The following is a 130,529-nucleotide window of genomic DNA, read 5'->3' on the forward strand; positions in this document are numbered from 1 at the left end:
TCTTTTAATTCCCTGAAATGTCCATAAGTTTGGTAGGTTAATAGAAGATTTGGTGTTCAAATAGCAGCGGAAGAGCTGTTTGTTTTCGGATGAAGTGTTCTTAATGAGAGATTTTCGGAGCTAGGTCTTCTTGGTGTTTCCTGTCTCTTCATGACCTACCACTTCCCTTTTCCTCATGATTAGTTTAATCTGAACATCAAGGTTTGGACCTTAACCTCCCATTCTGTAGGGACTGGGGAGAAGACATGCATCTGAATAAAATGCCAGCAGTGGCTAATGCCATAAATCAGAGGGATTTTAGAATCTGATGACAAACTGAATTCCTGTCAGAAAAGAGCAGAGCTGACCCCTCCCAAACTGTCATCGAAGCCGGGTCATAAAAATCACAGCTGTCACCAAAGCATGCCAGGCCTCTGGGGGACATGCCATCCTGGGGACTCATCTGCTGCTTCCACGGCCAAATTCCAAGCCCTCAGGCACATTCCACTTGACATTTTGTCACATCTCTTGCTGGTGCATCTGTTCAGGGGCATTAGCTCTTCCTAAATCACTTTATCCCTTTTTTTCCTCAGGAAAAACAAGGTTATGGGAGATGAAGAGGTCTGAGCAGTGGTCTGTGTCACAAAACAGGTCCAAATGTTTAAAAATTGGCAGCATCTGGAGTAACTAATCCAGTAGGCAATGTTATTACAGCAATAGCATCAGAAATATAACTGGTGTTCACATAAACTTCAAAAAATTATTTTAGCTGACATTTGTACATACAAAATGATAGGAAATCTTCCAAGTTGTGCTCCTTTGAGCTTTGGCCACAGACAGATATCTGTCTCAAAAGGAGATGGATGAGCATGAAGTCAGACCAGGATGACAGTGGTTGACCTGAGATGACTGTACACTCAGCAGTGGCATGTAAAAGTAAAGATGTTGAGGTACCTTTCCCAAACCAGTTGATGGAATCCAAGTTCTAAGATGCCTCTGTGTGCATGAATGAAAGTTTCTATATTCCACTTGTATATGAGATAATAACCAAACAAAGGCTTTAAAATTCACAGCTACAACTTGTCCCACAGGGATAGCAGTAGAGAGGCTGTGTCTACAGACATCAGAGAGGCTGTAAAGTACTGAAGAGTCACTGTTGTTTCAGAATCACAAAATTTGAATTCATGTGGGCTAAAGGTCTAACTGATTTCACTAAGGATGGGAAATGACAGCCATCTGGCCTAGAATAACTTGGGGAGTATTTGCTGGACTTCTCATGTTACTAGTGACAAAACTTCTAAGAGTTTCTAAAAATAATAGGTGCTAATTTCTTTACATGCAGTGTCCTGCATCCGGGATGAGATAGTTCAGTATCAACTTTTATGCTGGACAAGGAGTTAATAAATAACCTAAAGGTCAGTGGTAGCCTCAATCACCAGTGGTGGCAAAAGTGTATTTGTCACATGCAAACAGCATTGCATGAAATAGTAACTTAATTTAAATTAAAACTCTAAAGGCCATTTTCCATGCTCATAAGTATTTCAGAATGGAAAACTTTTAAAAGCCCAGTGAAGCCTGGGAGCCCTTTGTGGAACCCCTACCAGATGAACGCTCACAAGAAATCACCACGAGCATGTGTAAAATGCTATTTTGTTGGATATGGATGGAAATATAGATGAATGGAAATCACCCTGGTTAAAAGGCTACCTGAAAGTAGTGTTTAAATGACAATCTGTCAGATAACACAATAGAGAAAGAGAAAGCAGCAGGTAGTTAATATAATTTATAAATTAAAAATACATGTATGAGAAGTCAAAATAATGCTGTTTTTAAAATAAAAGTGACCAATGTGGTTTTAAAGAGAACATTGAAAAATATATTAGGAATAAAAAACCAAACCACCACTACCACAACAATGACAACAACAACAAAACCAACACCAAAAAAACCAACACCCAAGAAACCTCCTAAAACCTTGCTTGAATACAGGCCTCTTTAAGAGCAAAACTTTAAAGTCACAAGTGTTCAGTTCACATTATATTCCAGTTATACAGACAAAATAAAGCAGTGTGGTGTGGTTTATTATGTATGATATTAAATAAAAATTTTGCAATCTGTAGCAACGTAAGGTGTGAGACAGAAGCTATTTAAATTAAAGAATGGTTTTTTGAAGTAGTGAAGGGAATGTCCTGAATCATAGTCTTTTCACAAATCTTATGAATCTCAAAAATTTTGAACTTTTGAAGGATTCTTTTGTTCTGGGGTTTAACAAAGGATAGAGGCCTGAGAAAATTTTGGTTTGCAGATGCCCATTTAGTTTCCAACATGAGAGCCCACAGTTTGTAAATCAGCTGCTCAGACAAAGTCACACACATTGAAGTTCTCAGTAAAAAAAATTATCTCCCTGTGCCCTCAGAATGCTGAAACCCCCTTTGGTTCCGTATAACTCTCTAAACAAGCAACAGCTAAAAGCAAATACAGCTTGTCCGGTTTTCCTCTAGTTCCTTGCAGGTACCAGGAGGGTGTTTCTCTTTGATGTTCCACTGACCAGACATATTCTGGTGTGCTTTCAGGCTCTTGGGGAAAGAAGTAACGTTTGTTTTCTTGCTTTGCTTTTTCCTGAGGGCTGAGAAATTGCTGAAAATTGAAGATAGCTCTGTGATTGGGAGCTGGTTGTGCTCCAAAGCACTTCTACTGTAGATGCCTGAGGATGAGACCCTGTGCCACTTTGTTCAGGGACATAATCTCTGATTTACTTGAGGTGAATATGAGGCTTCCTCAAGGTCATACTGGCATAGTCTTGAAGATGGTTTCACCTTCTTCTGCAGTACAAAGTGCACTTTGTTTACAGGGCTGTCAGCTGTGTTCGTGGAGGGTTTCCCTGCTCCTGGTGGGATGTGGGCACAGAGCTTGTCAGAGGCTTTTGCCTTGCCTTCTCCTTGGCTTTGATCAGGCTTTAGTCTTAGTCTTAGAATTCAATGTGAAATTATCTGGGCAACATGCGTATCACAAGTCGGTGATACAAGTCAGTCATCCCTGTGAATCTCTGAAAATACTTCCAAGAATAATTCGAGAAGGTTCTGAACAATTGCTATAATTAAACATTTTAAGGTCCACAGACCAGGTACATTTTACCAAAGACCTTAAAAGAGACTTGTTGAAGAGCACTCTGAGGTATTCCTGTTGGTATTTCACGGGTCCTGGAAGAGTGAGACACTTCCAGATGCAACTGGAAAAAAAGCTAGCTGTTGTTCCTGTTTTCAAGAGGATAAATTTGGTTGCTCAAGCAAACATAGGTACATGGGAAAATTATAGAAAGACACATAGGAGACATGACTGGTAAAGAATTAAAGGATACCGATGCAATTAAATACCATTGGTGTAATAATATGGAGAGCAGATCCTGTTGGAAAAACAATAAGATCTCTTTTTAGGCAGTGATAACAATGTGACTGATAAAAGTATGTTTGCTGGGCAAAGCACTTGATTTTGTACAATGACTTTCTGATGTAAGTTTCAGCTTTTACAGATGTCTGTACTGTCCATCTGATAAAGAATCTTCCTCTGAAACTATGGATTTTTTAAAAAATTTCTTTTCTTTCCTTTTTTCTTTTTAATGGGTGTTTGTTTTATACAGGATTTTTCCCGTTTGGAGAATCAAAACCATATGTTTCAGTTTGGGTGTATCTTGAAATATTTCAGTTTGCTAAACGAAGGCAAAGCCTGATCACAGGTCTTGTCTGAATCCCATTCTTTGTGAGGAAAACATGAGGACTCTCAGCGCTTAGCTGGACAATTTCAAATTTATCAATTTGCAACCACATCATGCAGATGGTGTATTTATTTAGCAGGTCTCTAGAGTCAGAACAGCAAATCTAAAGAGGGAATCAACAACTTTGAAAGATCCAGACCTCTGAAGCTGGAGCTAGACCAATCTATATCAAATGGAAAGAGGAAAGACAGGGCTTACCAGACATTTTCCACAGTAGCACCTTATCTGCTAAACCTGATGTTGCAAAAGTCTCCTTTGAAAACAGCTAGTTCAGGCAATCAGTGCAAAGTGAGACTAGGTGCAGTACTGCTATGAGTTCTGACAGCAGAGTGCAGTGCTTCTGAGGATTTGTAACATCCTCTTTGCTTGCACCACAGCTTGGTACTGTCTCAGGCAGTCTCCACCCTGCATTGTTCTGGAGGTCTCACTCCTGGCAGCACATGCTGTGTGGTGGATGGGTTAGAGCGCTACAGTCCAACATAGCACAGTGGAAGGAGATCAGTTCTGTTACCCCTCTACATTAGCTTGAAGTTTGGGCTTTAATTCCTTATGTTTTCTTACTTTCAAAGGGAAACAGAGAGCATAAAGATCCTTGTTTCTCTTCCTCCCCATTACTCTTCTTGTTGCCTCTGTGGCTTTCTCAGTCATCTCACTATCCTCAGCAACCCTCAGCGGTTGTTCCTCCCCCATTCCATAGAGTTCCTTCTTCCCAGACTGTCCTTCCTCTTTTTTTCTCTTCCTTTTGTCCCTTTCATTTTCCTTCCTAGTCACCCACCCCTTGTCTCCAGCCTTTCTACCTGAGACTCCCCGATGGCAGGTTTTCACATTCCTCGTCCTTGCTCCTGCTAGCTGCTGAGTTTCAACCTCTCGAAAACAGTCTCTTCTCTCCCATATCCTTTAACCTGTTGCATCTGGAAGCTGGTGGTGATACAGCTGCAGTGGCAGAAGGGATGGCTAGTGAACTAGCCCACTCCCATGGCTGCCACTGCAGCCTCACAAACTCTTACTCTGCTCCCCAGCTTCCAGGTTAAAGTGTGTTTTTTTTCTTTTTTGGGGACAGTTGTAGGGGTATTTTGAATTTTGCATAACTTGCAATTCATTGGTTATTCCTGAACTGCTCCAATCTAAAAGGAAAGGAGATCAAATGCAAATGTGTTGATCCTGGATTTACTGCTTTTATCCTTCAAAAGAAATTTAAGAAGTCACATGCATATGGCAGTGAAGAACCATCACAGAAAAGGATAGCATGTTACATAGTAAATATTGACAGATATGCAGCAGATATCTGTCCCACTCCTTTCTTTTGCTCTCTCTCTTCCTCTCTTCATTCTTCTATCTCAGCAGCCAGCCCTGCTTTTGCTTTCTTCCATCTGGCAGCTCTCAGAATAATCTCACCCACCTGTTAAATGAGAGAACGTCAAGTTAAATTTACAGCAGGGCCTGGAAACAGGATGCTACAGAAAAGTATTTTAATTAAAATCCTTTAATTGAATGCATGCTTCCTTGTGAAAAGGGAGCTGCCAAGAAGGGCCTGATGTCACCACCTCTACCCCCATTTGCCACGAAAGGAGAGCAATTGAAACCAGCTCTAAAGGTGGAAAGAGGAAAGGGCATTTCCAGGGAATTTTCCAGGGTCACCGTTGCAAAACTCTTAGATGGTTCATGGGAGGTTTGCCCCCTTACCAGGATCAGAGCTGAAGGTGCTGCAACAGCTGTGCTGCTTCTGTGAGGCACTTTGCAGAGTAACAGGCTGCCATGTGTGTATAAGGATGAACCAATATCTATGTGAAGCCTGAACTCTGGACAGAAACATGACAAATGTAAGGCCTGTCACTGACGTAGAGATCACCGTCGCACAAACTCTCCTGGGAAGACTTCACGCTCTGCTTTGCTAGGCAGTCAAGTGGGATTTTAAGACCTGTTTTATTGCAGTTGCTGGAATAGATACATGAATGGAGAGCAACAGATTGATATGAAAAGGAAAATGGAAAGACACGTCAAGAGGCAAATGTCTGGGTTCCCATTCTGAGGGTCTGGATGACCATACCTGGTGCAACTGTTTGGTAACTCTGGACACAGCCTGTGGAGACAGGAATAAAAGACTGGGAATGTCCACAAAACCAAAGGTAGGAGGCAAAAGGAAGTATTTGGGGAGAAGGGGGAATTAGCAAGTGCTGTAGAACTGCGTCACTGCAATGTAACTCTAGCTCTTCTAAATACTATGCAAATCCATCGACACTATATACTTCCTGTGAGCATGAAACCTCTGACTTTTCTTTCCTTGTTGGACAGTGGTTAACTGTTATGAAAAGAGAGTTACAGAGAATAAAATGCACAGTACCTGCCTCTATCTAAAGGCATAGTAATACTACTAACAATTCATGACATTTTGCAATATTTACAGGATTTTCCATTAGGTTGCCCGCAACATGTGGAGGGGAAGTTTGGCACCACTGCATTCCTGCGCCTCCAGGCTGGTGAAGGTCACTTCCTGTGAGCCTCAGGTCACAGAGCAGAAAAGTTCCCTGCACCCTCAGGTGTTAGCCAGCCCTCCTTTCTTGACAACAGAGAATCCTTTCATAAAACACATTTATTTTACATTTTGATATTTTAATGCTTCATTGGCCTATTTAGAAATTGGAAAATCTTACATCCCCTCTCGAGAAATCTGGCAGGCATGTTTGGCTCATACTGGGAAAGCAAAACCACTGGCAAATCCTCTAGCCTTTGCTAAAATTCAAAAAGGACAGTCCAAGTGTTAAAGGCATTTTGAACACCCTTTGGGAATGCTGGGGACTCAAGCATGAAAGAATGAAGACTTAAGGAAGGGTAACTTTTTTTTACACAGCAAATTCTGGGGTGTAAGGATGACTTTCAGACAAACAGTACAGCTCCCCGAAACAGTATATAGGTCAGGGTTTTAGGGTAATGGAGAAGAGAGAAGCCAAGCCTCTTGTCCAAAGCTTTTTGAGTCTCACATACTTACTTAGCAGTAACTCTGAGAAAGTGCTGTTGAGTGCAGTAACAGTTTGCACATCAGGAGCCATATTAGTCTGTTCTACTTGACCATCGCTTTGGAGATGAGGAGCAGAGCTGATGGACCAGGAGTGCAGGGCCAATGCCGCAGATGTGGGTAGGCTGAGAGTAGGGACAGCGGTTGGTGAGAAGCTCTTAAGATGACTTGTAAAAGAACTACTGACAGTAGAGATTACTCTACCAGGCAGAGCTCAAAATGGATATTTGTACACACATAACATCTTATGCAACGCAAGATAATGGCAATGTCCCATAGATGCTTACCATGCATTTTAAAGAAATGCCTAGTGAAAATGTTCCACTGTTGAAGAACAATTCTAGTCTTGAAATAGCACAGAAAAATGGAGAAATGTCCTTGAGAAACTGAAAGTTTCCATGACAACATTATTTTATAGCTGTATTAACCACAGTGTGCTACAGAAGTTATTAAATGAGCTTGGAATTAGGGTTCAGATTCTCAGCTGATGAGACATTTCTGTAGTTTGCAAAATCTGCATTTTGTTTTCTGCTAAAAAATCTCAGGAGTTTGCAGACATACAATGAAATATTAAGATTCTGCCTAAAATCCTTTAAGGAATCTACAGCATCACGAATCTTCAGCCATTCACTTAATTTGGACCATATGAACCTCATGAGTCATTTTCAATCAATCAGAAGGTAACTGCTCAAGAGCAAGAGACAGCAAAATATAGCTGGTGCCATACTACAAGCCTCGCACAGTATACACACAGAGTGCCAGGAATATCCTGTGCTGCCCAGTTGTTATCAGGCTGTTAAGCTGATATATAAAAGAGTGAGAAGTGTTGTCACTTGCAGCTAGGATCAACAAGGCTGACTGAGCTCCAGAGCAGTGACTGTAGGTAGGAGAGTCAGCGTCATTTTAAAGGAAGTTTTAAAAATGGAATAGAAGACGGGAAAGAAAGGAAAAATCAGAGGTTCAGAGAGAGCAAGGCTGAAGGGAATGTCCCTGCAACCATTCAGTCTTTCCCTGATGTTCATAGTGGGGAAAGGCTAAATGTGACCAGTCACAGAGACTGTATTAGACTATGTACAGTTTCAATGAAGCAAGCACTGTTTAAGGAACTGTCTGCAAGGGAAGGTGAGTTAAGTCAATGCATGCTTGTTTTGGGTCTCCTGCTAAAGCTCAACCCAGTGCTGCAGTTGACCCAGAAAAGTGGGGGAATGGCAATGAATGGGCTTCCAGTCGGTAGAGGCTTGCAAGAGACAAGCCCTGACAGCATGTGGTGATGCCATCTGGCTGCCTTTCTGTGGCTTTTGGCAGACTCAGTAATTGCAGGCAGCATCTGAGGAAGTTGTGGCGACTGAGCTTGCCATTCACTTCTCAAAGCTGTCACTCCAAGTTGGGTGTGAGGCCAAGTAGTGTGGCCAGAGCCCTGTGTGGGTGTGAGAAGCTGGTCCTGTCTTTTGTCAGCCTACATGTGCTCTCTGGGGACACAGCTCCAGTTTCTAATGCTGCCAGGTTAGTATGCCTCACTGCTCCACTGACTGGTTTTAAGGAAAATGTTAATCACATTTAGTTTGTATTAGTTGCAAAGAAAAGACTGTGAAGTCCAAACTACTCAGGTCAGTAGCATTGTTACTAGCATATTCCCGAGCTTAAAGCATGTCTAAGTCACCACCCTCAGATAAATGAGTGTAATATTTCTATTGAGGGAGCTTTGCATTTCGAAAATATTAAGATTTTAATGGAAGAACCCATCTAGTGTGAGTGCATCTCTGTGGATACCACATTGTCAAACACGGACTGAAAACCAGAGATCTGGATACTCCAGAAGACCCTGGAGAGGCCCTGGGACTCACCCATATTGTGACACCATTGGAGGGCTCATTTGAAGATGAAAGTCTCCAGGTTGCACACAGCCACAGCCGGATCTGTGCTCACTGCTGGAAGATATCAAAATGCCAAACACTTTGGGATGCTTGAGGTCTGGAGAGTGCATGAGTACTTTCCATTGCTTAGCTGTTGCTTATCCTTCTCCCAAAACTGGATGCAAACTCCAGAGAAGTGTGCTGGACCCAACAGCGCACTGCAGCAGTAACCACCCATCATTCTGCCTGTCCAGGATCATGTCCTGGAGGGACTAATTTTAGAAACCTAATAATGTAAGAGAGAATCCCAGGTGTTGTTCACATGAAAGGCTTTACTCTTTCCCTTGCAAAAGAGACACAGAATGTAATGGAATTTTGGTCACATACTGTAAGTTACCAGGTTACTTTGGAAACCAGCTGTCTACACCTGAACTGTGTCACTTGGGTCCTGGGAACATCTTCAGTTTTTCTTGTGCTTTTGACAGGCTATGGAGAGCTGGGTGCTTCCAATCCTATCAATGCCCTCAGCAACTCTTTTTCCAAGTTGACTGTGTGCTCTGCCAAGTTACTCACTCCTTCACAATGGTGGTCAATAGTAGGGAAGCAGCACGAGCCAGGGTGGGTTAAGCCTACAACTGAGCCTGAAAAATCCCAAGTCCTAGTCTTATGCCATTCTCAACCAGTTCATTCCACCTCTGTGCTTCTCTTAGCTGAGCCTTACACCAACAGCCCCAAAGAAAGGCAAGAACAGTGATTCAGAAGTGCTGAATAACTCCAAGGGACTGCAATGCATCCTCCACCACCAATGCTCCCATTTGTTGCAATTTGTCACAGTCAGCTGGTGAGTAAGCCCAACCCTATGACAAGCAGTCAAGTGGGAAGGGCAGCAAAAAAGTCCTCCCCACTTGTAGTAGAGTGTTCCTCCATTAAGGCTTGGTGTGCTCCAGAAAATGCACTCAAACTGGTATTTCTGGGAACAGATCCTCACCCTTCCTGAGAAGCCCATTATGTGCACCCTACCCCAAAACACTGCTAAAAATTTTCTGCCTTGAGCTATGCAGTGAGCTGGTTGAGCCCACAGCTAGCCAAAGGAAGGGAAGATGTCCCACCCCAGGCACTACTAGTCCAAGAACCAATATCACCCCTTCTCCAAATCCCTTTTGCACTGGCATTGGTTTAAGCATTGTGTAGCTGAACATGACTTTCAATGCTTTCACTTATTTCTTTCTTCTTCTTTTTAGTGGCTAAAGGGACATTTTCCCAACTCCTGATTTACACATTGTTGTTTCAAGTTCAAAATATAGCTGTCAGTCCTTCATAAAACATGTGCTCCACTTCCTGCTCTTCCCCTCCCTGGAGAGGGGAGAGTTGTTGTTTGTCTCTCTGCTTTCCCCCTCTCTCCCACTACATCCCTACCAACCCCTCCAAGGCTTTTCCCTCACCTTTCTCACAATTTCCCTTAATGCTGTGCACCCCTCTGCTCCTCTGCAGTCCTTTGCCATTCACATCCTCACTCTGGAACACTCTCTTCTTGCTGTGCCTCGCACTTCTCTGTGCTCCATCAAACTCACCCATGTCACTGCATTGGTTTTGGCCTCTTCCCTCCTGCACCCTGGACCCTCCTTTGTGTCCCCAAGCTGTGATCTTAGCTAAATACAGGTCCCCATGTTGCCCTCACTCCCTGCTCCTTGGCTCCCCCTAATTCCCTGCCTGGAATTCTAAGAAGCTGCCCCTTCCCTCTGTCTTTCAAGGCTCTTTCTCCTCTAGTTAGAAGTGACCTGCCTGCCTCTTAGATGCTTTCAATTCTAGGAGCATCCAGCTGATGGATAATTCAAGACTCATTAGACATGGTCCTCTCTCTTGTTCTTTTCTTGGGCTCCCTGCTTTCCCAGGAAGGTTGTTCAGCCTTTCCTCCCCTTCTCAGTGACTTTTGTTTTTCTTTTTTCTTACCATTGTTTTCTCCTTGGTGTTCAAATAATCGTGAGGGTAAATTAATTAAATTGAAAACAGAAGAAAAATAATAAGTCTCAAAAAACATCCTCAAGACAATGTCCAATCACAATTATAGAAAAAGCTGATCATGATGTGACTGTACAAGTCTTGAAGAAAAACTCAAAAACAAACTGCATATGAAACTGCAAATAGAGTAGAGGGGGGAGCAAAAGGAAAATGCATGACAAATCCACATGAAGTGTCCCAGACAGCTTTTGTCTGCACAGAAATGTTTTTATGGGATTCTCTGCAGAAAAAGGAACAAAAAAATTAAGGAGTTGGGTTCAAAAGATCAAGTTGCATTTTCATTGATCTCAGACTTGTAAGAGCTGCCTCATCAATCACAGTTGCTCAAAAATTCCTATTAATGGCCTCAAGTGCTGGGGCAGCCCATATGGTTCATCTTTGTAGCATTTGGGCAACTCCCTGGGAGCAGTATGAGATCTGTCAGTGTCAGAGCCAGACATTCTGTGCTCATCCCTACATTCCTGCAAGCAGTGTAAGGGGAATAACATCACACCAAGACTGAGGAGCTCCATCTGATTCAGGATACAAGTAGCAGTAGAGAATGAGGAAAGAATAAAACCCAAATTATTTGGCTTTCAGAGACACTGTGGACAACTGCAAACCTGGGTAAAAGTCCCAGTGTGTAGTCTAGGAGATGTATGGGACAACTTCAAGCCAAGGTGCTTCATGTCACTGCACAGAAATAAACACCTGTTTGCTCTTACAGAGCTGAGAGCATGGTTGGTGGATGTTTTCAGACTGGAAAGGAAAATTAAGGAGAGTATCCCCTAATACTATGCTGGATGATGTGACTAACACCATGGTGGGCTGGAAGTCTTGTCAGGTACAGCTTGAGCTTGTCTTGTCCTGAGCAACAAAGTCAGCATGGTGTTAGAGCACTGAATGGTAACATTTAGACAGAGCTCTGTTGGTGTGCAGGCAGGAGCTGTGCTCCTCACTGCTGATTCATGCCCATAGGAGCCAGATGTGCTTCAACTGAGCTGAAGACTTTGGCTGCTGGCTTTGGCATTGGACATCCACATTAGTATGGACAGATGTTCTTGATGATGGCCTCTTCCCTCCTGCACCCTGGACTCCCTTGTGTGTCTCCAAGCTGTGACTTTAGCTAACTACAAGTCCCCAGGTCACCCTCACTCCTACCCCTGCTCCTTGGGCTCTCCCTATTTCCCTGCCTGGATTTTTAAGAAGCTGCATCTTGATGATGAGCATGTTTCCCATATTCCAGAGGATTATCCCATCTAGCCAAACTGACTCCATGTCCTTAATGCCATTCCTTGGAGATAATTCAGATCCAGAGCCAAAATTCAACAAATCTTCTCTCTAATGGGCACAATTTTTCCTTTGTAGTAATTTCTCTTTCTTTCTCGCATTGGGAAAATTGTCATGAAGACACATTTTTGAAATGGATCTTCAACTCAAGTTGACACTGGACTTAATTAGCAACAAAATAACTCAGAAATGTACGCTGAAAATAATTGTGCTGCAGTCTGACTTCAGTAAGAGTTAAAGCATTCACTTTACCACTGTTGTCCCAAAAGCTGAGCTGAGTTTTCAGAGACATGGAACACCTCTCCTGTGAGCAAACGTTGAGAGTTGAAGTTGTTGATCCTGGAGAAGAGAAGGCTCCAGGGAGACCTTGTAGCAGCCTTCCAGTACCTGAAGGGGGACAGACTTTTTCGTAGGATCTGTTGCGATACTACAAGAGGTAATGGTTTTGAATTAAAGGAAAGCAGATATAGACTAGATAAGGAAGAATTTTTTCACAGTGAGGGTGGTGAGATACTGAAAGAGGTTGCCCAGAGAGGTGGTGGATGCCCCTTCCATGTAAATATTTGAGGTCAGGTTGGACAGGGCTGAGCAACCTGATTTAGCGGAAGATGTCCCTGCTTATTGCAAGGGGCTTGACCACATGACCTTTAATTGTCCCTTCCAAGCCCAACCATTCTATCGTTCTATGGTAAGTATAGTTGGACAGTTTTGCGAGCCATGACTGTTAACATATTTGTGCACCACTCTGCTCTTATTGAAATGGAATGAAGCTGCATCAAGTGAAATTCAGATTGGACATTAGGAAAAGGTTCTTCACTGACAAGGTGGTCAGTCACTAGAAGAGGCTTCCCAGGAAAATGATCACAGCATCAAACCTCTAAAAGGGGCATCTGGATGATGCTCTTAGTCACATGGTTTAGTTTTAGATATTTCTGAGAAGAGCAGGGAATTGGAATCAATTATCTTTATCGGCTCCTTTTAAGTTGAAATATTCTATGGTTCTGAGCTGTGGTAGAGCAAGTAGGAGCCATCAATATGCCCAGGAGGTCCTTTGAATTTACAGGGTCTTACTGCAGAGAAATCTACTGGGAAGAAGAATATTCACAATCCCTACTCCCCTCATGCTCTTGATTTACCCCTGAAGGGGTTAAAATTTATTTAAAAAGGGAAATACCTGTAACTAAGCGAGGCCAATGCAGTGTTAGAGAGTGATCGTTTCTTCTTCAGGTAGGCTGAGAGTTACATGGTATGCAAAGCTTAGGGCCTTCTCACATGGTGTCAGGGCCTCTTCTAAGGTCTGAGCACAGACAGTATGAGTAAGGCCAGGAGAAAAATCATTTGTCCCAGAAGCAGTAGAGCTGACATGGCAACAGTGTCAGCCCTCCCTCTTTAGAGACCCAGCCTGCCACAGCGAAGTGCTTGCAAGCAGGATTAAAGTTAAACTTTATCGGACTGAGGTCTGCCATGTCTTGTGTGTGCAGGGACCTGCACACTCATCCTTTGTATGGACATGCACACATGCACACACACACAATCCCTCTACAATCAAACTATTTACAAGCAACAACGCTGAATGTCAATGCACATTCTCTATTTCACACATTTTCACCCAGCCTCCTTTTTCTCAAATTCTTATGCATCAAATTTTTGAAGGACCAAAAAGGTTGCCTGCATTTTCTGGATGTCTTTTTCTTGCTAATTCTACAAAGTTTCTCTCTTTCTAGCTTCAATAAACCACTCTGATTATTTTCTCTTGGCCAGTTTGATCCTGCTTTGTGCTCATAGGAGCAAGAAAACTTCTTCTGGTGGCTGCCTCAGTATCCCGGCAAGATGCCATAGTCTGCAAGTTGAGAAATGGTGACCTCATGAATAGGGGAAGGGAAAAGAGGAGGCGAGACTGAATTTTTGGTTTTCTACATTTAAATCCCATCAGGTTTTGTGTTTTCATTTCAAATTCTTTCCAAAATACTGTATCTATTTTCCTTCAAGATAGTATGACTGAAATGACTTTACGCTTTGCCTTTAATGATTATTTTTTTAAATCAAAAGAAATTATTTCTTTTCAAAAGGATTTAAAACTTATCCAATAAAAAGCACCCAGAAACAAAGAAAAAAAATGGGAAGATGCCAGTGCTGTGGAAACCAGCAAGTCACAAAAGAGTTAAAGTTCCTTACACCTGGCCAAGTTAAATAAGACCTAGAGGGACATGTGGTTCCCCCCCAGCACTCCCTGAACTCTGGGGTGTGGGCTTTTGAAATGCCTGGGAGGCTAAATTGGCCCCCATTGTGTCTTGTTTAATTTGGCTGCTTGAAGTACTCTTTTTTTTTTTTTTTTTTTTGTAATTTGGCTCTTCCTGCAGCTCTCACACCTTCCTTTAACGTAAATGTCCTTTACATTTACAACCTGCCTTTTCCCCAGCCCTCCATACCACATTGTTTGAGCAACTGCCTCTTTTTCTCTGTGCACCTACACACGGCTGCTGGCACAGCACTGTGTTTATCTGCACACAGAGGGAGAGTAAAACCAAACTGAAGAACACCGTCGGCACAAGCACTGCGTTCCCAGGGTGCACTTTTCAGCTCCGTGTGCTGGTAAGGAGCCAGCAATCCTGCCCCAGAGATTTCTGCTGGCCAGCAGCAGGACTGCTCTGGAGCAGCACGCAATGGTGAAGTTTTCCTGCCTATTCAACCCACAGCCTTTGCAGCCTCAGCTGGAAACTCTTTCACCACCACCTGGCCATGGGTCAGTGGTAAAATACTAAGCTTGGTCCCACTAAGCATTTCTGGGTGATGTTGCAACAGCGACGGGAGAAATTCAGCTCAGAGTACTTACGCTTGGTGGTGTCAGTTATCACATAGCATGCTCTTCTTCCCATTTGACTTAAGTTTTGAAAGTATAAATCGAGGAATATGACCTTAAATACAGTACTAAATTAGCAAAGATGGGGACTTCGTTATTGCTTCTACCAGTGTTTACACTTTTGCGATAAATGGAGGAGAGACTGGTATTGGGTACAGATGGCCAAGGGTAAGTCCTTTGTTCAATTTACTTTCTGTAAAATGGCGCTACACTGCCTTGACCAGCAAGGGAGGTACAGGGATTCCATAGTTACTCTCTGACTGCCTTGACCATGGAAAGCAGAGGATAAATTTTCAAGTACTGTCACAAAGAGGAGTTTATAGGAGGTTTGGGGTTTTTTTTATTGGATATATAAAGCAGCAAAAAGTCTTTAAAGATTAATCAACATAGCATAGAATTTAATAGAAATTTTGAAATTCTATTTTAGTGCTATATGCAAGTCTTTATTTAGACATAAATGCCCAAAAAGTTTGCTGAAAAGCAGTCAACTCATTCTCACATTGAAGGAGATTAGTTTTCACTTGCTGCATTAGAAATGTGCTCACCTAATAGTATGTACCCGTCTGAATTGTCAAAGCCCAAAGTGGGTGAAGAAAATGCAGCTGCTGAGACCAGACCAAAAGGATTTGGGAGCACATCCACCCATGTCACTACAGACTCTCTTTCAGGGGCTGCTGGGTCAAGGACAACTTGTGTCTGAGGACAACATTGAGGACAGAACTCCTATTCTTTCCTCTGTACACCACCAAAATAGACCCAGGAGAAAGACTCCATCTGCAGTGACTCTTCAGGGATTAGACACCAGCAGCCAATAACATTTTTCTTTCTATTATTGCTGTGAAAAAAAAACAAACCACCAAATCCTCCAAAAGGAAATCTGAAAAGGTGCAGTAAGAAGACAGTGAATCCAGGAAATGGAAATGGACACCTTGGGATTGCTACAAGCAGCTCTGGTTCAGTGAGATTTGCTGTGCTGCTGCTTTGTTGGCCTGGGAGATATACTAGAAGACGATATTTAGAAATCATAAATAATCTCATTATATTGCATCTGGTAGCATTCTGGAAAACATGGATAAAAGCAGTGGAGAACTGAGTTAAAGAAACCCCTAGTGGCACAATTGAGGCAACAAATAAAAGGAGAAAAAACCACAGATATTATAGATGGATGAACCCAGAGAATTTTTTAGGTTTGGATTCAAGCTCAACTGAAATTGAGATTGCCTGCTTGCCTTGTAGGGGCAACTCATAGATGCTGCATGTTGCTCCTTCTCTTGTAGAACTGAGGGTCTTAGAAATGGAAAATAGTATTAGCACTGGGCATCTAGTTCACAGCCCAGCCAGGACTGACCCTGCAGGACTTTCCTGATCTTTAGGGCTGCAACCCTGTTCTACAGCTAAATTCAAAGTTTTACTTGGTATTTCCCTTGAATTTCCCATTTCTTGTTCTATCTTCCATTCACAAATTGTAGATCACTGCCGAAAGTCAGTATCAAAGGGTGTCCAACTTTCCTGAACATAGGTCACATTGGTTTATATAAGGCTATGGCTGCATTTCTTATATATTGTTCCTTGATGCCAATACAACAAACATGGAATAGTCTGCCAGCTTAGAACTGAAAGCGGTGGACATCAAGAGATCCCTTCACATGATCATGGTAGGCTCATACACTCACAACGTGAATATGACCTGGATATTAGGAAGGAGAAGGCAAAGAACTAAGGCCATATGAGAGCTAAGCCTTGCTCCCCCTCTCTGCCTCTTTCACTTTGTACTATTTATAAGCCCGAGTTGACAGCTTGAACTATGGTTACATTGGGCAGATATTTCCAGCCTTACATTTCTCCTATGACATTACAGAACCTCCCCACCACGTCCTGCGTGGTGGAAAACACAGATTCCAGAATTATTTTGTTCCCCAGTTTGGATTTGTGCACGAGTAGACCTAAGACAGGAGCCAGGGTTTTCATTTTTTCAACAGAAACCAAGTATAATAAATCAAGAATTACTATTAAACAGGTTTTTAACTCCACAAGTTCTTTGGATCAGATTGTTTCCTTCCCAGATCATGGCAGTGATGGAAAAAACTTCCCAAGTTACGGGGGCAGACAGCTGAGATAACTCCTAATATTTCATGGTATTTGTGTCACCCTAAATAAAGAATGAACTACTAGGCATTGCATAAAACCATTTATGTTGGTGTATAGACAATGTAACCAGTTTCATGTGCTTTCAATTGTGAATGTTTAATGGTTAGTTGCTGGATATATTTAGGCGCTATAAACAGTGCATACAATACTGTATACAATGTAAACAACATATTTAATACAGCACATTTTACCTCGAAGAAGTGAACGTTTCCTTTCAGAGGTTCATGTTTTTGTCATTATGATTTTTATCTATGCGGTAAGAAGCTAGAACATCTCGGGCTCCTTCGAAGAAGTTCAAATTCTCCATTCAAGAAGAAGGGCAGCTTATTATTCGTTATCCAAAGTAACTGAGCTATTCACAGAACATCTTTACAGACTCTATGTTGTCTCTTTTGCTGTGTGTGCATGGCTGGTTCTTTTTTATTTTGGATGTGTTCACTTTATTTCTATTTTTTTGTGTAGTTTCCTTCAGGTTAGCTCAACCTCCTTTTACATTATCTTTAATTTTTTTTACTTTTTAACTTTCCTCAGTTCATCAATTTTTCGTGTTGATTTCTTCCGGTCTTCTGTAAAACTTGACTTTGTAATGTTCACAGAGTTAGGAGTTGGAGTATTTTATGGGTAATACTACACCTGTGGGAAGTCAGGTAAAAAAGTGCAATACTGTATAGAAGTGGAAGTGATTTATATTTAGTTTTCTAAGAAACATGACACTGTCAATGCACATATGGGACTCACAAATTCCAAAATTAACATCTCCAAGTATTCTGGAGTGTTTGCCATTGAACCTTTACTTCGTCTTCTGGCTTTCTTTTCACTGGTGATAATGTATTGGTGTTTGGATGGATCTTTTATATGTCTCAGGAGCCACAGGTATTGTACTTTAACCTTGGAATCTTTATTAATTATCCATTGTAAATCCTGGGTGAGATTGCTGCACTTGTCTTTTTCTTCTTCATTTTGGGTAGCTTACTAGTAAATCTAGATTTCTTGTTGGGGTTACATGATACACATGATACACACAGTGTGCTCTATTCTTGCTGCCATTCTCACATTCCTGTATTGCAGGTTTTCTGCTGTTGAGTCACCCAAGTTGTGATTTTGGTGAAAGCAACACGAAAAGTGTTTACCAGTTTCACTGCCACTGATCATGTCCCTGGCTACCAGTACAGGCCTTTCTTTGCATTCTTTCTCTCATGTTCCTCTAGTCCTTTTACACACACATCTGCACTCATACTTCATTCTAACTGTTCTTAATATTTCTGTATACAGACCCTTGCGTAGCAACATAATATAAACCACGTAGTACAGTGCTGGCCCTGGTTTGGATGGTTGGCAGGCTATAGTTAAGTTTATGCAGGGTTAATTGTACTGCAACTTATTCCAGCTTTACTGAGAAAGTCAGATGCAGATAATTACATCATGTCTCCAATCACTGGACCATATTATCTATTTAATGTAGCACACTGACAGCAGGCAGTTTTCCTTTGCACTGGTTCCTGGGCCAGTCACACCAACTTAATGCAAGTGTTCATGTGCAATTACCTGACTGCACATTGAGGGAAATGTTATAAACCAGCTCAGGTAGAACAGCAACTTGAGGCCATGTTACCACTCCTGCAACTACTCAGACACCCCTGCTTCTTACAAAGGAAACACTGGAAAGACTGTGGGTGCTGCAGAATGTCCACGGGGCAGTCTGGAGAGAAAAGTCCTTCCCAGCCACAGGCACCTTCACTGAGAATGACTATGGGAGTAAACCTCCAGTTCAACAGCTGAATCAGCTTATTGGCTGAAGCAGCACCGCCCTCCCCATCATCCTAAAAGAAGGGCTGATGTTCTCTACTCATAGTCCTACTCAGGGCGCTTTGTGTCTCAGCAGTACTGCTGCACCCAGTCTGCTGCCCTGAGGTGTGTACTTTGCTAGACGCTCAAGGGCAGACATGACCAAACAGAGCCTAGGACTGTTTCTGGAAGCATCCAAGGGTATCCCACAGAAGTCACCCAATCTCAGCAAAGAAGGACATTATCCAGCTGAATGTCAGAGCTTCCAAACTGCTCAACAAATTCAGAACATTACTGGAATAAGAACAGCATTTGTAGGAACTTCAACCAGTGTAAAATTACACGGTCCTAATCCTTCTCCCCCACAGCACGCAACAAGTTCCACATTGAGTCAGAAAAATAGACAAGCTCAGTGTTCCAGAGATAGACTATTGCACAACTATCCCTACTGTGGGGGTTTATTATTCCTCCCTGAATCAGCTAGTGCCAACCACTACCCAATACAGAAGCCATGCTCATCATTGTGCAGTCAGAACACAACAGCAAGCAGCCATGTGAACTGCTCTTTTCCTAGTAGAGGACAGATTAGTCCTCTATTCAGACAGGCTAGAATTTTTGGAGATTTTTATGGTAGAAAGGAGCTAATATTTGAAGAGATGTGCTCCATGCACTGTTCCTGTAATTTGTGACCATGTTGCTCTTCTGGGGTGATAAGAAACAGTTACTGACATGGATAACCTACCTTGGAAAAGAGTTCTAGGAATTTTAGCTGTATTCTATGCAGTTTCTTAGATAGTGATTACAGATAAATTAGAAGAAGCAGTCAGAAAACTGAGTCACTTTTCAAGCAGAAGATTAATGGATCAGCAGCAGTCTACAGAAACCCCTCCCAGCTGACCGACAGACAAGCTCTCAGAAATGGTCACTTCTGTGGACTCAAAGTGCTGGGCTACAGACCTGGCCAAAATGTCTGGCCCTGCAGGCTGCTTCTTTCCAGAAGAAAAAGCACTGAAGGAGTCAGATGTTTCCTCTAGAGGAACTGTCTTATTTTATAGCAAATTATCCCTTGGCCCCTCCAGCATCCTCTTCATGAAGTTCTGGCACTGCTTTTATAGCTGCATTTCTAGTACATCTGTAGCATGAAATGGGCATACTCAGGTGTTCCTCTGCCTGGTCCTTGGGAGCATTTTCATCTTGTTGATTTGTTCAGAATGATGTCCAAAAGCAGCATCCAGCAAAACTCATCTGCTACTGCTGATCTCACATGGGTCATGTGCTCTGGGTCAATGAACCTGGTTGAGTCGCGAGAAAAATAATCTGAACACTTTTTAAATTTTTGTAATGGCAAATGCTATCTGTCAGCCCTCACCTACCTCAGTAAAGCTTCTCCCAGTATGCAATAAATGCGCCACTCTAGCAGATCATCTACCGTAATTTTCACTGTAGTCTATTTCAGATAATGGCTATGCACCTTAATTCATATTTATGTTTGTGCCCTGAGCATTTTGCTTTAGCACACAGTGCTTACATTGGCTTCAAAAATACTGTGGTGCATTGGAATGCAATGTCTGGGTGTTGCTGAGCTGCACTGACTGTGGTCACGGTAATATTTATGTCCTGTTCGTGTCAGTGTGCTAAGGAATGAAGCTAAATAAATTTTGCAAAGTTGGCAAACCCACTCTGATTATTTTTGCACCATTCTTTTCATTTGTGTAAGAAGTTGCCAGGTTTGCACTTGGAACAGCCTGTGCTACAAGATGAGGGATCTCCTATCGTTGAGATTTCCACTACCCTTCCTATGATTTGGACTGGGCTTTTAGAAAAGAGTACTTCTCCAAAGAGGTACATGATTCATCTTTTAAATTTGCAGCATCAAACTGGGAGATGTAGAGCCTTCTCTTCTCCTGGACTGGAAGCCAGAAGCCTGCGTGGGCTAAGACCAAGTGGGTCAGCCCTGTGGTGGATTTGAGACCTCCTGGTTTCTGAAGCTCTGAATAGATCCTCTGGTGCCTAATAACATCCATATGCCAGATGAAGCTTGTGGTTGGGGGCTTGCATGCAGAACACCTGTTCCTTGTGCGGCTTCTTTGAATGAGATGTTACACAGTGGCCTTTCCTGCACTGGGAAAATTAAAAAGGTCCTTGTCCTCCTCCACTGTCTCTTCTGAAGAACTTACATCCCAAAGCTGGCCAAAGAGTTCAAATGTTCGTGGTGAAGTAGGGAAGGAAGGGGAGAGTAAACAGACCACTGCTGCCTTTGCCACCCACACACACATGCTTTGCAAATGAGCAATCAAAGGGCTCCTGGATGAGAGCATGACTGTGCCAGGAGGGCTCTCAAGTCCTGTGGTTAGGGCAGTCACCCAAGGAAAGGGAGCTTTCCAGGGGTGGCTGCTGTGTGTACTGCAACACGGGCCGCTCACCAGGCCAGCTGGTCCCAGGTAGAACTCCCAGACTGATCCCAGGGCACCTTTCCCATTGCCCATTGCCATCACCTCTCTCTGGGAAGCCTCAATAAAAAGCGGCAAACGGCTCAGGGCCTTATGTCCATACACGGGTGGCAGGGAGAGAAGAGCTGCTGCCATACATGAGATACCTGTCATGCCTGGGTCCGCTTCAAATTCAATGCTCACCTCATGTTTCTGGGCTGCTGTCAAGGCCTTAGGCAGGTTGTCTGCTGAGGGGGCTGTTCCCCTGTGAGGATTTCACCTGTGCATCTAAATGAACACTAAGTAAATAATTTTAACAAGCTTTGGCCTGTTATTTTTGATAACGCCCTCCAGAGCCAGGCTCTACTCTTGGTTTGCACAGTGACAACCATGGACAAAGTGTAATATTTTTTGCCCATTTCAGTGTTAGCTTGTTTTTAATCCTCATAGACTGTCAGTGTAACTTTCACGTTGAATACTATTTCTGTTCTTACACCTTTACATCTTGGGACAGGGAAACCTCTCTCAGGTTTTTTTCCTATTCTTTTTCAGTCTTGATGCTGAATATTCTGATCCTTCAGCAACAAAACACTAAGGAATAACTATCTATCTGACTAAGGTCTCTCATTTTATATGTGTGTCCCATAAGAGCTAAATAAATATGTCTATAAATATAGTCAATAAATGCTCACCCTGAGGTCAATAAGTTTCATACTGAAAGCAACTTCAATTCACACTGATGCAATAACATTTTCTCAGTTTGCTAAAGAACTTGCTTGATCACGGACCGGATGCTCAATAACCTGAAGAATCCCACTGCTGAAGAGTGTGGGTGAAAATTTCAAAGCTCTTACCCAAGGATTCCTACTAGAATGCATGGAAACTGGAATACCAGGTCTTCATACTAATATTGAAGATTGTGCCCTACATATGTCTTTTGCTTTTTTCAGCAAATGTTTTCAGTGATATTTTTGTTTAAATTTTTTTTTGTTTTATCAAGATTAGAAACGTATTGTGATACAGAGAATGATTTTGATTTTGTTGAGTCTCTTCTTAGATGAAATACAGACTCACTCACAAAGAACTAAATGGAATAAATAAGAAAGAATAATCTAATTTAAACAGCTAGCAGAAAGAAATACTGCTTCACACAAGATACTATTAACCTGCAGAAATTGTTTCCATAAGATGGAATTACACCCAAAAGCACAGCAAAGCACAGATCTGAAAGATTCTGAAAAGATTTTAGAAAGGCTCTAAAACTACCTGTTTCAAGATTAAACCAATAATTCATTATTAGGGATAAACAAAAGACAACAAGGTGAGGGACAGATTGTCTGCCATCCACAGCCCCCCTACACTTTTCAGCAGCATCCATGGCTAGACACAGTAAAAGCCACAATACAGATGGACAGAGTAGGCATAGAACTGGGAATGGCATTGGTATATTTATCTTCCCTTGTAAAAACAAAAATTAAGAAATGCTTGCAGAATTTATCTTTAAAGGTATTTCTACCTTCCTGGCACTTTTTCAATTCAGGAAAAGGAAAAAAGTTTATTGACACAGGAAAAGCTGTAAACTCTGCAGCCATAACTTCCAGCCAGTTTTGAGGGGGCTTCACCTTCTCCATGGCTTTCAGTGTTAATGTCTCAATCTCATATTAGAATTATAGTGCAAATGAAAAACTGACACACACCACAAAATTCCACTTAAAAATGAGAAATAAATTATACTGTTATTTTTAGGCATTATTGACTATATTGACTGCGAAAAATTACTCTGAAGAGCTTTTTATTAGCCTTCAATAATGAAAATAACATCTCCAGTTGTCTTTAAGACATACTTCCTGTGAAGAAGGCATCCTACAAATTCCAAGCACTCAATTTTTAAAATTCCTTGAGAAGACAGAATTTTTATTTTTATTGTAATATTGCCTGGACTTCACAATTTAGCACCATGTCTTGACTGTGCAAACACACATGACAGTATGTCAAAAATGTCTGTCTCTAGAAGACCCCTGAGAAGCCTCACAGACAGAGAAAAACACAGAGGGAATAATTGCAAAGATTTATTTAGCGCATTCTGTGCTTGGCACTTAGAAACAGAGTTCCGTGCGTAGGGCAAATCTTTATACACCTTTTTCTTCATACATATTTTACATACCATTTTTATTGCCCTCTTTTATACTCATAATAATGAATACCCCACTAGGCATATAAATACATTTATCTACAACACCTCACAACAAATCTCAATAATATCTGTATTCTGTTACTTGGTATTTGCATTTTCACACAACTTAAATGCATAGCTTGCACCAAGCTACAATTGTTTTCTTATTATTAAAGGATTTGAAGAGGGGAGAAAAAAAAAGAAAAAGGAAAAAAACAGAAAAGAAAGATGTCAAAAGGCAATGATCTATTTAGTTAAACAGAGATCATGTGGCAGTTGGGAGGTTGGCAAATACTCAACCTCACTGTTTCTGAAATGCTAATGGTTTTCTATGGCAACTCTTGCATGCAAGGACAGCTGTGCTCCTGTAGAGCAAAACTCTCTTTTTTCATTGCTCTTCCCCGTGAGCTCAGTCTGGACAGTTTCCTCCTGTTGGGATGAGTGCTGTGGGACACACGTTCCCCACAAAGGCTGTCTTCCATTCAGTTTGGCTGCATTATTTCCAGCCAAGTCAACAGGAGCTGAGCACTCCTCTTCCCTGTGCACCTTTCCAAAGTTCAGTCCCTCCTAATGTCTGAGGCTCCTTTGTGGGTTAAAACTTTTCTCTCTCCTTTTTCTTTCATCTCCATCTGCAGGCTGGGTACTGCTGAGCTCAATACTCATAAAGAAACTGCTGGGCAGAGCCATGGTGAAAACGCAGAAACCTCTCAGGAAGAAGCTCTAGCCCAGCAGTGCCATTCCTGTGATACAGTGGAAGAAGGTCCCACAGGCCACTGTTTGCTTCAGAAATGGGCTGAGCTGCTCCAGCAGTGAGGATCTATTTGGAAAGGGGGAGGTCTTTAAAGCCATGGGCAGTGCAGCTTCAGAGGACGAAGCCGTGGGAGACTGCCCTTCTTCAACACCCAGAGGAGACAGCACAGGGGTATGGGTCCCTCCACGCTGAAAGCTCACACCAGCTGAAAGTTAATGCATAGACGGTATATCTGGCTGCTTCTCTCCAGCTTCTTTTAAAGTCATGCCCTTCTCTCTCCAATGTCCAGAAAAAGCAGATGCTCCGTGGCAGGTCTGGAGGCCCTGGGCTACAACAAGCTGCGATGGCTGTCAGTCAAGGCTTTCCACAAGGTTCTTGTGGCACACACCAAGATGGCTTGTGTTCTTATTTATCATTACAATACTAGTTCCACTATAAGTTTGAATGCAAAAGGGTACTGGGATGGTTTCACCCCTGGAAACGATGAAGGTCTGGCTGCCTCCGATACCAAGGAGAGGCATGGCTTGTTAGACCATGTGCACTGACATCTGTGAGGAGGAGCCCTGAACTGCACCGTACTGTCTGTTGTCACAGGTGTTGGCTGTCTGCTGGTTGCTGGAGGGAGGGCTAATCATGTGCATCCCATGATCCATTCCTGTGGAAAGGTATTGCCTCTCTCCAAAGGCCCCACTGGATGGGGAAGAGCATAGTAAAGTGCTTTGGGAGGTGGTGAGTTTCTCTGGGCTTGCTGCCAGCCTGGGGGAAGCAGGGAAATTGTATCCATAGAGGTTGTAGGGATTGTGCAGGGAGAAGGCGTTGTAGGAGCTCTGCTGCATGTGGCCACCACCAAACATGTGTGAAGAGGAGGAGGTGGAGGCAGGGTTGCCTGCTTGCATGACATACTGAAACTGAGAGCTGGGGAAAGAACCCAGCTGGCCACTGTATGCCTCCATCTTGCTGTTGCTGGGCAGGGAGGAAGGAGCTGGCATTCCTGAGATCAAGGATGGAGTCCTCTGAGGCATGAAGGTTTCAGAGGGCTGAGAGGCAGAAGCAGTGCTGCTCTGCAGCCGATTGTAGCCACCATCACTCAGCCCTGGGTAGCTCTGCAATGCAGCCATGTTGCTTCTGGCACATGGGGGATAATCAGACAAGTTGAGGTTGCAAAGCTGACTCTCCCGGCAGCCAACATTGAAAGTGTTGGGGGCCAGATGAAAAGCTGGAGGAGAGCAGGATGGAGAGAGAAGGTGAGAGGAAGCAGATGGCGATGGGGTCCCTGTGCTGGAGGTGGTTGGGGAGGTTCCTGTGCTGCCTCCTGCAAAACAAAACACATGGGAGGATGTTCAGAGCCCGGAATCACATCTGCAATATGAGACAATCTCATTAGAAAACAGCTTAGTTTAATAAAGGAACAAGGGTGGCAAAATGGCCGCTGGAAAACTCGAGTCTTTCTTGGCATGGGCCCTCACTTTATTAATAACATCCCTTGGTCTTTCCTCATGCTTTTTTGTGATGACTTTGTTTTTCAACTGAGGATTATTCCCTTTTAAAATGGGAGAGGGAAGCAAGTCTGCCACAGAGCAACTCGGGGCATTGGGAAAAGCTGCGAGAAAGCATTGCTCCATCAGTCAAGAGATCTGCCATTTCCAGGCATGTGTGCCTAGTTCTTTTTATGGGGAGAAAAATAGTGTCTTTCTCCCCTCTCCAGGTCTGCAGGAAGACCACTAGTCTGGTCCCACTGCAAACATGCTTTATCATCTGCTCATGGGCTTGTGGCGGGAAGTGGCTGAAAGCATGTTGGACTTCTGCACCATTCAACATTTTTTTCAGATGGCTCATGGTGCAGCGGGACTGATTTAAGCCAGAAGTAACACTAAAATGAAGGGACAGAGTTTCAATCTATAGCCTGTACCATAGAGCAGATAAAGAGGATCTGTCAGGATTTTCAATCATGTACTTAAACTTTAAAAGGGATTCCATATGTTGTACCACTGGTGTTAACAAAATATTGATATATATCCATGTCGGCAGTATCAACGCATTATGCAATATTTATGCCATGAATGATGGAATTGACTATTTTTCACAGCAGGAATGCTCACATGTTCTGACCTGGGAAAATAATACTGTGTAATACTACCAAGAATGGTAACAAACTAAAAGTAAGTGATATGAAGAAGCTGATGGCACAATTTTGAGCTTGAAAAGAGGTTATTTATCGGCAACATTCTGAGTAAGAGGAAGCTTCCCTGAGCAACCAGGAAAAAAAATGAGTTCTGTGCGTAAGGGAATTCAGTGTTCTGATGTGAAACCTTTTATTTTCATTTGAATTATTCTCTTTGTGTGAGATCCTCTTTCCGCATTAGGGCAACTAACAGTCTTGTAAAAGCAGAAAAGAGGTGCTGGTGAAGAGACTGACTGAGGAATAAGCAGAACCATAGGAACTGGGAAGACAATTGGTGAGGCAGCATTTTCGACGAGCTAGAAGATGACAGATGAGATGCAAATGGAATGGAAAAGAGTGTGTTAGAGTAAGCAGATGAAATTTAACCAAGGTAGAGATTGCAAATTGAGCATCAAAAATAAGGGACAGCTTTTTCTTGTGTCACCTTGTGGAAAAAAAAGCAGCAGGACTTTGAGACTATATCTGCTGCCAAACAGGGGAGGAACTGAATGCAGTGCTGCTTGATGGAAAGAGAATAGGTGATGCTAATGGTTAAGAAATGCATTAGAAAGACAGGTTCTGTGTCAGTATATGAGGTGAGAATGTAAGTGAGGTTATATTTGACTCTCTCTAACACATCTAGGATGAAACAGAATGGGAAGTGAAAATGTACTCTTGAGACATTAATAATATTTATGATTTTTTAATTTAAAAAATTTTCTGAAGCCAGACACAATAAAAAGAAGAAAAACAGCCTTGGGCAAGCACAGCTTGGAGTGATTGCTGTTGACCCAGGCAGCATTAACAAAATGCGTGTTTCTGTGTTGCTAAATCAAATCAGTCATTCCCATTACCAGCCATGGGGAGGAATGCTTATTGGTTATTGCTTATTTCTAGGCCACTGACTCCTTTATTCAAAAGCATAAAAGAGAAGCATTGCATTAAATCTCTATTAAAGTTAATGAGAAAATTTGAAGTTTCAAATGGCATCATGGATTCTCTGTATTTGCTTCTTGACAATACTGAAATGTTAAAACTTGCTCTTGTCTTTTAGGTCCAGAGTTCTAAAGCTTTTTGTGTGAATTTCTAATTTATTTTAAAGGGTACATTTCACTGTTTCATTTCAAGTCTCTGACAGACAATCTTGGGCTAATTTTGTGGTAAGTTAAGTTGGTACCTCCTCCAGCCTTTCTCTCTGTCTCTCTGTTACAGGTTGTCAACAATGCAGCAGGGTCAGCAGAAGGAAATGTCTGCCTCTACACAAGTAGTTTCATTGCAGTCTGGTTTTTGAAAGTAGTTGAAATTGCTGATAAAGTTGAGATTGAACTGAGGTACACAACCACAAACACACATATTTCTGTTAGCCCTACACTTAAAGAGTGCAACCTCCAGCAGGGAGGACAGGCAGACAGCTGAGTTCGTACATCATCTTTTAGTTATCCAAGCCCAAAATTCAGAGGTCGCATAATCACAAAACAAATACAGCACAAAGTGAGATGCATTTAACCCACAGTAACCCCATACTTGACTCTTTACACCACATATTTCATGAACAAACTGTACATAGTGACTTAGTTGCTGACAGTGTCTGAAAAATAAGTAAAAATGCATATATATATATGAGTATTCAATCATCTGTTTGAAATAAAATATGTAGAATACATTATTAAATGTAATGTCTTAATTTCAGTCTTCCTCTACCCCTTAGCTAACCTTTAAAAACTATGTAGGAGAAGAGTGCACACACCAGTTACCCCAAGCATTAGTCTTTATTCATCTGCTAAGGAGCTATGATCAAGTTATACCCATAACTGAGGCTTTCATAGAATAAGTGGAGGTTGCTAATTAGCAATTCCAAGGATTGCTTAATGTCTCCAAAAGTGAGAATTGCACATTTCAGGTCACTCCCAAGGAGAGACTGAAGTGATTCTGCTTTGAATTATCCCTATTTTCAGGCCAACAGAAAAACCCTGAAGTCACAACACAGCAGTTAGGAAATAAAGTAAAGAAGCTTTTTCTTTTTCTCTGTAACTTCAAAATGATGAGGAGAGATGAAGAGATCCATCGACAGGAGTTAACACCAAACCTGACAACTCTCTTTTAAGAATGCTTTGCTATGAATGCCAACCACAAGCACAGGACACACCACACTTATGATGTAACAGAGAATAACACAGAAGCATGAAGTTCCTGATCATTTGCAGAATAATCTTTATACTTTTAAGTGGAATGAGAAACAATACAAAGCAAGGCCCTTCTCAGCTCATTCTCTTCAGAAGGCAAACAGCTCCACTCTGCTCTGAATGCTATTTCTTATCCATCTTTGCTGGCAGCACTAAGTATAGGCCAAATGTAAACTGGATTTTGTGAAGTTATAACTTGGTCTGTAGTTGTTAAAAAGTCAGCCAAATACCCCTAGAGATGGCAGCAAGCCCAGCAAGTATATCCACACCATACTACAGCCTTCAATACACAGACATGTATGTCATTTTAACGGAAGTCATGGATACAAAAAAGCTAGTTAAACTGATACGCAACACTATGTTTAGGTCTGGTTTAATTCAACTGAAACCTAATTTAACCAAGAACAAAATAAATCTCTCAATAATTCTCCTATGTTCTTTTTCTCTACCCACTGTTTCCCATGGAAATAGTTGCCAATACCAAAAGCATTTACTAGTAGTGTCACAGTATCTCTCACCTCCACTGTCAGCATGATTCCAAAGTGATTAATTACTACTGTGCCCAGATGATCATTTTTTGGCTCTGCAGGCATCGGTCCCATATATGCCACATTTGTATAAAATACAAGGCTCAGAACTTCAAAGCCTGCTTTTTTGTATCTGAGCCCTACATCGCATGCCAGATGAAACTGTCTGTCCTCACAGTATCCTGCTGTTATGTCCAGGGCTTAGCCAAGCAGGGTGACATCCTGAAGGAAGCCTGCTCTCTGTTTAGGCATACAAATGATAGCTAAGTTGACTTTATCAAAAGAACAGAAGCATTTTCAAAGAGGGAGAGTGGAGAATGACCTAGTGTAACAGAAGTCAAAATTTGCAAATTGCACTGAGAAGTAAGAAATCATTGGTAAGGAGAGAAGCTGGGAAAAAGAAGAATGAAATCATGGTGGAAGACAAGGAGACCCTGCTGAGAAAGTGGGATGTAAACGCAAACCTTCTTCCTCACGTCAGCATTTCCTCTTGTGACACCATATACAAATGCTGGCTCTGTGCCGGTGGCAGATATGTGCCCACAAGGATTAGGGAAGAAATTACAGCTTTTCATCTGGGTATCAACAACAACTGCCATTAAAACATTGTCTCAAGTAGCTTGTGAGTGGTCTTTCCTTCCTGTTACCTGTGTCCATCTAAGCCTTGGTAAAGGTCCTGTCTCCCCATATGTTCCCAATAAACCCTTGCTTTTGCTTTTACCTGGACTGAGCTTGTGTTAAGGACAGTGTGAGGGTGAACTGCAAGCCCACGGTAAACTGCCTCAGTCCATGAGTATGATGTGCCTTAAAATGAGGGGCCAGAGTATTCTTGAAGCATTCAGCATGCCAGGGTGTCTGAAAGGCAACAGAGACCTCTTCCACATAGAGCAGGTCACGTAGAGAACTTATAACACTGCAGTGTAGATGGAAAATACATCTGCCAGCAGCCAGCACTAGCCAAAGGAACTTTCTGGCAACTGCAAGATAGTGGGGAGAGCATCAGTGCCAAGGGAGTCTGAAGTGATTGTGCATGGAAAATTTTCTGGGATCTCTTTTACGAATGACACCATACCATTTAGTTGACCCACAACTTATCCCAACCTCCTTTATCTGAAAGGTGCACATAAATCAAGCTTTGGACTCCACTGCAACATATTTTCCTTGCTAATGTTTCCAGCCATTGGTTGTTACCATAACCTGCAGCACCTCCATACAAACCTCTAGGTCCTCGAAGTCCTTTCTTAGTGCAAAGGAGGAGAGGAAATGCAAGGTGAAGTTGCGGTCAGCACAAGATGTCTGAACATGAATGCCATGCCCTGTGCAATGGCAGAGTCTCATCCGACAGGCAAGAGCTTCAGAGCAGTTTGGGCAACTTGGTTGCAGCCTGCAACTCTTAGCATATCTGGTCTCAGACACTACAAACAGGTGTGGCTGTGGATCCTCAGAGCTTGTGCCTTGACTTTGTAACAAGGACGGGAACAGCAAGACGATTTGTCTTAAGATTTTGTGTTTTGATGGGTCAGGCAGCAAAGAGTTATTCTTTGAGAGCAAATGCTTCTTAAACAACTCAGCCCACTTCCACTTACAAGCTAGTTTAGCTTATGGCTGGATACACACTGCAGGTTCAGCATGGCCAGCCCATGGCCTGGAGGGGGTTTGGCTCAACCCAGCAGGACAGTGTCTGGCCCACAGCTTCAGCCAAGCCATCTTCCACCTTCATATGTGAGCAGAACCTAACCCAAAAGCCAGATGCCTGGATTGATAGGTGCACAACCTCGCTTATCCGCCTCCTGGAGGAGCCACAACTCTTCTGACACATGCCCATGATATTGGCATCTTCATTGTATGACAGGCACGTGTCCAAGCACCTGAGGGTGCAGGAAAAAGAGGCTGTGGCCACCAGTCATTTATCTGGCTCACAGCTCTCCTCCTGGCTTAACGAGTGAATAAGCCCTCCTGAGAGGCAGTTTATATTCACTTGGGCATAAAGCCATGCTAATGCAACTCTCCAGCTTTCCAAATGGAGCTGGCCAGGAGCTGGCATGTGTCTGGCCAGCAAGGAGCACAGAGGAGCCTGTCCATGCAGATGTACTGGAAGGTCCGTTTTTTTGTGAGGACTCTACAGACTTGTACATATACGTAAAGAGCATTTCTAAAGTACAGGAAAGAGCAACTCTTCACAGTGTTTTGTAGTGTTCTAGCCTTGGACACAATAGTAAATATATGTGGTGGTGTGCATGCAGAAAAACAAATTTGAACAAAATGTAAAATCCCATTCCCTTTCTGTGCGCTTGTACATGCATATATGCTAAATATGGCTTATGAAACTTACTCTCTGTCTTCCAAGTTACTTCACCTTTGGTTGTAGAACAAAAATTAAATTTGCTAATTCCCTAAAGATAGGAATCTGAGGGAATAACAAGGTAAGGAGAGAGGGTTTGTGCAAATAGCCAGGTGGTTTGACTGATAGCTTATGAGGCAGAGTGTGCCACTGTAACCATATGATCTCATGTCCTTTAATAGCCTTAGCACAAACCTGGATCCATTTCTGCTTCAGGCAGCACACACCTCAGTCCTGCTTGATGCCTCCAGGCATCTAAATGGCACAAAATCAGGTATCACTCCTGCTCTCACCTATCATGACAACTTTTACCTTGCAAGTAAAACTGGTAGTCCAAGGTCTCTCCTCCCATTCCTAGCTTTCCAAAACTCAAGTCTAAAACCTTCTTCACCACATCCTTCTTGCACCATCATTACTCAAGTTCTCAATTCAGCTCCTTGCAAAACTAAACAGCTTTGATGCCTCTTCCTTCTCACCAAGCAATGGCAGGACCACCTGGTTTTTGACATGTTGGACTCTCTCTTCATTCTTTCCTCATTTCTAGGAATGAAAACTTCCTACTTTCATGGGAATGAGAGCCATTTCTGTCTTTGCAGAGTGTAGCTGCATTTTTTTGTCTCTAGAGCCCTTGGCCAATTATCAAATTATGAATCCGCTGGTAAAACCTTTAAAAGGCCCAAACGAGACTCAAAATCTACCACATGCCAAGTTGCTGGGTTGTAGAGGAAACATAAAGAGTGCTTTGTAGTTCTTCGGGATACAGCTCACAGGGCACAAAAAAAAATGATTACAGCAACAGACTGAAGGGGAAAAGCACATACTGTATGGCAGAGAGGCAAGAAATGATAGGAAATTTTGGTTAACAAATTATAGAGAAGGACTTTTTTTTATAAGTTTGCCTCAAATTACAAGAATCACTGGAATTAACGGGAGATCTAGAACAACTCAGAATAATACTTTACTTCCCTTTAGCTCTTACAGATTTCTGCAACACAAACTGAGCAGTCAGAAAGAGACAAAACTTGCTTCAGTCACCCTCCAAGATAAAACATTTTCAAGAGCTAATGGTAAAAGACAACCCTTTTGTTCTAATGTGGACAAAAAGTAGAATTCAGGACATCTGATTTCAATTCCCATCAGTATCCAGAGCACCAAGGGAACTTTCCCAAAAGCAAGAGACAGCATCCCCTTTCCAGGACCTGCAGACTGTCTTTAATGCAAGGGTTTCTGTTCCTCACATAAACACATGGTATTCTTGGGCCAGATTCACACTGTCTCGGGAGAACATTACCTTCTGTCTTATGTGCAGACAGTTGTAATGTGGCACACACAACAGTTCCATGAGCTTTATATCAGCTCCTCCTGTTCTCCTTCTTCAAGTACAGATCAAATCAACTCAGACTCAGAGGATGATGAGTGATAATCACGCATGGTCCTTCACATTTACGACCACCAACTAGGCACAAACATTGACAAGGGGGTCATGTAGAAAAAGCTACTCTAAGAGAGGACACAGAATGAAAACATGCAGAAAAGGACTCCCTGTGGTATAAATCCTTCAGAAAGTCACAACAGAAGCTTCTGCAACATTGCAGCTGAGGTTAACTGAAATTGTGATCATTTTTTCTTTACTTCTGTCACAGAAGTAACCTGAATTGCAAACTTCTGCCAATCTTGAGGGAGTACGCTTTGGGGCAACACTGACCCTGGAAACTCCTGCACATTAAATGATAAAAAATACAATAAAAAACTATAAAATCCAAAGGCACCAAGGTTCAGAATTTCTGAATTGAGGAAAAATGTCACAGTACTGTGGCAAGCTCAGAGAACATGTCATTTTCTATTCAAAACAAAATAATGTGCTACTCTGAGGAAATTTGCAGTTCTTTAAAGTAGTATTGCCCACCTCCAGTCATTCATGTGAAACCTGATCATCACTCAGCCAATAACAGAGATTTACACTTCAGTCATTGGAATTCAGGGTAAACACCTTGCTGGAGTAACAAAGCACTTCAGGCTCCTTTCAGGTCATCAGGGAGTGGCAGCAGCCACTTCTGTCACATCTGGGAGGGTATTTTAATTTTCAGGGTGAAAGATGAGACATTGAAGCACCAAAAATGTCCCTTCTCTAAAAAAACCTGTTTGCAACTCAACAAAGAAGAAGCTGGAACAGTTAGTGCCCTGTTGTTTTGTTTAAATGAGGCAATCTACAAGCCATTTGAAATATGTAGCAGAAACCAGCGCTTGATCCCAATAACTCTGGCAACAACTGCTCTGTTTCCAATCTCCTCTTCAAGGTCAAAAGAATCAAGACGATAATTGAGACCAAACCTAGATATCTGACCTCTGCCAATAGTCTAAACTGCTCACAATTGATTTTGAAAGGAAAGCAGCATCCAGATTATCCTGGTGGCAGTGCTGAGAGAACTGATGGCTGCCATTAGGAGGCAAGGGGCCAAGCAGATGAATTTGTAGGTTGTTCAACCTCCTTTGGCATAATGTCTCTTTTAGGAGACATTATTTTTGGGATCTAGGATCTCAGATAAAGCCAAAAGGATCTTAATAGTTATTTACTTCTTTCTGCCTCCAGGCATCTGTGATGCCTTCAGATGAAGTTCTAGAGGGCTCAGTTTTCCTTCCACTTGACACCAGTACACATTTGTGCACTCAGGATTTTGTTTGCATATGGGTGCAATCAGGGCAGCTCTCTGAGCACCACCCCCGAGTGAAACATATTATACCGAATAAGTAACAAGCAGTACAGACAAACTTTGGCAAGACAGAGGTGATGCCTGCCCAAAAAGCATAATATTTACAGAGAAGGTGGAAAAGCCACACCACCTAAGCTCAGGGTATCTGTCTCCCATCTGCTGACCTACCATTTCTGACAGACTTAGAGTCTGTCTGGAAACATTGTTCCTACAGGAAAACATTGTTCCTTTCCAGCAGTAAATGGGGCATTTGAATCTCTTCCATACTGAGGACAGGGTGCGTATCCTTTTGTGCGTATCCTTTTGTGTGTATCCTTGTTGACACAAAACTGCTGGATTAAGATGTTCCCCTCTCAGAAGAAGACAGTAGGACCTGTACTCGATCAGTGTGTACGTGCATGCTGCTCTAGGGCTAGCGGTATACCTGCTGCTACCGGAGACAGCAACAGCTGTCTTGCCAGAGAGGAGCACACCCTCTTTGTCTTCAGTACCCTTTTAGAAAATTTTTAAGCTCTTAATGCTAATCTCAAGAACCATTAATGCCAATTTTGCAGACTCCCTGAGAGGTGGACTCTTTACCTCAGGTCTCCAGTCCAAGATCAATGCAGATGCTCAAGCTGATGGAGACAGGGTTGAATCTACTGAATCTACTCTTTGGTGGAGTCCTCAGCAAAGACACTTATTCAAAGAAAGAGACCCCATTTGAAAGGAAAGCTGCCTTGAAAACTCACCAGTCAAGGCTAAGATGTTTGAGTCTTCCAAATTTGGTATGCATATACCAAAGCAGCAATTTAATAGTGAAGTAAATTTATGTGCTGCAAGGCTGCTAATATACCACATCATGTAACTCCTGTGGTCCTGAAATTCTGCTTAGAAGGCAATTCTTTTTACCAACTGCCAGGGTACCTTTGATTTCAGTTCTTGCATAAGTCATCAGCTTTTGTAGGAAGGATCAGATACTGATCACTATTCTACTATTGTCCCAGTGCCTTTCTAATCTCTATGTCCTGGCAAAACTTACAGTCACTGATAGTGATCTACTCATCACAAACTCCTGTGGGAAACTGGATATCACATAGAAGCCAGCAATAGCTCTTTTTACTCTTAGAAAGTGACATAATCCAGAGTTACTGAAACTCTTTTCTTCTTTCCCCCCTTTTCTTTTTTTATGTTCCCTTTTATAATCAAGAAACTGAGCCATATATTTTTAATAATGAGAATCTGGATGTGGTTCAATCTAAATTTTGAAAATATATTCCAATTAAAGACTTTAATAGACTCTTGGCTTTCCCTACATCCCATTGACATGTGCATTCAATAATCCCAAGACCCCTTTTTCCCTAGTAGTAAGTAGACTGCAGTGTGGGTGACATCACTCTCCAGAAGGTCAGCCTTCCCTGGGCTTCCATTTTCTGAGCATTTCTTGCAAAGGTTTTGTTCAGGGGGAACTTTCTTTTTCCAAACTGGCTGCAAACCTGCTGTGACTGTCAAACACGGTGTCTGTTCCTGTGAAGCCGTGATGACTTTTGGATTGCATGCTCCAAAAGAGAGGTTTGTTCTCAAGCCAGAGGGTTTCACTAAGAGAAAGAGCATGTTCGTCCCCTTGGTAGGACAATGTGGTCACCAGTCGGGTCACAGACCTGCAGAGACTTACTGATGTGCTTTACTTCAATGGCAACATGTGCAAATAAAGTTCATGGACTGCTACATTCAGCCGCACCAGGCATCTGTGCGACTGGTTGCGATATCAAGCTTACCAGTTTGTGTGGCAGCTGAAACCTATCATTGTGCAGATTAGAGAGTTATTTAATCCCTGTATGAAACAGCTGCATCCACCACACCAAGTATCGATTTTGGTGTGTCATTGGGCCCCTTGCTCAACATACAGCTTGGGCCAAGCAAATGAGCAAAGCACTAGGATGCATGTTGAATGGCAGAAAGGATAATGTGGAAAAAATTACACCTTTATATAGTTGTATCATGTGGATGCATCTGAAATACTCTGTGCAGACTTTTTTTAAAGAAACTATAAAGAATCTGGAAAACTTCCCACTAGAAGAGAAATTAAATGACTGGTGCTATTCACTTTGAAAGGCACAGAAGAGGGACATAAAAACCTGTAAAACAATTAAATGTATGAAGAAGGGGGATGAGAGAGAACTTCTTCTCTCTTAACATCCCACAAAAAGGGATGGACATTAGGTTGGAACAGAAAAATCAGAGCCACTTGAATGAAGCATGTTCCACTCAGTTGTTTCATAAAACCATGAAAATTACAGTCACAAGAATATCGGGGGTGGGTAACACAAAGTTAACATCTCTGCAAGATAGTAGAGGCCATAAAAATTTGGTACGTAAGCTAAGAATCTGTAGCAATTCATAGGACAGAACTTTATGCTGCTGACATCCCAAGCTCTTGCCCCAGAAAACATAATTTTTCCTACTACAGTAAGAGGGACTCATCTCTAGAAAATCAAAGCTGAATTCCACAGTTCTTACAGCAGAACCGGTCCAGTAACTTCCCTAGATTTCATGTAACTGGAACCTATTGCTTTTTTCCTATCTACCACTATTCTCTCCCTCCTCACAGGCTGGATAACCATAACTTCCTCCTCATCAAGCAGCTACTTTTGCTGCTCTCACCCTGTCTCTCTGAAGTAAATATGCATTCCTTTATAAGCTGCAGTGGACATATCTAGTCCCAAAAGCCTCCTGTAACCCCAGTGCAATCTCTCAACTAACAGTTCAAGGGGTAAAAGGAAGGCTTGCAATTCTCCAAATGTTTATTCAGAAATGTCACATGTTCACCCAGTTTTGGAGACAACAATGTGATTTAGAATTAAAGTATCTGTTTATTGAAATAATACCCTGAAAACTTCTAATTCATAAATATACAAGGGTGTGAGATAACAGCATGCAGCTCAGAGCACTGAAGCTTCAGGTGGGAGAGACAAGGAAAGTCCAAGGCAAGTTATTTACATGTAAAGACTGGCTCAGGCTGGGAGGATCCAAGGTGCAAGAGCTTATTGGTGATGTCAGCTGTTAAACACCAGTGATTTACTCACCTGTCACCCAGTTCATGTGCTTGAAAGCAAGGAGATGAAGAGGTATGAGCATGGTATATCCTGGTTGTCTTACGTTTGGAGGGAAGAATCACATGTGGCTTAAAGCCACCCCAGCATTTCTTGCTCTTTCTGCCAGCAATTCCAAGGCCTCCAGACCAGACCATTTGTGCTGGCCTTTGGGGGATGTCCCAGCAGCCAGAAATTAAAATAGAGTGTGTTTGTACCTTGGCTTTGCACCTATTTTTGAGACCAGGGGACAGCTTGTTACAGCAACTTCTGAAAGGTGAGCACTATGATGGTTGGAATATTTCTGATTCATTATCTTGAGCTTGTTTGACATGGCCAAATGCAGAGCTCAAAGCACTTTTTTGTAATGAGTTATTAAGTTTTTGAGATTGACCTGTGAACACAACTTTAGTTACAGGCTGTCCTAAGCCTAGAGGTCTGTGGTGCAGTGGTGGTGGTCTGCACAGAGCCAGCTGGTCACAGGGTACTGGCTTGCTTCCTGGTTTTTCAGCTGCCAAACTATATTATAGCAAGCTAAAAATACATTAAATATTTTCCTTTCCTAGTATTACCTTACCACGTAAGCAATCGCTGGACTTGCCACTAGGATGTTATCTGATAACTGAGGGGAGGGGAGGGGTCGAGCCCAAATAGGTACTGAGACACTGGAGAGAGTCTGCTTCAGTGACTGTGACCAGGAGGAGAAGCTGTTATGTTTCTATTTAGGTGGGTGATGAAAACATTCCTGAGTGCCTTCTTTAACCCATCTCTGACCACATCTCCCACTACAAGTGCTCTTCAACACAAGCCCCTGAGCTTGTGCAAAATCTCTCCTGCCCCATGTTGTGCCATTTAAGACCAGTTGGGTGGCCATGGGGAGTCTCACACAGCTGACTGGCGTGTGCTCTATCCTTCTCTGATGCTATGCCATCAGAAAAATGATTCAGCAGGTGACCTAGGCTCTGGAGTGTTGCACGTGGAACTGAGGTAGGGACAGTCAGCAAGAAGACAGTCCTGCACTGTATACTCTTCTGATTCTGCCCTGGTGATGGGCAGCCCCAACAGACACCATGGCCCTCTGGAGGAGACCATATCATCCTCAGATGGATTCAAGGTCTGGAGGGAAGTTTTGGGGGTGATGTCAAGCAAAAGTGTGAGAGGCTAGAGAATCTGCTGCACAGGGCAATCATTTGGTTTTGATTGTTTAACCTCACTGGTGTCACATTTGAACACCATTTTGAATTGTTTCTGTTCTTGCCTGTATGATGGAATGAAAAAAAAGTATGAGGCTGCCTTAATACCTCCATTCTCAATGATCACTGCGTTTTTAACTAGACATAGCAGCAATAAAGTGAATGGGAAAGGTCCATCCCTGCAAAAAGCAAAATAGCAACACAGCCTGAAACTAGAGATGAAAGCCCTACTTAACAAGTGAGAGATGTAAAGGGCAGAAGCCATGAAAAGACACTGCATGAGCAAGTGGATAACACTTGACTTATCCAGTAATTCTTCCCAGATTCTTACTAACAGAAAGTCTCTCCAGCAAGGCCACCAGGTTCTGAAATCGAGGTACCATGATCCTGGAGGGAGGCACATTCTTGGTCTCCTAAAACTTCCATAGGACACAATCCCACTTCCTTTGTGTTTCCACACAAATAGCAAATGTTAACTGTAAATGGAGAACAACGTGTCTAACATGCTGGAGCATTTCCTCAGTCTCTCTGTGCCCTCTTCACACTTAACGCATGCTGTGTTGTTAGGCTGCTTCACTTAACTTCCTGCTCCTCCTTCTAGCTCTTAGGACTCTAATTCCAGCACTCGGAAGACCAGGGAGATCAAGTGGTTCCTTTGCACCTCATAAGGCATGGCCTGTCCACCATTTCCATCTACCCTCTCTGCTCTGTGTCCTTTCATTACAGTCAAGAGCTCTATGGTGTGTGTGACATCCCCATTCCAGTCACTGGACACACAGCAAAGTGTGTTGCTGCTCTCATGCCCTCCTCTCCTGCTCTTTCTACAGCTCTTTGCATTCCCTTTGTATGCTCACCTTGCTGCTTCTGCATGGTAGTGAAGTCTTCAAAGGTGAGAGTGCGCACGGGGGGCCTCCAGAAGGCGTAGGTCTCCATAATGGCCTCCAGCCCCGTCCTATGCAAAGAAAATAAAACAAGGAGAGAATAAGAATGTCAGTCAGCTGGGGGCATAGGCGCTGAGGAAAGAAGGCTCCAACCTTTTTTGACAGGCTGCCAGCGGCTACCGAAAGGTCACCTTGGCATCTGTGAATTCCTCAAGTCGTCCTGCACAAGTGCTGGATACCAGAGTAAAATAAAATTTCCCTAACCCAGGATTTCAAAAGCACCTAACAGTCTCTCAATGCCTTTTGCCTTTCTAAAAAGAATCTCAAGCCTCATGTCTGCTTTGCAGGAGACACATGCCTGTCAGCTCCTCAAGGCGTACTTTATCATTGACTGGGCCTCCACACTTGGTGGATGCAAGCTGTCATGCAAACAAAGGAGGTTTGGGATTCAGCCTATAGAATCAGAGATTTTGTGAATTGCCTTTCTCTGCCACTTCCTACTTCTGGACACTATTCTGAAGTGCTGTGGGAAGCCATCAAAAAGGGAATCTTCTTGGTTTTGGACTTTGACTAGAAATGCATAAGATGCTCTTTAAAAATGATCAGTGGCATTTCTGCTTTGGGTCCTTAACTCAGCCCAAAGACATAACAAAAAGAAAATGCCAAAAAATTTGGTGAGAACTTTTCTTCTTGAAGGGTGGGGGTCTCAGATTTATTCTTATTTTCACCAAAAAATGCTAGCTCTGCTGGAAGTCTCTTAGCTCCACAGCCTCGGGGAGGACATAGCTGCATTGTCAGGAAAAGACCCCATGTTCCTTACGAGATAAACCCCTGGAGTTTCTTCCCAGGAAAGGCTCTCCTCTGTGGAAGCTGCACACTGCTCTGTTCCCCATTCCTCACTTTCCCCTGCCTCTTTTCCAGCAGTAGGTTATAGCCCTTGCACTGACTGTACACTACTAGAGATTCTTTGTCAAACATGAGAACATATCCCCTTTCAAAGCAAAAGGCACTAACATCCCCAGAGCCTCTCATCAGATATTGAGCTGACACTGGAGCTGCCTTTTGCTTCTGAAAATGTCTTTCTGCACGTGCCTTCACTCACTCAGTTAACTTTCCAAAGTCTCCCCGGAAGCTTGGATGCTTTAAATACATTGGAGTTGGCAAACCAAACTCTGTATTTTAAGAGGAGGTTTAGAAGAGAGGTTGTTGCATGGTGTTTATTAGCTGCTAAGCTGTTAGAAGTAGAAACAGAAGACATATCTGCATAGCAGTCTCACACTAGTGCTGAGCACATTACAACAAAACTATTTGGTTAATACAGTGGCCTCTGCCAGCTCATAGAGCTGAGAGACAACAAGGCAGTGCAGAATTTGAACCCATCTGCTAAGCTGGGCTCTGTGTGCAAAAGCTGCCCTTCAACTACCGATATCATGCCCAGGATTTCCTCTGCTCCCTGTGTGTGAAAGTCACACATTTTCAGACTCCATCTGCTTCTCAACTCTCACAGCTGGGGAGAGAACAGCACCTTTTTTGCAGCCTCGGGAAATGCTCCCTGGCCCAAACATCAAGGGAAGACTTTCTGGTACCATATATCTGGGGGCAAAAAATGTCCTGAGCAAGTTGCAATGCCACTAGACCTGCTGTTGAAAGGACCTGCCTTGGTGATTAAGACCATGTAATATATCCAAAAATGCAGACTGAAAGTTCCAGCTGTGCTAATTCAGCTGCCCTGTGTCTTCCACAGGATCATGTGAGGAAGCAAGGAGGCCAGCTCACTAAAACCAGTGGACACACAGTCTGGCTCAGTCATTAAATCTCCAGCGTCAGACTTCTAGCTCTGCTCTCATAACTCCCTTCCAGTAAAATCCAAATCCTAATGGGAGGTGGCTCAGGGAGGCAGTAAAAGCAGGTTAATGCTACTACCACTGCCTCTCCCTGCAATTGACTCATTATTCTAAGTTTCTAGCTCTGCATCTACCACCTTCCACTGTATCAATACAGTTCTCACAGGTACCATATAATTTGAAAAGGAAAAAATAGAATAGTCAGGAGAAAATAAAAGGAAGAAATAAAACAGTAAATCAGGAATAATACACTGCTTTCAAGGTTTAGACTCCACTGTGTCTGTGACCTGATAGAGGGTAATTGGCAGCACTGAGAGTACCAGCTTGTATTCCTGCCCTGTATGTCAGGAAAAGGAAAGATGCCACCAGGGACCCACCTCCTCCTGCTCCAGGAGAGCAGTTCTACAACAGCACCTTTGCTGTGGACACAGCTGCTCTCACCCTTCCCTTTCCATACTGCAACTGCTGGAAACAACACTGTGGCTTTACCAGATTCACAGATTGCCCTGAAATGCTGAGGGCAGTGTGGCAGAAGCAGGTACCTGAAGAATGGACACCAAACTCCACAGCTGGTTCTTCCTGTCACTAATGTGAGACCTTTACTCCTCCAGAACACATGTGGAACATGCACTACAAAACATCCTCTCTGAGTATGCGGATGACAGAGCTCAAAGTTATGTACAGTTCTCCTATGCATAAATTTAAGTCCCTATATACTAGAAAAATCTTTTTTCCCATTGGTTTATGGTTTGTTTGGTTTTTTTTTCTTTGGTTTATGGTTTTCGGGGCTTCTTTCGCTTTGTGCAGAAAAAATGTTGTGGGTGGTTTTGAAATAGTATCCAAGAAGAACACATCCTTACTGAATTTTCACATCCTTCCATGCATAAGACAAGATCCATGAGACAGCAGCTTTATGTGCTAACCTGCTAGGCACCTACCACCCCATGTATGGAGTCTTACAAAAGAAGAACATGCAGCCATGCTAAAAAACAGCTTTTGGTGAGAAGGCACACCACCTTTGTGTGACTGATTTTACAACCCTATCCCCAGCCTTTCTTCTGTCTATGATGTATTCCTATTTTTGAAAGAAAATGTTGAGGTGGTGAGGTGGGAATCAAGAAATTAATCCCTGTCAACTCTAATAACTGTGTCTTGTGTAGCAATTTATGACATTGGTGTGCTCTCCTAGTCAGCAGAAATACTGGAGTGCTATTATGCGTGTGTGTTCCACCCCCTAACAGGGAAAAGAAACCCCACATGGCCAATGAAGAGACCTTTTGGGACAGCAATAAATGCTGACAAAAAAATAATTGTTTGCAGCATTTCTGAAATCTCAGTAATATGGGGGGAGCTTTCGTAAGGGCTGCTGGTACCAAGTGTGCTGAACATAATCCATGTGGCATTTATTTTCTCTTCCAAAGAGCCGCACTGAAAAATTAACTTCAAACTATCTATCAGTCCATAAACCCTCCCCTCTCACACCATCTTTATGAAGGAAGTAAAAAGCAAAAGTATCAGAAGAGGACTCACTGCCAGCTTTTTTTTTTTTTAATAAGGTCAGTCCTTTAAAAGGTATCCAAAATTTACTCTCTCTTTTTCATTCATTCTTTTATTTTTAGTGCTATGAAGTTTTAATAATAGGCAATAAATGAAACAGTTCCATTGTCTGAAAAATGAAAGGAGCTATCTGTGCACCTCCATAATCCATCCCATATGGCTGATCTTGCCATTCCCACTGCATGCAGGATTTAGGTCATCATTTCATTGTTCACTGGGGAAGCCAAACTATTGGCTCCAAGTGCCCTGCTGGCTTTCTTATCCTAGACAAAAGCTCAAAGAGCATTTCCAGCACAAGCAACTTCTATTCACTTCAGCTGCCCACATCTGAAAGTCAAGTGCTGTTATTTGCCTTCAGCCTAGGGTTTTTTATCTTCCATCACCCTGCTGAGTTTCCTGACTGTTGTCCCTTCTGGCTTCCTCCTGGATAAGGAGGTCCTGCAAGCATCCCACTGTCAAATCAACTTTGCTTGGTCTCCAAAAATAGGCTCTGTGGCGTTAAACCTGCACCCTTGCTACACAAACATTTGGCTAGCTGAGCTCTATATCTCAAAAACTCTAGTTTCTCAATCCCTTGAAGTTCAGGAAAGAAACCAAGTAATAACCTGACTTGTACATCCATTACATAGGTATCCTTTCACCACCAGGAGCTTCTCTTGTTGCATTTTTACAGATGCTTCATGTGCCTTTCCAAAAAGCGAAGAGGGACCGAAAATCAGGTAGAGGGAATCTCTAAGAAGCAGGAACCAAGACTCAGCCTTCAAACACAGGCTAAACTCCTAATCCAACAAGGCGAATGGCTAGATGGCTGAACACCATTACTTAACCTGGTTTGAGTGCTCAAAGACTGCAAAACATCGTCTAGCTGCTGAGCTGTTTCTATCCTTCCCTCTGAAACCCATCACTGCTCCTTCTTCCAGCTTAGAGACTGAGGCAGTGAGCTATGAAGGGAGACACTCATGCAAATAACTGAAAGAGATCTAAGAAAGCATCTGGGAAAAGATTGCTCCTCCATATGGATACAGGCATTTACACCATGATGGGGTGTCCCCAGAGCAACAGGGTTTTAGCAACCTCTTGTAGTAATGAAGCGAGACCAGAGTCATAAGGAAACATAGGGGAAGGCTGTGAGCTGATGGAAGTGAAAGATTTAAAAGGGAAACTATTTTTAAAAAAATCCAGCTAACTCCATAATTTCTGCAGCAAGCAACAACAGTGAAACAATAAGAGAACAAATAAGTGAAGGGGAAAATATCTACCTCCATTTAATGGAAGAGCCTCCACACAAAGCAGAAAGGCAATGTCCTAGAGAAGAAGTGGCCTAAGAGTTCCTTTTTTCCCAACATGCTCTGCTTTTTCCAGGGTGATTCTTTCCTCCATCATTTGCTGGCAAACTCTAACCATGGCTCTGATTCAGTATCCTTATGTCACTGGGATATGACGTCCTGGAGCTGCCTCAGAATTCTGTCTCCTGCTGCTGCCACACCTTTTTTTTCCTTAAGACCTTCTAAAAACCTCTAAAAACCTTAAAACCTCTTGGACATATAGTATTCAATTGCCTGCTTCAGAAATGGCCCCTTCTTCAAATTAACCTGTTTCTTTTTCAAAGAAGGCCTACATTTTCAGTGGGACATTCTCCAGCCACAGTCTGATGCACTGCAGTTGACTGATGCTGTGGGAAGGATATGCGAATGATGTTTGAAGGTGTGGGAATTTGCAGAGCATCTTGACTGCTAATCCAGCTGACCAGTGATCCTGATGAAATGACAAATTCACAAGGGGAAGAGCCATCAAGCATAGTTAAGAAAAGTCCCATTTGGAGAGTCCTCTCCCCACGCAGCTTGGACCTGAATGTTTTTCTCCCTCTTATGTGTACGTCTGTCTATGTATGTGTCCTCTTGAAAGGGAGCAGCTGAGCATTAGTGTCCTCCACTAGCTGACAACAGCAGTGCAACCTTAGCCAGACTACTGCTTGTGGGGCAGGCGCCTGACTGCTATATACGCTTGCAAATACCTTTGCCTGTTTTTTTCTTCCTAAAGCCTCAGGCTGCTCTCTTTGATGTGTAATACCTTAAAGATTTTAATTCCTCTTTACATCAGCAGAAAGCCTTACTGAGCCCTCCCCACAGCTGCAGCCGTGTAGCAATTTCCTGCCCTTTCTTAAATCAATGAGCTACAAAGATCAGTAATTCCCAACCTTTTCAGGAAACTGTCCAAATTCACTGAGCTAGGACCTTATTAATGCCTTCCATGTTAATATAGCCCACCATGTACCTGGAACTGCATCAATCCCTCTTCCAAACCCAGCCCCCAGTGCAGCTGTATCTCTGCACACAGATCTTGTACCTGGGGCACATCCTACTTCCCACACACAGGAGAGGAGAGCAGAGTAAAAGTCACATATGCCTCGAAGAGAAGTGATGCTCCCAGTGGGGATTAAATGAGAATGGTAGCATCTTTTTGCATCGCTTCTGTAAGATGAGAACAGAGGAGCTGAGCTAGGAAGTCTCTAGGTCAGTTAGGTGTCTGTGACCACAGAAAGTGTAGCATTACAATGTGTGGTGGAAAACACAGGGACTGAACACTGTCCTTAGCAAACTATAAGGACGTAGTGGTCCTGGGGAACACACACAACAGGAGCATGCAAGTAAAAACTGAATTACAGTGCCCATGGGGACAAAAAATGAGGGTTATGCACGACTTTCACTCTGGCTTGCAGAATCTTTACAACCCTAAGCTTCTTGTAATGTACTCATATATGTCTAATTCTATAATTAAATTAATGTTTAAAGCCTTTGTCACACTGATTGAAAGGATACCCACGTCATTTAGATCTGAAATACTCATACAGGCTGCAAATTCTTCAGGATTCATGAATGGCAGAAAAAGCTGAAACTTTGTTTTGATTTTCTTTTTCTTTAATGATAACTCTGAAATGTCTTTTACTATCACAACAGGGGTTTTTGATTAAAGCTCCTGTTTAACTATTACCTGTTAAAATACTTTTTTTTCTAAATAATGCTCAAGGTGTTTTATTTAATCTTTTCATAAAAATCCTGGCAAAAATCAAGCAATACAGTCAAAGTGAAATAATCTGACAACACTGGAGAAAAACAGGAAGTGTTTGAAATGAGAACATTTTGCACTTTTATCCTGCAAACCTATCATAAACTCATTTTTTCTTCTAATGTAAAGCAAGCATTTGCACTCTAAGTTTTGGCATTTCCTGTGAAAATTAAAATTAAAAAATGCCCTTCAGCTAGCTCTACATAGAATAAAGAATAAGGTAGTATTTTGCACAGTGTTAGACTGTGACCTATTTGTCTGTTTTACAGTTTGCAATCCTCCATTTTTCTGTGTTCTTCATTTTAATAACAAAAAAAAATTTAAGAAACTACAGTATCTTTACAAGTTCATTAATTTTACCTAATTCTTTCGATATCATGATACCACATCAGCAATACATGAACAGTTTACTAATAACTTATCAGAGATGCTAAAGAATGTTTTAAAACATGAAAATCACAGAAATTAGCATAAATAAATTAATTATCCAGGACATAAAAAAAGGGAAAAAACCCACCAGCAAAACATATATACAAAATAACAGAAGGGACATTAAGGTAGAAGCAAAGAGAGAACTAAACATATAGCAGCAAAAAAATACAGTCACAGAAAAAAATGTTATCAAGCAGGAAAGTGATAAGCTGTCTTTACAGATATGCTGTCTAAGAATATCTAAACCCCTTTGTCAGGGTTTGGGACCGCAAAATCCAGACAGAGGTAGGAGCAGCACTGGAGGAGACTTCTGAAAAGAAATGGGATCAGTCTAGCTGGCTAACCTGGGAAGTATTTCCTAAAGAAGCCATCATTACACATTAAATCTGTTCAGGTAAAATAAAACGGTCTTTCTAATTCCTCTAAGAACTAGTCTACAGCAAATTTCTCCTGTAAAACGTAATTAGGATCACAAGATGCCTTCCTCAACCTTAGACACATGCCCTGTGCACTCATCAGGGAAAGGAGGGAAGAGATCAGTGAGGAAACACAAACAAGTTCCTGTTACCTGTTTCTCCCAGAATCTCTGAAACCTTTAGCAAAGGGGTTTCTGTCAATTTTTAATCTGGTGATCTAAAAGGAAGAAAAAGAGAATTAGTTGATGTCTTCAAATTTTTCTCTTTAAACAAATGAAAATTACGGATGATTATCGCTCTTACCCAAGCCACCTGTACAGTGATCTTCCATACTTATTTTCCCAGACTTCTGTTAAAGTTGCCCTTCCATTATCCATGAACACACTATCTGCTTACCAGAGAATGGCACCAGAGACAGAAACCACGGCAGTATTAGGAAACCTGGCACAGCACTGGGGCTGAGAAGTTGTTGCTGTCCTGGTCAGCATCTGGGTTGCCCCTCAAGAGTTTTCTGGTCCGGAAATCTTTTTTTCTTTTTCTTTTTTTTTTTGCTCCTTTAAATAAAGGAAGGGGCAGCCAGACTAAGTGCTTTGGGGGCTATCTTCCTTCATGCTTTATTTTTAAGCACGAATTCCATATTGGTAAATATGAAAAATAGCATGAGGATTTTGACCTTGCAGCCTGTGGTATTCTACTCACTGTTGGCTATTCCACAACCTGGTGTAGCACGAGAGCTTTCCTCTGCCTGCCTCACCTTGTCCTGGAGATTCTATCTCTGGAGTGAAAGGAGAGTGAGATCTCCAGATCCTATCAAATTTGAGGTGTTTTTGCTGAAACTGCTCAGAAGGGACTAGTTTAATACAGTCTGATCTGAAGTGGATTTGCAGGTGTTTTGCTTCTGTCAGAACCAAGCCTTTACTCTGAATATTAACCTCAGATCTGGAATGCAGCTCCTATTTTTGCAGAAGCTTAATTTGTGAACTTAATTTCCGCTAGCCTGACTTTGCAGCTGTCCTGGGACTTGTGTGTACAGACACAGATATGTTCTGTAGAGGATGGAATTACAGCAGAGAGAATCCCTGTGGTGGATTTGCTAACATTTTACAATTGTTTCCAGAGACACTTCTCCCAGTAAGACAAAGTTTTACAGCCACTGGAGGGCATGCCGGCAGATTCAGGGGATTTAAATTTGGTTTTAATGAAAAGGTTTCTCCAGCCCACCAGAATCTCCTTACTGGTATTATAAAAATGTGATTGTGTCCCCCAAATTTTTCTGGACAAAATCCCCAAATGTTTGGGATTCAGAGAGGCAGAAACTTTGGTGCTTATTTAGAGTGAGGCAGCTTATGGTACCAGTCTGTGACAGGGATCCCTCCCTTACCACCTCCCTTACCTGTGTAATTATGTCTTAAAAGTCTGGTCATGAAGGAAAAATGACAGGCTTATTTCCTCTCATTTTTTCTCCTTTCTCTATCCTCTTTTCATGTCTGGGTTACAGCTAAAGTTTTTGGAGTATATGCATTTGGCTGAGAGGGGTAGGAAATTTCCCATACTGCAATTACAGAAATCCCACCATCATGTTCCAATATTTTTGATCCATTTCGGATCCTTATTTAAGTCAGTTTGAGGGGACCAGACTGAGAAAAAAAGTTAGTAATAATGGGAAGAAAAAGAAGCAGTCATAGGAGCATTATCAGCATGTGTGTTGTCTTATATGTTGCAAAAAAAAATCCAACTCTATGACATTTCACTAAATTGTTACAATTCACAATTGTTAGAAATTGCTTAAATATTACAATCTGCCTTAAGCTAATTTAATATGGGTCTGTCCCTCAGTCCAAAAATACTAAATATAATGACATCCACTGAGTTCATGAAGTCATTCTCTGCAAGCACAGTTGTTGTCATTGAAAAAATACTAACTTCATAATTTTTTTCATCAGCTTTTTTCCATTCAAGACTCCTCTGCAATTCATGGCTGGAAACTATATAATCTATTGCTCTAACAGGTTTGATAATATATTATTTTTATTCCAGGTGGGTTTGTACCCTCATTCTAGTTTTATAACAGTAACTTGCACTCTCTAAGTGGACACACTGTTAACGCAGCAAAAATCTTCAATAACTGACATTCTGTTTCACATGGCTGGGGAAAAAAATTACCTTATGCAGCCCTTTTAATGCCATCACAACCCATACCCCAGTGAGCAGGAGAATGCCAGGAAAGGGAAATGGGATGTTCCTCTCACCTGAGAATAAAACAGGGAGTATGTGTAGACAAACGAGAAGGCAAGCTCCCTGAACCCAAAGCATGACAGAGGTTCTGTGAAGGCTAATGAGAATCTCTGAGGCAAGGGCAGCTGGCAGATGAGCAATACATAAGGAGACTACAAAAACAATGGGTGGATATAAGGAGCTGTCAATATGTGCAATGAATGTGCCTGAAGACGCGATGAAGCAGGACACCTCACCAAAGAGTAGGACACAATCTTTCACTGGCCACAGGAGAAGGGAGAGCAAATGTCTACAATCAGAGCCCCACCCAACCCAGCCTTAAATTAAACACCACCAGGGATGGGGCATCCACAGCTTCTCTTGGGCAACCTGTCCCAGTGCCTCACCACAGTAAAGAATTTTTTTCCTAATATCTAATCTAAACCTACTCTCTTTTAGTTTGAATCTATTCCACCTTGTCTTGTCACTACACACCCTTGTAAAAAATCTCTCTACATCTTTCTTCTATGCTCCCTTCAGATACTGGAAGGCCACAACTTGGTCACACAAAGCCTTTTCTTCTGATCTTTATTTACAGTGGGAAGCGTTTTTTTCCCCTGTCCCCAGTCTGCTGTCCACCCACTCAAGAGGTCAGAAGAGAGTTTGCCATTGAAGACTGATGCAAAAAAGTTAAGTACCTCAGCTTTCTCCTCCTTTGTTGTTACCAGTTTTCCAGCATTGTTTGTTGGAGAGGTACACCTTCCTGAACCTTCCTTTGCTGGTTAACATACCTGTAGAAGCCCTTCTTATTATTTTTTCCAGGTTCAGTTCCAGCTTTGCCTTGGCCTTCCTCACCCGATCCCTACACAACCATACTTAATCTCCTTACTCTTCCCGGGTTACCTGACCTTGTTTCCACTGCCTGTGCATTTGCTTCTTTCCCTTTAGTTTGAGGTCCCTACTCAGCTATGCCAATCTCTTTACTTCCTTGCTTGATTTCTTGCTCCAGGGAATTGCTAACTCTTGGCTATATAGAAGACTTCCTTAAAGATCTGTCATCTCTGTTTTATCCCTTGTTCCTGAGGGCAGTCTTGAAGGGGGTCCTATTGACTAACTTCTAGAAGAGCGAAAGTTTTCTTTCCTAAAGCTCAGGGGCCTAACTTGACTCCTTACCTTAGGACATTTATGCCCGACGATTTCAGTTCATATGCAATACAGGCGTTCACAGACTTATTTTGTCAACAAACTGATGAGATTGCACTTCTTTAAAAGTTTTTCCTTCACTGCTATAAAAAACCCCACTATGTGTTTTCTTTCTGAGACAACAGATCTGGACTAATTGTACTACCTTAAAATTGTAGCAGGGACAAGATACAGTAATTTGTACCATGAGACAGCAAGGAAATTTGAACACAATACATCTCTTTATGATTGATCTCACCCACTTACATTACAGAAAAAGATACAGCCATCTTATCTCCAAGGTGGTTTTCTGACTAGATACTTGATATCTACACACTACCCCATAGCAAGTATTTTCTTTTTTACCCTGTAAAGTGTACACTCTTCTTTAGCTTTGTTTCGTAGAGAAGAAAAGGTCTCAATCACAAAGAGCACACTGATATTTTTATGACCACACAACATAAAAGGAGCCTGAAGGCATACATCTTTACCTGTTGATTTTGGTAGGCTGTCACTGTGGTGAAAACTGTCTCAGGGAAGTTAAAAGTTTTCACCCCGTCTCCTGAAGGAACTGGCTTTGTAGGAGAAAGATCACTGCTGAAATCCTTGCGGATGACATGAACACGGGGCTGGTATTTATGCATTGAATGTAAGATTATCTGAAGAGAAAACAAAAGGAAAAGGACTTCTTTTCTTTCCCAAATATTTTACACTACATCCAGATGTACAAGAAAGCAGGGGTGGAGTAAAAGCTAATATGATGAAAACTACCCTTTTCTTACAAGCATGTATGAGACAAAGTTTGTGCTAAGTGCAGAGAGAAAGCTGCTTTATTGCTTTATACGGTCAGGCAACAGTTCGAGGAAAAGCACTGAAATAGGGAAAAAGCTCCATAACTCTGGAGAGCAGCTACAGATGTGTGCCGAACAAGACAGAGGAGCATCAAAGCAGCAGCAGCACCCTTTCAAGACTGAGAGGAGCAAGGCTGGGACAGCAGGTACCACAATTAACTTCTAACTTACGTGGCCTTGATCATCAAGCTCATTGTTGGTCAGCTTGAGCTTGTCAAAACTGACCACCTGCCTCATCCAGGTGTCTCCAGAAGCCAGTGAGTCGGGGTGGATGTAAACCCTTGGGGGTACTGGAGAGTCAGCATTGCCAGCCACCATCCACTTGGAGCTGTGATACACATACCTGAAAAAGGAAGGGTAGACCTAAGGGAAGTTGTCACTCACTCACTGTAGGAATATGTCCAGAGTTCTTCCACCCCTGCCACCCTACCGCATGCACCTCAAGCTCTCATTTGCAGTCAGGGGAGAATGTGCTTTATTGCAACCTCCTACCTTCTAAATGAAAGCCAGATTATCCCTGAGCCACTTGTTCAGACTTGATTCCTTATTAAAACCTCCTTGCAGTTATTTTCCCTGTAAAACTCTGCCACATGTGCCTTCTCAACTCCTTAACCCTCTCTGAGCCAGAGTAAGAGGCTGGAAAATATGGATAAACTAAGTCCTCTCTGAAAATATTAATAAATGCCCTGGGATTTCTGGAAATCTGCACTGGATCTCATACCAGATTTTGCAAAACACATGTGGCTTCACCTAGAAAGGGTAAAAGCCAATAGATACCACTAGAACAATTGCTAAAACAGAATTTCTGGTTTGAAATGCTGCAAAACAGGAAATTCCATATGGTATTACATACATTGGGATTAAAGGAAAAAAATTATTTTTGTGTTCCTGACCTTTTGTGCTCTTTTGTGTTCCTGATCTAGCCATCCTATATATGCCATAAATTTTTCTACCACAGCTTTGCCCAGACACTTTTTTTTCCTGTCCTGCAGCTAGTTCCACCTAAGGCATTTCACAAAGAGTCCTGCTAACACCTCTAAGTTCTGCCCTGTGCTGCCCCTCATTGGGTCTCTACTCAGCTCTGCTAAGCTGTTTCAGTCTCTACCTACAAAGAGTGACTAATTTCCTGTATTTTCACAAGAAATGAAAAGAAAAAAAAGGTCTGTTCCTTTCACTGCTAGTTTGCTCAATGGACAGAAACAAAGGGTAAGACAAGATATTTATTTTCAATGTTAATGTTGTCAGAACCACACTCAAAGAAACAAAAAAAACCATCCAGCTGAGTATCAAACACTGTCTTGATGTTTCCCCAGGAAAAGCATTTTCCTGAGAAACGCTCTGCACAATTTGAGAGCAAAAATGTAGTATTTAGCATTTGAAGCATAGGGTCAATTTCAAATCACTGAAATGTGGTTCAGTCAAGACTGTTAGGGGGAAAGGGGTCTTTTAATAAGAATACATAAATCACCTCTGTCTGGATAGTTTTCTGGGATGTAGGGGACCACGAGTTTTCCAGAGTATATTTAAGGGTCAGAAGCCCATTAATATCAAAGAAATCTCTTCTTCCTGTCTTTCAGCTCAGTGGTGGAGGGTTTCTCAATGACTCCACACTGTAGGTCAGGGATCAATATTCACCGTGGCTGCTGTGCTGGACAGTGAATGCTTTTAAAATTTAAATCACCCAATTCAGTTCAGGTCAGACCTGAGGTTCCTGTCTTAGTTCAGCTGCTGCTTGGCCATTCCTTTCTTGCTGAAGAAGTTTTAGAGACTGCAGACTCCCCATTGATAACTCCAGTTATCAGTTCCCTCAGAAAGTTGTAGCGAATCATGTCAATTAGGAAATGCATGGCAGGGAACTCCTCAATTAAAAACTGCTATTTGAAAAGAGAAAGATTTAAATCCAAAGAGACTGTATTAAACCTCTGGATTTGTGTCTCATGATTCTGGTCAAATCAACCACGTTGGTATAAATCAACATGGTCTCCTCCAGCAGACCTTTGCAATGGTGTATAATTGGCAGATGTCCTTGCAAGGCTGTCATGAACAGTAAGTTATTATAAGGTTCCTACCTCTGCACTTAAAAAGCTTACCTGTATCTCTTGTTATCCACAGGGACAATGTCCATGGCAATATAGTACTGCTGGTGGGGATCCAAGCCTGTAATTTTCACCCTCATGGCTGGAAACATTCTCCTAGGAAAATAAGAGTAGAAATAAGGAAGAAAAATGGTGAATAAGGACACTGAAGTGGGTCCTTATACCTCTTTCTGACACCAAGAGCATGCTACTTTACACAGCCCAGTACTTGCTATGACTCCTCTGGACTTGGTGTGGGTAGAAAAGACTGTGCTGGCAGTGGTTTGAATCTTCAAATTTTTCCCACTTAGGAAAAGGGGTAGCAGGATAACAACCTGTAAGTAATAATAAATACTCACAGTCAAGCACTCTGTTTCCAGTTCATAGCAGACACTTCTACTATACTTTACACAGATTGTCCTCTCTAAGGCATTTTTAGGTAGTATTTTGTGCAATCTTTTTAACAAATGTTGTCTTTCTATGCCAGGTCTCTATCAAGCATTTTCTCCTGATAGGCAAATTATGAAACTATAACCAAGAAGAATCAATTCCCAGCTTTTCTCTTGTCTGAGCACAAGTTTTGGCTCTGCTGTACACTAGTCACTGCTCTGGAAGTGTTTGTAGCAAGGCAATTATTTCAGAAGAGAACAGATCGGAACAATTTTAAGATGTCAGTGATAGTGTGGCTATGGCATAATTTCTCATTCTTAAAAACTTTATGGTGGCCAGTAGACCAATATCTGTTCTATACCTCCCTCAAACTGCATGCTAAGGGAATTGCTTATGCTGTATTATATTTGCAAGTAATGTGATATTTTCACAACTTCATGAAATCTGAGGAGCAGAACTGCGTGAAGTGCAGACGAGAACAAGCAGCAGGGCAGAGCACTGAAAGAAATCCTGCATTGTTTCACTGGCTGTTAACTCAAACCTGAGCTCTACTTGACTGGCTTTTTAGCCCTTATCTGAGAAAAACTTGAGTGGATGTCCTATAGGATGGTGTTACTCAATTGCATGACTTCTACCTAGAAAACGCAAAGGTTTGGTAGGAGACACTCTGAAAGTATTGCATGCTCATACAAAATTACATTCTACTTCTCTGACAAGTAGGCATATCCTTATGGAATGAAGGTTTGGATGGAAGGAGGATATTAAAGGGGAATTTAAAATCATAATGCCAAAATAGTGGAAAAGTGTACAAGAAACGTTGTCCACTTTTTCCAGCAGCCACCCCTAGAAACCATCATGACACTTTCCTTTCTATTTAGTGAGAAGCAGTGAAACGTCAGAGAAGAAGATTTAATTCTCCCACAATTTCTGTTTCTCAAGGTATTACTAGTGGACATAGCCTGGAGGAGGGAGAAAACAGGAAATTTTGTGTCAACATCTCCAAACATGTCTCTTAAACTTTTCACTGCAGGGATGTGACCATGACAAGATATTTTATTCTTTCCCATCCAAGCCACACAGAGCCACTCGCAGAAGAGAGTGAGAAGGAGGAGGTTTGTGTTCAGCCTTTACCTTACCCACAGCTCTTTCATTTCAGACCACACTCAGAAGATAAGTTCTGATCTATTAGCAACTGCAACTGCTTTGGAAAAGGGCATTTCTCTTGGGGAGTGGGGAGAGCACCACAGTCCAGCTGCCACAGCACAGCTAACCCGAGTTATGAGAGACATAAAACTGTCAGAAAAATCATCTGCAGAAACCCTTCAAGGACAAAGCAGATTAGTGCAGCTGATGGTGTGAGTTTACTAGTGAAATGACTTGGGGGGGGGAAGAATAATGGATTAGCCTTTGGTGGCTTGAGGGCATTACCTTGTTTCTACCACAATAGCTCATTAAATCTGCCAAGCCAAGTGGGTACAGGATGTAGCATTTTACAGTCAAGCTCTCCTTAATTAGATAGAGGTGGCTTGGGAGCAGCTAAAGAGGCAGGTCATGTTTCAGAGGGTTGATGAGAAACGCAGGATTAAATCTGAGTCTCTTTGGGTCCAAGACCATGCACTGTATTGGGAAAATTGAACACTCTGTGTGTCCCAAGAAGCTCCCTCCAAATCTGCAGCCCCGTGTAAAGTTGCAGTATAGCCTGTGGGGTTGTTGCTGATGAAATACCTTGTAAAAGATTACCGCAGACCATTCAGCAGGCTTAGAGGCTAATCTCTAAAATGATCGGAGAGAGCTCGGCTGATCCCACTGCTTTCTCTAAGATTTAAGTGAACTTTTAAAGTTTTCTAAATTATTACTGTTTTTCTTTTTCTGTGGGTGTAAAAGTAACTTAGGTTTCTTTGCAATAAGGATGTGGCCTGGAACTGTCACAGCAGGTCTCCGGCAGCACTGCTGCGTGGAAAGGGGAAAATGGAAAAGGCAGAGGCAAACAGTGGTGACTTAGGGATGTACCACGTGTAATCCTGGTAAAGTCCTTGTTCTCTGCATTTCCTTTTGGTTGGCTCTTGGTCGGCTTTTGGTCCCCCAGAGGCACCAGCCTTATAGAAAACAAGGGCCTCAAAGGTTTGGAAGGAATTCAGGCCATTTGAATATGGCTTATGAATATGATATGAATAAACAGGCAAGAATCTTTCATCTAGACAGATATCAGCTAGCTTTATACTCAACAGCTACAGATATGAAGGCTGTCTGTTTTCATAGGGAACATCTGATGACATCTGATATATTTTAGGAAGAGGTTTTATATCAGCAGCAGTTTGGGATGATCAAGTTATTTATATGTTAGCTTTACCACTAAGCAGGAAAACAAGTCTTCCTAAACTTAGACTGTGAACTTACACACAGTACCCTTTTAGGAGAAATATGATGTGATATGAAATAAGTTATTAAATTACTTTAGGACCACTTAGAAGTGTTTTAAAAAGCATTTTAGTAACAACCATATGCCTTAATCTACTCAATTTCTGTTTTCTTTCGAAATGGGAGTGAGGTTTATGAACATCAAATGTGAAGAAAACTAATGGTATATAAACATCTCTAAAACTTGATCATTATTATCCAGCACTGTAGTGTACTAATATTAAGAACCATGTTTGTGAACTTTCAGCAAGAGAAAGAAGTAGTTGGATTTTGGCAACTAGCATTATATTTTTGTTGTTGTTGTTTAAAATTTTCATTTAACACAAAAAATAGTATTTGATATTCCTCTGTGAAAATTGTTCAAAGGAGGTATATCAGGTGTAACAGGTGTATCCCCAAACTGGATTTTTTCCCTCAGTAGAATAAAGCTTCAGTTTTTAACCCTTAAATTAGAAACTTAAATAAGATTAGATTTGCATAAGGGTGACATCTGTTAAATACAAACCCTAAAATGAAGGGCTGTGCTCTTCAGTTGTAGCAAAAGACAGTTTGTCAATTGACAGTAACAGAGTAGTCATTTCCCAGACATAAAAAAATCCAATAGAGAAACTCTACAAAATAATCTGTTTTAAGTTTGCAGATTTAGTGTGTACAGTGTTTACAGTGTGTGCGAGTTTACAGGGCAGCCTGAAGTTACCATTGCTATTTCATATCTTATATTTCCTTGCATTTAAGACTGATGCCAAATGATATTTCTTTATAAAAAAACAAACACGTAACGTGTGAGGGAAAGAAAGGCAATGCAAGGAAAGGCAAGGCAGGGCAAGGCAAGGTAACAGAGGAATGCCTTTCTGTTTCCCTCTGCAGCATGGGATCATGTAGAGGAGATGTTTGTTTTGAGAGGAAAAGCTGAGGGCAGGGCTTGGGAGCAAAAGGATTTATTGTTTATGAGGGAGAGGGAGATTAGCAGATCATCTCAGTTGCTCCCAAAGGGGATATTTTTCTGGAAGCTGGAGAAAACTTATCTGACCCACTGGGCCAGGACCTTTAAGCAGCAGTTTGGTAGCTGTAGCCTGCCAGCCCTTGCTCTGAGAGGTTCTCTCCATGGGCCCCTTCAGCATCAATAGAGCTTCATTACAAAATCCCTGCTGCTGTCACTAACTGAAGAGCACTGGAAATGAAAAATAACGCTTGGTAATGTAAACAGCCCTAAGTACTTGTTTCAAACAATTCAGACTCATGATTTTAGGGAGGCAAGGAAACTCCATGCAAAATACTGTTCCACCTACAGGAGGAGTCAGGAGAGGACAAGGTCACAAGTTCACATGTTCCACTCACTTCTGGCTTTTTCCACTCTTATTACCGAGCCTGGCCTCAGCACTTTGGTTTGAGCCATCCTGCGGTACGGATATGATAACTGTGATACGACACATGAGATAATTTCCCCTATTGTTGAGATGAGATCCTGCCTCTGTGACAGGTAAAACCTGAGTGCCCAGAGCAATGTGGATGTGCTGGTATGCATGGTCACACTCGTATAACCACCTCCATAAACAGTAGCCAGCCATTCCCTCCCAGAGAAGGACTCCAAGCACTCTTTACAGTGTATTCCTGCAGGAATAAGTGCACATTGTTTCCCATTTTGGGCAGTACTTCTATACATCAGTTAACAGTTACCCCTGCAACTCAGATGGCCATAGACTTTCGTTAGGGATTGTAGAGATGACAGGAGAGATTCAAGTTCCTCTGCTGATATTGCCAGGGTACAAGCATGATCACTGTTAGTAAAGGAGGGTAGATTAAAAGAGTTAACGATGGTTTTAGGTCTAGTTGCTCAAATCAGTATGGCTCGGTGCTTAAGCTGAATTTATTTTATTTTATGCAGGGTCTAAGATTGCCTTTCAAACAAAAAGGAGATAAAGGTGATTGCAGATTTGAATGCACTGCAGCTGACAGCCATTTGCATCTTTTGCATGAGGAACAAAGGTGTCTTGTTATAAGCATCCGATTAAAATTTGAATAACAATATTTTGATGAAAGGGAAGAAAGGAAAAATCATAAGAGGACTGGAATAAGTTATGAAAACAGACAAAAAAAAGACATCTGTAAATATAGCATCAAGAAAAGAAAAAACAAAGCAGAATTAAATATGAGTAAGAGTGGGAGTCTGAAAGTCAAAAAGTGTAGTCAGCCTGACATAGTCAGAATATAGGTCCAGAAATATGTTTGAAATGATAACGTAAGTTAGAAACTAGCATTACATAGCAAGAACAGAAAGACATTGTGCGGTCAAGCAAGAACCAAGCAGTGCCTTACAGGTCATAGAAAATTAAGGAGCAGCTGTAGTTCTAGGCAACTGAGTCTGTAATTATAATGGCTTCCAAAACAAGAAGGTCTTAGAGGATTCAAACAGAGTTTCCACAGAGAAAGCAACAAGAGCAAAATCTTCTGTGGGGAAGGAAGCAGACGCAAATTACCCTGTGCATCTCTCACAATTCCAATAAGTAGTAGGAAATTTTGAGGAAAGAACACAAGCTCTGCTATTTTTTCCAGAAATTATACATACTAATCTATGGGATGCATCACGTATCATGCATCCCACGTGGAGAAACAGGACTACCTGAATCAGCTCTCACTCATCACTAACACATCTTCTCTGAAAGAAAGATGTTTAACCAGAGAAGTTAAACACCTCATTTGGAAATGTTATCATATCTGTAAGGTCCATCCTCAATAAACAGGAATATTACCTAAACAAACTGCCCAACTCTTCATTTTGCTTTGCAACAGTCAACCTACAAATATAGTCAACAGGAAAAAAAAAAACAACAAACCAAACCCCTCCAATATTACTAACATCACTTCCAGAGAAGAATATCATCAAGTAGAAAAAACCCATATATTTAGTAGCTACAGCTACGTAGATTTTCTGTGGGTAGCCAGTGATGAGACAGTTGGCCATCAGAAGTCAAGTAAGCATCTCCTTTCAAGGAGAAAGAATATTATTTAGGATTATAAAGAATTTATGATTTGCACAGTAAGACATGTAAGTGATACATGGTCTTCCATAAGTGGAAAAATTATCCAAAGAGGAGCTTGCAAAGGCACTTGAGAATATTATTAATGGTGTTATGGGAAAAAAATTCTTGGAAAGAGAAGTATTCTTTACAGTCCATACAGGTTTTCCTATGTCTATTTCCTTCTAAAAATTATCAAAATACCTATTGCTTTGGACTCCTTAAATAAAGTTAGTGTGTCTGTCTTTCTTCACATGTGCTATTAAACACCTCTGACAGATGCATGAATAAGGAAAGAGGTATTTCATCAGAAGATGCAGATCAAGATTTTGACCGAAGAATAGAGACCTCTTCCAAAACATGAGCCAAAATCAAAGAAAATTGAAACAATTTTTTTTTTTCACTTGGGGCCAACTTGAAATAAAGAGAAAAAGATCAGATGAGGGAAGTGAATTTGAATGTTTGACTTTGCAATGCTTCTTTACTAAATGGGGCTCATTTTTCCTGGCATGGTGTTTCTCTGGAATTGTAGTTCAGCTCCATCATGTACCTACATGGAGGGAACTAAATACACCTCACAGTAATTCTTAATCAGCTTTCTCTTATTACTGTGGAATTATGGATAGATATCTATTGTTTGGTATGGTGATATGCGATGTGGGAAGATGTATTTGTCCGAAAGGCAACATGAATCGCAAATTCCAAGAACCATTGCTGACATTAAACATTTCAATTCATACATGTCAGAACAATAGTTTTAGATCAAAAGTGTCAAAATACATAGTTCCAATCAACAAATAAGAGTTTACAGTTCAAGGAAAGCTGATGAAAATTTCCAACCAAGAGTTGTTTAAAAAAAAAAAAGAGAAAACCCAAACCTAGAAGTGCATTTAATTCTGTGTATTTTCCTAAAAACTTTTAAGGAACTACAGAACCTTTTTTTTTCTTTATATGTACATCAGCCTGACCAAACTCTTCCAAAGTATTCAATTTCATTCTATCTCTCCCCAGAATGTTTTACTGTGGTTTTCATTCCAGAACACTTCCTTTTGCAGGATCCCTGCCAATGATGTCAAGGCTTCTGGGAAAAGTTGCATTGAACTATTTGCAAAATTCCAGTGGCATTGATGTTTCAACTTTTTTGATGACTTGAAAAAAAAAAAGAAAATCACCCTATGATCAGGGTATGGCTTTTTAAGATGTCAGAAAGGTCAGCTACTTCATTCAGAAAAGTGTGAGCTGATGAGATCATCTCCATACCACTATGTTCTGGGCATTTTACTTTGAACTAGTGTTGGTAGGCTTTAAGATATTTATGTTGCTCTTTAGTCTATCTACTCCATGTATCATATGAGAATTAAATATAGTTAATCCGACAGGTAATAATGTATTATTTTACATTTCTGAAACAGCATGGTCCAGGCACCAGTATAATAAAGTCAGAAACAAGGAATTTGGTTCTTCCAGTGCCATAGATCACCTAATCTGTTTAGGTCTCCATTTCACCCCCTATGAAAAGGGAATAATAATAAATTTTCTCTGTGTTTGCTTTGACATCTCCAGAGAAAAGGTGTTGCACAATAGCAAGTGATATAATTCCTGTTACTTTGCCTCTTCCATTTGAGACAGAAGGGCAAAACCAGCAGCCCACCCTGTACTGACGCAAGATGCTTCCTGTGCCACTGAGATCGTATATCTAACACTGGGAGCTAAACCGGCTCTGATAATCTTTTTGGGCGATCATCTGGGTTATATGTTCAATGTAACTTTTTCAAATTATCTGGACTTCCTAAGAACAGAAAACAACAAGTCTAGCTGTTCTGGAAAATTCTGAAAGCACAGATATAAAACAACACTATAAACAATAGAACACCATGAGTTTTCCCCAAAACTTGGGGGGAAATCTCTTCTGGATCCCTGAGGCAGGATCGGGACAGCTCCCAGGGCAATCACGGGATCTGCTCGCCATGGTGGGATCTCTCCATGGTGCTGACATTCTCCTTCACTCCATCAATCGGAATTAAAACCTCATTAGGTGAAGGTGAGGAACAGACTGTTAACACAAATGTGACTAAAAATCCTAGTTTGGGGGATCTAGAAATGTACAACTAGCTTCAGGTTTTGTTTTGGCAAACAGACGTCTAGCTATTTTTTAATAGTAGACAGCAATGAAGATCTTCCCCTTGGCTAACAGCATGGCAGAGTGGGTTTTTCTTTCTAAAAGAATCTCGCTTATTAGTGGCTCTTCCTAATCTCAGCTGACGTAGTATCAGCTGCAATAGCCGAGGAAAACATTAAGCCTGCACATTTTTTATACAGGACATCATTTATCTATGTAGAACTGCAGGAAGACATTAATTTGGTGCAAAGGTGAGTTTGAATTTCACTGTATTTGAGATTAAATCAACTGGATCATGAAGTGCAATGGTAACTTGAAAGGAAACTCAAATGGCTCACCCCCAAATGCATAACTCATTTTAAATTCAGTACAGCCAACAATACAATGATCGTTTCCTGATTTATTTGCTCAAAGAAAAGATCATTCTCAACAGTTTCCTGCAGCTGTGAGTTCTCCCTTGTAGCCACTTATTCAAGTAGTAATATGAAGCAACTTTACTTGTCTTAAGGAAGATAGTAGGAGATGCAGCTCTGAAACTCTGACAGTCATTTAATTTTTCCTGTGTATTTATTCCTTTGTCTTATCAAGAAGGAAAAAGAAAAGTTTCTTTATCTAAAAAAAAAAAAATTCTTTACTTTGTTTGGTTATGATTTCTTTTTTAACTAGACAGAAAGCCAGAGATGTCTTACCTGCCTGCTTTTGTGATGATCATCTCTGTCCCAATGTCATGAAATCTTTTCCAGAGGTCAGCACACTGCAGCTCTACCTGGATCTCTTCCATGGATGAAGGTGGAGGAGGCTGAGGGCCTGAGCCACCAGATGTAAGGTCAGAATGGGAGCCAAATGAGCAGGATGTCCTTTCTGTCAGCACCTCTGTGTCTGACCCAGTGCTCTGCTCTGAGTCTGCAAAGTAAAGAAGTCAAGTAAGATGCTCCAGTTCTACCTACTGTGAGTGTTAAAGGAGGGAAGAGGGAAGTCAATACAGAAAGTGCTAAAGAATAGTACAGTGCCCTTTTATAAGGTGTATATATGTATAACACATATATATTTATGCTTTGTTGTGATTTATAGCCTGATTTGGGGCTTCGGGTTTTCAACATGATATCTGGCATTTTTGTAAAGTTTTAGAAACAGCTGAAAAAAGGACCCTCAGTATAAAATAAAAATAGTACCAAGCAATGCAGGGGATGAAGTACAAAATATAGATTAAAAATATAAATGAAAAACATGCATTCAATCCATAGTTTCAATCTAGGATTAGATGGGCTTACTGGAAAACTACATTACATTTAATTGAATATTGTCCCACGCTACTATTGAAGAGTTGGTTATTTTTAAACAACACTTTTTTTTTAATATATTAACATCTTTTTTATCAAAAACAATGAACGCGTTTTTATTGTGTTATATGGCAGCACTGTTTTGGAAATGCTTTATTTGCTCCTATAAAACTTTTTTTTGAAGAATGATATTTCCTGAGAAGATAACCATGCAGCTTTTGGTGAATAAAATGCTCTAGGCTACAGAAGAACAAAAAAAAAGGTGATAGTAAACACATGGAATATGTTACCAAGGAAAGCAATTGAAGTAAACTGCAGAAAAGAGCACACAATGCAACAACCTCTATGGGGGAGAAGAAGAAAAAGGCTTGCTCAAAAAACAAGCAACCAAACAAAAAAGTGAGGTTCAACTGGTTTGATAGTCCAGGCTGTCATATTGGGTCAGGGTCAGCCATTTCTTTGCAAAAATATCTCGCCAATGTGGTAGGTAGGTATGGTGTTTATATACAGCCCTCATTCTCATACAGTAGGGCTAAGATGCAATTTTGCAAATAGCAGTGTTATTTTGAAACAGGGTGCATGCTTGCATTATATCAAATTAATTCACAATACATTCTGCAAAGTAATGTGTTTATGTCTCGAGTCTGATTTTTGACAAATCGGCACCAGTATTATATAGATGACTAACAGCAGAATAAAGTGATGTGACACACTCCACCAAAAGGCTCAGGAAGAGCTCTGTGGATTTCAAACAAGATTCAGAAGCATTATTCTTGAGTGTCCTCATTGATCACATAAGTACAAGCAATCTCAGTGAAGGAATAAAACGACTATTTACACGTATTCTCTGCACTTAAAAAAAGAAAGAGATATCCCTGTCCGCAAGAGAAACCTAAGGAGACAAAAAGTAACAATCTGTGCTAAAAATGTGATTAAATCACACCATCTAAAATTCCTTCCATACCAAGCAAATGCCTTTAAGAACCCTGAGGTCATGGAGGCTGAGTCTCAGGTTTACAGTGTTTCTGAGAGACAGTGTCTGCAGGAGCAAGCTTGCACATCAGTGCAGAGAGCAACAGTCAAGAAGACGCAGGCGGTGAAGATACCACCTGTGGAACCACCAGCCCCATCTCCTGCCACATAGAAACATTTCTGGAATATCCATTTTGCTGCAGGGGTATGGACACAAACTCTTTGGCTGATAGTATAAGAGAAACTTCCAGTCCCAAGTGTCACCAGGAAGCATTTATCTTTTGTGAGAGCCCTAGGTGACATCACTGGACAGTGGACATTTTGCTCAAAGGATGTTTCCAGAAAGCTCTGTCAATTATTTAGACAATCCGCCAGTACAACGTAGAAATTCTGTAGGACACTAGAAGGGTTCAGGATGTATTGCTCCCAATCCATTTTGGACAGGGAGTCCTTTATGTCTCCCACAGACTTCCAAGTCGGGCTGAAGCCTTAATAGGCCCACACTTCTAAAGGAGTAGCACAAAATTACCAATGTAGGATTGTTACATAGAGACCAGTACTACACTCAAAACTGATGTCCTAGACACAAGGTGATTCAAGATAATACGGGATACTTGCTGAGGTTCTGTGGCCACAAGATGGATAATCAACCTGAGAATACAGAGAGGCTGAGACATTTGCTCCCTGCTTCACTACCCCAGTGATGTAGGAATGAGGTGATCCTTATCTGCTTCCTCTTGCTCAAATTATTCCACCTACAAGAGTTGGAGAAGGTAAGCCTGAGTAGAGGTCACTATGCTTATGTCTTCCTAGGGATGGTTAATCACTTTGTCCTTCAACAAAAAGGAAGAGGATGCTTCAAAAATCACAGTATCTGTATATATCTGTGATATATCACAGATATCTGCTCATGTGCTGAACCAGAAGTCTTACATTTTCTCTGAGGTCACAGAATCACAGAATTCATTAAGTTGGAAAAGACCTCTGAGATCATCAAGTCCAACCTACGACTGATCACCACCCCATGTCAACTAGACCACGGCACTAAGTGCCACATCCAGTCTTTCCTTAGACATCTCCAGGAACAGTGACTCCACCACTTCCCTGGGCAGTCCATTCCAACATCTAATCACCCTTTCTGTGAAGAAATTCTTCCTAATGTTCAACCTAAAATAAAGCTAAACTACACTGAGAGTCTAAAGAGACTGGACCTAGGGAAAACCTTCCATTATGGAGTCCTCCTCCTAAAATGATGTACCAAACTGTAGATTTGAATCTAAAGAGGCTGATTTAGGCCACATCACTTGTGCTTGGTTGAGGCACTCAGAAACTCAATGCGTCCTCTGAAGCAGTATAGTAAACGGCCAACAGATGGCACTTGGCTAGATGCTGTCCCCACATCATTCCAGCATTTCCTGGACAACTTTTCAAACTTGGCATGTGGCTGGAGCCTTGGGGATCCCTGGAAATTAAGCAGAACTGCACGCTGCAGAAAATTAAATATCAGAGGCTTAATCCTCCTCTCACTGATTTTATGCTGATATCATCCCACTGACTTTACAGACTTTTGGAGGGTTTTTTATTATTATTATGGAAGTGGAAGGAGAGCCACAACCTTTATTATTAATCCTTTTCCCATTTCTACTGTCTCCAGATCACCCTGGAAATCCTCAACTCATAATTTCTTTTCATCCACAAATTCCCAGGCTTTTTGTTGGCAGATAGGAAGTAAACACCATTCTCACAGGCATGGTGACTCTGAGGTCAGTATCCCCACTGAATGTCCCAAGATAATGGACAATAACCCCAACCAGTTTCCTGCACCAATACCATGTCTCCTGGTATCAGAACCTTCTTACACAAATCAGTGAGGTGCTACTGCCTGACTTCTTTCTACTACTCAACGGGCTAGTGTTCCTCATGTAAATTCCCTGGGTTTCATCAATCTGGTACAAGAGACAAACCAGCATGTGAAATGTTAAAAGACATTAATTTTCTAAGCAAATTCATACATGAATCCTCAGCAGAATTTTCACTGCAGCTGGAGCACAGCAGGGATAATGCTCCCCTTATTTAACCAATAAAATAAAAAGAACTAAGTTTAGTCCTTGGTCGTACCATGTAGCTCATGAACTCAACAAATGTTTTACTCCAAGCTATCAAAGAATGTAAACTACAGAAGTGAAAACAATGACAAAAACCTTATATACATGAAACACCACCTACCCAGAGGAGCCCAACAGATTTATTCTCTTCCTTTCATTACTTTTTCTTCTTTTTCTTTTTTTTTTGTATACGTGTAGATATCTAATGTAGATCCTGTCAAATTCCATTAGCGTAAAGATTTCTCTTGGGTGGAATGTGGCAGCTGTTACAAGCTGTTAAGGGTTTGGTTTTTTACTGTTTATTTTTGTTTGCAAGGTTTGTGAATATTTAGTGCAACAGGTGGTCCTTCACTCTCCCCTGCAGTTGACTTGCTGGCCATTAGGACCTGCAAACTAAAAGGAAGGTACAAAATCCTGAACATGTAAGGGCTAAGAAAATTTGGAGGACTTTGGGGGGGTTTGGGATGGTTTTCTCTTATCAACTCAGCAGAAATTAGCAGAGCTGACACCTTGCTTTTGCTGCTGGTTGCAGACAGATCTCATGGTTCTTTTCAGATTTCTAATTTTCAAGCTGGCTTACTGCCACCCCACAAAATCAGCAGCATAAAAACCATGCACATAGCAGTGTGACCATACTGGAATCTTGAGACAAAATGTCACAACCGTATGAAAGTGAAAGAACAGAAACTCACTAAGTCCAAGCACTTTGGAAGAGTGGAAATTCATCTGACTGTGGTGAGTCAGTTGCTGGTGCAACTACTTCAGGTACACAACAATTTTCCCCTGATTACTAATACTTGGGCAAAAACTAAAAAAAACCCTCAGTAACTTCAAAAATACATGAGAAGTCTGGCTGTGGCAAAGACGGCAGGAGCAGCAGAGGTGAAGCAAACTGCAGAAAAGTTTGTAGTTCAACAGAGATGTTCAAATTGGCATGGTATATTTTGCACAGCTGATCCCGCAATTGCTCTTGCTGTAGGCAAAGGTTTCTAAACACTTGGTGATTGTAACCATATGGACCTACTACACACAACAAATAACACAAAGATAGTTCTGCAGGTGTTCTTATATATTATTTTATCCCCTGAACTTTTCCATTCACTCACATACCCTACTACCTTAATCATCCCTTCTTCCAGCACTAGGCCCATTATCAGCTTCATACAGCTAGAATTTATAATCTGTTTACCACAGACAATAGAGCTATAGAATGATTTAGGCTCAAAGGAACCTTTAAAAAATCATCTATTCTATCCCCCAATAATATTCATTATTATTATATTTGTGACTACAAGTTGCAACCAATATCAGGATTTTACTGATATGGAGACAATACAAGCTTTTCCAAACCAAGAACTTCCTCTATACTCCTGCTATATTGCAATCTCAGGCAGCAAAAAGAAGCACTCAAATAATTAATTTCCAGCCTAAGACCTTTTTGTGAAACCACAGCAGGACAAAATGACATTAACATCAGCAAGACTCAAAAAGACAAAACTAGAAGATGTTGTAGAGATGGGGAAATGTGGCATAGACAAATGAAGAGACCTGATAACAGTCACAAGTGAAATCAATAGGAGACTGGCTGATTCTGAAGGATTGCTCTGGCACTTTAACCTCTAAGGCTTCTTCATCCTCCTGAAATATAGTTTTATAAGGTGTTTTTGTAAGACCAAAAAAGCATGTAAGATACATTAAAAGAAGGCTGCTCCTACCAAAACTAAGACCGAGTATAAGGCCAGTAGAGTTGTTACACATCTATATCCCCATGGCAAACACAACCAGTAGGAAAACATAAAAACAAACAGAAGACAAAAAAAAAACCATGCTGGCTTTGGCTGTAAATGCAAATTTTGCATCAAGTTGACTATGCACTGCCAAAAACTGACTTATTCTTATACTGTTTTATTCTATGTAAGACTCAACAGAGAGACATAAGACCCAGCAAAATAAAAATCACTCTGATTCACTGGTATGCTCCAGCTGCTCTGCTCCACTCCAGCAATGCAAAACAGCTGTAAACCTGGTTTAACTAGCAAGTTAAATTGGGTTTATGGCTTCTTGGTATTGGCAAAGAAGTACAAAGCAGCTGGCACTTACTAGTATACTTAACCCTGGGGGTTTGCCCTCAAAAGTTAACTTTTGCTCCAGCCAGAAGAAAGAATATCAGCCACAGTTAAACTTTAAAATAGGTTTTTATCTCACAGTCTATTGTAACTTTTTAAGAATGCCAAGAAAAAGAAAATGTACACATTATGCCAACATACATTTTAGGACCAGATATTCAAGATACCAGCTCCAGTTCTGAGCTGCCTCAACTGAAAATGGAGATGTTGACTGCTGGGCTCTGAACTCATCCTTGGTAAATATAAATTCTCATTACAGAAGTGTAAGCTAGGTGGCCAAGAGTGTTCTGAGTAGTGTTACAGCATAGGATTTTTTTGTAGACTTCATATGAAATCCCATCTCTCAGGAAAACTGCCTGCAACTCATCAATCCATGCTTTAGACTACCTATCATAACTAAAAATATCCCATCAAATAGATGTCAACAAAAAACCTGTCCTATAAACTTCCAGTCCATGGGTTTTTTGTTTAAAATTAGCTTATAAGCATAATTTTTCCCAGTAGAGGCTTCTGTCCACTCACATTTCAGGAGAACAAAATCCACTGAAATAGCAAAACTTGGACTCAGAGTTTGATGTTGTATTATTGTTTTCTCGAAAACAAAAGTAGCTTGAGTCTTCAGTGTGTCAGACTAGCTTTGAGGAAAATGCAATTTGAAATCAAAGTGTAGAGGAAACGAAGAGATTCCTAAAATTCCCTGAGGAGATTCTCTGCAGCTGTCAGTCAGAATTGACTTAGGACAAGGAATCACCAGCACAGCCTCACAAAAAGACTGCTCAGCAGCAAATATTTAGAAAGCCCATACTTAAAATAGTACAGGGCTTAAAAAGAGCATGCAGAAAAATAATATTCAGTTAAATGAGAATTAAAAATAAAAGACTAGAATACTGAAAAAAAATGCAGTAGAACACAGAGAACAGCAACCTTTAAAAACATGAGAAGTAATAGGGAGAATGTGGGATATTATTAGATGAAGGAGGTGAAATTGATGACAACTTTAATCTGGCCAAGATCCTGAACTGTACAGACTACAAAGAATTTGTCTGGCCCATGTCCAAGGGTTTGTGTAAAATTAAAGAGTGGAAATGCTCTTGAAAGTTAGGAAAACTAAAAAAAATAGGAGACCAAGCATTAGATACATTATATGCTGTAGCCTGTAAACATAGAGTCATTATTCTTACAAATAAAATCATACAACAAATATTTAGAGACCAACCCAAATAAAAATGTTGGCTCTAAATAACCACAGATTGTGTAGGAGTTTGAAACTAGGTCCCAGCTCTGTGGCAGGCCCTTCCCTGATGGAAATGGGCACCAACTCTGGGACAGTCTGTTTCTGGATTTTGCGGAGGTATCTATTCTGTCTGAGACCAATGTGAAATTGTTGGGAAATTTATAATGCCAGTGAAGTCCAGAAAATATTGACCTTTTTGTAGGCATAAACACAGCTCAAACAAATGAAGCTTAACATTTTAAGTACATTAATATTTAGCTGATATTTGGTGGCCTACAAAACACAGGGAAAGAGACATTATATATATTTCCCTATACCATGGGGGTTATCATGACAGCAGTATCAGGGAGCCAGACGGAGGAAAGAGTCCAACTCTTTCCTGAGTCCTTCTGAACTCTTGGTACTGCTGTCACGTGGCAATGAGTTCCACCATTTAACTGTGCACACAAGAAGACAAAAAGTACTTTTTCACTTCAAAATGCATTGCCTTTATGGTATGACTGTCCATTTGCTGCAGTGTTATAACAGGATAAATACTACTTCATGTATTTCCTTTTTAAGTGCAACTATTTCAAAAGGAAATCATTAGAAAATTCCATGGGAATGGTTTCACAAGAAAAAATGCATCTCCATTAAGCTGAAGTTTCAAGTTTAAATTGTTTGTTTCATTCACAATCTACCATTTTCTTTCGGGAAAAGAGTCATTATCAGGCCAGTCCTGTTCAACTGATGTTTGGGTTTGTAATAGTTCAACAAATCATTAGAGTACATTTTTTTCCTCCACATGCTACATTAGCCAAGCTGTCTTTCAGACCTCCCACACCCCTTTCTGAGCCAGACTTTGGAAGACTATCTGCCCTCACACAATTTTGATTCCCCTCTACCTAAACTTCTTGACTGTAACCCAAATGCTTTCAGATTTTATTAATAACAAAGCTTCTTCTTGACTCTAAACATTTTAATTGCTTGCTTGCAGAATCTGTCCTATTTTTGTTACGTGCTGTGTAGACATACAAAGATACATAAATGGGATCGAATTCCTAAAAATGCATTTGAGTTTTAAATCAGTGATCTACAACTGGCTTACAAAGCAGAAATTACAGTATTTTTAATGGTACTTTCCATTAAATTTTTTGCAACCTAATGTTCCGTTTGCTGTTTTGATCCCCTCTGCAGAGTAACCAGACATTTTTACTAAACAATGAGCCTGGGGTATTTTTCACAAGTGATAAACATATTCTTCCTTTTATTTGCTTCACACAAAACTGACTTGCATCCAAACCGGCCAATTTTCTTGCCTCTGACTGTGTAGCCATACAGGTAGGGTTGAGAGAAAAGATTCTCCAAAAGCATCTGACTGTGGTGCTAGTGTTTTTTAGCTTCTAGTGTTTCAAGACCAAGCCCGAAACATAAAAAAATATTTTTAAAAGCAACAAAATGGGGGATAGAGTTGGTATTGGTCCATGGGGGACAGAACCATAAGAGACTGAATAGGTTACAGCACTGCATTACAAGTGTATGGTGCATGGACCAGGAAAAGATGTGTTAGGAACTTCAATCAAGCCTGTGCTATGAAAGGCAACTGTGTCATATAAACACAATTTAATTTGAAATCTGAAATATCACACACACATGCCAAGCCATAAATGGAATTTCCCCCCCGAAAGTATTCTAAAATCCCTTGGCTTTCGTGTACTTCCACAGAGGAAAAGTAGCACAAAACTCTTGACTTAGTGCGGAGGATCAATCTCAGTGCATGTATTCTTTCCTTTTTCCTTAACATCCATGCTCCTTAGATGTGTATTTGTGGCTTGGCTTTTTTTCTTTTCTGTTAGTAACTGTCTTCAGCTCAAGCTCCCAAAGTCACATCCTGACACACTCTGCCAACCGCAATCCCACACGTCAAAGTCCCTACATGCAATCACACACACTGATTCCAGGAAGCACACGCTGCTGGACTTTGTTGCCTTCCACTGAGCCACCCTGATTTACGCCTGCTGAAGCTCTGGTCCTGAGTGTGATAACACCTACACTCCACAGTTGTCCCACACGTGTATATCCTATTATCCAAACAACAGATGCACCAGCACGCACTCACACACATATTCCAACATCTGGCGATCACAGCTAGCTGTAGTAACTCCATGAACTTCATTCATCTTTACAAAACTCACAAACACTTCATCTATACAACCACTGAAGAGGTGCCTAACCCTTTTCACTTCGCTGAAAGAAGTGTATGCTTTTAATGTGGCATTTACAGTCACACACGGGGAAATACAAAGAATCACTTGCACTTACTTTAAAAGCACGTATTTAGTCCTTCTGAATAACAGGGCATGAATGGCTCTTGACATAAACACTTCACAGGTGTAGCACACAATGTGCATACAGATATAAATCTCTCTATTTCTCAGTCATATGTGTACCTACATGCCCTTACTGCTATGAGGCTCACTTTTCCACTTTCTGGTTAGAAGTCATGCCAGAATAAAACTGACAAAAGGAAATGGAGAATCATGTCCAGATATCTGTTAACTTAAAAACACCCCACTGCTTAACACTAAAATTGATACTTGCATAATTTAGCATTTCTGGATATCAGAAATTTCCAGTCTGTTTTCCTTAGCTTCTCTCATTCACATCTAATCTAAATTATATATTCAAGGAGAATATGGGCAAAAACTTCTAATCGTTTGTGTTTCGTATTTTATGCAAAATACTTTAATTCAGAATGCTTGTGCCTGCCTGGCTCTCAGTTCAGCACACTGGAAACAATGGGATGCCCCACTGTGATGTTCTCAGGAAACTCTACCTTACAGCAAAATATGCTAAAAAGTGCACAGTCTGGAGGCATTGAAGCTGCAAAAGTCTCAGGTTTGCCTGATTCCCCCACGGGTAATGTCAATGTATCTGTGGTGACCTCAGAAACTGGTTGGCTTCTGTGACCTCAGATAGCACCCTCTAGGGCTGTCAAAAACAGGGCTAGTAATTTTCTGTGTAAGAATACCCACACATTTTCAACCATGCAGAACTAAACAATTTTGTAACTCGTTCTTTTGAAACCTTTAAAAGCATGTACTACACTTGGAAAATTATATGCACATTTTGAGTTTATTGAGGGTTTTTTCCCAACCATCTTTTCTGTAAAAAAGTTAGGTTTTAAGACAGTGGAAAGAATGGCTTGCTGTCTCTTACTGCAGATGCGAAGAAGAAATTCTACTGAATTACTTTAGAACTTCTTGTTAGAAGACGAGGATGAACATTTTCACGTGGAAGGGAAATCTGCAAAATTCTCAAAATTTTCTATCACAACTACAAGTAAGAATGCAAATATTCCATATATTTTTGAAGTAGAAAACAAGACTTTACATCACCATTAACTTCTATTTTAGCCTTCTTGATGTGAGTTTAAAATAATATCAACAGATATGCGATAGCACATTGAATCTGCAGTCTCCATACGTCTCCCAAAATGCCCTGTTCAACCTCACTCTGCCATCCAGCATTAGAGCTTGCATACTGAGACATTCCTACCACACTTAGGGGTTTTTATCACAAACAACTGTGACACAGAGAAAGCTGATGGTGTACTACTGCAGAAAATGTACAGAATGGAAAGTCAAAATCGTTCAAACTAGAGCCTAGAGATGGAAAGACCACTATGGACACCAACACACCAAGAATTCAGTGCCTGCCAGTCCTATTAGTACTTGTTATCATTTAGCATATCCCTAATGTCTTAATGAAGCATATCCCTAAGGTGTTAATGAAAAAATGTCTGACTTTCCTGTTATCCAGAGGATTCCTCACATTCTTCCAAGATGCTGCTGTAGATTATTCTTACTGCTCAGCTCAAGAAGAACACAGAGGAAAAGCAAAGTTTAATCTGTCATTGGGGTTTCATTAAGAGCAGGGTGTAAGAGCACAAGCAGCCAAATAGCATATCCCTTATTATTCTTCCAAACATAGTATTTCATCATTTTATTTATTACCTCTGGTACTCTTGTGCATCCTCCCATGCCCTCCTTACTGCTGATGCGCAAGGCAACAGTGGCTCAAAACTTCCTTTCAGCCCATCCCAACCTACAGCATGAGATGATTGGAGAGAAGCGCTGAACTAATAAGAGATCCACCCGTTCTCGTGTGGGAAAAGAGGAGAAGAAAAAGACAGTTTCAAAAGAACATACTTTCCTCCCCCTCTCCCAACTTTCCCTTCAATCATACTTCTATCACCTTCTTCTTGTGTGGTAAAATTTGATGTGAAAAGCAGCCCGTGCTTGTCTCTGATGCTGCTGAGCTTGACCATGTGGTTACAGGAGGAGGCAGCAATTTCCTCTCCCAGTACAGTTTCGAAGCCCCACAGCAATGCTTCAAAGTGAAGCTGTGACCCACCCCTTCCAGCCTGGAGCCCAGCAGGGTCTGAGAAGCAGCTGGGCTGCTCTTCAGTGAGATGTGTTATGGAAGGTAGAGAAGGAGAGGGAGGAAAAGGACAAGGCTAAAAAAGAAGTTAAACAAATAGAGTAAGAAAGAAGGAGGAAGAGGCTGGGGATTAAGATAGCTTATTGGAATTGGCTTCTTGGCACCAAATGCTGTAAAGAGAAGACAGTCCAGGAAGCATCACAACCTTACACCTTCTCACAAAATGCACCAGCAGAAAGAATGACAGTGAGCCAGGGGAATGTCCTCAATGCCACACAATTCTTTCCCTCCCTTTCCATGGCTCATGTCAGAAAATTTTGCTTTCAGACTGCAGGTCTGATCTGCTGAGCAGATCAGCTCATTTCCTCCTGAGTGCATCAGATAAGTAGGGACCTATTAACCCCTCTCAGCAGCTTTCTTGCCAACTTACATTTCATGATGGAGAAAAATATTAACATAACAGGGAAATGCAGAGCTGCTTCAACAGGACACTCTTGGTTGCTTAAAGCACCCAAAATCCTGACTGGGAATCTTTTTTATTACTCCTGAGACTATGGTTTTTACTTAAATTTTATGGTGTTTAGAGGTAAAGAAATTAGTACTAAAAGCCTTTCTCTGAGCAGACAGCATGCCTCACAACACTCTTTCCTAACAGCACAGTACAGTTGCTGGCAAGTTCCACTGAGGCACAGAGACAAAAACCAAAACAAAATGAAACAAAATGAAACAAAATTAAAATAAAATACATTAAAATAAAATAAAATAAAATAAAATAAAAGTATCTGGCTGAAATTAAATGGCTATTTCCATGGCTGAATCTCAAGATGTCTTTGGAAAATGCCAGTTTTGTAGCCACCCTTGCCTTTCTGCTACTAAAACAAGTCAGGATATTTACAGAAATGTAAACTAATGAACTTTGTCGGCCTCACTGGAAAATAGGAGCAATGCGTTTTCCCCAGAAAGCAGCAAGGCAAATTCAACATTGCATCTATTACATCCCCTGCCTCTCCCTAACTCTTTCTGCAACCAAGACAAGTCCCTCACAAGCTCATTATATTGAATATTTCATAGAAAGACAGCAAACTTACTTTTATGTATTTCACTCTAAAAAATGTGCCTTTCTTGCAAGGAAGACACAGCTAGAGAATAACCAATTCCACTGTTTACTTAGTGGAAGGAACTGGGAAGGTCAGATCCGTGAGACATGCCTTGTGTAATAACTGTGGTGCTTCTAAATTCAGGAAGGCATCTCCACATGGACTTACAGGGTTATTTAGGCAGCAAGGATGACTTTGTGGTTTTTCTTTAATAAAGAATATCTTACACTGATTGGCAATCAAACAAATATTCAATATGAACTTCCTGTGCAGAGAAGCCCTCAGAGTACAGAACAAGTATCCTGTGCAGGATATTGCTAGGTCAAACTAGGGTGTCCCAACTGCCTCCACCCCACCCACTCATCCAGCCTCACACCTCCAAAACTTGTTCTTCTCAGGTCCCTTGTGTTTCAAGCAGCAAGAGGTCACTGAGCACTCTCTAGAGGGACAGGTGGCAGAGTGCCTCCCATTCCACAGCACAACCAGGAGGCATGTGCTGTCCCCCACATTGAAACCTGAGCCACAACAATCCCCTCCTTCTGGAAAGGCTGCAACAAAGAGCAATGATCCCTCATCCCAGGGAAGACCATGGTTCCCTCCTGCATGTAACACAGGGTACATGCACCAGCACATGCCTCCTGCAACCAGCCAGGTGTGCTGCACCTCCAAATGTGGCATCATGCTGTTCCCTTGCTACCCTGCACATAACCCATTATACAGCAGCAAGTGTTGTCAGATGTACAACAGTGAAGGGATATGGGAATGGGGGTTATGGTCAGTTCATCACATGTTTCTGCCACTGCTTCCATCTCAAGGAGAGGAGTCCTTTCCCTGCTCTAGCACAGAGTGCCTCCTGCAGGAGACAGTCCTTCATGAAGTTCTCCAACATAAGTCCTTATCACAGGCTGCAGTTCTTCGTGAATTGCTCCAGCATGGGTCTCTTTCCACGGGGTGCAGTCCTTCAGGAACAGGCTGCTCAGCATGGGTCCCCACAGGGTCACAAGTCCTGCCAATAAACCCACTCCAGCATAGGCTTCTCTCTCCATGGGTCCACAGGTTCTGCCAGGGCTCCCCACAGGATTGCCTTCTTTCAGGCATCACCTGCTCTGGTGTGGAGTTCTCCACAGACTGCAGGTGAACCTCTGCTCCCCTGTGGACCTCCATGGGCTGCACGGGGAACACCTGCTTCACTGTGGTCTTCACCATGGGCTTCAGGGGAATGTCTGCTCCAGCACCTGAAGCACCTTCTCCCCCTCCTTCTTCACTGACCTTGGTGTCTGCAGGGCTGTTTCTCTCACATATTCTCACTATGCTCTTCTCCGGCCACAATTTCTTCTGCTCAATGGTTTTTTTCCCTTCTTAAATATATTATCATAGGGCCATCACTCATGGGCTCGGCCATAATATGCAAGATTTGTAAGCACCAGTAATTACAAGATTTGTCAGTACTGGCATGTTGTTCACTGCTAAATAATTTTTTTACGTAACCTAACACAGTCTTTCCACAGTTACATTTGTGTAAAACACCATTGCAAGGATAAACTTCTCATTTTATTCCAATGGTCCACCTGACCTCTCTGCTGGACCGTATTCCTCTACTCTCTTCCCTTTTTCTGGCACATCATACAAAAAATTAAAACCTCCTTTCAAAAACCTGATGGACCTTTACTGTGTCCCTCCCTACCCACTGAAGTTATTGAAAGGCTCTCAGCACCAGCAGCTATTTCCAGAGTGCTACAGGCCTCCCCAAACATCTTTGTGACTTCTCCTATGGCACCTTTCACACACAGAAGGAAACATTTACGCAAACAGATCATTCTTCTCCCTTCAATCCTTCCTTCAGACTTGTCCCCATCAGACCCATTTGAAAGTCCTGGCGACAATTACTGTACGGCCCAGCTCATCACAGTCACCCACTAATCAATGTCATCTAAAGGGGAAAATGCTCTGGCATAACCACGTCCCTGTAGTTAAAGTCCTATAGTCTAGGAGTTTAGCTAAACAGTTTAGACTACAGAAACAGTCTAGTTTATGCATAATTTCCATGAACACACATGCACACCAGCACCTCTGAACCAAGGAGATGAGCTGCAAAAAGTACACCACTTTGTCTCATTATTTGACGGCGCTGGGGTCACACTGTAATGCATAGGCAATGAAATACATAGGGATACTGAGACCACCCTCACAAACTTTTCCATGTATTTTTTGCTTTTAAGGCCTAATTTCCTATGACATTCCTCTAATGCTTAAAAAACAGTATTTGCTTGCAGGAGGCAATGTATTTAAAAGAGAAGAATAACTTCCCAGTTTTATATCAATTAAGTCAGGAGATGCTCCGTAGCATTCAACATCACTTTATGGTTCCCCCACTCTTGCTGTAAACAGGACTGGGCAGAGAAGCTTGGGAATTGGCAGGGAACTAAGCAGGAACTTTGAACATGCAAACCTGCAGGCAGTGAATACTGCTTCTGTCCCATCCCCACACACTGTCCCACTAAATGAATTCGGCAGACTGTTGATGCAAGGGCTGTGTGCTACTCTTTCGCCCTCAGAGCGAGAGTGGCACAGCATCCAGCTTCAGAGGAACTACAGTATGTGTACTTCCAGCTAAAATGTTTGTTTAACTGCTATACTGAGCTGCTGGAGTGGAGCAAAGCAACCTTCATGCTGCTTAGCATCTGACCAACTGTTTTTTTCTGATTTTATTATATCTCTTTTACAGTATCATTGCTTTTTCACACTTTATTTCTTTCATAGTCCTTAGACTGTCTATGCACGCCCAGTGATTTACTGCATGTGATTTCCTCCCATTTATTTATGTACTCAAATACTCCTCAACTTTTTATTTCAAAGGTTTGAAAAGCACTCAAAAGAATCTGCCAGAAACGTACAGCTCTTGAGTAAAAAGCGTATTACAGTTCATAGAAATCAGTCACACAGGCCAGCACAGTATGTCTAAGAATGAACAGGGCTTTTAAACTTTATAAGGCAGCATGGTTGCCTTGATAGTTCAAACCACCAGAAAGCAAAACCTCTGTGGTAGCACTGACTGTTGTAGTACAGATCCCAATATCCCAATAATTGCTTTATTATCCTCATGCAATTTAAATCAATTCCATGTAGAATTTCTGACAGAAAACTATTATATTCCAGTTTCTTCAATGAGCTCAGGCAATTTCTTACTTATTTTAGACCAAGGTTGGTTTTAGGGTGTTTGCACAAGGGTTACACATGTGCAAGAGCAAAGACACACACATCTACTTACATACAATGTCCTCAAGCCACTGCCGGGAGTATTTCCCTGTGCTTGTGTTCAGCTGTGCTAAAGCATCCTGGGGAAGACCAAACTGAATCACACTTTTGAGAATTGCTCATGATTAATTCACAGTTGCTACCTCAGAGCAGCAGTAAATCCATTAATATTCACCATTGGCCAGGAAGCCTTCCTGTATAAACACGAAACCCTCACCCAGAAGCTGGGCTCACTGACAATGCCTGAGGACTTGCACAGACTGTCTCAAGTTATTGCTTACAGCACCACTCTCAGCTTTATAGCAGATAGATCCACCACACAATCTTAAAACAATTTCACCTTGTTAACGCTAGTACCAGTTCAATAGCTTTTGGACCCACGTATTTCACTGAAAAAGGACATCCTGCGCAGGGTGTGGAACGAGGAAGACAGGCTCCAAGAGAAAAGAAATATGAAAGCAGCTACAGACAGGAGGAACCTGGTCAGCAAATCCCTTCTCCCAGCCTGTATCCCTTCACACTCTTCCCTATTTCCTTACCATAGGCAGTAGCAAGTGACAGTCACTGATGCTTTCTAAGGCTGTGCACTACCTGAGTGTTTAGAGAAGTAAACAGACACAACAGGCAGTTTCCTTGCTCTGCTTCTAAAGTCAGAGCATCCAGCAGGGAACACTGTAGGAGAAACACAGGTGAATTTTAGGTTCAAACCAGTTACTGTCTCGGGAAAGTTAACCTCCAGACCTCCTATGCCAAACACTCCAGATTTTAATTTTTAATATCATAGACCCTGTGAGGCCTAAGGCTCTTTGCTCCCAATAGTTTTAGATGTAGCAAATAAAGTCTGTGAGGGACAATAACAGCAAGAAGAAAACAAAGAAAAAGAGTAGAAGAAGTAAGATGAAAAGGACCTAGAAGGATATAGTGGATTGAAATAGATGATGTGGTGAGGTTATGGGGAGAAAACTAATTTAGGAAAGAGGAAAAGAAAATAAAAAAAAAGGCCAAGGCCTTGATGAAATAAAGGAATAGGGGGAAAATAAAGCAAAAAGAGAAAATCTGCCCACAAAATAATTCAGTGACTGAAGACTTACTAAGAAATTAAATCACTGAAAACATTCTCAAGAATTTCCTGTGTTGCTTGAAAGCTAATGCAAACACTCAGGAACCACCTCTCCTGTCACAGGGAAGTCTACAATACTTTTTATTTACTAAAATTAGGCTTCAACTGTAAGATTTCCTGAAAGACCTGTTGGCTCATATTCATCCCAAAACTCTTCAGACCATCCTGAGTCCAGATGTTTTCAGGGGAAACAGGTAGAAACACTGTAGGTTGCAGTAGTAAGAAAGAGGAGAAAGCACAGGAGAAGGAGAATGGAAAAAAAGCTGAAGAAATCAGTGGGAGAAGAGATTAGAAGAAGAAAAGACAGTAAAGATCTATAACAGCACAGTTTTAAAAAAACATAGAGAAACTAATAAAGCTAAATAAACATAAAGACATTAAAAGAACATTAGAAAGACATAAAAACATGAATGAAAAACATACAGAGAAAACAGATCATGGAAAATGCAAGTCAAGCTGTAATTCAGAATTACTCTGACACGCTAAATGGTTTGAACACCTTCCCAGTGCCCCCTAGGTATAATTTCTATACATCTGTGAGATGCCCACATTGCATGAAACAGAGAACCACATGCAGGTGGGCACAAAGCCACGTATGCTGGATTATGGAGGAAATCTATGAAACTCCTCTAATATTGAATCTTAACCCACCAGTGTATTTCTCTGTGTGCTTTTAATTCATTACAAAGTAATTCCTGTTCTCACCTCAATCACAGCAGCTACATTATCTACTTCACTGGTATTTTTCCTCATTTACAGTGATACTAGAGATTTTTAGTTGTTCTCCACTGTGCTTTCTTTCTGCACAGGTATAGCTCAGACAGAAAAACAAAGGAGAACGAGCTCTGCAGCATAATATACTAGAGAAAATATTCCTACATCACCATCTCAAATTCAAATGCTCTTGCAGAGGACCTTGGAACGGACTTACACAAACAGCCAAAGCCAGGAATTTCCATACTGTCCTGTGGAAGGTCACATAGAAGCAATTATGGATGGATTTGGAAAACATGCAAAGATAATGTGCAAGACAACAGATGACATCACATAACCACTGTCATATCATTTGGCCCCAGAGGTATGACTTGTCCCTTCTCTATCAACAGAGGCCTCCAATATCAGAAAGCACACACAGGAACCCAGGGATTAAAACTGCTGAGCTGCTCCAGTTTTTGCAGCTGTTAATCCAGCAGAGGAACAGGAGAAAACATTATGCACAGCCATCAAAATTCCCCTGATAGAGAGAGGGCAGGTCAAGATGCCTTACACAAAATGAATATTAACTACAGAATTTATTGCAGTCCGTGTTCTTTTTTTCCCCTGTTTCCTCATCCACCAATATCTCTAGATCAAGGAGGTTGTCTTACCAAGCTACAGGGCAATCATGACCCCTCTACACATGCCATCCTCTTGCACCATATGCGGACTCCCAGCAGCAGAAATATTTAGGAGCCTGTGTAAAGCAGGAATTGTGACTGAAACATCCAGGATACCTAAAATCATCTTTAAATATCTATGCACCTTCAGCACAGTGCTGAACCATGGAACTGTGGACCACAATGACCTTGTTCACACTGCATAGCCACCATAACTCACAATACCAAACTAGCTTTGGAATTCCTGCCCTGGTCCCAACTGTAAAATGTGGGATGAATACCTCACACGCAATTTCAACTTTGGCTTTTTGCTCAGCCTGCAGAAGAATCCTTCAGGGATCAAGTAGCTTTTTTCCTGAAATGCTTCCCCTCCTGCCTGGGAGGGCAGAGAGGAAGGTGAAGGTGGGAGCAGAAGTTCCACGACACAAAGTTCTTGTCATCAAGCAAGACCTAAATCTAGCTGGCTGCCCAGAGCCTAGTCATGGAGTTGGGTGTGTGGTTATGTGTGCATTTGTATCTGCAGTGAAGGACCCACCAAGGGAAGGAAGGCAGCAAGAGCACTGGACAATAATTTAGTAATACAAGATACCAGCATTTTTTTGACTCTTTGCTGTTCTACTCCACCTGAGAAAGTGATGGCAAAATGAAACTACGACTGAAGCGGGTCAAAAACTCCTGATGAAATAGTTTTTCTCCAAAAAATACCATTAAAAATAGAATTGTATCAAAGAGCTATTATCATTGTTTCATATCTGAAAATATGTCTAATTCTCTGTTTAATTTTGATGATTATAACCCTTTTCATACTGACAATTGCAAAAATGTCAATATTAAAATGCCCATATATTTTTCTGAAATGTCTTGCATTTTCTCACTTACTAAAATATTTTACTTTGTGCTATATACAATGACACAGGAAACAGAAAAATAATGTAGGTACCGGGCAGAGCTGTGGAGTAAGAACAGATGTTGGAATGATCCAGCCAGTAGAAAGAAAGGTAAGCAGCTCTTGTTCCCATTTCACCATAACTTGATTTTGCAGCTGCCCCGCTCTGCTACAGGCTCCATTTGGTGTGGAAAGACTGTATGGCCTCATGCCTGTTACAATGTAAAATGTCCTGACAAAGGACAACTGCGTCAAAAAACCTAAGTGTCACCAAGGACACCTATGTTGCCCACTCTTCAATTATCTCTAGGTCAAATCCATTCAATTTCTCAATAGTTTCTCTTGATTTTGGGGGGAAGTCTAACCTTGCAAGCTGGCCTGGGTTTGAGACCCAAGCTGAGCTACTTCCAAGAGGTTCCCCTCCACTGAAACAGATGCTATTCTTTCAATTCCAGCAACATCTTTCTTTACGGAAAATAAATCTCACTTCTCTCTAAGAGCAGCCCTCCATAAAATAGAGGTATTTGCACACAGTGCTCCTAAGATTACAAGAGATTTTTAATTTTAGCACAGGTTTTTTTTTATTTGTTTGTTTATTTGTAAAGGTAGAATTTATAAGTAGCAGTTTTACTCTCTGACTAAGATTCACTCTAAAATGTCAGGATATAACCACAGCAGTAAACAAGCTTTTAGAATGTACTAACTCACCTCCTTTAAAAACCTATAGCATTATCTTAAGACAAACAAACAATACCACCTGTAAGTATACCCTTATGTAATGCAAAGTCTAAAGAAAAGCTCTTCCTTAGCCATTAAGCATGAAAAACAATATTTCAGAGTTATTCACCGTTGTTTCTTCAAAATTCCCTAAGTGTTGAATCTAACTCCTTAAAACTTCTCCTATGGAGCAGGCAGGCATAAGCCAGCTGAAAGTCATCTGCAGCAATCTCCTGTCCCACTGCCTTATTTTTGTTCGGGTTTAGTGAGGCTGGTTTTTTTTAGCATGAGATTTCAACGGAACTGAAAATATCTCGTAGCACAAACTGCAGCATGCTGTGAGTAATTTACAGCTGCCAAAACCATCTAAATCAAGTCCCATGAGGGATTCTTCTTTCTTCGACCCATGCACACTAGAAAACAAAAATGGCCAGCAGCCGTTCTCCTTCTCCTCCTCCTCTTTCACTGAGCAGATTCCTGCAGCTGGAGCAATGTCATTAGAAGCTGCATTTAAGGGCTTCAAGGCAGACACATGGCACAGTTTACAGCAAGCATTTCAACTCATAACAACAGCTTCACCTCATCTTTTTTTTTTTTTTTTTTGAAAGTGGAGAATTTCAAAGGTAAACCCTGTGGTCTGGATTCTGAGCAATGCACAGTGTGTTGGCCATACAAATATTTGTAACTGCAGTTCATCTGACTGCATGCAAAGGCAGTTGATACATAAATTAGGATTTAATGTCTAACCACTGTTCTGCCTGTAGAGGTTTTGAGATTGCATTCAATTAAAACATCTTTTTAAGGCAAACACTGAGAAATCTATAAAACACCACGCAAACCAAATACACACACACAGCAATTCAGGCTTTTCCTCCAAAAACACCTACAGGCAGTTTTGAAAAATGTGTGCCTTGATTTATTCATTGAGGAAGTTGTTTTTAAGAAGGTTTTTTTCCCTCATTTTTAAATTTTCAGCCTCCAAAGAGAAGCCTCGGGTCTATGTATGATGGCTAGTGTGTGCAAGGTGGGGAGTTCACGTTTCCTAAAATGCTGGAGAGTGCCTGGATGAAAAACAGCAAAAGACACAAAGCATTGGATGAAGTCCTTAGTCATACAGAAGACAGAGAAAGCAACTGTTAACCAGGCTGACAAAACACTGCTTGAAGAACATTACCAAATGGAAAGAGCAAACCAAAGCAGAAAATGAACAAAAAGAAAGAATGCCATAAGAGGTATTCAGAAAGAAAAATCTAGTTGCAAAAGGACTTGGTGAATTGTAAATGTCATGCTTCATGACTCATGGGCAAAAATCCCCACCCAGTATCATCACTGCACTTGCTCAGTATGAAGAAGCCCAAACGGAGCCTTGCACAACCCAGAGCTGCCCTGTGGAAAAGCAGACAAAGGTGGTGAGGAGGATAAACAGAGACACTGCTGCCCGCAGGGCCTGCTCAGTTGCTCAGCTGTTGGCACACTGTGGAGAAGGTTCAAGGTAGTTCCCAGAGTTTCCCTTCCTCCACTCCTTCCACACCACTCCCCTGCCTACTGCTTGACCCAACTGTTCAGACTAGGAGCTGAAATCTGGGTTTAAGACTCTTCACATTTAATTTCTACACAACAGTTATTCCAAATTGCATTTGCTCCTATTAAAGGCCAATAATAGCTATTCTGCATACACTGACAGAAAAGTGTTCTGTTCTGAAAATTGTAAGTGGGCAATATACTGCACAGCCTAGCTATAAACTTCTAGTTTCTTATTTTTTCCAGCATGACATGTTTTCTCTACTTCTAAGGTGATGGGCAAGCTTTTCCTGGATTTTTTCTACTTCTAGAGGACAGAAGACTTCCAGTCATTTACTTTGTCTTGCAAAACTGAAGGAGTGAAGCTGTCCTTGTCTTGTAGAGCAGTATGTGATAGTTTTCTCACTTCTTCTTCCCCATCAATACCAGAGAAAATACTGATTCATCTTTTGCTGCACAATGCAAATCTAGAACAAGAGACGGTGGCTGGGTTTCTGTGTGGGATGATTCCCATAACCAGATCCTATGGTCTGCTCCACAACAAAATGGAGACTAGATTGTTTTTTGCTTTTTGTTTTTTAAAGAAACTTCTCATTGTCTTCTGTGTCCCTCAGGCCAAAAGCAATTTTCTCCAACATTCTTCTACCACCGCCTGCACGGTTTGTGGTAGAAGTTCATATATTTGTAAGGTCCTATTCAAAGATATTTTCAGCACACCAGAATATGAAAAACATTTTAACAGAGCAGGAAAAAATTAGCAACATATTAGCTAAAACTGACTTCCCATTTAGAGCCATAAGCAACCACTGGTATACTTGGTACAGAAAATCTTTCCAGTTCAGGTTCGGTTTTGCTCTGTAATTAGTTTCTACAGTCATTGTGACCTGAACTGTGCCTTCCTTATGCTTCTCTTGTGCAGAAGTAGTCTTGCACTTCAGTCTTCCCAACCCCGAGTTTTCCATTATTTTTATGATTATGTCATTTTTCTTTCCATGATGACCTTTTTTTTTCATCATGAAAACTTCTGAACATGTTAATTATAGTGGTTTTCATGCCTCTCCTCCTTTACCAGGACAGCAAACTGCACTTCCAAATGCCTCCTGCTTTCTTCAGAATGTCTCACTTAGCCTTCTTCCTCCAGCTCCATGCAGTCCTAGTAGATTTCCATCTTGCTTATATTAGCTCCACTTTTATCACCAGAAACTTGCCTGGATGTTGTCTGTGTTTGAAGAACTCCTTCTTGGGCTTTAGTAAGATACTAATAGAAAGAATTATTTAAGCAATGTTACTAAGCAAGCCAGTACTAAACCCTGCAGTGAAGTCTCCAAACTAGGTAAAAAGTAAATTATTTCACTTTACCTTATCTTATATTTTAGCCAGTCTCAAGGTTTGATATTAGAAAGAAATTTTTTACAGAGAGTGTAATCAGACATTGGAATGGGCTGCCCAAGGAAGTGGTGGATTCACCGTCCCTGGAGGTTTTTAAGATAAGACTGGATGCGGCACTTAGTGCCATGGTCTAGTAACCATGGCAGTGTTGGATCAAGGGTTGGACTTGATGATCTCAGAGGTCTTCGCAACCTGGTTGATTCTATGATTCGATGATTCAAGAAAACTGAAAAAAATATCCATACTGCTTTAAAACTTACCACCTTTACAGGAATTCTTCAAGGCACTATCTACACAGAGATGTTCAGGAAAACTATACTAAATCAACAAAGTTGGGAATTTAAAGTGGATTTTCTAAAATGCTATAAACTACTTAAGCTGAAATTCCTACTGAGAATTAGGATGACCTTGACCTGATTTCACTTACTTCATCTCTAAAGAATAGATACCCAGGATTTTTGTGTAAATTAGCTAATGCTTTTTAAGGAAACAATCTCAGAAAAACCATTTGTTTCCCTATATTTCATTGTTCTGTGCAAATGCAAATGCATGTATATTCACATGCATGGACACATGTCTGGTTCAAACTAAAAAATTCAAGAGAAGTTCTGGTACCACACATTTTCTCCTTCTCCAATTCTTGTCTTCCCCTAGGAAAAACAAGATACTGCTGCATCTTTCCAAGCTCCTTCCCATGGTACGGTAAAGGAGTTGTATGGCTGGAGTCTGCCCACCAAAGCAGTGTGCTCATGGGACAAGCCTAAAGAAACCTTAAATGAACATGAGTCATTGCTAATTTGAACCAAATCTGAATGGAATGGAAATATCCCTCTGCAAAATGTCCAGTTCTTGTTCCAACCTACAGGCCTTGAGGAAAAGAGGGAGACTTGGAGATTTTGTTTTAGGATTAGAGATAATGGTGCAATGTAACAATTCACATAATACAATATTTTACACAGTCATATGCCAACATTTTGAATTATTTCATGTGGTTAAAAAACTCGATTCTGTATTTTATGCATGTTTTGTGTTTTTTACAGCAGACATACTTGGATCCCTCAGTTCAATTTTGGTCTCTGCTACATCAGCAGGCATTTTTTTCTTAAATTTGTCTCCCTGGTTTTGTACTGCTAGAACCAAAAATTCACCTTTGGTCTCCTATTCATTTGGTGGTATTTATCTTTTCTCTCTACACTGAGTAGTTGCAATTTTCCAGTCTTCCAGCCTCTGGAGGCTTGTATGTCAAAAATCATTTATGTTGACCAATTTTTTATTTTTTTTTTTTGCAGGGGACTGAGCAGAAATTAACATGCATCATTCTGGTGGTTGCTGGTTGTAAGTGAATGTTACCCCCATTTCTTCCTTTCACCTGTTATTTTCTTCTAACGCTGACCTGAAGAAAAATGGTTCCCTTCCATAAATGTTTAAATGTATGCAACTGTAGCAGTAGTCTGATTCCCAGTTGCGGGTGGGAAGGACAGGCTCAGGAAGAATTCAAACATATGGAAATGATGTTTTGTTCTGTGAACTGAGCAAATATCAGGATCTCCTCCAGATCATGAACGTGGAGGCAGCACCTTGACATACAACAGGGGTGACCCGGTAGCTGCCAAGCCCAGGTCACAGGACCAAATAGTGAAGGCCCTGTGTCCGCATGAATGACAGCAGGACTGAGAACCCCCAGTCCTGAAGCAGCTGCAATTCTAGTATTACAGCAAACCATTAGCATGCACCAAGGCTTCCTGATAGCAGGTGTGAGTACTTCCATTGAGATAATTGCTTTCATAAAAATAGTTGGGGGGGGGCAGGGAAATGCGACACAAAAGATTAACACTTCTTGTGGTTAACAGTTAAAGGGTCCAATTGTGTTCTCAAGCCTGACCTGAGAGATGGTTAAAAGTCCGTGGGTATGTATATTTAGAAACAACTCATTTCAATGTCCCAATAAAATTCTGGAGGAAAAGAGTAGGGGTCCATAGGAACACAAAGCACGCAAGAAGGAATGAGTAAAGGAGGCAATTTTGGCTAGAGTTTTAAATGATCTGACTGGGTCAAGCCAAAATCAGCAAGAAAGTCACATTAGTAAGCGCTAAATGTGTCAGGGAATTTACAGCATAAAATTCTTCATCAAAACCCAGCAATAAATATTAGCTTGTAGCCTATAAAACTAAGAATGCTGAATTAATAGGATCAATGCACTCAGATACATTAATATAAATACAAAATAACAATTACTCATGTCTAGGTCTCAGAAGTAAGACAACACCATGTAAGAATGCTGAACAACATTTATATTTATTAGTAACAGAGGAGGATGCTACATAAATTCAGATCAGTCCCCTAGGAGTAAGCATATTCAAGTTGGCAGGCCAAGACCACTTGTGCATAACAATTCTAAAAGACTTGGCTGAAGAGATCTCTGGCCTGCTGTGATGGTCTTGAAGTATCTTGGAAATGCAGGGAAACACTGAAAAACTAGAACAGTGTCAGTATTAAGTGAATGGGATGAACAGAGGAGCTCTGCTGAAGAGTCTGATATTTCTTCTGGGCAAGAAAAATACAAAAGCTGGGAAGGGATCCCATTCATAAAATAGCCAAAGAATAAAGATATAAATAAAGCTATATCACATATTTCAATGAAACATAAATCTTGTTAAACAGGGTATGCTAAAGAAGGCAAATGCAAAGTTGTGTATTTAGGAACAAAGAAGGGGAGCCAAACCTACAAACTGAGGATTGTGTTTTGAACAGTGGTGCGTTTGAAAAGGGATGGGGTGTCACAGTGACAAGAACACCATATAACAAGAGCATTACACATTCCCAGTGTAGTGCTCTGGAAGAAAACCAAACAATTGTGTTTAAACTGGGGAGTATTGAGTGGTATTTGAGGTAGTTTTAATCTAGATTTTCAAAGTTTTTAAAAGTAGAGGTACTACTAGTGGAATACTGAATACAGCCCTGTGTACATACTTTTTAAAGGATATTTATAAGTTCAATGGGATAGAGAAAAGAAACAGCAAAATTACTTCTGATTAGAGAAAAATGTGTTATAGAGGAAGATGCAAGGACCTCTGCCTACTTCATATACCAAAGGAAGACAGGGTGAGTTTATTACAATGCAGGAATATGCATACAATAAAACATTAAATATAAGAGAATTCTTTAATTTCTTGGAAGAAGGCATGACAAGAACCAATGCAGGAAACTGAAGCCCTTTTCTGAGGGAAAGAAGACACATGTTCTTAGCAGTGGGGTGATATCGCCTGCTGCAGGTGGTGCTGAATTCTCCAGCTTCTGAACCTTTCAGATGAAGCCTATGTGCTTTTCCAGAAGATAATCTTTAGCCAAATAAAAAGTTTACTAAGATGTTGCAATTCTGATAGATGGAAAGGTAATATGACAATCTAATGGTCTCTTTGGTCCTTAAACTCCATATATCTGCGCTGCTGTTACTTATCATGATTAGAAGGTAGGTGGGTCTTTGTGGATTTTCATCAAAGTAACCAAGAAAGACTATTCCTTACTCCACACAAGAAAACATTAAGCTACAGGCATCTCAGATGATCTCAATAAGAGGAAGTAGATCTTTTAGTCCTTGTGTTAATTGAACTTAGAGGCTTTTATATTACAGCATTGACAAGGAAAAATTTGGTTTTTTGGATAATGATGATGGCTTCAAGGGCATTTCACAGCCTGTTTTCTGTATGAGGCTTTTATCCTCTTAATATTAAAATAAACAAATAGAAGTTCAACATGTGTATTTTTCCTAATGCTACGTGATTGCAAATATAGGAATGGTGAATACCACTTAACAATGTAAAATAAAATACAAGCTGCTAATATCATTTACTGGTAGAAAATTGTAAAATACTGTAGCTAATCAGCACAATATGAAGAAAACCCTACAAAGACCACTAGAAGGGTATTCAGTCCTTGTGGTTTATAGCATATCCCTGCTGCTAGTGGAAAAGGTGATCTGCAGAGTTAAAGTATAAATGCTTTTATTTACATTGAAAAAAAAAATCTACTGTTGGGAAAGAATGTTATTAAAGCCAGAAAGACAAAAGATCTTGCTAGGTTTCACTACAAAGGGGATGCAGACATCAATTGTCTATCCTACTTAGCTCCTCTGAGCTTCAAAACCAGAGGCAATTTGAATCAGAAATAAAGCTGAAAAAATCTAAGAAGTAAAGCAGCTTCTTCCTCCAGTGCAGATGGACCAAATTCCATAATGCCCTTCAATCTCCCCTGTCCGTGGCATGAATCCAGAGGTCTGTTAACAGGAGAGGTATTATCAGGAGTACTATCTGCACCTGCTTCCCTGCTGAAGACAGCTCTCAAATAGATGGATATGACAGTAAATTTGCAGCAAAGTCTGTGAGAGTAATATAATGTTTGCATTAGGTTCTGAATTAGGTTGCTTTGCTATTTTTTTTTTTTTTGCATCCTGGAGTGTTTACGGTTCTAGCCTATCCTATATGCTCCTCACTAGGCTCAGATGGAAAGAACAAGGAGAGGTATTTCTGCTTGGACATTTGTCATGCTTTACATCTTACAATGTTTATGGCTTTGATGTGACTTTTTAAGGAAAAGCTTACACTGGGCTTTGCATAGGCAAATTTGCCAGATTCTCTCACTTCATGATTTCATTCAAACCATATTCCAGAAGTTCTGGTTTTAATATCCTAATGCATTTTTTTAGTTCAGAATCACAGAAAAATCAATACACAGGAAAGCAACACTCTCAGACAACACTCTCAGTTCCCCTTTTAAATTACCATCTTCAAGCTCTCTTGATCAAGTCTGATTTCCTCTTTAAACCCCTTTAAAATCTCTTATGAGCCCAGGATATCACTGTAGAGCATATCATGCTTTCAAACATGCTTTCACAACTGCTCACAGTTTCAAGAGACTTAATAACAAGCAGCACTTCCCCCCGTCTGGGCAGCAGAAATCTCTCTAGCGAGGCAGGGTGCCTTCCTTGCCTTGACTTTCAAAGAGAGCAAAAGCTTTGGGGACACCCAAACACTCCTGTGCTGCCACGTTACCCCAGATAGTGTGGCCCCCTCCATACACAAGAAATAAAAATCCTAGTGGACACCATCCTCTCAGCAGCAGGTCCGTGACATGCAGAGGCACCATCTTGAGAACAGCATGTTGCCATTCAGGTTCAGGTAGTGTTTTAAACCTTGTCCTTCTTTTTATTTGAATGATTTGCACAGATTGGCAGGCAAACAGCTGCTTTGTGTGTAGGCTGTCAGGCAGGATAGCAATTAGCTTCCTGGTCAGGCCAGAAGAGCTTCTCAAATATTTATGTCTTCCCTTCCCTGCTCTCCTAGCACCTCTCTCCATTTTGCAAGTGCCCTCCACTTTAGTGGTCAGTGCCTTCTGTTAACGAGTAATTTCTAGTCATTTGAATTTGCATTTGTGCTCCAAAGGGCACAGGACACAGCAGAGCTTGAAGGCCCAAAAGGCTAGCAACAAGTTATTTGAGACTGCAGAAATTCAGAATGGCTAAAGTTAACTGAAAGAATATTAGGACAGTGGTATAGTATGAAACACAGGTAGCAACAAAGCAAACTAAGTGTAGAAGCCTGAAAAGTTATTCAAAGTTTTGTCATCTGGTCTATCTATATCTCTCCCTGTTCTTTCCATTTGAGCCTGTTGAGGAGAGTATAGGATAGGTTAGAAAGTAAACACTCCAGGATGCAAAAGAGAATAGCAAAGCAACCTAATTCAGAACCTGATGCAAACATTATATTACTCTCACAGGCTTTGCTGCAAATTTACTGTCATATCCATCTATTTGAGAGCTGTCTTCAGCTATTGCAACAGGCAGTATTGAATTGTTTATGAGAGTATCAGCTAAAGGACTAGAATAACAGCCTGTAAGTTGAAATGTTGGAAAAGCAACAGCTGGAAAGTCAGCAGAACAGATGAACCAATTCAAATTATGTCTTTAAAAGGCTAAGTGATTGACCAGCTTAGGTCAACAAGTTTTACAAACACTTAAAGAAAATTTTAAAAGTGAATAACACAACTGTGCAATTACAAAAAGCTCCTTTGCAGACCAACAATGAAAACTTCTTGAGATGCAATATGAGAATATACACTGTACTGCTCATCAGGTCACCAGGAGCAGAGGTGGCAGTTTTATTAGTCAAATACCTCCTTTTCATCCTAAAAGCTTGGTGTTTGAAGATGGCAGATATATTCTGATCAAAGACTTCTAAAATGGTAACTTAAAAGAGTGTATACTCCGTACTGTTCCATGCAGGGATAAGCTTCTTTCATTTCCCTTTCTCTTTTTTAAGAATTGTTAATAAAATTTAGAACGAAAGAGAAAATTGTAGTCAGTACATGAATCCAGTTCTTGATAGAGCAAATTGATCAGGATTTGCAGATAAGAAAGTAACTTAAAGCTAGTCACCTTGTTAGATGGTGGTTATGTTCAAAAGGTGGTAAGCTCTTAACTCAGGGGACGCTCTTACTGTTGTCAACCATGTGATGCATATTCAGGCACTGATGTGTTCCCTATCACTAATGACCTGCTAAATACAGTTACTTCGATCTCTCTTTGAAAGAGTGAAATTTAAAAGAAATTGTATTGACGGCAACTGGAAAGAACTTTGCTTAGAACATAGGGCAAAAGAAATATCTATAGCTTTTTCAGAGTTATCTAAAAATACCCCAGGAAACTCAATGGGGTCAGAAACCTCTGTGGGTAGCTTGAAAGGCAAGGATAAGTGATGAAGGTACCAGTAAAGCTTTCCATCTTAAAAAATCAAGAACCGGTTAAGGTAAAGCCTGGTGATCCCTTTCAGTCTGAGATAAGCAGAAAGTTACTGAAAGGCTTTGTTAAAATATGCATAAATCCACAGGGATGGAAGGGACTGGATTTCTGCGAATCTGTTAAACAGAACCAACCTAAAAATGCATAGACCAAAACATTATATGAGGGAAAGATGGTAGACAGGCTTTTTAAAAAATGGATAATATGGCAGTTTCTTCAAAAGGGACAGCAAAGGACATCTGGTAACATGCTGAGAAGAGATGCTGGGTGATTTGAGACAAAGAGTTTTTATTTATTGCAGGTCAGCTCTCCAAAAGCCAACAAGTTTTAAATTGATTTAAGGACTTCTTTCCCACAAAACCAAAAAAGAAAAATTTTATTGAGATATATGTAGAAAGAATTCTTGGGTAACCCACTTAAAAGGAGGAAGTGAGTTCTATCACAGAAAGTCTGAATGTAAATAAGGCAGCAGGAACAGATGGGCTTATGACCAAATACAATGTCCTTAGACATATTTACCAATATCATGTGCAATGAAAAGGTACTTTCTCTTCCAGAAGAAATAAATCAACTAAATTTTAAAATGCAAATTATTGCAAATTTGAAAATTATACAGGTTAGGCTTCTAGTTTCTGGATGTAGAAATAATTAAGTAACAGGAACTTAGAGTCACGGTACTAAAATATGATTCTGAAGATATGTCGAGGACTGGAACTTACTCTCTATAAAGATCCCACAGCTTATCTGTTAGTGGATCTAATGTCTTCAAGGGGAAGACAGTTGATGAAGTCTTGCTGGTAGCTGAAAGCAGTTCGTTTTGGCCATGAGGATTTAAGCAGAATTCTCAAAATTAAGCAACTGAAGGACAGATCAGAGGCAGGACCCGTGCTAACTCTCTGGGAAACATTCAGCACAGGATGCCTCATTAGCAGTGGAGAGAGAACTCAGCTTCTACACATAGAATTATTAGTCAAGAGGGAAGGAAAGTGTGGGATTTCTGCATTTTCAAAATAAGCTCAGATACATAATTACTGTGGATTAAAGATTCAATTAAATACCTGTATGTCCCAAGTCCTCAGGAACTTTAAGAAATGGAGTAAGATCAGGGATTTCTCAGATGGGCTAGAAAAAAATCATGAAAATGAAAATACTCCCTCACATTCTTTTCCTGTTTCACCACATACTTGTATGTGTACCAGACAGCACTTTAAAGACTTGAAAAGCTGTTGTCATTAATTTCATCTGGCAATAGACAGAGCCACAACCAAACAGTTTCATACTATTAAGGCCTCCCACAACGGGAAATCTTACAGGGCTGAAAGGCTAGCACATTGTTACAGAGCTCAGCTGAAAAAAAGGATTCAGCTGAAAGATGCTTTATATTTCAGGACAAAACCATATTTGTAGGCTAATACAGAATGAGAATGGTGTGAGAAAATTTCTGAGATGAGTGCTGCATAAGAAAGAGATTAAGGACAAAAGAAATAAATAGGAGATAAATAGGAAAACACTCTTTTCCCTTCATCTTTCTCTCTTTACATCTTGGTAATCTTAAAAATAAAGAATTCTTCACTTAATCCAATGTATATTTCTATTTGCATTATGACAGCTGTCATTCATTTAGATTAAACCTTTCAGAGGCAGATATCAAATATTATTTAAAAATTTGTGATAATTTAAGAAGTCTTCTTTCAGCAATAGCAATCAGCAATGATCATGTAAGAGCTCTCATCTGACCTTTTTGCACTTTTGAGCAACTGATGTAGATGAAAGCAAAAAAAAATGGAATAACTTCTAAAACATGTGTAATTTTAATGAAGAAATATATACATCAGCATAGGGAATGAGAGAGAGAACACATGAGCTTCCAGGCGTGATTTGCTCAAAACCAACTTTAATAAAGTTCTATCTACATATCTATCTCGGTAGCAATTCAGTGTAAATTCTGTGGTGGTGACTTTTTCTACTGGAGAACCTCTGGAGATGTAAGCTCCTTTCCTGTCATCCTGGGTTGGGTCAGGGACCCGGGATGGCACAAATGTTCTGAGAGGACTTGACCATAGTTCTTGTATGTCCTTGGATATACAATATTCCCTTGGACCTGCTGGGCTTCCTACTGCCTGCCCCTTGCATGGAGTTCTCTTGGTGCAGAAGGAAGAGATGATATCCCTCTTGCTGGGAGACCCTAAGTGTGGAATGATCAAACCTGGAAAATATCAAGTCTCATCTTTGAACTGCCCTCTCTTTTCCTCCTTAAAGATGCAGCCTGTTAATTCTGAGACACCTTGGTACCAGATGGAGAAGCCCATCAGTTCACATTTTTAAAAATTAGTCAGAAGAGGAAAAAGTGGTTTTACATCCAGTTTCTATTGTTTACTCACACAGAAGGCAGAAATTCAGCAGGTAGTAAGCCCAAATTCCTAGCCATTACATTTTTTATGAGTAATATTGATCATTTACATATTGCACATTCATGCTACATTTTTTACATTTGTTAACAAGCATAGTTCTTCCATTAAGTGACTTGTATCATGTTAATGTTTTTGTGCATCTTGAATATCTTGGTTTGAAATTTCTTCATGTTCTAGCTGTGTTTGGACTGGGTTTTTTTAGTTGTCTAAACAGAACATTGTCTTTCATTTTGTTTTTGGTTTTGTTTTTTTTTAATGGAAGGTAAATAGGTTAGGAAGCGCCTGGCCTGATGATCATGTGCCAGACAACATCTGGGCAGAATTATCAGAGTAATGTTCCTGTAGGCAAGATAGTCTAAGCATGGTGAGTTTTCTAGGGAAAAGCAAAGAAAGAGGATTCTGAAACAAAAGGGAGAAGCTGGATAGCTGGGACAGATACAGTAAGAAATCAACTGAACAGAAAACAACCGAAAGCAGCCAGGAATAAGCAAGGAGAAGGGTTGATATACCCAAATAAATTGTTATTTCTTCCTAGTCAGACAGGTACATCCTTGTCAGAAAAGGTGTGTCTAGCCAGGAAACTTCTTCTGTGCTTTTCATCCCAATTTGCTTCTCTGCAAAACCCAGAGTGAGTAGGAGAGATCCTACAGAGAGATCTTAATAGACCAAGGAAGTAAAAGGCTCTAGGTGTGTGAAATCAAACTCAAACCTCGAATCCACGTCTCAAGTTCTTGTAGGTTACTGACAGGCAGTCAAAGTTACACAGAAGAGATGCAGAGCAGTCTGACCTCTGTATGGCTTGCACTGTGCAATTCTTATATTTGTTGAACAAAAATAAAGGGAATTTATCTGAAATTATACAGATAATGCTTATCTCACTGGTGTTTTGGTCGAGTAGCTACTGTATATTCATACTTCTGTCTTTCTGGGTCAGCCTCACATAGTATCAACAAGGGAAAATTCACTCAGGTCACTGGAACTGATTTATAGCCACAAGAATGTGGATTTTGTCTTTTTTTTTTTTCCTCTGTATGCTACTTCCCTTTATGGTAATTTTTTTAAGATTTTTTCCTGTAATGTTCTTGGGCTTCATGTGCTTGATACTGCAAAGTCAGATACAACTAACTTCAAAGGCCAGTCCAACTGCAGTCGTGGCTTGCATGGTATGGGTTTGGCCTGCTGAGCTCATGAAAGCAAAGTTTCATCTGTTTTGCGGATTGGGCTCTTGACCTGCCATAAAAATAAATGCTATCTTCTGCAGTTATTAAATGGTAGACTGTTTCTTGTTACTACTGTGGTATACGTGTCTCTTCCATATGCCTGTCATTAAAAATAATAAATTGGGTTCCCTTATCTCATGGAGATCTCTTCTTTTCCCCTCCTGTTTTGGTCTCCTGTTCATTTCCCCATAGTCTTGCTGACAGACTCGCACAGTTTAGATTAAAACAAAATGCAGCAGGCTTTTTCCCTCTGACAGCAGAAACACGAGCAGTTTACACCTTGATGTTCCACTTAACCAATAGCACTCTCTGAATGCACAAGGGAAGCAAGACAAAAAATCCTGTACGACACAAGAGGAAATAAATTTGCGTACAAAGATGGTATTCCCACTATGTTTCACCATTGTTGAAACATTAATTGATTGTTTATCATGCTACCATTTTGTGTTGCTCTTTGTTAATTAATTCTGTGTGTCTTCCTCCAATGCCATGAAACTGCAAGTATCTATTTGTACCATGCAATAGCTGTTCTGATGAGTTATCAATTAGCACTAACATATTCAACACAGTCACTTCATTGACATACTGCTGATTCTTAATAGTCTTGGTCCTCCAGACTATATTCTTTATGCTTCCTTCAGTGAGCATTACACTTTGCAGTTTGCACCATAACATACAGAATTGTTTTTCTACCTAGCTCTTCAGCAAATAGTTGCATCAAAATCAGCAAACCTCCTTCTACTTCTATACATAGATTGAGTATAGTAGGTTTCTTCAGTGAAATATGAGAATTTACAAGTTTTGTTGCACCAAAGATGTCCTTTGTTCTATCCCACTCCAAACACCTAAAACAGCCCATTGATTTTACACTGTTAACATTCATTGCAAGTGGTCATTCACATACTTTTCAAGATAAGAAATTGTCCAAATGCATTTTCTGTCTTGCAAATTTATCCTTTTTTATTCTTTTGTTATGGTTAGCTTAATTTCTCAGCCCTAAATTATTCTTCTGTAAAAAAAGGCAATTTTTAAAGCCCTTAGTTTCTCTCTGTTTGAAAATGTTACATTTCAGACTATTTTTTTATCAAAGCAGCATCAAAATATAAAAAATAAAACCTCTCAAGTTATATTACTGATCAGTCTGATCATCTTATTCTTTCATAGTAGCCACCACAATCTTATTTTTGTGTCAGGAATGACACTGCCTCTGAAGTTCTGCTAGACTAACAAATGAAAAAGTGCTAAGAAGTTGTGCTGATGAATGTGATGTGAATTCATTAGACATGTGCATGTGCTGAGATGATATCCAGGAATATGTCTCAACTTCTATATCACTGGCCACCTAAACCCTCTGAAAAAAGAACAACTGGACCAAACCAGATGACATTGCTCAAAGTTCTTCCTCTAAAATCAACCAAAAATTTGCCAGACATTCAATGTTTATTTACTATTTTCGTTTTCACATATTATTTTCTTGCTCACAACTGTACTTGTGTATTCAGGGTGTTTCACACACGACCCATAAATTCAGTCCCACTGCTATCCGATATAAGGACCGCTCCTTTTAACTGTAATTAACTGCTTCCATTAACTGCAATGTATGTAGAAGCTGGCTCAGTCACAGTTACGTGGAAAGTTACTTGGAAAATGTATAAATTACCATTATCAGTGGCTTTAGCTCTGTTTGTATTGAATTCATCTGCTGAGCATCCCTTTACGTTCCCTCCGTGGTATTTCCATGCATTGTTCCAATCTCTCCCCAGTGTTCAGCTAGAAGGACAATGGGAGAAAGTAGTTCCACATTTCCATCTATCTATACACAAATGGAGTCAGCCTGTGAATTCTTTCTTTTCTTTTTTTTCCTCCCTCTAAAAACCTCCCAGGGCAGGAAAGGAATGCTGGATCAGGCCTGTCCATAGTTGTGTGTTCCCTAGCATCCCACAGAGGGATGTTGTTGCTATTATTTTAACAGCAGATCTCTGATGTTGTTGCTATTTTAATGGCAGATTTTAAAGCTTCCGCTGACATTGGTACAGACCCTGAAGCTCAGCTAGAGAATCAGAGGTGGTGAGCAGATGGCGATACAAAGGGGGAATGTTGTATCTATATATATTCTGATGAAATTCATATCCAGTGTTCCACACAAGGGACAAGAAACTATACTAAACCCTTAATATGAGTTTTAAATTAGTCTTAGTTGGCAAATGGGTTCTTCATCTAGGTTCCCTGTCAGGGAGATTTTCACTCAAAGGGTGTAACTAATTATATCAAACCAGTGAAAAAATTATGGAAGCTTAATTCTGTATTAATTATCATTAGAAAAATGTTACCATTTACCAAATAAGGGGAAACATTTCATTCTGAGTTGTCAGGGCTTCTAAAACAGTTTGAGAGAAGGAGCAGTGGCTGAGACACAGCAATCTCCGGAAAAATGCTCCTGATCAGTTTGTCACAATCAGCATTAAGGCACTGTTACAGTATCACCTTCTGGAAAAATGAAGCCCAGTATCCTTTAAACCAAGGTGCCAAAGAAGTCTGGACCTTATGGACATCTGTGTGAATCTGCCATCTCTAAACTTATAGTTTTGACCTTTGATCTTCTGTTTGTACCTTCAGGTGATAATTTGTTTGCTAATTGTAATATACTGATTTTTGTTAGCTCTCTCCTTATCAAATATTGTGGGAAAGAAGAGGAAATATTGTTTAAAAGACCCATGTCAGGAATAAAAAGGCACAGAGAATCAGTGCCTCTTAGCAGCATGTGCATAAGCATTGTGTAGTTGGGTTTGTTTCCTTAAGTGGCACTTGGATCTGAAAGTTGAAGAATGAAGTTATGCAAATGACAAAAAATGTGTGAAGAATTATTTTTTCATCATCCTTTCATAAGCACATAAAATAATTCTAGCCTAAAGCACCTCTTTTGAACACTGGGTTATACAAAGTAAGGGGATAGATTGTCTGTCTATGTATCAAACATTTTATCTATATTTCTTAGGAAATTAGGCTCGTAGAAGGCCATCAGCTGATTAATTTTCCTTTTCCCCTTAATATTCTGAACCCACTGATCCAAACTGACTCACTTGTCAGCTTCAAACAACTTTGACAAAGGGATAGAGGTCTCAAATGAATTACAATTCACATTTTGTGCAAATGAATGACTAAACAAATTAGCACCCTCAGTGAAGAGGCTCTCTTGGCTACTTGCTCTATGTGCTCATCCCAGCAGAATACCCTGAGACAGGAGCCAGACGGAAAAAATGCTTTCCTGTGCCTGGCTGTAGTAGAAGAATCGGGACTGAAATTGGGATGCTATGGGGTATTCAAGGAAACGTATCTGGAGCTGAAAATGTTGGTAAACAACAGGATACAAACATTGCGGAAGGGGCAGGAGGAACTAACATTTCTGGTGGCATCAGGACATGATGCAAGTCATTTGAACAGCTTCTTGCAAGAAGCTTGTTTCTCTCTCTGAAACACTCTTTAAAAGCAATGAAGAGTTCAGGGCCCAGAGGAAGAGCAAAACTAGGCCTTTGGAGTGGAAAAAGCTTATAAAATCTTCCTGGAGTGCTGCTATGTGGTCTTACATATTCTGTTATACAAGATCTAAACAATGACATCTTGCCTGTGCTCTGCAAATGACTCTCAGTAAAATAGCTGCACCAGTGTGCAAGAAGAGAGAACAAGAAATAAAGATTACCTCTCTTCGTCATAATTTCCCTGCAGCTGCAGTCCAAAAACTGAGTAATAGCAAAACACCTTTCCATAACTTTTACCTCAGGCTGATAGCCAGAAAGAAAGAAAATTTCTCACCTAACATCTCAGTCCTCTATCATTCCCAATCTTCATGTTGGGTCCAATAGCAGTTTGTGTAGTAACTTTACCAAGCTTTATAAGATGAGCAGGTTTGCAGTCTTTATCTCAACCAGCTCGAGCACAAGGTAAAGGTAGCATGTTATGGCTAGACTAGATTTTTCAATTACAGTCATGCATGGCAATACCATACTTTAAAACTTGATAGTATCTTTGAAGGCATGTAAATAAATTAAGCTCACTCTTTTTTGTCCCCCAACCATTTTCAAATGCTGGTTAGGCTTTTAGGCTCAAGTAAATGCTTAAATTGCATCTGATCTACTTTTTGGCTCACAGAAACTTCGGTGAGACTATTTTTCTGAAAAAGGACATTTAAGGGGTCACAGTTTAATTTTTTTCAACATTCTGTCTTTTGTTATGACCATAAAAAATGATTTAATAAATACTACAATTTCTGAGTGGACTAAACTAAAGTTCCACCATCAGAACTGCTAAATGTGTGAAATAAGATCATGCATGAGGGAAATAAAATCAAAGTCCCACTGGAGTTCAGTGGAAAGCAACAAAAGGGCTTGACAGTTTTACATTGAAAGGAAGATATAGGATGAAAATAAAGAATCTGATTCCTCACCTCACAAGTAAAATAATTTCAAGATATGCTATTTTAATAGCTACTTCTGCTTAAAACTATATACTTAGAATATGAAAAATTACATTTCTCTCTGAAGGGTGTATCTCTTACTGAAGTTACAGATTAATTCTATTGCTTTTATAATTGAAGTATTAAAGAAATACCTTTTACTCCATATTCTCTATTGTTTATTTTGTGCCAGAGACAGAACTCTGTACAGTTTCCATTTCCCCTACAATTAGGCGCTGCTCCTACAAACACATAAATGTGAGCTCACCTTTCCTGCTGGGAGGGGTTTGGATGGGAGGCTCACTGCAATAAAGGCCATGAATACATTTTGGCAGGATCAGGGCCTCAGATAGCAAGGAGGAAACTGTCTAACAGAAACCATCTTTGCAAACATAAAGAGGGAAAGATCCCAGGAACAAAAATTAAAGTTTTATACACTTTTAAGTGCCAGCCAGAGTATTTAAAGAGAGAAGAAACTGGAGGACATCAGAACTGATCTTTCTTTTTTAAATCCATGTTGAGAGTGTCCCTGTAACAATTAATGGCATCACACAGCCCAGGGCTTGCTTCATTTGGCTTTGACTAAACTATTATTTTCTTTTCCTAAGAGATTCAGCAACTGAAAGTGCAGCTTTTTCTTTCTCACAGCTGTTTGCTCCCACATTATCAAATATTTTCCCTCCAGCTTTTGCTCTCGCCTTGCTCATGGGATGTAAATGATGCAGGAATTTCGGCTGCTCTGCTTCAGTTTAGCAGCGTGATAATCTTAGGCAAATGCTTACAATCTGTCTTTCATTAAAAGAGCTTTTTGCACTTCTGTTTAACACAGTGAATTTTTTGAATTGCCCTTCTAAAAGAGGATTTCAAATCCACTTTTGCCCTGGGGCAAAAACCTTGCTGCCACAAATATATCTGCTGGGTAAAGGGAAATGCTCTTGGGTTTGAGTGGTTCTCACCAAAGACAGCAAAGACTCAACTTCTGAACATTAGGTGCTTGCTGCAAACTTAATTGGATAAATCAATACATAAAACAATGCTTCTCCTACTAAAAAGCAAGGCCTTTTTTTCCCTGCTCTATACAAAACCAGGTGTGAAAATTTCATTGTTAAATGAAAGGAGCTTTCATTATCAAATGTATGAAACCTATCGCAGAGCACAATTCTCTTATTTTTAGCCACCAAATGTAGCATTGGTATCTAATACTAGTTGCCATAAAAAACTGTAACTGCAAAATAGGAATAGAGAAGACTGGTATTTCTAAAATACTTAAAATATGTTAAATGTTCAAATTTGGTGTTTTAGTGGCCTTAGGAAAAGAATATGCTACATTCCTATAAAAAAAGAAAAATACTGGTATAATATCATATATAATACATATATGTAATAATATGTATTATATATATAATATATACATGTACATATAATAAATCTACCTATAGAGAAAGACACTTATACATGCAGACAATGTGGAGGAAGTGTATAGCAAGTAAAATGGAATTAGAGTTCTGATCAATATTAAACAGTCACTTTTTCTGAGCTGTTAAGAGTAGCTGGGAAGTCTTCCCTGAAAAAAAAATCCTCAATTCTTAAACAAAAGAAATCCTAGAACAAAAGCAAAAAGAGAGAGGGAGAACTATATTTATTAAAAATGGGGAGTATTAAATACTTTGTATACATCATTGTCACTGTTATGTTTTTTTTAAATACTGTAACCAAATGGGCTAGAGTTCTCAGCTGCTTGTTGAATGTGGCCTCAAATAGGGATCTACACACTCTTCTGAAGTGAAACAAAGAAAAAATAATTTAAAATAGCTTTTGAAAGTCGTGTCCTTGTAAAAAAAAAATAACTTTTTTATTTGTGTGAGGGTAGTCAAAATTTAATTGAAGAAAATGGGAATGTTAGATCTCCAATCTGGCATATTCCTTGTGCAAGAGACTCAATCACCGACTTATTCCTGTGCTTTCCTTCCTAAATAAGGTTGCATTTTGAGCCAATCATTTGAATTGGGAATCCTGTTATTTCTAATTGCCCTACAAACTCTGCAAACTAAGCCTTCAGCTTCAGATTCCTCTGCCTTTGCAAAAAAAGAAATTACTGCTTTCTATTCCCTTGTTTATTGTTAAAATATACAAGAAGAAAGAGTTTCTTTCCCCAACATCTTAGGCAGAGGATGAGGAAACATAGCTCAGGAATTTCTTTTTTTTTTTTTACAAAATATTCCTTTATAAATGGCAATTTCACCTGTAATTGATTGTGCACTGAAACAAAACAAGACCTCTGTTCTACCTCACATAACTCTACTTTCATTATTTCTTCATTTAGGGTTTCCACTGTGCTGAAATTTGAGTTCCTACTCAAATATCATCGACCATGCTTTTGAATTTATTATTAAATTATGTCAAACTCAGACCACAAGTAAAATAATGACAAACCCTGGTTGAAGTCCCTTTTTCCCCTATGGTGGAGGTACAGGGGAAGAGTTATGAGCATTTGACCTGCTGTGCTCAAAGAAGCAAAGTCTGGCATATGCAATGAAAATCACATCTTAGTATGTACATGAGAAAAAAATTAGCCAACTACAGTGTAAACAGTTCGTGTGAGTGTTGTCTTATAAAAGGACGGTGAGTAACCAGCAACACCTTCAAAATATTATTCTTTGTGCAACTGTAATGCCCTGAAGCCCTGGATGTGAATCGATGCTCTGCTGTACTCTTAAATGTAAGCAGGGGAGATCATCAGGCTGTCACAAAGAGTCAACAGTCTAAGTACATGCAACGGCCCAAGTGCTAACAATGAATCACCTCTTGCTTTAGAAATAGAGCTGAACAAGCACCCTGACATGCAGGAGAAAAGTCATGACTCAGACAAGTAAAAAATACTACAACTGTGAACTTGGAATAAAATAAAAAAGGAAGCAGAAATAGAAAAAAAAAAAAAGATTGAAAAAACCCACACAATTTTCAGGACAGAAATACAAAATAACTGCTATACATTTCATTAGACGACAATAATAATAAGCTTTTTCTTTCCATTTATCTGCACAGCAAACATCACTGTATAAATGCTACAGCAAATAGCAACTATCTAAGATGTAATTACTTATATTTTAATTCAAGACTGTCAAGCATTTTCATGAATACTCAGTAGATGTTTGAATATTCATATACGAAATTATTCAGGGTGAGCTCACAAATAAATATTCTCATTCCACTACAAATAAGTGTAACAAGAAACCATTGCTACTATTTGTGACTCTTGATTTAAGTTATGGGGTCCTAGCCAGACAGACATCTTTAAAAAAATCTGCCTCCCTCTTCCCTCCACCCATGCTCCCAGGAAAAACACACAAAAAAAATAATAAGTAGAAATTCTGAGGAGAGGGAGAAGATCAAATTGTCTGTAGTACTTGATTATCATAAATTGAGTTTAATTATGTCCTTAACAATAAGAAATGTGCTATGCATTATTTAATTAGTAATTAGAAATTGCCTGTAGGTATGCCTATAGAATAAATAACTACACTCATTGCAATAATGACTAACATAGTCACTCAGGAATGCAAAAAACTTCTGTATACTGAAAATTTAAATATTAATACCATAAAGCACTGAAACATATGATGTTTATATGCAATGGAAATCAATAATGTACAGCCAATGCAACTGCATAATAAAATAGACAACTCCATGCGTAACATCTATATACTATAAAAAGGCTGCAGGCCTGAATAAAGTGGTAAAAGTTGCAAATAGGATTTTAAATAATATTCTAAAAAATCCTGTGGAGTTTGCTGTAAGAGAAAATATTTCCTCTAGAAGAGCTTCATAATTTTTCCCGAAATTCCTAACTTTTTTGCATTAAACCATGGAGAACAAGGACCATGGGAAGAAACCCTGCTCTTTTTCATGAAAACTTCTGCTTATTTGAGAGGTTTACTGTTTCCCCCCTCTTACATATCTAAGCTACACCAAATTATTACATTTACTCATATAATGTACTAAGTTGCCTTCAGAAACCATTTTGAAGAGTATATTTCATTTATAAGAACAACGTTATTCATTATTCTAGGGGCGGGGGGGCAGGGGGCAAATGAACCAGGAAGGTACCCAGATGCAGGGAGAAAGTCTGAAAACAGTTTCTAATTTCTTCTCATGCCGAGAGCAGCTGGTGGGTAGGAAATGAAGGCCTGAACTACTCCCTTTCCTGCCTCATTCTCCTCTGCCTTCCCAATTGTGATTCCCCTTTCTGCCTGGTTTTCTACTCCTTTACCCCTATTAACTCATCTCTTCCTGATTTTGCCTGATTTCACTTAATTCCCAGGAGGATAATGTGCACATGTAACTCTGTAAACACAACATTAACCCAGTGCATTCCCTAGTGCATTATGTCCCCTGTCCAGTTCAAGTGAGCCCCTCAGAGCAATATGGGGCACCCAGTCCTCATCCAGGCTGAGCTACAGCCCTCTTATTCTTGATGTACTATTTTACTATGTTTTCTCAGCTCAAGGACGAGTCAGCACCTACAGAAGTCCCCAGACGTTTCAGTCCAGCAGGTGTCTGAGAGCACGACTGGGGCAGGGCATCTGACATTGCAAAAGAACAGAGCCAAAAAATGCCCCAGACATTTTCCATGCTCCTTTGGGTTTGAACTGCTTTTCTGTTAAGGGCTGTAACCATACTGGATTACTTGCTTATGTGCCCCATATGTACTCAGTCCAGCCTCCTTCCACTTTTTCTAAATCAGTTATTCCCAAATTACTCCAGATAAATGAAGCTCAGTATCTTAATATAACTTAAGCAATCAGTCTTGAAACACTCTAATAAACAGCCAATTCACAATCGAATTTTTCATTCCAAGAAGCAGAATGAGGGGGTTTAACTTCCTGAAGTTGCATTATATGCCTATATTTTCACAAAAACTATTAATTATTGTCCATTTCTGTTACAGCACACTGCTAGGCACTTCCACAGCTGCCCTCCCTTTCCCCAGCCCAGGCACAATTTCCTGAGTTATGGAGTAAACAGAATTACTATGCACAGAATAATCCAAGCAGTCTCTAATGGGGCAGTGTAGGCTCTCTGCCACTCCGTCAGAGTTGCAGGGACCTGCATAACAGAACTGTGATGTTACAGTCTTATGTGGCTAACACTCCCCAGCATTGAAGCGAATAATGCGCCTGGCTTGCCACTAGGCAGATGGAGACTTTGCTGGGGTTGTTTGATGGTAAATGAAGACTTTTTTTTATTTGATCCAAGGAGCTTGGCACAGGAAACCCCCAAATCCTACAATAATAAATCTTCTATTTATCTTTTAAATTCCAGAGCAAAATAAAAACCATTAGGCACCCACAGTCATGGGCCATATTCTATATATTCCTAGCTTCCTACAACCTTCTGGTGTAAAAAAGATTAAGCTTTCTTAAGAAAAAACCTACTTTTCAGTTTAAAAATAACAGCCTTGTTGCCTTGTATGGAGCACAATTTTATTTTATTACACAATGAAAGGGCAGGAGCACTTAGAAATTGTGAAGACGGGCATAATCCAGAAACCTGTATCTGTTCCAGCCTGATAGTTTTCACACCATCAGGCATTTGCAGCAAATCTGAAGAGCAAACATGATCCATCTATAGCATAAAAGTGATCTCCCAGGCATTAACCTCACCGTCATGATTATTTAACTCCTACAGACTGGCACAAAAAAGAAATCCCCATATATAAGCCAAAATTATTCCAGTCCTGACAGTTGTGGTGAGAGGAAGGCTACCTTCTGGCCATGGCTGTCTGTTTAGGGTGTCTCAGAGCAAAAATCAAGTGAGAGGCCAAGATCTCCATGGCGATTACAAGTTCTTAACGCCACTGAAAATTAGGTCACAAAAGCTGCACCCTTGAAAATCAGCACCATAAAACCCTTTAAAATGCAGATACTTGGCTTCTCACAGAATCAGGCCCACCTTTAGCAGCTGCCTCCTAAGTGTGCTTCCAACAGCCTTCATGCTACTGATTTATGCAATGTCATAGGACACTTCCAAAGTCTTTATTAAATAAAAGAACCAACTCAGGGGCAATACACAATTTCACAAGAGGATATGTCAACTAAAAATTTAAAATTGCCAATCCCAATTCTTGCATGGTATTTTATTACAAGTTAAGGCAGCAGCAGAGTCTAGCAGAACCTCAAGGAAGAAGTTTGCTTTCAAAAAAGCCAGTGAGAGTATTTCCATTAAGGTCTGAGAGAGTACAAGGGAACGCTCAACAGGCCTTCTTCTACTATTTTTTCACCCTGACAAGAAAGACTGCTTAAAGCACAACAAAAATAAATTTGCGATATTTTTCTGTGCAAAGTGCATCCACATTCTAAGATGAAAGAGGGATGGCAGAGCAGCACTGGGATAATTTCTTCATCAAATGAAGTGATGCTTGTAAAAGTGGTCAAATGTGAAGACAATAAGAGCTAGGAACATTTAATAACTGACCATTTAATAGGATCCTCAGAGAAGGATTGAGGACAATCCAGTGCAGTGATTAGGTGAAAAAAAATGTCTGTCTGTCAATTTCTCCATCTATTCCCAAGGTCCCTTCTTCCTTGCAGACTCAGATTTACAAAACTGATCTACAGGCATTTCAGGGATAAATCAAGAAGAACCTATTTTTGAAGACTCCCTAACCTTCTCATCATATGCACCATGAATTTCTAAATGTTATAACATGTTCTCATTAGAATTATTTTATGTGCATGGGCATCCTCACAGATGATGGCATCTGCTGGTATCTTCTTTAAGGATTTTGCTATTACTAGTGCAGCTTCTTAAGAAGTATACAATGCACAGTTCTTCACTCTTATTAAAAGCAAAGACACTGTGGTGTCTTCAATTTTCCCCTTAGTTTTGGGGTAGGTTTCTGATCAGGGAGTTCTCCATTTCCTGAAGCTCCTAAAAGAAGAGGCTTGGGTTTGTTAATTCATTGGTCATGGGAAAAATGTCAATGCTAACCAAGAGTGCATCCAGTCCCTGAGTGAAGTCAAAGAACTGTAAGTCATTCATAACTATTCTGTGTGCTCTGGCCCAATGATTTTCAAACAATTTTTGCTGTGGCTGTATTCATATAAATGTGCTGATTATTAATATGATTTGTGTCAGTTTTTAACCAGTTGGTTAAGTACTCTTTAGAAACTCTAAATTGGTTCTTTTAAAGGTGGTTGGAAGTAATTTCTTCCTAAGCTCTTTTCCAAGAGCTACACATGTAGACATAGCTGAGAATGTCCATTTAACGATACTGGAAGATTTCCTTCGCAGAAAGCAAAAGTCTTGAGAAGAATGAAGAGGTGCAGAGACAGTGAAGTGAAACCATCCACTATGACAAGGGCTGAGTTCTACCATGCAAGAGTTTAGTTTAATATTTTATATATATATATAAACATATATATATATAGTGAATCAACAACAAAAACACAGCTTTGGAGAAAAGAAAACTTCATTAAATCCTACAGAACTCGGCAAAGAACTTTGATTTTTAGAAGAAGAAAAATTGGGAAGCAGTTTTGAATGGCCAAATGCTTTATTTGAGTACTATATATAAATAAAAATGCCTTATTTTTTTTAACTGCAAATTTTAAAATGGTTGCATAACTTAAAAACTTTAGATAGTTTGATGATACAAAAATAATATTTAAAGGCTGGTCAAATCCTAAGTTTTCCTGATTCTCAGTGAAGTAAAAAAAAAAAAAAAAGCTTTTATTAAACTCAATCTAAATGAATCCTCACAATCTTCACTTCTTTTCTACTGCATCTCAAAATGAAAAATCCTCAGAAATTCTCTATTGCTGCAAATTGGTATGTTCTGGTCTAAGATATTTGCTAGGTGAATCCTTCCCTCCAACAGCTGCAAGGTTGCACTTGCAAATACGCAGCAACCATCAGACAACCCACTGTCACAGGGGACTGACTCAGACAGTCCTTTCACCATCTTCAAAATACAGTCAGATCAATAGCTCAATTGAGCAAAGGGTATATGGAAATATTATTGTAAATATTATTGTAACAAGTGCTTTTGTCACTTCTTGGATTGATTTACTGATTCATTGTTTTCTGACCTTGCAGAATATGCAATTAAAAGATGCCCTTGGCACAAATATTGTTGCTTGAATTTGAGCTGGCACTATGTTGCCTTTCAGAGTTTTAAAAATTCTTAATCTGCTTTCAAAGAGATTTCAATTTAATTTTACCATACCACTATGTTATCTTTCCCCAGAACTTCTCACCAGAGCATGCAACAGCTTTTAACACAAGAAATGCAACAGGATTGTATTTTTGAGACAGCAGATGTTTCACAGGCTTTAAGGTTGCAATAGTAACCTATTTTAAACAGTACTGGATATAAGCAACAAAAAGCTACACCTTTTTTTTTTTTCTCTGGAAACAAAAATGTCTCAGCATTGCTGGATAGTACTCTCCCTGTGGAAACACTGGTTCAAATAAAAAGCCATAAAAGCCAAATCTTTCTATGTTCTTCTACGCAGAGCTATTCTGGCCGAGATTAGGAACTGGAGCACTGGGAAGATCCCAGTTGCCTGCCTTTTCCTGTACACCCAGGTGCCCACAGCTGCTCTTCCCAATGGAGCCACACAGCTCCCAGGCTGACAAATACTGCCCATTTGCATGTATACCCACCCTCCTTTTGCTGTCAGGATTTAAACATAGCTTCCCATCCCATTATTGCAAAGTAATTGCACTGTCAGAGAGCTAAGAGTTCGCATAAAATCCTGTAATTCCATCAGAAGGCACTAAAAGGCTCAGCCTCTCCCAGAAACTCTGTTGTTCTCTGAAACATTGCTACTTTTAGAAAAGTTAAGCTTTTTTCATTGAACTTGATTTTACATCATCAGTGTAAAGTACAGATCTCAATACAGGGTGATTTAAATCACAGTTGAATGGATTTTACTTGCAAAAGGAACTGATGTAAACGCCATATGATCCTGTCTCAATATATCCAGGAATTTTCTGAATACCCTCAGACTGATTTTAGTGCACTATTAAAACTAGCGTAAGCTTATTAATCTAGATGAGAAGGCAGGAAAAAAGATAGGTTAAAAAAAAGTTTTAATCTTTGGAGACCTAAGATTCATACAAAAATCCAACTGATTACAATAGGAACAGAATCTGTTCACACAGTGATCTGTGCGAATAGAAGTGACTCTAGTGGCGCCGACTGTGTTTTAAAATAATGCAAATGCTCTTTCCTGAACGTAGCACTCTTGGAAGACATCTTTCAACTTTTCCATCTGAAAAAAATATCAGTTTTCCTTGAAGACAGATACAGATAAAACAGAACACTTCTGCCTGAGGAGAGGATAGCTAGGCTGATATTTGATATAAGCGCTCAGTCCCATATGGAAGGAGGGAGAAGTGATTGATGGTTTGTAAAGAATTACTTGACTTTTGCTTGTAACAGAAGCTTTTTGGATTCTCCTGAAGTTCTTGTCAAAGGTAAGAAACATCTTTTGAAACAGCAGTTTTCCCCTTCCCAACAGATGGAATAAACCTGGGTAAAAAATGCTGCAGATTTGAAATATGTATGAAAGAGAGGGGAAAGTTGTTTGCCACGCTGTGCTTTTTCTAATGCTCTGCTACACTGTAAGGTTTGTCTCTATTTTTCTATTACCTGCCCTCTTAATACGGTGTGAGCAATTCACCTCTCTGCAGGAAGAGTTTCACAAACCCAGCAGCAGGAATTCACCAAGTCAGTAAGACGCATGATATCGCAGGGACAAATCCTTCTCGCTCTCAGTCTCCCCTGGCTCCAAGGTCAGAGTTGTATGAACTTGACTAAGACAACCCTTTCCCGAGCCCCCACAGGGCTCTCCTGGCTCTCATCTGGACAGATCCATCTGCCTCCTGTGATTGTCTCCTCTGAGAAGGGAGAGAGCATTAGCTCTGCGGCTGGAGCATGGGGGGAGCAGAGGCATTAGGAGGGTCAGATTTTTGCCTTTCCTTCCATCGTGTACACAAGGGATCAATGGATCTGAGCTCGGTGTCCTCTCTCAAAGAGGAAAACTGATGATTCAACAGGTGAAATGAATTCATACAATCCCAGTCATACACAAATTTGTTAGAAAGACTTCGCATCAATAACTCCCAGTCCCAAGCCAAAGCTGACACTCTGTCTTAACACCTCGTTGTTACAGAGCATTGCTCATTGGCGAGCCTCGAGGACCATGCAAAGGGCGATGTAAACCAGTGCGCTCTACCTCAGGGAAGAGACGAGAAAACGTTCTCTGCCAGCACTTGAAATCCTAGTCCCATCCACCGAGCACTCAAAAAAAAGCTGAAGCGAAAAATTAAGTTAGGTCGCTCCCTATTCGCGGCTGTAACAGCCACTGCTCAAAGAACGGGACTTCATCAATATGAGCATTTGGAAGCAGGGGTATTGAACAAAAAAATAAAGACAGGTCACATATGATCAATCGCATTTCTCCTGCTGTTAAAATCTGTTTGCCTCTCCGGAAGGTGGACGGACTGCGTGGCTTCCGCACTCCCGCCGGTGGAGGGGGTTTGACCGGGGGCGAGGAGGAGCAGGAGCCCTGCGGCGGAGCGGGATTGGGATGGACACCCGTGCAACCTGCCGGGAGAGGCAGGAGAACATGCCTCAGTAAAAGAGATGGAGGCTTTACTCTTGACAGCCACGGAAGGCTTTGTCAAGCTCTCGGATCTTAATCTTATGGATAAGCAGCTGTAATAAACACGTTGTAGGTCTTAAAATGTGTGCCTTATTGTTTTCTCTCGTTGCAAAACCTCGCAGTAGTCCCCTAATGTAGATTCAGATAAACATAGGGAACGAAAAATTAAACTCCCAACAATGCCTTGTTTTCTTTTGGTTTAGTTTGTTGTTTGGGTGTTTGTTAGTTTGTTTTCAGGTGGTCTGGGATTTTTTTAAGCGATATGGGCACTTTTAATTTCTGCAATCAAAAATGCCAATAGGATGTGTGATACAAGGACTGCACTGCCAAAATTCGTTTACAAACTTGACTCGCGAGTTTCTTTGCGAGGAAAAGGACCGTCCCAAAGCCGAAAAATTCCATCTTTTTAACCGCACCGTTTTGTTCTGCCTCTGAAGCGCCTGTTCTCCTCTCACAGTGAAGCGATCCCGACCCTCTAGGGGAGCAGCCGTGCTTCTGTTGGGGAAAACGCGCCTACAGGGAAAGGAGCGCGCTCGGCTCTGCCTCGGTCTGTCCCTGGGCCCTTAGGGTGGCGGAGGGAAGGGTCGACGAATGCCATCGCCGTAAACGACGGTAAACAATATAGACATCAAGGCAGACAACCCCCGGGCCCCCCGTGACCTTTGCGCTGCTCAGGTTAAATCTATAAATACCCAGAAGACACCCGAGCCCATTGTTTTGCTGCCCTCTGAAACCAAACCTGTCAAGGGGACGGAGGGGCGCCCCTCCACTCTCCTGCTCCTCTCGCCTCTCCGCGGCGAGAACCGAGGACCGGTGGAGGATGCCGGGAGCCCGGCCCAGCCCGATGGCGGGGCAGCAGCTGGGAAGTCTTCACTGAGCCCCGGGGCGAGCCCTGCCTCCCGCCGGCCCGGCCGCGGCCCCACGCCCGGCGCGCCCCAGGTGGACGGGGTGGGGAGAGAGACGGTGAGAGCTGCTTGTAATACCGAATTCCTTTTCACAACGTCGTGATTAGAACCCGCACGTGATTAAAATCCAGATTTATCCCCCTTTTAAATGAGTCTCGTAAAAAAGCGCATTAACTCTAGCGACAAGATTCATGGCTGAGACATAAATAACTTGGATATTCAGGAGATATTTTTTATAAACTTGGGGGATTATCCGCTTGCTTTTCTCACCCTTCCCCATACCACACCCAAACCGCCACCTCCCAGCCTGCCATCTCACTTCTCCCAGGAAGATGCGGCCCCGGAGCGCGAGGAGGTCTCTCGGGGTGACTCAGTATCGCCAATATCATCGTCGAAGTGTTTGGGCACGGCTGTAAAATGGCACATAAGGGGTCGAGAATTCCGCCAAGACAGGGAGATAAGGAGCGCTGCCTCCCACGCACCCCCAGGGCTGCAGTTTGTACGCGTCCAGCACAAAGCCGCACCGAAGGCGGCGAAGCCCCAACGCCGGGAGCGGAATGGGGCCACCCCGCCGACACCCCCACTTCACCCCCACCCCCGGAGGTTGGAGAGGAAAATCCATGCCAGCGCGTAGGAGAGAAATCCTGATACCTGCCTGTACGGAAAAGATCTCTAAAAAGGAGAGGGAAGCCTTACTCTGCCCTTGGCCGTGTTTAGTTCCCCGCGGCGAATGATTTTCAGACCCTCCTGAGCTGAAATGGAGGAACTTTACGCGAAAAGATCGATAAATGGGGCTAGCCCGATTTACGTTATCACATGCAAAATCAACACATAATTTCCCAGCCCGTACTGTACCACTTGCGGCTTCTCCGTGGGTACACCGTACCAAGAATCCCTCCAGCAGAAGGAACAGCCCATCGCTACTCGGGGCAGCGGCTTTGGCTGTTGAACCTTTGGGACACTATAAAAATTCCCCCTCCTAATTTTTTTTTTTTTGCTATATCGTTGGAGATTTGGCAAGTTTAAAATACTTTAGGTGTAAAGTTTGTTCTTAATTAGGTCTTGTAAAGATGGAATTTGGTGGTCATTATAGAGCCGCTAATCAATTTTCACCCAGGAGCAAAGGTACACCTCGGAGGAATTAGGTTTTATGAAGTGACTGTGCAAATTACACTCGTGGACTTTATTTAAAGTCTATCAACCTCCTAAAAATTATTTCTCAAACTGTTCTTGATTTCCTTTGCTTTATGAAAAACATCACGTTTGCTTTCTGAGGTTTCAGGCACTAGCAGTCATTCTGTCCCGCTCTCCAATCTGGCACAGAGGGAGTTTTCCAATTTTCCATTTCGAATTCGTGGAGAAAAGGGCAAGTTAAACTTTTAGACTATACAAAAATATATCCTATTTCTGCTAAAAAAATAAGAAAAACGGTTCTAAAAAGAGAAGACTGACGCACAGATCTGCTCTGTTATTAGACATTGGATTTTTTGTTTTGAACAGGGAAGTCCCTGAAAACCTGAGCTATCTTTTTACTGTTTGATCGCTGCTGTCCCCTCTCCTTTACTCACGTTCCTTCGCTGGAAGAGACGTCCCTGGCAGCAGATTTTACCTACTTCTCCTTAGGATCCGCACCGGGAAGGGCTGTTGCTATTCAAAGCAAATTGAACTGCGGTTCCTTGAGAGCGTAGCTGGGCGAGGTCTTCGGAGTTCCCAGTCTTTAGCTCCGTTCAAAACCACTTTAAATATTTTTTTTTACAGCAAATATTTTTGACACCTCTATCTCTCTTTATCTTTTTTTTTTCTCCTTTTTCTATGTTTGTTTGTTTGTTTTTGTTTTCTTGGTTTTTTCTGGATCTTGAGCTGATGCTTACTGATAGCTCAGGGAACGTCATGTAAAATAAATAAAAATAATTTTTAAAAGGTGTTTTCTTCTCCAAGTGCGGCGGAGCGGACTTGGCACAACTGGAGGAAATTTCTGCACTTTTTCTCACAGTGTTGCTCAAAGAAATCGCTTGACCTTTTTCCCCCATCCGAATATTAAAAATGAAGTTAAATCCCCTAAAATTCGTTTTCTCCCCACACTACAATTATAAGCTCGGGACCGGTCTCTCCGTCCCTTTCTAAGACGCTGGGGAGCGTGGCGTGGGGAAGGCGCGAAGGGCGTGGGAGCAGTGGGGGTTGGAGGCACGGGGCCTGGCGCGTTTTCACTCCCGGGGTAGTCGCGGGTCCGCGGCTGCTTTCGCAGCACCGTCGGTTTAGGCCGGAGAGAAAAGACCGGAGGGAAAAGAGGAGACCGGGGGTTTCGCTGGAGCCAAATAATAGCTCCGAGCTACTGGAACCCCTTTAAATAAAAATAAATAAACGAGAGTTTAAAATTAAAAGTACAGACACAAGAAGGGAAGTGTTGTTCTCCCTCTTCCCTAACCCTGTGCTGCCGGCCGAGGGACCGCGGCCCCGGCGCTGCTCCATGCGCCCCGGTCCCCGGGGCCGGACTCCTCGGAGTCCTTCTCACCCACTGAGGCCCTTTTCCCTGCCAGGAGCAGTAGGAGAGGGAGGAGAGGGTAGGACCCCCTCCGCCGTCTCCCCAGGCCTCCGCTGCGGCTTGTGCGCTCCGTCCCGGGAGCGGAGCGAGGCCGCGCCGCCGAGCCCCAGTGGGCCCGATCCCGGGAGACGGATCAGGCCCCCAGCCACTCGCTGCCGGGCCCGGCCCAGCCCGGGGAGGCTTCGGGTGGGAACTCGCCGCAGGGGTGTGTAGCGGGTCCCCGTCGCTCTGAGGAGCCGGCGACACCCGCCTCGGTGCAGGGCTGATCCTGGACTCCTCCTCCTCCTCCACCGAAAACTCCGGCGCACGGTCTCCACGAAACAGACTCGGGGGGTTAGCTGGCAACTCGGAAGGAGGAGATGGGTGCATGTCGCACCCCACTCCTTTGCCCCCGACCCACCCGGCAATTCCGCGATCGGAGGCCGGGAAGCTCCGGAACAAGGACTACCGCGTGTCCCGAGACACTCGTGAAGGACTATCGCGACCGACAGGCACGGAGAGGGAGGAGAGGGGGAGAAACAAAAAGCGGAGCCGGCACGCCGCCCCTCCCGGGATATCATGGAGCTGTGGGGGGAAAAGAGACGCAGCGAGTAGGAGAAAAGTCCCCGGAAACTGAAAGGAAAAAAAATCCAAGAAATCTCCGCAAAAATCCTGCTTCCTTTTCCTCTACCCCCAGTCCCGGATGTTTTCTGGGACACGCTGCCGGGTACAGCTCTCCCGGCGGGTAGCGAGTGGCGAGTGGCGGGGAGGGAGCGGGGCGGGCGGGGGAGTCCCGAAGAGAAAGGAGTCGCACTAACCGGGGTTGAGGTCCAGGCACTGAGTCGGGTCTTCATTGTCCCCCAGCTGGCCATTGGGGCTGAGGCTTTCCATGGACAAATCCAGCCCCTTGTCCTCCCAGTCTCGCAGTTTCCTCTTTTTATTTGTCCCGATCAAGGCTTCTACCGAGAATGCGTGCGCTCGGGAGCTGAGGGCCACCGCCGATCTTCGCCTCTCACTCATCTTATCCCCCAGCCCAGGCCCTTGGGCAGAGGAGCGACCAGTGGCTGGGAGCGCACAGCTCGGGGACCAGAGGCAGAGCCTCTTGCTTCTTTTTCCCCCCCACCCCTCCCCAGCTGCACCCCCAGAAGAACCAGCCCTCAGTCTCCTGAAAGCACTACATGAGGCTGCAGATACTCCGCAGGCAGAGCCGGGAGGGTGTGCTCAGCCCAGGTCCCAGCACTTGCTCAGAGGGGCTGCAGGCTGGATTTTTTTTTTTTTTCCTTCTCCCCTTTCCTTCTGTCTCTCTCTGATTGATCCAAACTTCTGGGATTTTTTTTTTCTCCAAGAGTTAGGCAGGCTGTGTGCGCCTGTCAAGGAAAAAAAAAAGAAAGGAAAAAAAAAAAACCTGTCCCCGGCCAATAGGAGGGAGAGCTCGGGAGAGACCCAAAAGCTGCGACCCAATGGGGAGGGAAGGGAGACTCGGGCTTCAGGGAGAGGAATTTTGGCCATCTGAGTCCTGGAGCACCGGCCGGGAGAATTAACTGTTTGAAGAACGGGGAGCCAGTAGGAAACCCATAGCTCTAAATGCAGAGAGGTAACAACTCCCGCACTTCTCTCCGCCGCACCCAGATTTCCCAGAGACTGCTGCTGGCTAATCCCCACGCAAAGTACCCGAGAGGGGCTTTACCACCCAGTGGTGCCGGATGAGGGAGTGTTTTTAAAAGTCATTTATGCCATGTATTACTTGCGCTTGCCGGTGGAATCGGTGTTGGCCCGGCAGAAGCAACGTCTCGAGGGGGTTGAAATTTCACTTCAAAACGATGCGTGTCCGTGGAACGGCGGGGCTGAGCGGCCGACGTGGGCTGGCAGAGAGACCCAGACAAACACGGGTAGTGGGAGCGCCTTCCCTTTGGGAAGGAGGATTTTTTTATATATAAATAAATTTTCCCCCTTTCCCGCTTCTTTTTGTCGCTTTAGCTACAGCAAGAACAAACCCGCTAGGTACAGATCCCGGCCGGTTGCCTGAATGATATTCAGCATTTTATTTCTTGCTCTCCTGTTCACTCTGCTCTGAAATCCTCCCGGCTGAGGCGGGTCTGCAACTGCTCCCACGCCCCTCGGTCACGCGTGGCGCGGGGGGGCTCTCAGTGAAAAGCAACAAGCGCTGCTTTTGAGAAGGTGGCAGAAGCGTGTGTTTTTATTAACTGATGGGACCCTGGAAAAATAGGTGAAGTCAGGCAAAACACTGTATAGGGAAAATACAGGGGGGAAAGCCGAGGGGGTTTATTAGATCCCGAGGATCGAATACAAGTTCAAAATAAAATATAAATAATTATGAAGTACAGGAGAAAATTAACATGGACTGAGCCACGGTGGAAAAGCGGGGGAGAAGACACACCAATTTTCAGGAAGGAATTATTTTTTGTCCGGTGTTTCTCCCCTGCTCCCTGAAGGCGCAGAGCTGCTTAGGGCAGCGTCGGGAGAAGAGTGAGATTTTTCGTAAACGATTTTTTACTATGGGGCTGGACACAAGTGAAGGGAGCACACGCGGGAGTGTTGGGGGGAAAGACACTTCCTTTTGCTCCCGAAGTGAATCCAAGGTGCCCATATCTGCACGGTGCGGCGGAGCCCTTCAGCCCTCTCTCTACGGCCTAAAGCGCTGACTGACAGCAGCGCGCCGAGTTTCACACGCACGGAAACGGATTTCGGATGAAAAGCGGGAAAGAAGCCATTTCTTCGCTAAATCTCGGGAAAGCTAAGCCCTGATATCTAGGCCGAGGAGCACGCTTTGTGAGTCTCCATCACCTGCGCTACAGCCCTCATCCCTCTCCTCTCCGTTCCTTTCCCCTCCCCTCCGGTACACCTCCTTGACAGGTCAATCGCCACGGGCTTGGCGCCGGGCACAGCGGCGCTGCCGCATGGGATGTCGTGTGTCCCCCACCCCGGCACTGCCGTCTCCCTCGCTCCGCGGGGAGCCATGCCGGGGCAGGAGCAGCGGGAATAAGGGAGCGACCGAGGCAGGGTCTTGGAGGGAGTCGACAGCGGTACTGAACGAAGAGCGGGGACTCGTAGGAGGCCACATGTGTTTCCAACGGGTGCCCCGGCTGTGTGTCCTTCCCCCAGCGAAAGAATGTCTCAAAAAAAAAAAAAAATCCGTTTCCCTATTTCCGAAAGCCTCGAAAACACTTGCCTGGGAGACAGACACAGAGGAAGGCTTTTAAAGAAACTGGAGGGGGATTTTAGAAAAAGAGACCAAGAAAACAGTGGAATATTTATAGCGTTTTAGTGAGAAGAAGTGGTGCTGGAAAGGCAGGGCGATTTAAACGAAATTTGAGGGTTGATGTGAGAACTCAGAAGCACGTTTTCCATAGCATTAAGTGTGGTTTTACTGGTGGCCAGGTTAAAGCATCCCCACCCATTTAGGGTCTCTTACATTGGGGCGCTCCCCTGTGCCACCCGAGGTCTGCAAGCTGTGTCCGAGCACTCCGCGTCCGGCCCTGGAAGCCGAACTGCTTCTGCAGGAGGCAACACAGTGGAGCTTCCGAGCCAATACGGCTCCTAATTGTCAGACCCCAGGGAGCAGACCCTTTTGCCAGGGATCGGAGAGCGGGTCCCCGCTGTCCCGGACGCCGCTCCCGGGACCGCGGGGACACACGGTAGCCGGTGACTGCTTCTCTCCCCCCTCCTCCCTGTCCCTACCCCGGTGCCCGGGAGGTTTAGGACAGCTCGCCCTCTCTCTGCCCGTCCGCGCCAGGCGGTGCAAAAGCGGTAAACACAGAGGCGTTGCTGCTCCGCTGTGCGAGCGGAGGGAGAGGGCAGACCCTGCAGCGGCCTTGCGGCCCCACGAGGATATGCCGGGGGAAAAGGAAGGGATGGGGATGAGGGGGCGGGGGGGACCGAGAGCCAACGCTGCCCCCTCACAGGGTTCGTTGCCCCCTGGGCTGAGAAAGTTCGCCCAGAAATAACTCCCTCTCCCCAGGCCGGGGAATGAGATTTCGGTTGAGCCTTTGCACCAAAATCTGGCTGAGCAAAACGTATACGCGCGGCGCCGCCGGCACCTGGTCCCCGTGCTCCTCTCAGCCGGAGCGGCACCGGGGCCAAGTTCCCCTCTCCCCGCGGCAAGCGGTGTAAACCTGGAGTCTACCAGAGGCCTGGGCTTAATCTGGATTCAGATCCGACTCCGACCCCCGGCCGCCAGAGATGAATGCGTCCCTTTGCCTGGTCTTTATTCCAGACTCTTACTTGAAGGGGTAGTTCCCATTAAATCCAGGAAACTGCTCCCTGGAATAAAGTGGCAGGAGCAAGGGTCGCAGGGCCAGGTCCCGGGGTTTATAAAGAAATCATTCACTCCTGCTTTCCAGTTGCCGCAGAGCGAGCCTGAAAAATATTTGTTTATATATGGAAATATTTGGAGGGGGGGGAAAAAAGGAAATAAGAGGAGCCGGTTGCGGGGCGGGAGTGCTGTCCAGATGTGCTGTTCACAGGGGCTGAGTCAGTTTCAAACCCTGCTTCACAGCAAGGAAAACCTTTCCGAAGGTCCTTTATCCAGACCTAGCCCGGGGATTTATTATTATTATTTCTTTTTTTAAACTTAGTAATTGAAAACAACGTTAAAACCAGTCAGTGGGTGCGGGCTGAAGGATGTCTGATAATGTGAGCGAGTGATTTACTGGACTTTAATGCAGCGTCGATTATCTTTTTAAACAGATCGGAGGATTTCGAGGTTGGGTCTCTCTGAAGAGGCAAGTTTAAAGTGAACACAAGTCTCCGCTTGGAAACAAGAGCAAGGTGATGTTCCTGTGCTGCGCGGGGTCAGTTATTGTGACTGTGGGAAAAAAAATACGCCTGCAATTTATTTTTATGGTCTGCACAAACGGTATTGTTGCGTATATTAACTAATTCATAATTATACCCTAATTATGCTGTCGATTCCTTCCCCCTCCCCTTCTCCCGGTTTTCTCAAGCTTTGAGAATTGAACCACCGCAAAATATTTACAGTCTGAAGTGTTTTTAAATGGGCTTTGTTTGTGTTTTACAGAATAAAAATCTCTATTAGTGTTTAAACAAACACCATGCCAGTCTCTTAAGTCTTCCAGATGTTTGCAATAAAATGTCAGGTTTTGCCTTTGGGAATCGAAATAAAATTTAACTACCTTCACCCTGTAATTATTCTCTTAGCTGTCCCTTCCTAAATTTATCTGCTTTCTATCAGGACAGAAAAAAAATCCGATTATACACTTGGACTATAAAAAACAGCCACTACTTTCCCTCCATTTTACCAGGACTTCTCTCCCACTAGTTTCGGCACTGCAGACCAAGACGCCTATATTTTTTTGTTACTCCTGTTTTCGGGGCGGCACAAGGAGAGTAGGTAGATCAGAAAGAAATCGGCAGGTTTCCTGAGCTTAAGGCAAAAAAAATGCTCCCTGTTCTCGGGCCTCTCCCCCCGTTAAGCTCCATCCCGGTCCCAGTGTTCCCCGTGGAGAGGCGAATCGGGAACTTAAAATTATGCCTGAACTACCACCAGCTCCGGGCGTCGCTTCTTCGTAGGCATTAGCCAGACCTGACTGCATTTCGTAGACTCCCCGCTGAGCTGTTTGGAAATAGGCAATTATGATGAATAATTCACACAAAGCAGGTTCCCCTCGCAAACAAAGACCAAAGTCCCGGCTAGAGACCCTTCTGCCTTCTCAGCTACTGATTTGAAACAACACAGGCAGGGTTAAAAGCCATGCATTTGTATTTACCAAACTTCAGAAAAACCCGGAACGATAAGCGGGGGACTAGATGATCTCTCTCTTCATTTGCCGCCTACAAACCCTCTTCGCCTGCCTGTCAGCACGGTCGCGGAATTTCTGCAGCTTTCAGCTCTCGCTGCTTGCGTGAAACCCGCACACGGGCTGGCTGTTCTGCACCACGCTCCCCGGTGCGCTGCAGCCCCCGGGGCACAACGTGGGGGCGCTCGCCCGGGACACCCCCACTTCACACCCACGGGCGCCCCGGACCCAGTCCCGGCTGCTCCTGCCACCCGCTTTTTTATAAGATATTTATTTCCGCCCCCCTCTCCTCTGCAGATTTTCTCCCTGCTGAGGTCTCTACTGACAGGTGAGTCCGCGGGGCTCCAGCTCTCGGATGGTGAGAGGCAAGAGGCAGCTCCAAGGAGGGCAGAGACTGGCAAGCCCACAGGAAAGCAGTGCAGTCCTCCTCAAAAAAGACTGCACACCACTCGGCTCCGAGAATGAGGAACAGCGGTGTCTGATCAGCCATGCCAGCTTGTCCACAGTTTGGCACTCGCCACATTACCCTCCTGACAGACTTATTTGCGCACACACACAGACACACTTACCCCCCCGGGAAGAGGTGGCAAAGCGAGCCGAGGTCGCCCACAGGGGGAGACTGGTGCCAAGGAAAAGGGGAGCTGGGCTCCGCTGTCCCCCTGGGCGCTTCCCCGGTCTCATCTGCAGTGGGTCGCTGAGGCTTCCTCGCAGCCTCCTTCTTACTGCCCCTGCCCCCGTTTGCAGGTGGACTCGGGAGTGGTGTTAGCCGGCGAGAAGGGACTGGGAGAGATCTCAAAGCGGCTCATAAGTCTAGGTTGGGGTTTTTGTTCGTTTGTTGCCTGTTTTTTTGTTGGTTTGGTTTGGTTTGTGGGTTTCGTTTTTTTGTGGTTTGGGGGGGGGGTTGGTTTTTTTATCCTCCCAGTAAATAAACCGACCTTGTGGAAATTCGGAGAAGTTCTATAGCGTTAGGGGACCTCAGAAAGAGTGGGGGAAAGTCGGCAGCGGGGCTGTATCTAGACAAGTTCTAGGACAAGAGCTTTAACCAGATCCACTGTCAGAGTCAGGGCACAAGAGCCAGGCCCGAGGAGGTTGCCCGCCAAGCATCTCCCAGAGGCCGAGGGACTCAGTCCTGCTGTGCTTGGGCTCAGCACTCCTATTGCTCCGACCTCAGATCGGGGCACGTATGACTCCCCTATCGTCCCACGCGGCGTGGCCGCAGGAATACGACGAGCAACGGGAAAGCCGGGCCAAGACCAGGCGTGGGGTAGCCCACGTTCGAGTCCCGGTGGGGAGATTTTAGTCTAAAAGGTGACTGTTCTGAGCAGGGCGCCCGACTCAACCGTCGGGAAAGAAATCGAAATCAGTTTTACGCGGGCAGCAAACAGCATTTACACAGCGGCGCATTGAAGAGCTACTTCTTCACAGATAATTGCTGGTATTATAATTTGGGATAGTTTTAGGTGATTGAAGTCTGGGGTTTTGTTTTCCTTTTTGTTGGATTATTTTTCCAGCCCAAATGCAACCCTCGGTTCCCAAACCCACAGAGCTGAGTGCGATGAGTGGGAAGATGAGTGGGCTTCAACCGCACATGGGGCTCACGGTACCTTTCAGCCATCTCCGCCCGAGTTGCCGTCGGGGAGGAGGAGCGGGAGAGGCCAAGCGTGCTTTCACCTCCCCCGGTCCAGGCAGGACCCACCCGGCAGCCGCGTCGACCCTTGTGTCCCACTTTTGTCCCCACGCCTCGCACACGCCGAAAAAGCGGCGTTCCCAGAAAACGCTGCGGGACTTGCGCACAATAGTTCTCATGTTGGGTGCTGCAGGCGGACAACCGGCCCCTTATTACGGAGACGGGATCCAAAGCCCGCTTTTCCAGAGAAGAAAGCCGAGCTGCGCACAGCCTTTCAATGTGTGTTCGGTCGGAAAAAAAAAAATATAAGGTGAATTATTTTTCCCTTCAAGGCACAGGTCTTTGAACCAAGAAAGGTCTCTGCGCTCCCCTATCTCATACATGATATGTTATACTGTAAACAATCCCGTTTAGGGCCGAACACAAAATGCAGCAGATTTTAATGGGACTGTTCAAAAGACCTGTGGCCGCGGTATGTACTCTTCCCGCTATGGAAAAGGGAAGTTTATCTCGCCGTGCTATCAACGCTAAAGCACTACTACAGAAGCGGGAGAGGGGTTCCCGGCCTCCTCACGAGCAATGTTCGTGGCACAACCTGGGAACTTCAAACACGACTTATTTTAACCCACGTGAAACACGACTGCTGTGTAAAGCAGGCACTGTAGAAACGTGGCTCCAGGCCCCTCTAAAGTGTTCATGACCCACTGGATCCCGAACCGGGCTACCTTTCTGCATTGCAAACCTTGCCTGCTCTTCCCCGGCGCCCGGAATTTACCCAGATTTGTTATTAAGCAAGATTTTATTGGCTTCTAATACTGTTTTTATAGAGCTTCTAGTAACCAAAAAGCTGCCGGGGACTGGGGTCTCTCAGGACGAAATTTTGGGCTGTCGCGGGAGGAATTTCGCCGTTCGACCTCCACGCCTCGCAGAGATTTCTCCCGTCTGGAAGATAGAAACCTCGGAAGAGAACGGAGAACGACGGGCGATGACGCCTTGGGACACCCCCGATCCAGATGAACCTTTATCCCTCCATCGGCGCAGCTCGCTCGGCTCCCCAGTCCATCCCGCTAATTCCCCGCAAAGCCGCGGAAACCCAGAGATGGCCCCCCGCTCCCTCCTCGGTGCCGGCCGTATTCCTGTCGGGGTCACGTTCTATTACGATACTATAAGTTAAACTATCTTGTCTCTCCATGCCTCTGAGGAGTCGAGATCACGCAGCAGCGAGGCCGGCAGCGTGTGCGATGCACTCCCTGCCGCAAGGCCTCTCTCCCTGCCCTGTGCTCGCCCCGACCCGTCCCTGTCGGAGTGGGTAGGAGTCGCCCCGGGTCAAGGAGCGGCGTGTGGCATTCCCGGAGGAGGAGCCCGAGGGTCGAGCCTGCAGCCCACCCCCGGGGAGCAGAGTCCACTCCCCAGCGCTTTCAGGGCTGGGGCCATGACGCCGGGGACCGGGCTCGGCAGCCGCAGCGTGGTCGGGCCAGGCCGGCGAGGGGCTGGGAGCCAGTGAGGGGTCGGGGGCCGGCGGGAGTGGGACGCCAGAGCCTCAGGGCTCCGGCCGGCATGCCCAGCCTGCCCCGGGAGCCCCAGTCCATTGCCCTCTCCCGCAAACCGTCTTTCAGCCTCTCACAGAACAGTATTTTGAGGCAGGGATGCTCAGCAGCCAACTCCTGTCCGCAGGGGCCGAACCGCAGGGACATCTCCGCAGCAGGGAAGAGCGGAGCCCCCCGGCCGGCCGGAGCTAGGGCTGGCAGTCCGGCAGCACTTCCCGAGCCTGCCCGGCGTGGGCGCAGCAACCGGGAGGTTCCCTGTTGCGGGAACTTCCAGCACAGGCGGCACTGCCGCGATGGGCTCTGGCTTTGGGAAAGGTACAGCAGGCACGGCCGGCCAGAGCGTGAGGTGGGAGAGCCAGATGCAGAGGGGACAGCAGCTCGCCCACGGGGGAAGGCAGCAAAGCAAACTGAGAGCGGGATTCTGACAGTTCAGCACAGATCGGAGATTCATCTCGTGGGTGAGGAGGGAGACTCGCTGCAGGACAGAGGGGTGTTCAGCCGCCTGCATCCAGCCATTCTCTCGTGCGTGGGTGGCAGGCGGCTAAATAGGTACTCCTGACTTTGGGCTGCAGTCTGGCGGGACCAGGATGACGAGAGCAGCCGCACAGCAACCAGACAAAGCCAGCCTGCACCACACTGCAGCCGGGTTCGGGGAATAGGGTTTCTGTCTTTGGAAAACAAAAACACAATAGCAATTAAGGGCTCATCTGAGTGTGACTGCTTGTTTGGCAGAGATTGACCGGAACCCAGAGGCTTTCCCCTCGCCAGCACACACATTCATCCCCATTTCCCTTCTTCACCATCCGTGCGAGAGGCATCCCACCCCAGGAAAGCTCTCCAGCTATCGGAACGAGCCTCAGGTTCCAGGTGCCCCCAAATCGCCCGCGGGTTGGGGGTATGAGGGCATGCGCAAGGGGGGTCAAGTGTGGCCTCTTTTAAAATAGCAGGGCCGAGCAATAGCCTCAGAGTCAAAAATGCCTCCGTAGCAATTCAGATTGGAAGTTTTCTTCTTTACAGATGTTTTGTGGCATATCAGTCTATTTGTTAAGATTTCCCTGTGCCTTGGTAATCCTGCCCTGCCGTATTTTACTCGCTCTACGTTGATGTGGTTTCTCCTCTTGCCTTTCAGGATTATAAAAATCTCTCCCTCTCCCTTCCTCTCTTTTCCCTCTATAGTTGGGTTTCAGAGAAATGTTGGTTAAACCTCATTTGCTGCTTTCTTTCTCCCATGATGGCAAACTCGGCGTCATTTGTGGACTTGCCCAATGCAAACACTGCATTAAGAAGTATTTCAAGGCATTTTATTGTTGCTCTGCGGTTCTTTGATGTGGTCTATAGGCACCAATTGTTGACGTCTCCCTGCGACTCCTCAGTGTTAGCATCTCATTTCTGTCTCTTCTTCCTCCTCCCCCGCATTTCTCCCCTTTTAAAAATAAAAATTTTGAAGGGTCGCGACAGATCCCACCACCTCACCCAGGAGTCAGTGCTGCTCCATTTCCAGGGAAGGGCCACTTCTAGCAGTACCAGGCTGGCCCCTACCCTGGAGAGCACAGATTTCCCTGTCCTCAGACGGCAGTGGGGGGGGGGCCGTGTGCCTGGCCGCCAGCCGGCAGGTCTCCTGTCCCCCACGGGCACCTCGCCTTCCCGCTGGCGTGTGCTGCTCTCCCCGCATCCCTCTCCGCGGCCGGGGAGTCAGCGAGCGGCCTGCACTGCGCAGGGGAGCAGGGACTGCGGCAGCGCGGGACCCTCCACTCCCGGGGCCACTCGGGTGGTGACACGCCAGCCCACGCAGGACCCCAGCTTGCGGGGAGGTGTCTGCCTGGGCCCTTTCGCCCGCGACCGGCAGCTGCAGCCGTCTCGCCCCTTGGCAGCAGCGGGATCAAAGCCAGATCTTTGTGCTCCCATGGGTCCAGGGGGCTTTACAACGAAATCCTGCTCATATGCGGGTGCTGCAGGTCCGTTTCCACCCGCGCAGAGGGAGAAGAGCGCATCCTTTGCGTAACCCGAGCGGGGTGCTGCCAGGCATGGCAGAAGCAGAGCCCGGGCCGAACTCCTTCCAGTGTGGGCTTTGGAAACATCTCCACGGGGGCACGATGGGCTCCCGAGAGAGCCACGAGAGAGACCTGTAGAGACAGCGGGCCGATCTGGGTCGGTATCTTTGGAATGGAAAAGCCAGGCAGCGACAGTGATTGCCCAACAAGAAAATCACCTGCGTTCAATGCTGATGATTCAACACGGCCCTGTTTTTTCAGTTGGAGAGTGATGGGGTCGGCGTCCCTCGGGTTCACCACAAAAGCACAGTCCTTACCCTCGCTTCCATTTGATTTTCTTCAGCAAAATAAGCTCCTGACCTCCGCATAGGTGGCTGTCTCTCGGGAGTCAAGCCCTTAGGCAGGTGGCTGTGGCTCGGTCAGCGTGGGGGTGGCCCGAGAAGCCCTCCCAGCCCTTCCGAAAGAGGCAGCTGTCAGTCTGCTACTCCTGTCCGGCCGATCTCAGCATTCCCCCTGTCATCACTGCGGGCCCGGCGGCGGCCATGACCCTGAGGACCGGGATGTCAGTCCAGGCTCCTCTGGGCAGGAGGGAGCAGACAACAGAGAGGCAACGGGTCGGGCTGGCTTTGGTAACGCCAGCCTACTCATCGCTTCTCTGAGCTGGGAGTGTTGGAAGAGACAAAAGGTTCATGTTTTTGTCTGGGGCGACCCACTTTTGAGAAACGCTCAAAGAGGGCTGTCCGTGCACCAGTGAAGGCAGAGGGCTCTCACACATCGGAGGAGCAGGCACTGATCTCTTCTCTCTGGTGACCAGTGACAGTACCCGAGGGAATGGCATGAAGCTGTGTCAGGGTAGGTTTAGTTTAGATATTAGGATAAGGTTCTTAACCCAGAGGGTGGTTGGGCACTGGAACAGGTTCCCGGGCAGTGGTCACAGCACCAACCCTGACAGAGTTCAAGAAGCATTTGGACAACGCCCTCACTAGGCATACGGTGTTATTCCTGGGTCTGTCCTGTGCAGGGCCAGGAACCGGACTTCGGTGATCCTTGTGAGTCCCTTCCAACTCAGTATATTATATGGGTCTATGATCCTATGACCTCCCTCCTGCTCTGATGAAGTGGGGTCGAGACCATCTGCCAAGCCGGGTCCTGGCCCTCGCCACGTGCCCAGCCGAGATTTTAACAGCTCCTGGTCTCCTCACAACCCGACGTGTGCGCTCCTCTCTCCGTGGCATTCCGCCCTTCGGCCAGCCCTGGGCAGGCGCATAAAAGGGAAGGTCCCATCGCACGCTCAGCCAGCCCCGTATGCACTGCCAAAGACTTTTTCCTTGTGAACGAGCAGGGATGTAAGACTAGCCCTGAGCAGATGTTCCAGCAACCAGGCTCGCTCGGAGAAAAAGCCCCGTTCTTCCCCGCCGTCTCATTCCTGCGCTCTCGGCGCTCGCTCGCTCCCGCCTCCCCGGGCCTCCCCGCGCGGCCCGATGACCTCATCCTCGGCATGTTTGCCATTACGCTTTGAGTTACCCAACCATTTAAAAAAAAAAATTAAAAAATATAAATTGCTGCTTTGTGAGATCAAAGTAACGATTTCTGCTGCATCTGGAAACTGGAGAAAAAAATTGAAGCAGCAACAGTTGCACAACTTCAAAGTGGTTTTTAACAATGATTTTTCTCCTTCCTCTCCTCCCCAATCTTTCAAGTATCAGATAAAGACAATGGGATCTGTGGCTGTTTTCCAAAGAAATAACCTGCCTAAAGGGCCGCACAAAATAAGTAGACAGGAAACACCTTACACGGCTTTCTTCTTTCGATCAAATAGAAATAATGGAAGACTCGTCTTTCTACTCGCCCCAATCCCGTCGCTACTAAACGGCGTCTGCGGACTGTGTTATAACGTGTAGGGAAACGAGTTTCAGGCTCGGGCTGCCACTAAGTCTTTTTTCTTTTATAGAGGTTTCTAACAACCCAGCACATGCCCCGTATAACACAGCAGCTGAGTGTAACCCAATAACTTGCAGAGAAGGAGCAGAGAGCGGCGGCGAGGGGAAGATTTCACCACAGCAGACACGCTCAGGCCGACAGGAGATGCAGGCGACAGAGAGAAGCAGGTCCCGGGTTTGATTGTTTATTAGTAGGGATATGCCTGCCCCGGTACCCTAGCGATCGTGGACCCTAAGAAGGGAGCAGAGCGGGTGGGGAAACCGCGCACTTCTCAAGTCCAGCTTCGGGCGCTCGGCGGCCCCCAGTGCCACCTCTTTAGTTTTCCAAAGAGAAACACCGTGACATTTCCCTTCCCCCCTCCTGCCCTCCCCTTCTCCACCGTGTCCCTTAAGCCCCTGGATCGGGGCGGAACGATGCTCGCAGCGAAATGCTGAGGCCGTAAAGGGCAAGCCCGCAGAGGCGGCGGCTATAATGGCTTCGACCCTGCGCTCCTGACCCGGTGCCTCCCCCATACTTGTCCCTTTTGCCCCCTTAACGAGTTCAGGACCGTGCCTTTGAACTTGGAGCAGAGGAGAAACCCCCGTGGGTTGGGCGGTTTCTTGTGACAGGGAAAAAGACGATCGTGACTCCTCAGTGTCAGGAGATGTATCTGGAGCCCCGGGAACAGAAACCTTCCCTAAGTTTTTACAGTTAATGGACAAGCATAGGAAAGAGGGAGAAGGATCACCCAGGGAACCGCGAAAGAGAAATGGCAGCGCTTTGTCATCTGCTCGGGAAAACAGTTTCCCCTCCTGTAGCAAAAAGGCCGACCTGGGTCAGCAGGAGCGAAAAAGCAGCGCACGGCCGGGGCAGGGGCTCTGGGCCTTTAGTTGCAGGTCTGCAGGCGATCCTTCCCCTCCCAATGCCAACTGCACCAGCGGTGGAGCTGTGCGATTCTCAGCTCTGCTTCGTGACCGCGTTTCCTGCTGGCCCGGAGGATCCCCGCGTAGGCCCCGCCGGCAGATGTCACACCTCTGGTTCACACCTTCCCCCCTCCGCCCTTTCACTGGGCATGTGGGTTGGCCGCATGCCGTGTGCAGTGTAGGCTTTACTGACCAGCTTTTATTGTAGCTGCATTTTCTCTGGTTTTCGCATCGGGTTTTTACTCCTTCTTTTGATTTTTAAACGCACGGCTAGGGAGGACGTCGTCTAGCTGGTGTTATGCGATTAATTCTCTTTGAGGCTGCAAAGGTTTGCAGACTCTCCATCCCGTCTTTAGGTTTCACAACCTGGCGACTTGGTTTCCAGGTTGGCACGTCGCGGCTTATAAGCGACGCTTCAAAGTCCGCCTTTTCCTTTTAACGTCGGCATTGGAAAACAAGTTTAGCGAACACTTCCCACTTCTCGAGAGACCGTCACGGTGAACCATCCCCAAAACCTCTCTGGAGAGAAGACACCTCGGCGGCACCACGTGAAGCATGAAGACCTACTGTCCCACCAGCTCTCGGGAGCTTTACAGCACAGTCCCCTTACGGTTTGCGGCCGTAAATCCCTGCGGAGCTGCAATAAGAGTTCGACCCTCCAGCCTTTGCACACGCCCTACAAATAATCATCATAAAGAGCTACAAAGCAAACGTTTCGGGGTCGGGATCTCCACAGCTGCAAAGCTTCCCTCCTACACAGTTTCACGGCTAACGCCGAGCGGCTCATCCTTTAGGAGAGCACCTTTTCTTCAGCGTATTGCCATATTCCAAAATATGTCTCTCTAGAAACAGAGCTGGGCTGGCGGTATTAACTCTTCTGGTCCTCCAGCCCTGATATGAGATTTCGAAATAGTGCATCTCCCGTTTGTAATGGTAGATACATCACAAAATAGGTGGAAACACAAGGGGGTAAACGATTTCAGAAATCAGCTCATGTTTATTTCCGGAGAAAAAAATCCAAGCAACAAACCAATCAACAATAAACCGGAAACCTATTTCGAATGCGTCTAGAAGATTAATGTTATCTCTTTTCACATACCCTCGGGGATTGACACCTCGTTTACATGCTGCCGCGGCTCGAGAGCTTTTTACGGGTCTGTGTTCGTATATATATACATTTCCTTGAGAGAAGCCCTCTGAATTTTGAGTGCTGTGATGAGGTTTTGGTTTGGGGGCCTTAGACGTTCAGGAGGGAGATAGGTTTTTCTTTGTCTCATTAACGAAATAAGAACGAATTCAGGGGGACTTGGCGGTAAACCCATCCAAAATAAAGTGAAAAGGACTGGACATAAACTTGAGTACTCAGCGGTTTGACGTGTGTTGCCTGTCCCAGAAAGCCCAACTCCAAAGGTAGATAGACAGACAGATACATGGTCAGACTAGCAGGTAGGGACAAGAACAGATTTTATAAGTTAGAAAATTGAGTTTGAGTTCAGCCTGGAAAGGGGTGGCACAGTTCTGAGAGTGGAGTTCACTCGGATTCGTTTATTTGGATGGAAGTATACATCGCTTTTGCAGGCACTGCTTTGCTAGAAATAAAACTGCACCGACACTTCCCTGTCAAGTTCAGAGAAAGAAGGAGAACGCGGAGTAAACTGATCCTTATCAGCTGAAGATAAAAATCACACTCCAGACAAGATGGCCTGGCACCTCAGACACAGCACGAAGAGGGGTCACAGCCAGGGGCTCATACTCACCCCCTCTGCCTTGCCAATGGGTCTCGTGGAGACAACACTTCTAGATGCCTTCAAACAGAAACTAAGCAGGGACACGGCAGCCTAACGCATCCACACGCACACAGAGGACGTTCCCCCCCACACGCACACACACACAGCGACACACGCGGCGTGAAAGGCAGGAGAGCCCCTGAGTGCAGGCTCCAAACTGGGATAAATTTCGGGAGTGGTGAGGGGAGTCCTCGCAGTCCCCCTGCTCTCCCGGGACCGGGAAGGGGGCAGATTTGCTGGTAAACGGCTGCGAGATTTTGTGTCGGCCGCAGGGTTCCCAAATACGCCTTCCCAGGCGGTGAGTTCCTGGCTCTATCAGGGCTCCAGGGAGGCCGTACCTGGTGGTGGTTGCGCGCAGGCTGCCAGATAATTCCTCCCCTCGCTTGCCCTCTGCCTTCACCCCTGCAAGGTACGCCCGCGCTGCATGTCAGACCCACGCCCACAGCACTCCCGGCTCTGCACGCATCCTCTCTTATAAGCAGCACTGTAGAAGTACCTTCCTTCTGTATTTTTTTCTTTATATATGTATTTTTTTTCCACACGAGCTCTTAGCTCTTATTCTTTATCTCTTTGACATGAAAATTGATCACTCCGTGCTTAGCCTATTTTCAGCAACAGCAGCAAAAAATTTCCAGGGCATATTTAGCTGTGTCCTAAAGACATACTCACTTCTCCGGAATCGGCTTTAAAGCGCATTTTACCTAGACTTAGTTTAATATCTCTGCCCAAACAGATCTCCCAAAACATCCTATACCATTGCAGCGCCTTAGAATGTGCAAGGAGTCAAATATTTATTAATATGCCTTTCCCGGTTCAAAGCTGCCCAGCTCGCAAGAATTAGGGGGAAAAAACTAAACCATATGTGTACAACACCACATTTTGTATTGCACTATAGGATAAAGAGCTTTGCCGCATCTATTCAATGGAAGTCATTAAAACGAAAGCCCGTGAAGATTATATCCGTATTTGGGAGGCAAATGCTTTTTTTGAAAATTTATTTCGGACATCACAACGCCTGGTTGAGTTTGCGAGGCGCCACGAGAATCGGTGATGTATGTGCTTCAGCCGCCTGAAACAAAAGATGTTGAAAAGGTACTCGGCGGGACTGATCCCCGGGACTTCGAGAGAAGACGGGTACGGAGACACCCTGCTCGGGATGAGCACCAGAGGGGCAGGGGAAAGACCGGCTGCTCCGAGCCGCAGGAGTGACGCACTACCCGCCCTCGGCACTGCAGCGCCGCGGGCTCCAGCACCCGGAGCCTCCAGCGAAGGCGTGGGGAGATCGGCAGGACTCGCCAGGCTTTTGCCGAGAGAAGAATGGAAATGAGCAGCGGGATTTATTTATGGCAACTAACGTTGCACCCTGCACGGAACGGTGCTCAAGTCTTCACTTCTCGAAACGTACCAATTCACTAATTATTTTTTATTTTCTTTCCCCTCCTAAATTGCTTTTCGTTGTAGGGAAGTTCCTGCAATTTTCCCCGCGGAGATGCTTGAAAAGAGCGAGCACTGCAGCCCGCCGCTGTTGCCTCCCCCGCTTGCCCCACGCACGCTGTCTCCGGGGTATTTCCACGTGAGCCTGGAGTTTTGCCTCTCGCTAATCCCAAAGTGCTCAAATGATCAAGGGCAATGATACATGACAGGGTGCTCGGTAACTCGCAGATTTATTCCCTGTGTCAGCAAAACACACTCGCTTTGGCCAAACAGGATGAAGACAGTCATTGCCTCGCATTAAGCCTCCCTCGAAAGTCCCTGAATGGGGACACTGAGGCGTGTAGTCCTAC

General features: G+C 42.7%; 1 protein-coding gene across 2 annotated transcripts; it reads right to left on the reverse strand.

The window, feature by feature from the left end:
* Positions 1 to 7,639: 7,639 nt before the first annotated feature.
* On the reverse strand, positions 7,640 to 114,494 carry TBX15 (T-box 15). 2 transcript variants are annotated; one of them, XM_027681497.1, is made up of 9 exons: positions 113,992 to 114,494; positions 61,390 to 61,603; positions 52,772 to 52,873; positions 50,853 to 51,024; positions 50,322 to 50,489; positions 46,587 to 46,651; positions 39,093 to 39,190; positions 25,223 to 25,363; positions 7,640 to 8,233 (listed from the first exon to the last, which is right to left on the reverse strand). In XM_027681497.1, the coding sequence occupies exons 1-9, from the start codon at positions 114,191 to 114,193 to the stop codon at positions 8,139 to 8,141; spliced, it is 1,257 nt and encodes a 418-aa protein (XP_027537298.1). In that variant the 5' UTR covers positions 114,194 to 114,494; the 3' UTR covers positions 7,640 to 8,138. The 2 variants fall into 2 exon arrangements, with proteins under 2 accessions (XP_027537298.1, XP_027537297.1); XM_027681496.1 differs by lacking the exon at positions 7,640 to 8,233 and having other exon boundaries at positions 22,663 to 25,363.
* Positions 114,495 to 130,529: the final 16,035 nt, after the last annotated feature.

Source organism: Neopelma chrysocephalum, unplaced genomic scaffold (genome assembly GCF_003984885.1).
Source record: "Neopelma chrysocephalum unplaced genomic scaffold, ASM398488v2 Primary Assembly neopelma1_60, whole genome shotgun sequence".
Lineage (NCBI taxonomy): Eukaryota > Metazoa > Chordata > Aves > Passeriformes > Pipridae > Neopelma > Neopelma chrysocephalum.

Coding starts and splice junctions, on each gene's coding strand:
- TBX15 (XM_027681496.1), bottom strand. CDS start 114,193: ATGAGTGAGAGGCGAAGATCGGCGGTGGCCCTCAGCTCCCGAGCGCAC. Junction 39,191..46,586: donor AGAGATTCTGGGAGAAACAG/GTAACAGGAACT, acceptor TTCTTTGCATAG/GACGGGGCTGGAGGCCATTA. Junction 25,364..39,092: donor TACCATGCAGAAGCAGCAAG/GTGAGCATACAA, acceptor TTTGTTTTGCAG/GAGGCAGCACAGGAACCTCC.